This window comes from Grampus griseus, assembly GCF_964374135.1.
Source record: "Grampus griseus genome assembly, chromosome: 1".
In the NCBI taxonomy this organism is placed as follows: Eukaryota; Metazoa; Chordata; class Mammalia; order Artiodactyla; family Delphinidae; genus Grampus; species Grampus griseus.
In genome coordinates this window covers 46,420,135-46,564,313 of record NC_139017.1, presented here as the reverse complement: position 1 = coordinate 46,564,313, position 144,179 = coordinate 46,420,135, and the positions used below count along the sequence as shown (strand labels likewise).

The 144,179-nt window shown below is 40.0% G+C and overlaps 5 protein-coding genes across 18 annotated transcripts; 4 read left to right on the top strand and 1 right to left on the bottom strand.

The window, feature by feature from the left end:
• Nucleotides 1-22,871: 22,871 nt before the first annotated feature.
• On the bottom strand, nucleotides 22,872-24,905 carry YOD1 (YOD1 deubiquitinase; the record flags this gene model as incomplete). Its single annotated transcript, XM_082660818.1, has 2 exons — nucleotides 22,872-23,575; nucleotides 24,563-24,905. The coding sequence occupies 2 exons, from the start codon at nucleotides 24,903-24,905 to the stop codon at nucleotides 22,872-22,874; spliced, it is 1,047 nt and encodes a 348-aa protein (XP_082516944.1).
• A 92-nt stretch (nucleotides 24,906-24,997) lies between these two features.
• On the top strand, nucleotides 24,998-51,967 carry PFKFB2 (6-phosphofructo-2-kinase/fructose-2,6-biphosphatase 2). Of its 9 annotated transcripts, XM_082674714.1 has the most exons (17): nucleotides 24,998-26,206; nucleotides 26,631-26,725; nucleotides 27,945-28,052; nucleotides 34,033-34,158; nucleotides 34,675-34,771; nucleotides 35,199-35,265; nucleotides 35,398-35,472; nucleotides 35,840-35,896; nucleotides 36,794-36,918; nucleotides 38,731-38,938; nucleotides 39,537-39,683; nucleotides 40,442-40,546; nucleotides 41,301-41,430; nucleotides 42,201-42,263; nucleotides 42,523-42,587; nucleotides 43,184-43,375; nucleotides 49,724-51,967. In XM_082674714.1, the coding sequence occupies exons 3-17, from the start codon at nucleotides 27,965-27,967 to the stop codon at nucleotides 49,784-49,786; spliced, it is 1,608 nt and encodes a 535-aa protein (XP_082530840.1). In that variant the 5' UTR covers nucleotides 24,998-26,206; nucleotides 26,631-26,725; nucleotides 27,945-27,964; the 3' UTR covers nucleotides 49,787-51,967. The 9 variants fall into 9 exon arrangements, with proteins under 9 accessions (XP_082530840.1, XP_082530841.1, XP_082530839.1 ...); XM_082674715.1 differs by lacking the exons at nucleotides 24,998-26,206; nucleotides 26,631-26,725 and adding an exon at nucleotides 26,732-26,834 and having other exon boundaries at nucleotides 43,184-43,363; XM_082674713.1 differs by lacking the exons at nucleotides 24,998-26,206; nucleotides 26,631-26,725 and adding an exon at nucleotides 26,732-26,834.
• A 5,025-nt stretch (nucleotides 51,968-56,992) lies between these two features.
• Nucleotides 56,993-68,509, top strand: C4BPB (complement component 4 binding protein beta). 3 transcript variants are annotated; one of them, XM_082657389.1, is made up of 7 exons: nucleotides 56,993-57,204; nucleotides 57,957-58,798; nucleotides 59,355-59,525; nucleotides 61,277-61,453; nucleotides 65,222-65,315; nucleotides 67,219-67,342; nucleotides 68,090-68,298. In XM_082657389.1, exons 2-7 carry the CDS (start codon nucleotides 58,741-58,743, stop codon nucleotides 68,159-68,161), a joined length of 696 nt encoding a protein of 231 aa, XP_082513515.1. In that variant the 5' UTR covers nucleotides 56,993-57,204; nucleotides 57,957-58,740; the 3' UTR covers nucleotides 68,162-68,298. The 3 variants fall into 3 exon arrangements, with proteins under 3 accessions (XP_082513515.1, XP_082513516.1, XP_082513514.1); XM_082657388.1 differs by lacking the exons at nucleotides 56,993-57,204; nucleotides 68,090-68,298 and adding an exon at nucleotides 68,314-68,509 and having other exon boundaries at nucleotides 58,281-58,798; XM_082657390.1 differs by lacking the exons at nucleotides 56,993-57,204; nucleotides 59,355-59,525; nucleotides 68,090-68,298 and adding an exon at nucleotides 68,314-68,509 and having other exon boundaries at nucleotides 58,253-58,798.
• Nucleotides 68,510-73,270: 4,761 nt separating this feature from the next.
• Nucleotides 73,271-115,121, top strand: LOC309830183 (C4b-binding protein alpha chain-like). 4 transcript variants are annotated; one of them, XM_082666579.1, is made up of 12 exons: nucleotides 73,271-73,425; nucleotides 81,654-81,808; nucleotides 82,788-82,973; nucleotides 83,670-83,769; nucleotides 96,804-96,889; nucleotides 97,061-97,255; nucleotides 104,473-104,655; nucleotides 106,287-106,487; nucleotides 107,589-107,777; nucleotides 112,815-112,988; nucleotides 113,982-114,157; nucleotides 114,706-115,121. In XM_082666579.1, exons 1-12 carry the CDS (start codon nucleotides 73,394-73,396, stop codon nucleotides 114,877-114,879), a joined length of 1,851 nt encoding a protein of 616 aa, XP_082522705.1. In that variant the 5' UTR covers nucleotides 73,271-73,393; the 3' UTR covers nucleotides 114,880-115,121. The 4 variants fall into 4 exon arrangements, with proteins under 4 accessions (XP_082522705.1, XP_082522707.1, XP_082522706.1 ...); XM_082666580.1 differs by having other exon boundaries at nucleotides 73,295-73,425; nucleotides 81,657-81,808; XM_082666578.1 differs by having other exon boundaries at nucleotides 73,301-73,425; nucleotides 81,645-81,808.
• A 20,558-nt stretch (nucleotides 115,122-135,679) lies between these two features.
• Nucleotides 135,680-137,955, top strand: LOC309822028 (C4b-binding protein alpha chain-like; the record flags this gene model as incomplete). The annotated part of the gene is made up of 3 exons (XM_082653629.1): nucleotides 135,680-135,824; nucleotides 136,950-137,125; nucleotides 137,717-137,955. Coding segments are annotated over 3 exons (459 nt in total), but the record flags the coding sequence as incomplete, so codon positions are not given.
• Between the last annotated feature and the right edge of the window lie 6,224 nt (nucleotides 137,956-144,179).

Here is a 144,179-nt window from a genome sequence, read left to right as displayed (position 1 = left end):
GACATCAAGCTTGCCATTTTTCAGTATGATGCCAATCAGCCTCTATTTTGGAGAAAAATCCCAAGTAGGAAACATGAAATACACAGATAATGTGCAGGTCTAATTCTAATAACTAGATTTATCCTGTCTTGTCTCATTTCTGTCTTGTAGCTATTCATCTCTTTTTTTTTTTTTTTTTTTTTTTTTTTGCAGTACGCGGGCCTCTCACTGTTGTGGCCTCTCCCGTTGCGGAGCGCAGGCTCAGCGGCCATGGCTCACGGGCCCAGCTGCTCCGCGGCATGTGGGATCTTCCCGGACCGGGGCACGAACCCATGTCCCCTGCATCGGCAGGCGGACTCTTAACCACTGTGCCACCAGGGAAGCCCTATTCATGTCTTTTATAACAAGGTGACACATGGCTTTCATCTTTTCTCTGTGTGGTCTCTGCAATGTGATCATTGCAGAAGTGCAGTGACTCTGGGGCTTAGGTACAGAAGAGGTAGGGCAGGACTAGTGAGGAGAAAGGAGGTTTGAGGAAGCCTGGAATAATTCAGCACCCTATCAGCGGCATGTGGATAACAGAACTGATTGAACATTTAAGGAGGATGACCTCTCTTCCTGATGTGTCATTCAAACATGTATGATGTCATAATACTAACAAAACAGGAAGCTACGAATCAGAAGTTCAATGCAACTAGTGTTACACCCATGGATGGAGTCACTGAAGTTGATCAAGCTTCATAGGTGTGTGATTTGAACATTTGCTAAAAAAATGAATTGACTTGTGAGCATTAACCTCAGAGATGAGAGGAGGCACAGTCTTGTTTGTGAACAGTTTTTCAGTTTATAATAAAAGTAGAATAATTAGGAAGGGCCCCTATCTTTTCCCAGGTAGTCGTAGGGACATAGACAAAATGATCTTTCTGTTACTCTTCCCTTTTTTTTTTTTTGTGGTACGCGGGCCTCTCACTGTTGTGGCCTCTCCCGTTGCGGAGCACAGGCTCCGGACGCGCAGGCTCAGCAGCCATGGCTCACGGGCCCAGCCGCTCCGCGGCATGTGGGATCTTCCCAGACCGGGGCACGAACCCGCGTCCCCTGCATCGGCAGGCGGACTCTCAACCACTGCACCACCAGGGAAGCTCCTCTTTCCTTTTCTTAACATCTCTTTTTGAAAATTATGAACTATTTCAGATATTCTGGCATAAAACACCACTGTACCTAATACCCAGTTCAAGAAATAGAACATTAACATTACAGTTCAAGCTGCTAACAAACTTTGCCCCCCACTCCTTCCTGCCTCCTCAAAACAGACATACACCCCCAGCTGAAATAAATCACTATTCTGAATTTGGTGTTTTTCATCCTCCATATCTTTAAATGGTTTGCTTGGAATCTTTCTTCGTTTTGATTTGCTTTCTTTATTTTTGGCTTGGAGAAATACCAAGTCTCGGGACTTCCCTGGTGGCGCAGTGGTTAAGAATCCGCCTGCCAATGCAGGGGACACGGGTTCGAGCCCTGGTCCGGGAAGATCCCACATGCCCCGGAGCATCTAAGCCTGCACGCCACAACTGCTGAGCCTGCGCTCTAGAGCCCGCGAGCCACAACTACTGAAGCCCGTGTGCCTAGAGCCCGTGATCTGCTTCAAGAGAAGCCACCGCAATGAGAAGCTGCGCACCACAGCAAAGAGTAGCCCCCGCTCGCTGCAACTAGAGAAAGCCCGCATACAGCAGTGAAGACCCAATGCAGCCAAAAATAAATAAATAAATTTACTAAAAAAAAAAAAAAAAAAAGAAAGAAATATCAAGTCTCTAAGGTCCCAAGAGAACTGAGAAGGAGGTCTGGACCAGGGGAAAGAGAGGATTTCCCAAGTCAGAAACCTGAGAGACTAAGGCTCCCTGGTTGATGTACATCATCATTTGAGGAGCAGTGTGTGTTGTTGCTCTTTGTATATGAATTCCTATTTGATGACCTGACCGTGGAATCTAATTACAGTCCAGCCCACCTGACTCATCTGTGTCCTCATTCCTTCTCCATCCTTGCATGCTGTTGTGGTGCAGTCATCTTCTCGACTGTCCGAAACTAGTTTATTTCCTTTCTCAGTACCACCTCCCCATTGAGGCAACTCCCTTCCCCTACACACAAACACACACACACCACCTTAAAACCAAAATATACCAGAAACAGTCATTGGTCAATCTTTCCTCTTTGGACCCCTTATAAAGTTGGACTCTCTGCAAAATACAGTGGACCTCCACTCTAACCATTCATGATACTTATTCATTCATATTACAGTCACATCCTAGCCGTGCTTTTCTTCTCCTTTTCCTCTCCAAAGGAAAAATGAAGTTACTTTGAACATGTATTATCACCAGCCCTAGGAAACGCTGGGTACCCACTATGTTCATGGTGTAGGGCACGGTACTCCATGCTGGGTCTCTGAATGTACTTCTGTTGGGGAGAGGGAAGGTTTTATTCTTCGAGTAGTAGAGAGAACTTGCTTTAAAGAGAGAACAGTTGGGAAAGGATTCAGACGAGGATGGTTATAACTTGGCTATAAACTGTGGAATTGATAGGCCAGATTAAGAGATCAAATAGATCAGCAAGTTCTCACCAAACTAATATTAGTGTTAAGCCTAAACTAATTAGATGGGAACTAAAGGGTGTAATTAAGTGGATTTGGATGAAGTTCTGAAATGACTTAATCATTAAGTAGTTGCTGGGAGTAGCTTTTTTCCTCCCTTTTTTTCTTTTTTGAGAGCAGTGTTGGCCCACCTACCATAAAAATTTAGAGGATTCAGTAGTTCTTTTCTTCCCAGTGTTAATGAAAGTCTGAGGGGAGGGCTGAGATCATCTAGTAGCATCAGTGGGTTTTGTAAGGAATGCCAAATCTTAACATGTTCAAAATGGAACCCGTCTTACCTCTGGCCTCTCTCCTCTATCCTCATGCCACCTAATTGCAGCACCCAGACTCAATACTTCACAGCAGTCCTCCCATAGCTCCTGTGAGATCACTCTCATAACTGTCTCCGGCTCTTCATCCTCTCTACTCTGATCAGGACTTCACTATTTGTAGGATCACAGACCACTGAGGATGGAAGAAACTACAGAAGTTCCTTGTTTCACATTTTTCGTTTTATAGAGGCACATCTGAATTGTCATTCCTCTCCTTAAAATACTTTGAGGTATTTTCATAGCATTCAGGATGAAATTCAAAGTCCCTATAAGACATTAAAAAACCTTCATAAACTGGGCCTACGTGCATTTCCCCACCACGTATTCATCCATACTCTTTACTACAGTCACATCTAATTTTTCTGAAACTGTCATGCTTTCATGCTACTGGGCTGCACCCTTTGCTTGGACCCATTCCCACCCTGTTCTCCTGGCTTAGTCTTAGCCTTCCTTCAAGGTTCAGCCCAAGCACCACCTTTTGGAATAGGATGTTAGGTGCTGCTTCACTGTAATCTCTTAACACAATGAACATATCTCTAGATTTAACCCACTAGGATGTAATCGTCCTCTTTCTCTCCCTGAAAAATTTGAATTCATGAAGGGCACCAAATTTTTCTATGTATAATTCTTCTATTATATTATAGTAGTTATATATTAATGTCAAAACTGATGATAAACTTTTGGGAAACTGAAGTCTTTTATTTAACAAACTTGTCCTAAAAAATTCATTTTTTGGAGATAGCGTCGGTAGATAACCCATCTACTGCTACAGTTTTGCTTATTGTTTTTTCCCCAAATCTTGTCCCTTGACATACTATTAAACTGTGAGTAACTCTTAAAAGTAGTAGGCATTGGCTCATCAGGACTGTTTCAGAGGTTTTTGACTTTTTGATGTTATGAATATACCTATGAGTCTGAGATATTATGAAAGCCCCCAATTGACGATAATTTACATTGCAATAACTTAAAACGCATCTGGCAATGGGCTGACTGATTTCAATTATCTTTCTTAACATGCTTCTAACATTCTTTATGTTCTTTATTTATTATTATCGATGTCTGTATTGAAACATTGTTTAATAAATGAGAAATATCAAGTTTAATAGTATTTACAAAGAACTGTAGCTTATAGCAAATATTCAATACTGGAAAATATTAGGGAACATAAATGGACAATATTTGGATCTCCCAGCAAGCTCCTCATAGCTCTACACAAAGTCATTTGTTGAAATTGCCAATTCAAGAATATATTTTGCTTCTCAAACTTGTTATTTCTTGGAACACTTGTCATAGAATTTGCATTAAGTATACTATGAGTATAATATATTAATATTTATTTTATTCATTGTTAGCAGTATACAGGACCATGGAATACATACTTATATTATAGTAACAGTTATAAGCCAGACAGATGGATTAGACTGTAACCATTTCCCTCCTATCTGCTAGTATCTAGGTACCCAGAAATGTAAACTTTAACCTTCTACTCCACATGTCAGAATTTCCTGCTCTTGCTTTTTTTTTTTATCATTGGATTCCTTCAAATCACTAACATCTCTTGTTGATCACACAACAAGAAGACTGACACCACGAATCAATCAAGATGGCAGAGTATGAGGATGTGGGACTCCCCTCCCCTCATGAACACATCAAAAATACATGTACATGTGGAGCAATTCTCTCTGAAAACTAACTGTAAACTGGCAGAAAAACTTCTGTACAAACAAGGCTGTAAGAAAGATCCACACAAAATCAGATAGGAAGGAAAGAAAAGTGATCAGGTTGGGACCTGTGCCCCTGGAAGGGGACTCAGAGGAAAAGGGAGATTACACGGGCAGAGACCCACACTGGGGAGTAAGTGGTTTGAGCCACAGATTGGGCACCCCACTCCTGGGGTCCTACACAAGGGAGATGAGCCCCTTCGTTGGTCAGAGGACCACTGGGACTAACAGGAGGGCTGAGGGAAGCCTGAACTTTGCCCTTGAGGAGTGCATGCATGCTGGCTTGTCCCCAAGGCAGAGTAGAGAGGTTGGATTGAAGACTCCTCTAGTGGCTGCTGGGTTTCCCCTGACCACCTCTGCATGTGCCCCAGTCTGAGTCAAGTAAATGGTCCAGTCTCACTTACTCCATGTTGTAGCTCGGCACTGGATCTAGGGCTGCTGTGACCAGAGAAGAATTTCGGCCGTGGGACACAGAGGCAACGGAGTCCCAGAGTGTCATCTGGGTGTGGTGGTGGTGGCCATTGTTGGCATGTGCTCAAGCAGTGCCTCAGAAGAGACCCAGAACTCTGATGGTGGCCAGTCCACCACAGCTTACACCCTGATACACACGAAGAATCCATATGGGTCCCACCTGCCCTGCAGTGTGGCTCCACAACAGGGTGGGGGCAGTGATCAGCTGTGGGGAAAAAGTGTACTTCACAGTAATACAGTAATAGTAGGGGACTTTAACACTCCACTTAAGTCAATGGACAGATCATCCAGACAGAAAATCAATAAGGCAACAGTGGTCTTAAATGACACAGTAGACCAGTTGGTCTTAGTATATATCTACAGGACATTCCCTCCACAAACAGCAGAATACACATTCTTTCCAAGTGCACATGGAAAGTTCTCCAGGATGCATCACATTCTAGGCCACAAAACAAGTCTCAATAAATTTAAGAGAATAGAAATTATATCAAGCATTTTTTTTCTGATCACAATATATAAAACTAGAAATCAATTACAGAAAGAAAAATAGGAAAAGCACGAACATGTGGAGACTAAACAACATGCTACTTAAAAAACCAGTGGGTCAATGAATATATCAAAGAGGAATCAGAACATCCTCCAAGACAAATGAAAATGGAAACACAACTTTCCAAAATCTATGGGATGCAGCAAAATCAGTTCTAAAAGGGAGGTTTAGAGTGATACAAGTCTTCCTCAAGAAACAAGAAAAATCTCAAATAAACAAATAACCTACCATCTAAAGGAATTAGAAAAAGAAGAAAAAATAAAGCCCAAAGTAAACATAAGGAAGGAAATCATAAAGATCAGAGAAGAAATAACTAAAATAGAGACCCCCCAAAACAATAGAAAAAATCAGTGAAACTAAGACCTGTTTTTTTTGAAAAGATAAAATTGATAAACCTCTATCCAGGCTCACCAAGAAGAAAAGAGAGAAGACCCAAATAAAATAAGAAGTGAAAGAGGAGAAATAACTGATACCACAGAGATACAAAAAAATCATAAGAGAATACTATGAATTGTTATATACCAACAAATTGAACAACCTAAAAGAAATGGACAAATTTCTAGAAACATATAACGTGACAAGACTGAATCAAGAAGAAACAGACAATTTGAACAGAATGACTACTAGTAGTAAAATTGAATTTATAACCAATAAAACTCCCAGCAAACAAAAGTCCAGGACTGGATGACTTCAGAGGGGGGATTCTACCAAACATATAAAGAAGAGCTCATACCTATCCTTCTCAAACTATTCCAAAATATTGAAGACAATGGAACACTCCCAAATTCATTCTACGAGGCCACCATTACCCTGATACCAAAACCAGGCAAAGACACTACAAAAAAGAAAGTTACAGGCCAATATCTCTGATGAATATAGATATTGAAATCCTCAACAAAATATTTGCAAACCAAATCCAACAATATATAAGAGGATCATACACTACGATCAAGTGGGATTTATTCCAGGGTCACAAGCATGGACAAGATTCACAAATCAATCAATGTGATTCACCATATTAACAAAAGTAAGAATGAAAATCACATGATCATCTCAATAGTTGCAGAAAAAGCATTTGACAAAATTCAACATCCATTAATGATAAAAACTTTCATCAATGTTGGTATAGAGGGAACATATCTCAAGGCCATTTATGACAAACCCACAGCTAACATCATACTCCACAGTGAAAAGCTGACAGCATTTCTTCTAAATTCAGGAACAAGACAAAGATGCCCACTCTCACCAATTTTATTGGAAGTCCTAGCCACAGCAATCAGACAAGAAAAAGAAATAAAAGGAATCCAAATTGGAGGGAAGAAGTAAAACTGTCACCATTTGCCAGTGGCATGACACTATACATAGAAAACCTTAAAGACTCCACAAAAAAAAACTGTTAGAATTAACAAATGAATTCAGTAAAATCGTAGGATACAAAATTATTATACAGAAATCTGTTGCATTTTTATACTCTAATAGCAGACTCTCAGAAAGAGAAATTAAGAAAACAGTCCTATTTATAACTGCATCAAAAAGAATAAAATACCTAGGAATAAATTTAACCAAGGAGGTGAAAACCTATACTCTGAAAAGTACAAGACATTGATGAAAGAAGTTGAAGATGAAAGAAATTGAAGATGCCACAAAGAAATGGAAACATATAATATGGTCATGGATTGGAAGAATTAATATTGTTAAAATGTCCATACTATGAAAAGTAATCTACAGATTCAAGGCAACCTCTATCAAAATACCCATAGCATTTTTCACAGAACTAGAACAAATAATCCTAAAATTGTGTGGAACCAAAAAGACCTCAAATAGCCAAAGCAATCTAGAGAAAAAACAAAGCAAGAGTTATCACACTCCTGGATTTCAAACTATAATACAAAGCTATAGTAATCAAAACAGTACAGCACTGGCACAAAAATAGACACATAGATCAATGGAATGGAATAGACAGCCCAAAACCAAACCCTTATATGCTCAATGATTCTAGAATAAAGGAGGCAAGAGTATACAATGGGGAAAAGAGAGACTCTGCAATAAATGGTGCTGGGAAAACTGGACAGCTACATGTAAAAGAATGAGATTAGAACATTTCATTACATTATAAACAAAAATAAAAATGGATTAAAGACCTAAATGTAAGACCTGAAACCATAGGATTCCTAGAAGAGAAAATAGAAAGAACACTCTTTGGCGTAAATCTCAGTAATTAAAAAAAAATTTGTCTCCTAAGGCAAAAGAAATAAAAGCAAAAATAAACAAATGGGACCTAATTAAACTTAAAAGCTTTTTAAAAAATTGAAGTATAGTGATGTACAGTATTATATGTTACAGGTTGCAACATAGTGATTCACAATTTTTAAAGGGTATACTTCACTTATAGTTATTATAAAATATTGACTATATTCCCTGTATAATATATCCTTGTAGCTTATTTATTTTATACATAAAAGTTTGTACCTCTTAATCTCCTCCCCCTCTTGCCCCTCCCCCCTTCTCCCTCCCTGCTGGTAACCACTAGTTTATTTTCCATATCTGTGAATCTTTCTTTTAAACTTAAAAGCTTTTGCACAGCAAAGAAAACCATCACCAAAATGAAAAGATAACCTATGAAATGAGAGAAAGCATTTGCAAATGATATGAGTGACAAGGAGTTAATATCCAAAATATATAAACAGTTCATACAACTCAATATCAAAAATAAAAACAACTCAATCAAAAAATATGCAGAAGACCTGAATTGACATTTTTCCAAGGAAGACACAGTGACTAGTGGGCACATGAAAAGATGCTCAACATCACAATTTATTAGAGGAATGCAAATCAAAACAACAATGAGATACCACCTCACATCTGTCAGAATGGCTATCATCGAAATGATCACAAATAACAAATGTTGGCAAGGATGTGGAGAAAAGGGAAACCTTGTACATTGTTGGTGGGAATGTAAATTGGTGTAGCCACTATGGGAAACAGTATAGAGGTTCCTCAAAAAACTAAAAATAGCACTCCTATATGATCCAGCAATTCCTTTCCTGGGTATATATCTGGAAAAAATAAAAACACTAATTTGAAAAGATACATGTACCCCAATGTTCATATGTTCATAGTCATTTACAATAGCCAAGATATGGAAGCAACCCTAGTGTCCATCAACAGACAAATGGATAAAGAAAAAGTGGTATGTGTGTATATATATACACACACACACACACACACACATATATATATATATATATATATATATATATGGGGAAAGGGGAGGGGAGGGGCAAGACAGAGGTATGGGATTAAGAGATACAAACTACTATGTATAAAACATATAAGCAACAAGGATATATTGTACAACACAGGGAATTATAGCCATTATTTTATAATAACTTATAATGGAGTATAATCTATAAAAATACTGAATTCTATGCTGTACACCTGAAACTAATATAATATTGTAAATTACACTTCAATAAAAAAAATTCAAAGTAAAGAAGATTGGCACTATTATAAACTCAAGAATAACAACCTCAAACGGGTACTATATACTCCCAGGCAATTACCACATTTCTCTAGGAAGTTGGATTTCCCATTTTCCAAGACCTCCCTTTCCTCAAATTTTCCACTCCTCTTTTGCTTCCTTTATTTTCAGAAAATGAGTTTGCCACAAAATTAGAAAAAATTGGTAAGAAAACAGCAGCCAATAGGCAGGAACTCCATATTTCCATCATCAAATTTACAAACCTACCTTCCTTTGCACCCATGTTATTCTTCTTTTGGTACAACAAAGGAAATATTCTTCCTATAAAACCAGATGATGTACATGTACTCTGGATCTCATCTTATGAACTCCATCCCTGTGATCCTCTCTTATACATCATCATTTCGACCTTTCTTCTATAATAATTCCTGTCAGCATTCAAATGTGCAATACTACAGTATAGTCTATCTGGAGCCAAACTGCCTGATTTGCTTCCCTGCTTTTGCATTAAATAAATGCTATTGAGAGTTAATGCTTTGAGATATACTATGTTTACTCTTCCTTTTCTATATATCTTTTTTGTCTGTCCACCCCCACCCATTATGTAAATCTTCTCTCAATACATTCAGATTTAATAGTATTCTATTAATTTCATCCTGAAGAAATATTTTCCAGGGCATTCTGATCTACTTCCATTTGGATAGGTTTTTCTCCAGCCTGTTGCATGTCTGTCATTTTGATATCTGCCTTTATCATCCTACTGGGAAAAATCTTTTCACCTCTTTCTTTTGTTGTATTACCTAGATCTCATATCTTCTTCCTCTTTCTTGAGTTAGCTCTCTTATTTTAGCAAAACACATTCTCCAGTAGCTTCCTGAGAAAGAGCACATAGGATCTTATATGTCTGAAAATATCTTTTATTTCATCCACATGTTTGATTGCTAATTTGGCTGGGTATAGAATTTTAGGTTAATGTCTGCTAGCTTTCGGTGTTGCTGTTGAAAAGCCAAAAGGATTTATGATTCTAAATTTAGGGCTTTCTCTTTGTTTCCAGTATTCTCAAATTTTCATGATGCTGTGTTTTGGAGTGGATCCATGTACTATGTTGGGTACTTGGTAAATCCTTTCAATCTAGAATCTCATGACATGCAGTTCTGGGACATTTTCTTGAACTATTAGTTGTTGGATTCCTTCCCTCCATTTTCTCTGTTCTTTCTTTTTGGAACTTCCACTATTTGGATGTTGGATCTCCTGGACTGGACCTCTATCTCTCTATTACTGGGAGCTTTCTTAAAATTTACCTACAGCTTTCTGTTGCATTTTCTTTCTGCTATTGTATTTTTAATTTCAAAGAATTACTGTTTGTTTTTGAATTTTTATCATATTTTTCTGTAGTTTCATTGATGCAAAATCTTCTCTTACTACTTTAAGAATATATGTGTAAATACAATGTTAGTATTTTTCTGTCACCATAGTCTCTGTTTATTCCATGTTATTTTTTTTCCTAAGTTTGTTTTCACTTTTGTGTTTCTTATTAAAGAGTATCTTCAGATGTCTGATGATTCTTGACTATCCACTCAAATTTAAGAATTTGGCAAAAACTAAGTTTTGTGGTGTGGATGGGGCTGGTTTACTGTGGAATTTACTGTAGAGTGATCATGTAGGGCCAGCTGATTGGAAAATATTTCATGTCAATATCATTAGTTTTTTTTGTTGATGTTGTTCCTCAGAGAAGAGTTTTCCAAAATCCTGCCTGAAGGGCATAATTCTGGCAACTAGCATTCTTGGAGCCTAGTGGCAGAAGAAGGTTTTTTGTCTCAACATTCAGCATATAAAAACACTGCGTCATCCTCTTTATTTTAGTACAGAGACCCTCTGTTTTGCCCTCAACTAGAGGCGATGTAGCAAGCACTTAGTTGCTCGGAGTGAGAGAGGAGATCTGAAAGGTATATTTCTTAACCAGATTCTCCATTTTCATGATTTTTTTCCACCCCTGTTTCCAGAGGTATTAACACCACCAATTCCTGAATTTGAGGGGAGCTCCATGGAAAAATAGGGTTGCTGCTTTAGGATTCAGCTTTTTCAAACCTGCTAGGTCAGTTATCACTCATCCAACTCCTGGCTATCTTCCAAAATTTTGTTGGTATTATTTATCATCTCTTTGTCCTTGAGAGTTTCTGCCTTTTAAAATCCCATAATTATTATTTAATGCAGTTTGGGGAGAGTAGACGACCAATGAATATGTTCAACCTGCTATCTTTAACCAGACATCCTATTTACTCCAACCCACATCCATTTAGCTTCTTTCTCTACTATTTCCCTGAAATAGCTCTTGGTAAGTTCATCAGTGAGCTCTAGGTTGCCTAATTCTACAGACTCCCCTAAGCTTCCTCTTTGACCTTTGTATAACATCCAACAAACAGTTCTGTTTCTTAAATAACCATATTCTCTTGGACATCATGACAAGAAATTCTTACACACCTCTGATCTCTTCTGAACTCTCAGTTATCCTTGGTGGCTCTCCTTCTTTAACAGACTTCTAAATGTTGGTAGTTTCTCTGTGGTTTGGTGATGAGCCTTCCTCTCTTTACATACTCTCTCTAGTTGATCTCTTCCATTCTTATATCTTGTAACTATTTATAGGTCAAGAAATTGAAAATTTAGATCTTAATCTTTGGACATATTTTTTTAACTTCAGGCCTGTAGTTGCCTTTATGACATCTCCTTTCAGATGACTCACAAACATCGTAAACCTAACATGTCCAAAGTCTTATTTTCTCTCTTCCCTCCAAATATTCCTCCCCTCTATCTTCCATGGGTCAATAAATGTCACTTTCATCCACCAGATGCTTGAGTAAAAATCCTGAGAGACATTCTAGATGATGCATCCCTATTACTCCTCATGTCACCAAGTCCTGGAGATCCTATTTCCAAAATAAATCTTAAAATGATCCTCTTCTATTGACATTACCTAGTCCAAGCTATTATCCATTTATTGGCTTTTGATCCTTGAAGAAGTTATCAAACTTCTCTAATCCTCAGTAACCATACCTACAAAATACAGAATAATAATACCTATCTCATAGAGTTATTGTGAAGATTACATGAGATAATACATGACAATGCTCTGTACATTGTAAGCACTCAACAAATGCTATTATAATTATTATCACCATCATCATCACATATACATATTACTGCAGTAGCTTCCTCCTAACTGGTCCTCCACTTCCACTCTTGCCCCCTTAATCCATTCCCTACAGAGCAGCTAAAATAACTTGGAGAAATATAAATTTGATGCCTTCTTTAAAGCGTTGTCCTCCCAGTGCTCTTAGGATATTCCTAAATTACATGTTAACATCATTTGTTTGTATTTTCATTTATTTAAATAAATACTGAATGTCTACTATATATCTAGTACCTTATTAGGTGTTCAGAATAGAATGGTAATAAGAAATAACTGGTCCCTGCCCTCATGGACAAACTATTTGGGGACACACATAACATAAGCAAATAACATGTGGTAAATATGAATAAGGATAAGTGCTTAATATAGCTTATAGATGCTGCGAATCTGAATACTTGCTTCTAAAACTTCATCTCATGTTCCTCTTTCCCTGCTTACCACCCTATGGCCAGACTGGCCTGGAAAATATTTCATTTCCTCCTGCAACATAGTGTTTGCAAGTGTTATAGCCCCTACTTAGAATGCTCTTCTTACTCATCAGCTAACTCCTATTCATGCTTCAGGTTTTAGCTCAAATGTCACTTTCTCAAAAAGGCTTTCCCAGATTAATCACTTTAGGTTCTCCCACCCCATTATTCTCGTCATAGCACCTGTATTTCTATTTCTTTATAGCATTGTGTTTCCCCTCCCCTACCCTATGTATACCCAGCACCTAGTGCAGTTCCTAGAACAACATGAACATTCAAAAATGCTTATTGAGTGAATGACTATCCCTGTAATCCTGAGGTAGTTGATACCATATGGTACAAGAAGTAAAATTAAAGAAAACTGCTTAACAATTTATCTGAGATCTATTGACTTTAGCTGTTTCTAGCCAAATTCAAGATCATTTTCTCAGTCTTCACTGTTATAGAATAAGAGTAAAAAAAAATACGGCTGGATGTTAAAGGAAGGGTCTAATGGGAAGAGTCACTTTGGCAGAAGGTGAACATAATTCAAAGTCTGTTCCTTAGTTTTGTAGGTTTAAAAAACTTGATTTGATTAGTTTATTCCATAATATTCAAGCTCTGGGAGAAGTAATTCAGTCTAATAAAATTCATAAGAGAAAGATTTATCAATCCTAATACAAAGTATTTAAGTCATAGTAGAAGGAAGTTTGGAATTCTATAGTTGTAAAGTTATGTCCACAATTAGGATGGATAATTTTGTGAAATACCCCATGTAATAAACTCTAAAAAGGATTCTTACTCTATGATAAAGGACACATTTTCTTTTTCTATTTAATTCAACATAAATATCCAACAGGATTGAAGTGAACTGTGTTAGACATATTCATTGTTACTTGATAAAGTACTTCTTCCTTTAAAATAAATACTGACAAATTCTCACTATCCCCCCCCTCCATTGTTGATGGTAAAATTATTATTTAAAATAAATTTATTTTATTTTTATTTATTTTTGGTTGCGTTAGGTCTTTGTTGCTGCACGCGGGCTTTCTCTAGTTGCGGCGAGTGGGGGGCACTCCTCGTTGTAGTGTGCGGGCTTCTCTTATTGCAGAACACGGGCTCTAGGCGTGTGGGCTTCAGTAGTTGTGGTGCGCAGGCTCAGTAATTGTGGCTCGCGGGATCTAGAGCGCAGGTTCAGTAGCTGTGGTGCATGGGCTCAGCTGCTCTGCGGCATGTGGGATCTTCCCAGACCAGGACTTGAACCCGTGTCCCCTGCATTGGCAGGCGGATTCCTAACCACCGCACCACCGGGGAAGCCCTAAAATTATTAAATCATTTGCTTCATACGTGATATTTCCATTTCCAACATTATATCTTTTTTTAAAACACATTTTATGGCAGTTTTTTTTGAATATCATAAAAAAGGTGTTGCTGTGGACCTCCATTTCCAGTAATGTTGGGCTAGGCATTCAGACAAACCCTTCTTGCTGAAGCAGTGGAAAGCCAAAAATACAGTGAAGAATTTGAAGGATTGCCAAGGCCTGTATCAGGATAAGGATAGAAGTCAGGTGTGATGCAACCAACATTTGGGACCACTTTTATTCTGGAGACATTCCTCTATTCCAGAATGGGTGGCTGAGATGCTGAGGGATGCTTCTGATAGCTCCTCAGAAGCAAGGGATCAGAGATTGGAGTCCAGATCCACTAATGGTTGGGACCTAGTGAACCACACTCACTGCAGGTTGGGACCTCAAAGAGCTGTACCCGAGAGTGAGCATAAACTCTCCCAGCACTGGGATGGGGACTAGCTCTGTTGGACTTACTAAGTTACGGTTATGTCTATATACTCTACTTTGTGAGCCAGTTAAGAGGCTATCAGGAATAATTTTGTCTATATTTTGTATTTAACCTCAGCATTGATTTTGAACTTGACCTGAGTAAGCTTCAATTCCAAATTAACAGCTTTCAGCCTACTGCAATTATTCAAGAGAGCCATCATTAGGGTTTTAGACCTGGTCAAGTCACTGTGACACCTACTCTAATTATTAACAATTAATGAAGCCCTTCAATTGATTACAGAGAAACGCCATCATAGTAAGATCAGAAAACACTTCTTGTTATACAGAAGGAATTTTAGAAAGACAGAATGGCAGAGAAGCAGTTATGAGGAAGGCAGTTACCAAAGTAAAGACAAAAGACTATTCTCAAAGCTGGTTTCTCATGAATTCTTGATTTTTTACTAAACTCACACATATGGAAGTCATAAAAGTTTTAGTGAGTGTAGGAAAATATGTTCATGATACCCTGGCACTTGATGTCATCTGATAAATACCCTCAAAATCTATAAACACAATAGAGATAAAGACAATCCAAGTCAGAACAAAAATTTAAAACATAAATGTATTTGAGATGCTTTTCTATTCTTGAACCTCTCATTTTAGATTTAGAGATATAATAAACATAGTATATACTACTCCCAATTATTACTAAATAAGAGTGTAAGCCATTCCTTTCCAAACACTAACTGGATGGTAAGAGCAGAAAAAGAGAGGAAAAAAAAAAAAAAAGAAAGAAAACCACATGCTTTTTTTTTTCCTAGCGAAGAAGTTCTTTTTTTAATTATTCATTTCATAACTAGCATTTGAAACAAAATTTTCAAGATGTCAGGGGCCTAATGACTTGTAGCTCTATTTTTCACTATGCAGGAGGTTACATCACAATATTTGACCTTAATATCAAAGCATCCCTTTCTATTTGTGTTAGGTTTTTGAGGTAAATTTTACTTTGTAATATTCACCCCTTACTGGTCTGAGTTCTTTCCTTCAGAGCCTCGGAGAATAAATGTACTTCAGAGCCTCGGAGAATAAATGTACTTCATCCTTCACACAACACTTTCCCAGATTTGAAGTTAGCCGTCACATCAATCTGAGACCCCTTTTCTCTTTTACAGGTAATTGTCTACAGTTCCTTCAGATATCCCATTACAGCTGTCAAACCTTAGATTTTCATCATGTTTTACAAGTAAAACCCTCATCCAAACCAATGCAATGTGATTAAAGTAGGATACATTAATACTATTGCTTCCTTTTTTCTAGATCTTTTAACTATTAAAATGCAACTATTTCTGCAACCAAAGTCATATCACCCTGTTGGGATCAGAATAATAGTTAAGTTCTATTGCTATTTCTTCCTCAATTCAACTATAAAGCCAGGTTTTACTCATCCTGGACTCACATAATGTGTTGTGTTAGCACTTAAGGGCAGGACTTCACATTTATGAGTATTCAATCTTAGGATTTTTCAGCCTGTTGAGATTTTTGAATTGTCATCTATCGTTATCTATAACTTTAATAACTGTCTTTAAATAGTGGATGAAGACGGACTGCATGAGGCCAAGGATATAGGACTGACATAAGCCATCAGAGGTTTCTGGAAGTTGACACCGATTCGTTTATATAACCGTGGTCATAGTTGTGGTTCTCAAATTTTTATTATCATCAAAATTATTTGGAGGGCTTGATCAACAGACTGTTGGTCTCATTTATTTCTGACTTCTGAGAATTTACATTTCTAAAAAGTTCCCAGGCAATGCGATGCACACATTTTGAGAAGCATTGCCTTATGGGTAGTTAATTGTTCAACAAACTACCACCACATATCCCAGGAGACTCCTTACAAACCTTTTAATATGATGTTTGGCTTGACTTATTCTAAGGTTGGATTTATGTTGACCCCCAAAGATACATTTTGACCTGATGCACAAATTGATCAGATTGCATGGTTCCACTCCCATAATTTTTATGCTTTCATTGAGAAGGAAAGGGTAAGTAGTTCAGTTTAGTTAGAGAGCCGGAACTCTGGCCAATTCTAACTCCAGTGCTGTTTCAAATGTTTAAATGTTGATATTATCAAAGATGAAATAAATTCTCCCAGAGAGATGTTGCAGTGTCCAAACAGATAGATCTAAGTTCACACAGACCTCAGTCTATTATAAATGAAAGGGAACATTCAGCCTTTCCACTTTGACACTTTGTCAGCAACAGACATTGAATTACAACTTTCAGGAGCTGATGGCATACCAGAAAGTTTGGAGTCAAAGACGGAAAATTTCAAATGCCCTCTGGTGTTAAAAAGAAAAAACATTTTACTTTCTCTTATCCAAGTGGTTAAGACTCCACCTATAGAGTGAGATTTGGCAGGTACTCGTACATAAGTCAAAGCAGTGATGATAAATATGTAACTTGACTGTAGCAGCTGTTCACTGGCCCTCTGCCCTCCCCAAAATATGCTCAGACAACAATATTTTCACTTCATTTATTCCTTCAAAACAAGTCAATTCATACAATATTTATGTATTTAAAATTATACACCTCATAAAATCAATGCATCTTAATGACAATGGCAAAATCACATAAGAGTTGTACAAAATGAAAGTAGACGTCTCCCAAGTAGCAGCAGTGCGTTAACTTTGAAAAGATGCTGGCAAATAGACAAAATATTTTTAAAACAAGAAAGCACTGTCCATCTTCATTAAGAAAAAATATTTTCTTATGCCAAGTGAAACAGAACTTTGTTGTTTGTCCTTCCCTATACTTTTCAAGTCATATTTTAAAGCTCTAAATTTGACAGTTTTATGGGTTTCTTCTTGCTTCAGGAATTTCAACCTCTACTGCATTAATACAGGAAATACAGGACTATTGTCATTCTCTATTCCTTTTGACAGACTATATGTACTTATTCTGTATTTTAAACTTAATACTTTTTTAAAGGAAAAAAAGTTACTCTTTGCTAAGGAAATTATATTTCCTGTAAACAGCTTATGTGATGAATGGCACCAAGGTGAACTGGAAAACTGACAAGAATTAGGTGCCCTGGTCCTTTTAAGTAACTTACAGGCTACAACTAACTACATATCCTATACCAGTATAGAGTCACGCTCATGTAATCTTAGTAGGAATTGTAAACCTTTCTTAGGTTAACCTGTTTGCCTACAACATAACTAAATCATATCTTCACTATCCCTAAACTCTTAGACATAGATTTGTATTTTTAAAAGCAAGTATAAAAAAGCATTATAGGGCTTCCCTGCTGACGCAGTGGATGAGAGTCCGCCTGCTGATGCAGGGGACACGGGTTCGTGCCCTGGTCTGGGAAGATCCCACATGCCATGGAGCAGCTGGGCCCATGAGCCATGGCCGCTGAGCCTGCACGTCTGGAGCCTGTGCTCCGCAATGGGAGAGGCCACAACAGTGAGAGGCCCGCGTACCGCAAAGAAAAAAAAAAAAAAAAAGCATTATAGCAAAATCCTTGTAGTCATGGTTTTATACTGTACTGACAAGCCTTTCCATTACGGCCTTGCTACATTCTATGCCAAGAAATGGGGGAGAAGGGTTAAGGTGATGCAAAGGCATTGCTTGAAAAATTTTCTGAAAAGCATAATTCAAGACTAGGAATGCATTCATTTGAGGATCTCTTCTGTTTATGTGGCACTTTATCTTCTTGCCCCTTTCTCCCTTTACTCTGAAACAGCACGGCAGGGTTACCAATCTCCTCTAAATTCTATCAACCAAGACCTAAAGCAATAATAATAATTTCTTCTAAGTCAAATACTCAAAGCACTGTAAACAAAATGCCAACTAATTTCTGGAGAAGGAAAAACAAACAAACAAACCCTTTTCCACAATTAGGGAAGTTTTATAATCTTTTAAGTTGGATGAAATGTGCTGAAATACCATAACTCTTAGTAAGAAAACATCTTTAGTTAATAAACTAGCTTATTCAAATCAAGTGTTTCACTTTAGACTTAATGATGTTGCTTACACATGATGCTTTTAAGGCCTTTGACTCAAAAATCAGCTCAAAATCGTTTTGCTTAGAAACAAATGAAGGGTTTTAAGAATCTAATCTTTTCAAAGTTGTAGTAGTCATCTTTGTGCTACAAGGACAAATATGAATACTGCATTGTACAATGAATAAAGAACAATCACATTATAGAAAAAAGTAACACTTTGAATGCTAGGGCACAGAGCATGCTGCTAATAGTTACTGAAATGGAGTTCTGCTGTTACCAAAACACCAGAATGTTGTACCATTGGATACACTATTCACTGATGGTAACTGCTGATTAAGAAGAACTGATAGTTGGCAGTTCCAGAATTATATTTTAATGTCTTTGACAAGGTCCCCGGAGAGGGCTAACATGTAAACTTTTATTTCATATTTTTAAAGTGCTGCAAATAACAAATGTGTGTTCTCAATACATGAAAGAACATAAAAATCTTAATATATGGAAGTTTAGGAAGGCCACCTGACACATAAAGAAAAAAAAAATCCCTCTGCTGCTAATCTTCTAAACTCCCTATTCAATTTTTTCAAAAAAGACATAGAAAACTATGTTCAGTTAGGGCAACTTGCAACATTCATGTTTTAATGCCTACACAAGATAGAAAGAATAAGCTAGACAAGCAAGTTAGTTAGGCGCATTTATGGGCATGTACAGCTAAATAATATGTTAATTCATTCCTGATTATGATTTTGCTGGGACTTGAACTTCATGGAATAATCAAGTGGTATGACTATATTAGTTTTTGCCAACAGCCTCAAGCTGACCAGCCCCCAAACCTTTCAAGGGTATCACTTGACTGTGCCCATTATCCATTCATGGGAAACAATTAAGAAATCAACCATGAACCACTAACAGAAGATGTACCATACTGATGTCTTCACATGGCTATCACATCACAAAATTACCAGAGATATTAACTTCTGAAATCACTCTCTATCTAGAAGTACATTCATTGCCCTACATCTAATCTTTAAATCCAAAGAAGAGTAAGAAAAAGAAGAATAAGGGAAAGGAGGAGTGGGGGATGGGAAAGCACAATCTTCATTCATTCTGCTACCAATGTAAACTATACTCGTTTTAATTTAAAAAAAAAAAAAATCTTGTATGGCAGTCAAAAACTGAATGAATAGGAAGAGGGGTTTCACTCTACTCAACAGCAAATTTAAGAAAAAGTTTCTTTTAATCCTGTTGCAAGATTTCAAAATTCTCAAGATTAGAATTTACAGACATTAATAAACTAATTTCAAGAGTATAAGAAGTACAATTAAAAACATCTAAGTTCTGTGAGGCTTACAAGCTTGAGTTCAGAATTAGCACAAGTTTAGGTTTTTAAATCCTCAATAATTAAATGATCTGCAAATAGTGCTTCATCTTGAATTCCCCATGATCAGAACATTACTTAAAAGTCCTAGTGCTGAATTTCAGCAGCTGATTAATTTAAAAAGTCATTATTGAGAGCGATCTATCAGTGTCCAACTGAAGAATGCACAACCTAATTAACAGGTAAAACAGAATAAACTAAGAGCCCCTGAATAAATATTTGACTTGTTATAAAAGCATAAGCTTAAATATGCAAACAAAGCCACTTAAAATAACAGGTTTAATTTTATAAAATATCAGGTTCTATTTCTTTCCATTTGTTAAATTGGAAATTTGTTAAATTAAAATCAAATGTATTGACTGAAAAATTATATATATATATATATATATCTCACTTTGCTGTACCCCTGAAACTAACACAACATTGTAAATTAACTATACTTCAATACAAAATTAAAAAAAATCAAATGTATTGATAGATAAAGGATACTCAATTTTAAAGCAACAGAAATTTATGCTGGGAAGCATCAATATATACCTGACATTATAAATTACTCAATAAATATCTGTTGCATGAATAGACTTCTCTAAAATTCCAGTAAGCAAGTATCAAGTTTGGCCCCTGAAACACTTAAGAAAGGAAGGCAAGGTTTATGAATAATGATGCATAAAGCTCAATTTGATGGGTGCTACCCAGTGGTATACTCTTAACCTACAGCTTTAAATTTAATATTTTCTGGGGGAAATAAGATACAAAATCCTTTTAGACCTGATGACAGGTACAAAGAGATATTCAATCATATTCACTTGTACACATTATGATCGCCAAACATTAAGTTTCACAAACTCACAAGTGCTATTTTTAAGGCTTAGTTAAATAGAAAATTAAACACTTTTGAGCTATAGTGACCACAATAACTTATAATGCCTAAAAGACCTATTCACACAAAAGGTACTCAAGAAATGTCATCTAATGATTTCAAGCATATTTTGTGAATTGTTCCTTAAAGGTACATTTCTCCTAAATTGTTTACATATTCCTTAATTTTATATGGCTATCTCTACCAAGTGAAAGTGCTAAAAGTAAATCTCAATTTTGAAATATTTGCCAAGAAGATATGCTAAAATATACATGTGCTTTAAAGTATACCATTGGGTTTTTTTTTTTGGCCATGCCACGCGGCTTGTGGGACCTTAGTTCCCCAACCAAGGATTGAACTCGCGCCCTTGGCAATGAAAGCACGGAGTCCTAACCACTGGACCGCCAAGGAATTCCCATACCATTGGTTTTCTAAGTGAGATACTTAATCAAAAATGAGACCAAGATAATAAAACTTTACAACATCAGGCCTCTTCACATTATGTAAGATAATGCATAACAAATTATAATTTAGCATCCCTGATCGTCAGAAGAATTAAGAAAAGAGGTAGAAAACTTTTATCTGGAAGATCTCATAGTGAAGCTAAGTTTTAGAGGGTGTGCCTTGTGGATTAGCCCACCAAGCAAATGGCTACACATCTAATATCAGTAAGAAGCAGAATTCTGAGAAGGCTGAATAAGGCAAAGATTTAAAAACTGTCATATTTTGTAAGTGAAACAAATTCATTCAATATTATTATCCCGATTACTTTAAAACTATGCAAAAGTCAAGGTAAAAGATGGTGGATAAAAGTGCTAATTTTCAGACACATGAAATCATTTAAAAGAGCATTAGTGGTGGGATAAGGCTAGCATGAAAACAAATTCTGTTTAGGTAGCCAAAGATCTCACAAAAACCAAACCAAAGCACGTTATAATTTTAGATGAAAAGTTTTTTTAGGAGTTGGAGGAAGTGCTCTTAACAAAAGGCTGAGGAAATCAAATCCCTCCAGGCAAATCTTAGGTAGAAAGGCAAAAATAGAGCATTCAAATTTCAAGGAACTACAATTAAAAAAAATATCCTGCTTAATTTTAAAGTTTTATCCAATGCGACAAAGATGAATAAATGAGTTGCATTAAAACACGAGGCCGGGCTTCCCTGGTGGCGCAGTGGTTGAGAGTCCGCCTGCCGATGCAAGGGACACGGGTTCGTGCCACGGTCCGGGAAGATGCCACATGCCGCGGAGCGGCTGGGCCCGTGAGCCATGGCTGCTGAGCCTGCGCGTCCGGAGCCTGTGCTCCGCAACGGGAGAGGCCACAGCAGTGAGAGGCCCTCGTATCACAAAAAAAAACACAAAACAAAACATGAGGCCAACGGTGTTTTAAAGCTTCAGTAATCTGCTCAGGCACCTCCTCTCTAATACATTCTACTTTTATAACACTAGAAATCCTTAACTGGGCACTATCAGTTCTCGTTGTTAGGTAACATTCTCAAGGAGTAGACTCAACCCTGTAAAAATTGCTTCTTATGTACTTTTAACTGGTGAAGTACACATTTATAAAGTCTACCAAGTTGCAATATGAATCAGTTTTGACAATTCTGAGTATCTTCACTTGAGGAATCAATTCATAATTTAGAAACTATTAACTCAGTTCTTAAAAGGACTCAATTACCGGAGACATTGTGGTTTATGTCCGGTGGCCTCACCTGAGGCCTTTCGCATTACCCAAAATATGAAGTTGTTTTCTTCTACAAGTTAATGCTGCTGGGTGCTAGTTTATAATACTAAAAGTCAATCTTCAGGTTAGTGTCAGTAGGTAGCAAGGACCACCTATATTCTGTCACCCCAGCAGAGAGAGGGCATGTATCACCACTGTAGACACACATCTGTAAACTTGCACACTAATTTTAACAAGGAATTCAGTGTCTTAGTGGCTTTAGGTTAAAAGGATGGTTCAAGCATTGTGTCCTTTTGTTCTTTAGGGTTACGAATAGCTTATTGGAAAACCCAGAACCTTCTGGATCTGTGAGGTAGTAGGCGTCAATCCTCATTATGCATGGATCACACTTCTCCGAAGTTGGTATGGCCTGTCTCCTTGGCATGGTCCCTTGCTTCTGCGTGTCCAGTTAATCCCTTCTGACATACCATGCATCTCAGGGTGAAGCGGTTTACATCAGTAAATTGTCTCTTGCTTCTAGCTTCATCTGCTAATTCCAGTGCTTGCACAAGAACAATATCATCATTAGAGGAGAAAATGGTCAGAGGAGGGGTGTCTGGGTTGGGGAAGACACGCTGAAGCGGATCATAGTGGATGCCATCATAAATAAGCAGGACCCTTTTGGTATATCCTGCATCTTCCCCAAAACGATCAATTCGTACTGTCTGTGTATCCACCACACATATTTCGCATTGATAAAACTTAGACAAAATGGATATCTCAATAGCTCCACCCCAAGTATCATCTCTTTTGATCCAGTCACAGTACTCTTGATTTGTTTTTCCCAGTATTGCCTTGCTATAGAAGTCTGGATTGCTTGCTACAATTTGTGCTATGAGATGTCTCATCTCAGGGGCACAAGCTGGATTCAAGACTCCTCCTTCAACAACATAGTACACACTGGTAAAGAGGCAAGAGTTGTCTGCTGGGACCACCGCTCTGGTAAGCACAGGCAAAGTTTCCCTGATGTAACTAGGAGCACCATGTTTTGTAAATGCAGGTGACATTTTGGGCCTGGTTTGGTCTTCTTCAACAATCAGCATGTCGCCTGTCAAAAATAAAACAAATCCAGAACTGAAGAGAAAGTATAGGTGAAATTGGGTGTTTACTAACCAAGTCTGTAAATTACAAACAGAAGGAGTTAAAGTATAAGCTGGGGTTACTAGGGAGAATACAGCTTTGCAGACATGTGACCAGTAACACTTTCTGTTCACTGTATCTTCATAAAGACGCAAATGGAACAAAGAGCAAAACATTTTAGGCTGCACCTCATTTAGTAAAGGGGCCTGAATTATACACCTTCATACTTGCTTAAAAAGATACATTTCAAGAACAAAATTTTCTTAAGCTTGCTCTCTGCAGTTTAAAAACACTTCCAAAAGGTGTTTGTCACAGACTCGGCCACTAGGGGGTCCTCTCCTTACGAAACTTGCATACCTACCCTGTTCAGTGTTTACAGGATCCTTGATACAACAACGGAAAGCTTTTAATTACCATTATTGCTGTTCAAGTTTTAATACTGCACAGAAATAACTGCTGTTGTCTAGAACTTGAAAGGGCCTTTACTGGGTGTGTCAGAGCAAACTCTAAAATGAATACAACTGTCAAAGTAAGTATGTATGAAGGTGATTGCAAAAATGAACCAGGAAAGCAAAAAAGTATCCTACATCCTTCAGACCGGCTGTCTTATTTCAGTGATATAGGGGAAAAGAGCCATCAGGACAGAGAAAATAGGTCCCATTTTTAAAATACTGTTGCGGACGCAGAGGGAAACAAAATGAATGAGACGTTTTCAAGAGAGACCAGAAAGCAGATTGAGGAAAGGTTAGTCCAAGGCTTTGGGCTTCTCACAGAGGCTGGGCCCTCCCTGCTAGACACTTGCCCTGGCCTCCGTCAGAGTTCTCTGTTCTTTTATCTTTCCTATCCTGTTCCTCCAAGCCCCCAGCTGACCCACACCACCTCGCCCTGTTTGTTCTCCCTTATGCCTCTCTCCGACCTCTCAGGACTAGCCTTGGCCTAGCCTCGATTCCCTTACCTGACTGAATGGGCAAATCCTCCAGAATGGTATCCCCGTTGCTGAGGTCCAGGCACTCGGGCGGGTATCCTACGAGGATTCGCTGACAGCCGGGGGCGATCCCGGTGATGGCGGCAATTTGGCCCTGGAGTTCCCGCATCCGGGTCCGGCTGGACAACCCCTGCAAAACATGGGTGCCATCCTTGGCCTTGCAGCGGAGCCGCCACATCGTGTCGGTCCGGCCGCCCACAGACCAGACACCCGTGGGGCCAGCTTTGGTCCCGGCAGCAGGTTGGCAGACGCCGCCGGGGTAAGAAGCCGGCGGGTGGACTCCAAAATAGCCACCCTTTGCCGGTCCAAACATCGCGAGATGTCGCTGGTTGTTACAGTTCTCGCGATACTCTGCGGCTTCTGTTTTAGCACACTCTTAAAGTGATAACTGACTCTCACCATCACCCCCTTCAGGAGGCAAAGGATGAAGATTTACCCGTATTCCTAACGTACGACTGGTCTTGCTACCTGTAGAGCGAGTGAGGTACCCTCCGCGTCGGAAGCATATAAGCTTAAGGGAAGAAAGCGGCGGAAGGAGTTCCTGAATCGAATACAGTGGAATGTATCCTTGCAATTAGGTCGGAAATGATTAAATTGGGGCTTCCAAACTACACCGGGAGAAACAGAATCATAGTTCGGAATGCAAACGAATGCCAAGAATGGTCTGTGACTCAAATGACCAGTCAAAGACAAACAAATACTCGTGGCTAGACTCATGGCTGCAGCAAACATTGACTCATCGAGGTTAAGGGGGCCGGAAGACTGGCCTTTCCACCTCCATAAGACTGTAACTTGAAAACGTCCATTTGCCACATCAGAAAGCGCAATATGAGGTCAGCATCTGGGCTGAGGGCAATTGCTACATTCAGGAGGTGGTGGCAGTATAAGGAGGAGGAATGAAGAAGACCAACATGTGTCATCCAGATTCCAGTTAAGGACCTAGGTATACAAATACCAAGGCGACTCCATTCCTGCCTTCAAAATGGCAAATTACTCACGTAATCGAGAGAGAGGGTGGTGTGTAAAGGACACATAACTACTATCATAGCAACGTGATAATGCTAGATTATGTGACCCTTTTCAACCCTGTATCCCTAGAACAAAGAACTGTGCCTCGCAAATATGTGCTCAGTAAATACTTGCTGAATGGATAAAACGGAGTTGTATAGGCACAGAGAGGGCAACTGTGACGTAATGGAGTTGTAAAAAGCGTCAAAGAGGAGGTACTATTTGAGCTGTTTTGAAGGATGAATTTAATCCCCAGGTGAAAGAGGAATAAAAACATCTCTGAATTTACCTCTCTTCCGAGAAATATGTACTCGTTCTTTTTTTATCCTGGATCCAGAGGAGCAAAGCCTACCCTGCTTAGAGGGGGTTTATCACCACAATCAAGCATCAAATGGGCCTGAGGGCAACTGTGAAAAGTTCACTTGAAATGTGCAAACTCACCTCCACTGTAAAAATCTGCCTCTGAATAAGTTATATGGAAACTATGCATCTTTTCAAAACTTTCATGAGCCAGTTTTCTCCTGGAACAATTTTCCTCTTTTGTTCTTCAAGATGGCCATAACAGACGTTACAGCGTGGGCTGTAAGCGGGAGAATAAATAAGGTGGTAAGTCCACTGGAGTATGTGCATGGGTCCAGGGAAGCCCCTGGTTCAGCGATGAGAGTAGTTGATTTTCTTAGTTTACAGTGTCTGACCTAAGGGAATATGCAAACACCCTAAAATGTAATCAGCTTAAGTACTTTGGTAGTTTACTCTAGCAAAGCCTCTTCTATAGCTTACTTTTCAATTCATGGATCTAACGAGGTCCCGCTGGGATTCAGGGAGGAAAGCGTTAATCTCCGCAAAAATTTTTCCCGTCACCATAAAGTCACACCCTTTCAAGACGTCTACTAGTTCACTCTCGCGAGAGTATGAAAAACGTCGTGCTTTTAATTAACCCCGCCCCATCCCTATTAGTTGCCAGGCAACGATGTAACTAACCTCCACAGTGCTGGTAAACTTGCGAGCTTGTGATCTTTCTCCTTCACAGTTCCAACCTTCTTCCGGAGCTAGCGACAGCGATTCCGATTTGAGCCCCGCCCCCTGGAGCCTGCGGGCGCTCGATTGGTGGACGATTCTCTCCAGGTGAGGGCCAACGCGAGAGTGGGCGGAGCCAGGCAAGGCACGTGATTCTCCGGAGACTGGTGTGCCGGACCCCGGCCACCGTGTCGGCTCCTGGCTGTCGCGTTACCGGGTAGGTGCTGGGGCCACAGCCCGGAGGGATCTTAGGAGGGGTCCTAGGGTGAGCGACGGCTGTACAGCACCTTGAAGGGGTTAGGCGGGCGAGAGAAGGGGGGCTGCGTGCACCCTGATGAGGAGCGGGAAGATGAAGCCTAGCTGTTTCGGGGAAGTGCGGGCCCCCAGGCATTGCCGGAGTGCGGACGTTTAGGGACCCAGAGACGCAGCTGACGTGTGAGTTAGAGGATTTGTGTGGTCAGTGGAATAACAGTGCAAGATCCTTGAAGCAGTAGGACTTTCCTTCCTCACGAGTCCCTTGTCTGGGTTTGCGCAGTGAACTCGGGGCTCTCCCACCCCCGTTCGAGTCAGGACTTACCCCTTATTCTGAAAGTGATCTTTCAGAATAAGAGAAGTTATTTACCACCAGAATAAGAGAAGTTATTTGCCACCTCTTTGCTCCCCAGTGTTTCTTCCATAGACTGCTTCCTAGGAGATAGATGGGGAGAGGGTGCGGTCAAGGGCTTGAGAGGAGAAATAGTGACGTGCTAGGGCTGTCCCCGGGTCTAGCTACAGTTTTTCCTTAAGGGAACATGTTTGAGATTTCCCCACTTATTTTTTTTTCAGAACTGAATTCTACCATTGGACTGCAATTACTTTATGATAATGAACTTGATCTATTTGCAACCCATCCCACCCCCAGCTGCTGCCACTACTCTCCCCAGATTCTTAAATTGGAATCTGAGGTCAGGAAGGAACTTGGATAAGCCACTTAGTTTGATAAGCGTCAGTTTTTCAATCTGTAAAATGGGGAGAAGTAATAATGGTAGCAAAATCTGTTTTATTATGGGATTATTGGAAGGATTGAAGGAGATAATTCATGTGAATGTACACTCCTAAGTCAGCATTATAGATCGGGGTTCTGGTGCAACTCTTCACAGATAAGGAAACAGAGGGCTAGGGACATTCATGACTTATCCTAGGGCATGTAGCTATTAAGTGGGAGAATGAGGGCTGGACTTGACCCTTGGCCCAGGGTTCTTTCACTTATACCGCACTGATCCTCTTTTGAGTATTTTGAGGGATATTTCCTTCCTTCCCTTCCTTACATCCCCTTTGTCCCTTCCAGACATCCCCTGAAGAGCTGCCATGTCTGGGAATTCTGCCCCTTCCTCAGAACAGAACAACAACAACTATGAAACCAAAACAAATCTACGAATGTCAGAGAAGAAATGTTGTGAGTGTTGGTAAAGAGGAGGGGCTGCTGTCTCCCAGGATTTTACCTTGAGAATATTGCTGTAATTCTAGACTTTGCTGCTTGGTGGGAGTGAGAAATAGTTCTTCGACATGGTAATTGAAAACAAAGTCTACCAGGGGAATTTCCTTTCTGAAACAAGTAGACTCAGTGAATTGTCTGTCCTTGGGGCTAGACTGCTGGTGTAGCCCACCATTTTCTTTTTTTTTTTTTTTTTTGCGGTATGCGGGCCTCTCACTGTTGTGGCCTCTCCCGTTGCGGAGCACAGGCTCTGGACACGCAGGCTCAGCGGCCATGGCTCACGGGCCCAGCCGCTCCGCGGCATGTGGGATCTTCCCGGACTGGGGCACGAACCCGTGTCCCCTGCATCGGCAGGCAGACTCTCAACCACTGCGCCACCAGGGAAGCCCTAGCCCAGCATATTCTTCCTGCTTTCTTTAACTGAATCTCTATCTCCCCCACCCTGGGGGTATCTGCACAGTTGATTGATGCTGCAAGTTAGAGCCAGTGTTATTGTACACGCAGTGAGTAAGGCTGAGTAGCAGGGTGCAGGAATTCCTTGGGGTTGATACTGTTAACAGTTTCCCTTTATCTCTTGGGCTAAGTTTTGTGAGGGTGCTGCTCACAGCAGAAATTGCAGGTAAGAACCATTAGCTTATTTCTACAGGCCTAAGGGGAATCGGCCCTGATATTTCACTTCTCGCCATGTCTTGGGCACCTTACTTTCTCACAGGTTTAGTCTTTACACTCTGCAGACTATTTTCCCTGCAGGTTCATTGCTCTGGGGATGGGTTTCACAGGAGCATTTCCATGCCCATCTTTTAGACAGAGACAGCAGGTGGGTTTGCAGAGAGATGAAGTGTTGTTTCCTGTCCCCATGCGTCTGCATGCCTAAGCATCCTTATAGACTGCAAGACTGCAGAGCCTAGGCCAAAAGGTCCTGAGCAGTTTGTCCCCAGATGTTTTGGGGAACCTCTAGGAAAGCTAACTCTTGTCCCTGCTACCAGGTTCCTCTGGAACGCTATCAGTCAGTTCTTCTCACTTCAGTGGTTATATATATCAGCAGGTGGAAACAGCCAACTAGCATGAGACCTGGAATCATCTCATGTTGCAAGCTTTCCCCAGAGTCTCAACCTTGATGTCATGACCTTGTCAGTCTCGTGATTCATGATGGTCATCTCTTTTCACGTAGCACTGATGAGGCTTTTGGGGGTTTGGGCTGCAGCAGAGGCAGGTTGTTTGGGTGTGATACTGGGGTTGGTGCACCTCTATGATTAGGGTCTTCTTTCTCCGCCAGGGCAGGAAGCCAGGTACTGAGGGCAAACACCCTGTGGAAGATAACTAGTATAGCATGACGTTTGAGTGCAGCCTCTGGAGTCAGACTGCCTGGGTTCAAATTTTGGTTTTACTACTGCCTAACTGTGGGCTTTTAACCAACTTGCTTTTCTGCCCCATGCCCCAGTTTACTTTTTGATAAAACGGGGATACTAATAGTATCTCTCCCCAGAGTGATGTGAGAATTGAATGAGTAAATACAGGACAGCTTCTAGAAGAGTACTGGGCATGTGGCTAAACTGTGTTATTTTTCACTGGTGACTCTATTTGCATGTTGTGTTTGTTCCTGAAACATTATGTATAGATTGAATTATAGTCTAAATGCTGTGCTGGGAGCTCACTTTTTAAAAGAGCTCTGTGAAGAATTATATTTTCAGTAAAAAATGTTTTCTCCTCTTGTTTGACAATATGGTAACCCAGATTTGGGGATATGGAATGCACACTTTAAATAGAGGTGCCCTCGTGCTACTAGGACACTTGAGCCCAACAAGAGCAGAGAACAGGTGGTGGTGTTTGGGGGTCAGGGGGAGTTGATAACTGTGGGAGTCTCTGACCCTGTGCAATGCTCAGTGTCAGTCCTTCTAATTCTGCTTTTCTCCTTCTAGTTCTGCTTTTTCTCTGACCCTGTGCAATGCTCAGTGTCAGTCCTTCTAGTTCTGCTTTTTCTCCATGGGACTCTCCTACCTGCCTTCCTAACTTTTTTTGCATTTTTTTTTTGCCTTGAGGGCTTTTGACTAGTCAAAGAAGCAGTAATCTCAGGTCTCTTTCCTTCCTCTAGACTCTAATTCCTGATCTCTCCTTTCCAAGTTCTACCCTCTTCTCCCCCACTGGAGGTATCTGGGTTATCCTGAAGCCACTGTCATTCATTTACCCCCCCCCCCCCCGCCTTTCTCCTTTCGTGGTTGGACTGTGGGACTGTGACAGTCTATGAGAGTATGTGTTAGTTTATTTCCCTTCTCTCTGTTATTTTCCTGTATCTTGGAACAGGCTTCTTGGGCTGCTTAGTGTTCACACCCAGCAGTTGCTTTATTAATAGCTTTCCCATTAGCCCGTTGCTGTTAATTATACCTGTTGTTGGCTGACTTTGACTTGGGAAGTGCCTGAACTAGAGAGCTGAAGAATGTCTTTAGGGAGCCAGAACCTCCAAAGGAGCAGTACTGGAATTTCAGCTGCTCCAGGGGTGGGGGAGAAGGGGGGTTGGTGCTGGCTGAGGTGCCCTTAAGGTGCTCAGATAACTGGTTTCAGGGCTCAGTGAAAGCAGGAATTAGGGGTAGCAGGGAAGGTCTACATGCTTTTCCTTCTTTGTTTCTTTTATTCTTTGATATTTTGAATAGGTCTGGAACAGACAAGTCCCTGTATGAACCTTCTCCTAATTATAAAAGCAATACATGTTCATGAAAAATTCACACAATACAGAAAGAAAGTAAAAAGCAAGAAAATCTCACCATTTCTCCTGTCCCTGTTATGTTTGATTCTTTCCAAAATCTTATTCTGGTGTATCCTATTAATGGAAATAGGTCCACACTGTACATATTTTGTTCTACTATCCCCCCCCCACACACACTTTTTTTAAGCTATATTCTGGACATTTTTTTCATGTCGATAAGTTCACATTTACTTCATCCTGCATGGTATTGCCTTGTGTGGATATGCCAGCCTCTCCCTGATGGACATTTACATTGTTTCTAATTTCCCACCGTCACAAACAATGCTGTAGTGAGCATCCTTGCATATACACCTGTTTGTGCTAGCAGCTTTCCCTACAGAAATAACAGGAGGAAAGGCAGACACCTTTGAAACATTGATCAGCATCCCTCAAAAGTTCTACATTGTTAGCTGTTTTTAATATTTCAAAGCGCGTGATAGAAATTGGGCATTAAACTATAGCTTCGATGGTTAACTAAAACATAAACTTTCTTAGCGTTTGGCTGCAGAACTTCGATATGTTATGCTTATCAGTCAAACGGCAGGACATAATTGGCAGTTTTATGACTTCTGATGAATAAAAAGAAGATATTACTAATGAAGCACACTTTAAAGGGCAGCATATTTCAAAATATTGGGGCTGTTTCGAGCAAAAAGTGGAAGATGGCTTGGTCATGAGAAAGCCGGGAACCATTGGCCTTCTAGACCACCCTTCAGGTTTAGATTAGAGAGCAGAGTTATGCTGGCCACGTGGCTCCCTTTGTCAGGTGCTGACAAGAGCTGGTACTAGGACTGATTGGGCAGTCATGAAACCAGGAGTCTGGCCAGAGCCCTGACCTTGACTTTCTATTGAGGGACTGTGGGCCAATCTCTTCCCTTTTCTGGGCTTGAGGTTTTTTGTCCGTAGGAGGAAAGTTCTCACACCTTCATTCCCTCGAAGTGTGTTCATGAAGGGAAAATAAGTTTAAGATTGAGAAAGTGAGTTCAACCTTGTGTAAAGAAGGTAGAAGAGAATTTCAGGATTGAAACCGCTTTCCGTTCTTTGTCAAGGGGTAAGTTACATTGTCTCCAAAATTAATCAGCATACAGTGTCTACTGTTCAAATTAAGGTGGTGATGGCTTTGTTTTTTAACAGGCAGGACAGAATGTACCTAGTTTTGCCCATGTGGCAATTCGAGATAGGAAGTGTGGTTTAGTTTTGTCCTCCGGAAATTGAGCAGCTCTGGTTGCAGCAAGTGTACGTGGGTGTGTTATGGTCAGAGGTGGGAGGTGTGGTGCTGGGGGCCACCGTGGGGAGTCCTTGGTGGCCCGTGTTTTCTTTTGTTCTTAGAACTCTCTGTCCAGTTTGGTAAACATGGAGCAGCTGGTTCCCTGGTCGGCCTCAGAGCGTCTCCCAAGTATCAGTTCATTTTCAGCTGCAGGGAGGATAACAGGACCTTTGGGAGAAGTGCCTAATGGGCTGGAAGGTGTGGACCAAGCAGTACTAGAAGTGCAGGTAATGAGCCAAGCCATGGTGATTGAGAAGAGTGCAGTGCAGGGCTGGAGAAAGTGAAGACTCAGGAGGATTTCACTCCTGAAACCTGAGGCAGCTGATCTGTCTGTTAGGGGTCAGAGATCAGGCATGAACATCAGCGGAGGCTGCAGCATGGCGTTTGCTTGTCTTTGTGCTCCCTGTTTGGACAGAGATGAAAATCACTTCTGTTGCTCGTTGCCTACCTTGGAGGGGCTCCTGCTCAGGCCCGGGAATTTTCCGTGTGCGTAGTAGGTAAAGGACTAAAAGGCAACCCCTCTGACCCCAAGTCTGGGCATCCACCCCTCCCTCACCGCCAGGGCCCTGTTTGGCTTCTGGGTACTTCTTGCCAAACACCCCTAGGAAACTCTCTTCCTTCCGAGCTCTGTTCTCTACCCACACCTCTCTGCCCACTTCTCCACTGAGATCTTTTTACATTCCCCTCTCAAAAAAAGAAAGGATGACGTTCCCATCCAAGTACCCCAGTTTTGCTGAATTGTTTCTTAGCCTGACAGGGTCACCTTGTCCCAGGGAAGAAGAGTGGCAACTACTGTGGGGCACCTTCTGAAAAGCAGTGCTGGGAAGACGAAGACAAAAGTGGTTCTTCCCCATCTGCACACAGGGCCTCCCTCCTTTCCCATCTGAGCCCTCCCAGATGACCTCAGTTTGGGTCTTGGCCCCAGGAACATGGCTGGCAGCTTGCAGGGCACTCTGCCACCACTCCTCTGTGGCAGGATGGACAGGAAGGAGCCAGCGCCTGTGAGCAAGCTGATGGCGGAATCAGAGGCTCTTTTTATGGAGAAAAGCTGCCCAGGAAGCACAAGATCAGGATTCTAGGGCCAGCCCTTCCCATGACTCATTGCGTGTCCTTAGGCAAGTCACCTGGCCTCTGGGCATCTACTTTGCCCCCAGCTGCCCAGTGAGACCTGTCTCTGTAAATGAGCATTCCTGAAACCAATTGTATTCTGAAGAAGGGCGGACCAATGGCTATTCCTGCTTTTAAACTGTCTTGCTTTCACTTGGGCCTTTGAGGCAGGCTGGCTGTGATGCCCTTGTGGGCCAGCTTTACCACGAAGCTTCCTGAGGTCTAGTCAGAACCTATGTCAGGTAGGCGTTGACACAGTCTAAATGGTTTAGAAGTTCTGGCTTAAACTCGTGGCCTGAGCACAAAGGCCAAAACGGGTTAAGGCCAGGCTCTTTTTTCGTGGGCAAACTCTTGCCTGTGGTTCTGAAGGGATAGATGAGATCCTCAGGATAGAAACTCTGTTGGATCTGTTATAGGAGCTGGCTCAGTGCTACACTGGTAGAATCTCCAGGCCCAAGACTTTCCTTTATGGCTTTATCACTGCCGTGTTACTAGATATTCTCATGCTAAGGAAGATGCTATGGTTACTGTCTTTCTAATCCTGGCCACTTTTTTTTCTCTTTCCATCTTGTGCACCTCTGTGAAGACCTTGGCCAAGTGGGAAAGACGTGTCTTAGTTTAGGTACTTTCTGGAAGTCTACATGACCCTTTGACTGTCTTTTAGGAGGGTTTCCCCGATATCTGCTTGGTTTGCCTTTCCAGTCCTCCTGGACACTGGCCTCATTGAGGTGTATGAGGATCAAACCTGACCGTGAAGTCCCAGCCCCATGCACAAACCTTACTTGACCCCTCTTTATTTAGTTTCGTTCTGTTCCATTTCCCTCTAGCGTGGGCATCCTACATGACCAACTCCCCGACCCTCATTGTTATGATTGGCTTACCAGCCCGGGGCAAAACCTACGTGTCCAAGAAACTCACACGCTACCTCAACTGGATTGGGGTGCCCACCAAAGGTAGGTGCAACCATGCATTCCTTGGGAAAGGAAGTGATCAGTTCCTGGGCCTCACAGGCCTCTGGGAGACTTATTCTCCCTGGCATCAAGGATACAGGGTTCTCTTGACAGCAGTAGTGGCTGCTTCCTGGTTTACTGGATTTATTCCCTGTCCATATACTTGTTCCTCCTGGCCTGGCTGAATTGGCCTAGTCTGGGGGCAATGCCTTTGATAGGAGTATTACGAATTAAATGAGCATAAAGCTTTACATTTCCAAATCCCTTACATCTACGTTATCTAGCAGTATCCATGTGGAATAGCCAAAATGGCTGAGGAAATTGAAAGTCAGACAATTTAAGACTTGTCCAAATTCTAGTAAGTCAGAACTTGAACTTAACCTGATTCTTAATCTGGTGTTGTTTCCAACATACCATGGTGCTTTTTTCATCCCCTTGGCCACTCTGACATTAGACCAAGAAGTCCCCTTTGGGACATCGTATTGTTTCACTGCTGGAGGGTATGGGTGTCTTCTGCAGTGTTTAATCTTGGGGTGTATCGGCGTCAAGCGGTCAAGTCCTATAAATCCTATGACTTCTTCCGGCATGACAACGAGGAGGCCATGAAGATACGCAAGTGAGTCTTCTAGGCCTGACTGCCAGGCCAGCTCTTTCTTGGCCGTCATGAGACTGGATGTGATGGGGCTTGGTTTCCCTTTCAGTAAATACCTCGTGGGGATTTTAAGTGGAAGTTATCTGCTGGGCAGCTCGCCATGGGCTTGGGTGGGTAGAACAGGGCTCAGAAAGTTGCGTGTGTGCTTGTAGGCTAAGCCTCCAGAGGGGTAAGACATGTGCATGGGACAGGGGAAGAGGAAAGACATAGGATGGTAGAAAAATCTCAACGGGCAAGCTGAAAGGTCTAATTAGGGAAAATTTTTGATCAGTGGGGAAACTGAACAGGAAGGGGTGTGATCCCTGTGGCACCCCGGCTGTTCATGTCTCTGGCTGTGCCTAAGCTTGGCCCCGGCCCAGTCCTCTGGCTGATTCCTCTGCTCTCTCGGCAGACAGTGTGCTCTGGTGGCGCTGGAGGATGTGAAGGCGTATCTCACGGAGGACAGTGGGCAGATTGCGGTAAGCCTCACCTGCCTCCTCCCCCGTCTCCCCCCTTTCAGCAGCCTGGCTGCACCGCCCCACCTTGGGTCCGCCTTGGTGGGATTTCATTTCTCGGTCCCCGTTCATCTGTCTTGTGGGCTCTCTTCCCAGGTGTTTGATGCTACCAATACCACTCGAGAGAGGAGGGCCTTGATTCTGAACTTTGCCGAGGAGAATTCCTTCAAGGTAGAATCTGCCTCCAAGCTGGAGGAGGAGGGGTGAGTGGAGGTGGGGAGTTAGGAGGGACACGCAGATCTGTTTGATTCTGGTGGGTGAGGACAGGATTGGACATCTGATTCTCTCCTCTTGGTGAGTCACCGCCAGTCCTTGAGTGTTTTCTTTCAGGTCCTTTCTCAGCTCCTTAGCCTGTATGTATGAGGCCGTGGGGACGTGGTAAGAGCTATTTTTAAATGAAGAGGCCTTGAAGGCCACTTTCATGAAAGAAAATCCCAGGGGATGTGTTGGCTGCGGTGGAGCAGATATGAGCGTGTGCTCTTAATTAACAGCCTGGCCATTACTGACTCATTGATCACTGCCTTCTCTCCCTGGCCAGGTGTTCTTTGTGGAATCTGTCTGCGATGATCCCGATGTCATTGCTGCCAATATCCTGGTAGGTGACATCCCCTCACACCACCACCTCTTTATGCCTTGTGTGTGTGTTGGTGGGGGTGGTGTGGGGAGTCAACCCGGTAATGAAAGAGAGAAATAGACATGTTTAACAGCACAGGGTGATCTTTTTGATCTGCCAGAACACCGTTTTGTACTTCCACACTCTTCCCTTGGGAAAAGAAAGAGGCTTTGAGGAAGAAAGTAAGAATTAGCTGTTGAACAGAGGCCAAACTTAAACTGTAGTAGCCCTGGCCCTGTGTTCTGGGTATTAGCTAGACGTTGAGACCCAGGTATATTCTTAGAATAGATCAGACTCTTTATTATCTGTCAGGGCCACCTTACAGGAAGGTCATCTGCCCACCGATTGTCTAATATTGAGGTCAGCATTCTATGCACTGGGCACCTCGTGCTGTGTGTGGTCACAGCTTATGCCAGTGCCCATTTGATGGTTGTGCTGTGCTGTGCTGAGTGGATATCCATGCACTGTGTCATGGTGGTGCTCTCCCAGCAGTGTGGAAACTTGCTGAAGAGGTGTCTGGTCTGAGTCAGCAGTGTATCAGATCAAGCACCCTATTCTAATTGCCCTTGGGGAGAAATTGGATCCCATTCTGTTTTCCCAGGAAGGTACATAAAAGGATTGGGGCCCAAGAACTGCTTCAGCTGCGTGACTGCCTCTGTCCTTCAGCCAAGGGCAGGCACATGACTCCCCAGTTGTCTTTCCCTTCTTGGTTGCCAGGGTCACAGGACAGGGAGGGGGTGCTCAGTGAATGGGGATTGCCAATGCTCCAGTGAAAGGCCACTTCTATGGCCTTCCTTTTCTTTATTTAGCAGTGGCTGTTGGCAGGAGGGCTGTTAAGGGCAGACCTCTGACTAGGCCCTGCTCTCCCTGTGATTCCAGGAGGTAAAGGTGTCGAGCCCTGACTACCCTGAAAGGAACAGGGAGAATGTGATGGAGGACTTCCTAAAGAGAATTGAGTGCTACAAAGTCACCTATCAACCCCTTGACCCAGACAACTATGACAAGTAAGGTTTAAGGCCAAGGTTTGAAGGGCCTGAGGCAGGGGTCTCATTTGAGAAAAGAGCCTTTCTCCCCTTGTCCCTAGACTTCCCTCTGACCATCCAGACCTCTGTTTACATCATTCCAGGGAAACAAGGTATGGATTTGTGGCCTCTAGGCAGATTGAATCTTATACCTGAACACTGGAGTGTTCTTTATCCTGAGTTCTTCTGGTCTGTCCTCTAGGGCGTGATTTCTCAACCTTAGCATGATTGACATTTTGAACTGGATAATTCTGTGCTGTGGGGCTGTCTTGTGCTGTAGCTGTCTTTAGCAGGATCCCTGACCTGTGCCCACTAGATACCAGAGCACTCCCAAGCTGTGACAACCAAAAAGGTTTCCAGACTTTGCCAAATGTCCCCTGGGAAGCAAAATCACCCCCTGTTGAGAACCACTGCTCTAGATCAGTAGTTTTGAATTAGGGTATTGTAGGACACCTCTTAGAGGTGTGTCATCAGTTTTTGATCAATTTTTAAAGTTTATTGTGTGTGTATAGGTATATATATATATATGTACATGTATAAAAATATATAGTAATACATATGAATATATGTGCATATATTCCATATGTAAAATAACATAATATGTAAATTTGTTTTGCATACAACAATATATTGTACGTGTGTATGCATATATAAATATATATATTTAAGTGGTTTTTATATATTACTTACTATGGCAGTGCCTATCAGCAGTGTGGCATAGAACACAGGGTTAACTTGACGTGTGTGGGCGAAAAGAGCTGTAGCAAGATGCCAAGTCCATGTTGAAGAATGACATGTGCACAGGGAGACCCGTGAGAAGGTGGCCTTTGAAAAAGCATGCAGTCAGTACAGCTCTAGTCAGATAAGAATACAGCCCTGAAGCCAAGCAGATGGCAAGCCAGTGTGCATAGCCACTGTTAAATTGCTTCAGTGGTCTGCTTCATCTTTCGAGTCCTTCAGTTCCTTCAAGTATGTTGCCCACAATGTTAGTGTTTGCAGGTGTTTCTCAATACAGAAGTTGAAAACCACTGCCCTAGATATGGCATAATAGTATATTCGCCAGTTAGCCCTCAGTTAGTCCTACATAGAAAAATATTCTAGAAGAATGTGTGTGTGTGTGTGTGTGTGTGTGTGTGTGTGTGTGTGTGTAGATGTTACCTCTGGTGGTAGGGCTATGGGTAATTTTTATTTGCATCATTCTTTCTTAAAAAAATTTGTTTTGGAATAAACACTTATTATTTTTATAGTGAGAACAATTCCATGATGGCCACAAAGCAAACAGTCTATGTGAGTGCCTTTGAGAGAAACTTGATTTATGTAGATGGGGGGGAACGCACAGAGATCTCTGTCTATGGTTCTGCACCCCCCTCCTCGCCCCTCCCCGCTGGTAGATGCCACACTCTGACTCCGTCTTGACCGCCTCAGGTGGGCGCTGTGCTTCTCAACAAACTTCAGGGTTAGCAAAATCTTCAGGTCATCCATCTGGTCTAGCCCCTGAGGGGAAGCCTGAATTCTGTTTATCTAACTTAGCTACAGTGCCTGGCACAGTGTAGGCACTGAGGAAATGGTACTGCCTGATGAGAAGTTCAGGAAAGTTTACTGCATCTTTGTTCTGCGGAGCCATCCATCTCTTTCCATTTGATTCCTTACATTTGGGTCGGGGTGTGGCAGGAGAGGCAGAAGAGCTGCTGGGAGCCTGCAAGTAACTATACAGATCCTTTCCCCTCCTCCTGTTATCCTCAGATTTTCATACCCAGGGGACTTTTTTTTTTTTTTTTCCCTGCTCTGTCCCAGGGATCTTTCTTTCATCAAGGTGATAAACGTGGGCCAGCGATTTCTAGTGAACAAAGTCCAGGACTACATCCAGAGCAAGATCGTCTACTACCTCATGAATATCCATGTCCATCCTCGCACCATTTACCTTTGCCGGCACGGAGAGAGCGAGTTCAATCTCTTGGGAAAGATTGGGGGTGACTCAGGCCTCTCCGTGCGGGGAAAACAGGTGAGTAGTTAGCCAGCAGGCTGGATTTCCCAGGCTTAGAGTTAGAAGGGCATGGTGGATGTCATCTCTTTGATCCCCTTACTTCTTACTGAATCCTATTGGAGTTTAGGCTGTGGTTTCAGATAGTCAAGCAAGTAAAGAGACGTTTTCTTATTCACTGGTTCTAGCTGTGTATTGAAGGGTGCGTAACTCGGAACCATTTCTGCTGTGATCATTCAGCTGTCCCATATTTATTGAGCTCAACTTGTATGCTCAGCACAGTACAGGATGCTCTGGTTAAAGTTCATTTCCTCTTGGGTTTATTATAACTATGTAGCACCTTTCAGAGTTTGACTGGGGTCATACACATTGTCCTTTTCAGGCTGAGTTAACAGTCCTCTGTGTGTGTGTGTGTGTGTGTGTGTGTGTCTGTGTCTGTATTTCCTTCCTTCCTTTCTTTTTTTTTGGCCGTGCCATGCGCGGCTTGCAGGATCTTAGTTCCCCTGACCAGGGATGGAACCCGCGTCCTCTGCAGTGGAGGCGTGGAGGCCTAACCACTGACCGCCAGGGAATTCCCTGTGTGTGTGTGTTCTTTTAAAATTTTTATTTCACACCCCAGTTTGCCCAGGCTCTAAGGAAGTTTCTGGAGGAACAGGAGATAGCAGACCTCAAAGTGTGGACAAGTCAGTTGAAGAGGACTATCCAGACCGCTGAATCTCTGGGGGTGACCTATGAGCAGTGGAAGATTCTGAATGAGATTGATGCTGTGAGTAGGAAGGTCTGATGGCTAAAAAGCCTGTAAGGGTCTCCTATTCAGGCAGGAGCTCTCAGAAGTCACCATGTGGGCCGTTCATCTAGAAAACTAGAAACACCAAGTAGAGACTTTGAGGAAGCTGAATCTATGGCCAGTTTAGGGAATAAGTGGGAACAATGCACCCCCAATCAGGGCTTCCTGCCTGCTTGACACACCTGTGCCAGTGATGGGACCTGAACCAAATTTTGACCTAGCCCCTGGCACCTGGAGAGGGTGAAGCTCCATTTGGACCCTTCATATATTTTCCTCCTAGGAAAAAGAAGTAGCTGACAACTCACTTCTTTAATTTCTCCTTAGGCCACCTGGTCAGCTGTTCTGGAAAAGTCCTTTCCAATTTGTTCTTGGCTTTCTGTGTCCTTGAGTGCAAAAGTAGGCACTTTTTCTTTCCTTCCTCTGTACCCTTTTATGTCTTCTACAAGAATTCTCTAGTGCCTTCAGTTTCCCCTCCTTCCCTGCTTCCTGTTCCTTTTATCCTGCTGACTTTTCTTGACCTCTAAGTTCCCCACAGCAGTAGGAGAAAGCGGCAGCTTAAGCTAGAGAGGCGGCCTCCTCTCCCAGTGGCCCCTCACCCTGCTAGTCGGTCAGTTGCAGTGCGTGAAGGGAGCCAGCCCAGTGCCTGGCACGAATGCCTAATATTCTTCACGGGCGCCTTTTCATTTGGGGGGCTGTGTGGGTCCAGTTCGCCTCTTCCAGCCGTGTGGCTCCTGCAGGGCGTGTGCGAGGAGATGACTTATGCAGAGATTAAGGAGCGGTACCCAGACGAGTTTGCGCTTCGAGATGAAGAGAAATACCTGTATCGATATCCTGGAGGGGAGGTGAGATTTCCCTCACGAGAGGTGACTGCCCCACCTTTTGCTAGGGGCTTAGCTTGAATTTTGGGGAAGGATTGAATGTGAGTTTGGGGACCGAGAAAGAGTACTTAAGGCATCATTTAGTTTCTCTTCCTACCTTTGGGGCCTGCTGTGTTTAATTCAGCTCTGGCAGTCGGCAGTCCAATGCCTCATTTATTTGTTAAGATCTCCAGAGAAAGGGTAACAAGATAGCCTCTGTTGCTGAGTATATGTTAGAATCCACGTGGTCTTTTGTAACTTCTTTTCTTTTCATTCCAGCCCCACCCAAGCAGGTATAGGCCCCAAGTAAATGTATGGGATATGAATGATTTTCCTCTCATCTGTGGTGTTTAAGGCTGCTTGCTGGCCCAAGTGGCTTCGTAGTCTGGGGGGTGAGGCAAAGGTAAATAAAACAACAGGGCTCTAGGAAATCCCTAGGAGCCTTTGTTGCCTTGTACTCTTGCCTATTCTGTCGAGAGAAAAAGAAACCCACAGGCTGCGTTCAGATTTTCTCTTCTTGACCTGCAATTTTCTCGGTCTGAACATTGCTCTTGAAAAGTCTGAGTATTCTCAAGAGGTACCAGGGCTGGGGGTGGTTAGCAGGCGACACGAAGGCGCCAAACCTCCAGGAGGAAAGCCAGCTGGGGAGAAAGGAGAAGCGGCCTCTTAACTCTGGACACAGCCACCGACTTGGCTGCCAGCTTGCGCCTCCTACCAGCCCACCCCACTTCCCCCACAGTCGTACCAGGACCTGGTGCAGCGGCTGGAGCCTGTCATCATGGAGCTGGAGCGTCAGGGCAACGTCCTCGTCATCTCCCACCAGGCTGTCATGCGCTGCCTCCTGGCCTACTTCTTGGACAAGGGTGCAGGTGCCATTGGAGGGAAGGGCCAGGCACACATCCACAGGGAGGGGGCTGGACTTGGGGTGGCACCAGGATCCCTGGCAACGAGACCTCCCACTCTTCCACTCAAATCAGAGTACATTCTTCAGGCAGCAGTGTGGGGCTCCCAGCAGCCACTGGGCCAACTACTTGCTGAATTTACTCTGCTGATACAAAAACCCCCAGTGGAGAGCAACTGCTGCTTTAGCTCTTGGTCCTGCCTGGCTAAAGGGGCAGCACTGCGCTAACACTCCTGGCAGCATTAGAAAAGTGGTTGAACATTCCCGGCTTGTTACTTGGGCTACTAGGAGGGCGTTATCTTAGAAGCATCTTCATCCTTTGGATTCAGGGTAGACGGTTTCTGGGGAGAGCAATAAGGAAGTGCTGCTGTCTTCTCTGATACTCCCCTCCCTTCCCTTCCTGATCTACCTGAGCTGCTGGGAAGCCTGCAGGTTGACCTTTGGGGTACCCACAGTGCCCCAGTCTTCCCTTGTGTGGGGCCCTGGCTGCAGCACTTCCTCTTGCTTTGCCTGCAGGGAAAGATCTAAAGTGGGCTTTTTTTCCTTTCTTAGCCACTCAGTAGCTGGGGTGGCTTCCTTGGAGGCTGTGTTGATAATTGTCTGGGGGTTTAGAGGAGGAGATGTCTAACTCCAGGTCAGGGTAAAGAAAACTCAGGAGCGCCTCAGATGCTCTCTTCCACTAACTTGACCTTGCTTCATAATACTGAGACTTCCTCCACCTGGTCTTTCTGCTTTCAGATGAGCTGCCGTACCTGAGGTGCCCTCTGCATACCATCTTCAAACTTACTCCCGTAGCCTACGGTAACTATGAGCCTAGGAGCTGGGCAGGAGGTGGGGATAGAGGAAGGTCAGGAGTTTTGAATTTTCTCTGAAGTTTGCCTAGAAGTTCAACTTCCTCACCTGTATCTAGCAGGGAAGTTCCATCAGTGCCTTCCATTTTTAAAGGGATGTATGTATGTATTGGGGAAAATATATGTTCTTTTAATACCATACTGAAACTAAGGAATTTTTCTTTGAGCTTTTTTCCTGAAGCCCTCTCCACTTTCCTCTGTTTTCTCAGGCTGCAAAGTGGAAACAATTAAACTTAACGTGGAGGCTGTGAACACTCACCGTGACAAGCCAACTGTAAGTATTTCCCCACGGATGACATGCTGGTTCCCCACCGCTTCGAGTCTTTGAACCTTTGACATCGAGAGACTGGGTTTCTTTTACGTACAAAAGGAAAACCGATCCAGAACTCATGTCCCATGTAGTCTGCTCACTTCCAAAAAGAAGAGATGTTGGAATTACTATTTTTTAAAATCAGTATCTCTTTCCTGAGTCTTAACCTTGCGGATTGGCTCTTGGAAATCCAATGAACTATGGAAAGTGTTTGGCAGAAGTGAAATGCAGATTTTCCCCCCAGAAAGCACTCCCTTTAGAAAGCAGGATCCAGAGGTGCCTGTAAGGCGGGGTCAGGAGGTATAGGTCTGTTCCTAGGTCTGTCCTGGTAATCTGTGTGTGATCTTAAATAACCCCCTTCCTTTCTTTGAGCCTCTTTCCTGCTTTGAAGTATGGTGCTCAAGGAGCTTCTACCCCCACAACCCTTAGTCTCCCGGGGCTGGGGGACCAGGCCGCGGCCCATGTCTTAGGAGAGACCCCGTCCGCAGGAGGCTGCTGTGGTTTAAGAGTGAGCTTTTGGCTTGGCTTTCATTTGTGTGGTGTCCCTCGTTTCCAATCAGAACAACTTCCCCAAGAACCAAACCCCTGTAAGGATGAGAAGGAACAGCTTTACGCCTCTGTCCAGTTCGAATACAGTAAGGCGTCCAAGAAATTACAGTGTTGGGAGCCGGCCCCTCGAGCCCCTCAGCCCTCTCCGTGCCCTGGACATGCAAGAAGGGGCCGACCAGCCGAAGACCCAAGTCAGCATTCCGGTGGTGTAACCGTGTGTCTCCCTCCCATCCTGGCCTCCTGCCCTTGTCACTAATCACCAAGGAGTCATTTAACTTCCAGCTCCCACCCCCCACCCCCACCCCCACCAGCCCCACACTGTGGATCTTAGCAGAGAATGTGAGGTCCCGTGTTTCCAGACCAACCCTAGCTAGTGTACGGTGTGAGACGTCTCCCCGCCCAGGGGCAAGCTGGCGAGTTGGGTGTTTTAGGACAGGTCCTCTGTTGGGGGGGGTCTGGAGGAGGAGAAAAAGGGATCCAGTCTCCTGGGGTGATTGGCAGAGCTGGGGCTGAGGCTGAGCACGCCGTGGTTCTTGTCCATCCACAGTGTCTAAACTCACTAATGTCCTTGTGTTGGTAAAGTGGGGGCAGGGTGGAGGGGGACACAGAAGCCCATTTGCCCTCCACCTTTGTCTCTTCCAGGTGTGCTTTACTCACAGTCCTGACCTGCCTGCTTTCTTCCCCCCTCTCGTGTCCCCTTTGGATTCCCCAGTGTGATGCATGGCATTGTTGTGTGTCTGTCTAGGAGGGAAGGGGCAGTGGGTGGGAGAGAAGTCTGCCCTCCATTGATGTTCTCTGCAGTGGGCCTAGATGGATCTGGACTGGGGGAGCCTTTCTTTTCCCTTCTCCCTTCCTCTCAAGCCAGGTCCTACAAGGGTTGGCCCAGGCTACAGAACATCCACAGATGTTCTAGAGACTGCAGGTAGACATAGGATGAGAGCTCTTGCCTCCTTTCCTGAGGAACAATCCTAAAGTCTTCAGTACCCTGGGGGAAGCTGGCTTTCAGCCTGTGTGAAATACCTTGGTTTGTATTTTTCAGACATACGTCTCTGGGCTGCAGAGGTGTGAGGTCTCTGGGCTGCAGAGGGGTAAGGTTTAGGAGAGTAGGCTGGCCTCTAGCTCTTACAGGGCTCTGGGAGGAGTGTCATACATTTTCTCCATTGGTTCCTGGCTTCTTTGCCAACTACAGGAACTTTCCTGCCAAAGCCGGTGACCTCCAGGACTGTTGAGAAGGACAGAGTGAGATTTAGGAGTCACCACTGAGGTTTGAATTGCTCAAGGGAAAGGCAGAGAAGAGTTCACTAGAGCTGCTAGTGAACTAGTAATTTTCAACACATTCTAGTAATTCTCAACACATTCTCCTTTTTAAGTCAAAACATGTTCTGCGTGAGCAGTTTTTTCCCCCAGATATTGGGAAAGCCTGGTGATAAATTAAATCTCCCTCACTAGGGTGTTAATTTGTATCATCTTGGTGTCTAGAGTAGTCTTAGAATCCTGTGGGGTCTAGCTGTTGACTGTTTACACATTTACTTGTGTCATTTTATTTTTTTCTGCAAGGTTATGTTTAGAGTAGGGATTCTTAGCCCCTTGGTGGCCCACGATGTTATACCTCCCCCAATTTTGTATACAAAATACATGAATATACGTATGTGCATTTTTCTGAGAGGCAAGTCTAGAGTTCTCATGAGATTTTTAAAAGAGAGAGAGGACTCCGTACCTTAAAGTTATCAATCTGTCTCTTAGAGGTGACCAGTGAGAGCAAGTTAGCTATTTACCAGGGATGTTTCTGTTTGGTAATAGGAGGCCTTTTGTTGTGCTTCTCATCTAAGAATCTTCATTAGAATCCCCTATAGAACTTTTGAAACATGCACATGCCTGTGTCCACTCTAGGCTTAATTCTGACTCAGTCTCTGGGATTAGGGTCTGGGCATGCATGTGTTTAAATAGCTTCTCTGATGATTCTGAATCATACTCCAGGTTAGAACTCTATTTTGTGTTGTTGGGTGGAGAAACAGTAGTTCCCTGGACTAAGCGTCAACCTGGGAATTCTGAATTCCTCATGGTTTTGAAAGGACAGTTTCCTGGAGTTAGATGTGTGAGCAGATCACAGTATTGAATGAAGTTACCCCCTCATTGTTACTTCAGGCAGCAGCCTGTTCCGGCTTTAACACTTTACATTGCAGGGTGATGTGGAACAAATCACTATGTCGTATAAATGTCCTATGATAATAGCTGAGAATTTTAAGCACCCTGGAGAGAGGTACTGAGATAAAACTTGTGGGATGATAAAGGTTATCATCACAGGCAGCTGGCTTGTGACCTTGAGTCCTTTATTCCTACATCCTGAGTAGGACATCACAGCCAATCTCAAAGGCCACTTGCCTAGATGCTGCTCTAAATTGCCTTCCAGACATAAGGTAACTTCCTATTCCTGTTTAGCCATTATATAATGTGTACCTAGTGTCCATGTTTGTGGGGCTTTGGGCTGGGTGGAGTGGTGGTGGGAGAAGGAGACACCAAAGCAGCAGAAAAGGTCCTTGCCCTGAAAAAGTTATTTTAGAGAAAGAGCATATAATTTATAATAAATGAACATTTGTGAAAGAGCAACACGTTGAGTCTGTAAATGTGGACGTCGAAGTGGAGTAGAGATTCCTTCTGACTTCTTTCTTGTCCTACATGTATGAGACTAAAAGGGTTGGGAGGTGGGAATGTCCCCCAGAATGACGTGGTCTAGGAGGTGTGTGTGTGGCACTTTTACAAGGTTGTCTTGTCTAGCTTTGCTTGGCTGGTGGCATCTTTAGCCCAAATGGGCATTCAGTCTTTTCTCTTGCTGTGAGGTGAGAGTGATTCAGAACTAATGCATGAGAAGGAGCATTTTGATCCAAGATTTGGCTTTGGGCTGTGCGTACTCCTAGCGAGAAGAGAATTCTCTAGCAAACTAGCATTGTTTTACCTTGTTATAAACCCCTGCATTAGACACAGGGCACTGGGATGTTCATTTGGGTTCTCAGCCTGCCGATATTTTGCCATTCTCCCCATGTGTTAGTTTGCTTCCCCAAGAAGAGGAGTGAGGTGGTCTTATAATTCTCAGATTGGACATGAGAAATTAAAACTTGACAACAGCAAGGATTTCAGCGTTGTTTGGTTTTTAGAGCAAGGTCCCTCCAGAGAAGTTTCAGCAGAAAGGAGCCAGGAGAGCATAGAATAGAAGAGAGCTCTTAATCTACCTTTTAGAGAATTCCTGTTCCCTGTCTTTTCTTTCCTGTCCTCCTCTCCCCTTCTTATTTGAGTGTGTGTCGGTAGTATATACACGTTACTCTGATTATGTGTTTATCACGAATGCTAGTAAGGAAGGATGAACTCCCGAGTACCTTTTGCTGAGGCTTTCAGCTGTGTTATGGAAGAAATAGGTGAAGGCTTTAGCATTTAATCTACTGGTAGAAAATTAGGAAAGGAAAACAATCACTGTATTATCTTTGATAATCACTGATTATCTTTTCCCTGCTTTAAAACTAAGTGAGGAATTGCGTGACAGATGTGAAGAGGAATCTAAAGCAGATTTAGACAACTAGCTTCTCTTCCTATATCTTAATCCTTAAATTGGAATTTAGCTCTTATTTATTATCTGTATTGTTTTTGGTTTTGTTTTGGTAAGGAGATTGTTTTGCATTCAGTTGGAAAGTAGAATAAGAAAATCTATTAAAAACACGCATTGTGCCAGGGGTCTGCCCCATATCCTTATCTCTGTTTTTTGTTTTTTTGTCCATCCCCCACCCACCCACTACCTCCCAAGAAGTTAGGTTTAGGAGTGCAAGATATTTGTATCCTAGACTGAACGGTTGAGTGTTTCCTGTGAGGATCTGGGTGTTCCTCTTTGCAACCCACATTTGATCTTCAGAGACACTGGCATTTTGAAGAAACATGATACGGCTGTTTGGAAATAAATCCATCTTATGGTGTATCTGTGAGTAGAAGGTCTGAGTACCAGAGAAACTCACTGATGCTTGGGGTAGCCAAAGGACAAGGGGAATAAGTGCCTAATAATTGAGGGAACTCTATCTGGGTTGTATAGTCTTATGCACATTCCATTGTCTTTGTTAAGCCCAGAGGCCATGTTGTGTTTGTTTTCCAGAAATTTGATAACTTTACATAGGTTTTCCGGTATACATTTTGACTTGTGTTTTAAAATATTTTACTTTGAATTAAATAATTTTATTGGAATTAAATATTTTAATTTGAATCAGGTTGCAACATTGGCAGGATTGATCTCTGACTTCCGATCGAGGTGACACAGACATCAGAAGTATGTCCAGGAATTTAATTTAGACTCATCATGTCCAGAACACTGTATCTAGAATTATCTATGTGCTGACTGCCTGACAGAGTGTGGTAGGGTCCGCATGCTGCCTGACAGATTCTGGTAGGGTCCCTATGCTGACTAACCAACAGGCTCTACTAAGATCTGTAAGCTGACAAGTCTGACTGTTTTCTAATTGTACCAGTTGACACTGTATGCATGTTACTACAATTCTCTGTCTATTGTACATGTCCTACAAAGAAAGGAAGTAACCACTCCACATGTTTTCTTTAGGGGGAAGTTCTATACACTATGATTTTTAACAGATATTTCTTTTAGAGTAGCAGCCACATTCTAATCATTTTGTAGAAAATGAAGGTGGAACATCACTTGTAAGTTATTTTGTAAACTCAGCTAAGGAAATGCCTGCTCAGAGCCTGACACTGTTACCTTTACTTGAAGTCATCCTATCCATTCCCCCATTTCTGGGCAGGACTTCACTTTCTGAACTTTCTGTGTCCTCAGCTTCCCTGCTATGGGCTGTAGCATTCCATTGGATAATGCTGCTGTTTTTAGTCCGCTACCCATTTGCCTCTTAATTATAATATAATCAATAAAAATGCAAAGGAAATTTTGGCAAAAGTATTCTTTTCAGTAAGGCTTTCACTGGGGATCCATGACCAATTTTTAGCTACTCAGTGTTTTTTGTATCTGAATTGCTTGTGTCCATTTTTTTTTTCTTGTGATGAAGTAACAAAATGAATTCATTCTGATAATGGTGATAGTTTCGCTGTGGCAAAAGCAAAGGACTTGTTGCCAGCTGTGCCCTTTGGAGGGATTGGGAGTGGGCTGAGCACCACTGGGTTAAATGGAATGGACTGAGTTGGGAACCGAAGCAATAGCGCTATCCTGCATGTTTCCTAGGCAAAGCTGTGTTGAAAGAAGGAATGTTAATCCTTAGCAGCATTCTAATTTAATCTGGTGACATTGATGTCAAAATATGGCACTCAGATCCACATAAGGTGTATAACTGTATTTGAAATGTGTTTTTGTGTGTGTGTGTGTAGAATGGGTAAATAAAATTGTTGAGTAACTTGAATCTATCAGAAGGCTTCTGGGTTTTTTGTTTTGTATTTTGGGTTGTGTTCTCCACCACTTCCCCACCCCCAAAACTTTGCCTCAGGCTGCTTGGCACTTGAGCGTCAGACCAGCAAAAGCCAGTCCACAGAGTGACTGGAGTCCTTGGTGGAGGCGTGGCTCTCTTGCACCACCTTCTGGGGAAGGTGGGAAGGACATTATAGAAGGCACCTGAACTTGGTCGTGTGTACTTTTTGGCGCCTCTACAAGAATTAAGAAAAAATTACCTTTGACCACACTGTGCTCTGACTCGCACTAGCAACATGGAACTCATTATTTATTGTGGGAAAAAAAAAAAAAACCTTTGGCGATCTCTTAGAATTTAGTGGACTCTTCCTTCTAAAATATTACCTTCCTGTTTCTGAAGAGATTACAGCTGGTGGGGTAGAATGGCATCTAACTTCTTCGGGGATAGGAAAAAAGGGTGGGATTGTGTCACTATTCTCATGCCTTATTTATTCCTTGTTACCTTAACAAGGATCAGGAGCTCATTAGACATGCAGGCTCTTGGGCCCCATCCCAGGCCTGCTGAATCAGAATATTCATTTTAACTGGATGACGACACACATTTAACATTTGAGAAACACTGTTCTCGGGGGAAGAATTTCTCACAAGTTCAAACGTTGGATCCCAGTTTATGGGAGGAAGTTGACTTCTGCTCTGATGACTGATTTCAGGATGGACCGGGATAACTACAGCGGTAGGGACCCTCCTCAGAAGCCAAGTAGCCCCTGCCCGCAGTATCATTTTTTTGGCCTGGTCTTTTGGCTGATGTAGCCTAAATACTCTCCTTTTACCACGGGGCTGCCTACTGCTTCCGCCTCCTATCTTGGATATGTGGCTTAGCTCCAGGTCTGAAAGGAGTGCTTGGTCCAACATGGTCACAAGGTCGGTTCCTCAGGGAAGGAAGCTCAGGACTAAGCCATTAGAGTTTGTCTGACTCCCGAGGGTAGAGGGGCGTGTGCTAGCCCACCAACGTGTTCACGCACGTGTGCGGATGTGGGGATGTGAGCCGCGGGGAGCGCTGGAAGGGTGGGTGAGGGTTCTGCTCAACTTCCTCCGTTAGTCATTTGGCGGCGGTGTAATGGCTTTATTTCTCTTCCTCTCTGGCTCCTAGGCGGAGACCTCGCTGGCTGTGCATAGGCTCTCCTCTCCGGCCGCCCCCCCATTGCTCTCCTGATGATGTGAAGGCTGAGGCCAGACCTCTGCGGGAGACTGGCCTACTGAAAAACTTGGCATGTCAGCTCCAAAGGGGCTTGAACAGGAAGTTCAGTGGGGATTGGACATTCGGGGCCACCCAAATGAGCCCTGAAAAAGCACCACATTTCTTCCCCTCATGCCTAATGGGAATATCAGTTACACTGAAAAACTTGACTTCCCTGTGCCTCAAAACATTTCACAGCCTGAACCAATTTCGTTTTGATCATCTCTTTGCTAGGTTTGGGCCAAGTTGGTCAATCCTGTTCCATTTTGGCATTTAACATCTGACCTGTGACTGTATCCCTAGCTGGCTTTCGTTGCCTAATGTGCAAATGTACCTCTTCAGATTTAATTGTTTCCAAGTGAGAGGGCTGAACTCCAGCAAACCATTTCTGTGCTGTAAGAGCTAGTCTCTACATCCACTACAAGTGAGCAGGCTAGAGTACAATATACATAGGTTTGCGGTCACTTTTTTGTCACATTGGAAACAAGACAAATTCATCAGGTGAATGGAGGGTATCTGAGAAATTCAGTCCCTAAAACGTCTCTTCTGCGGTGACGGAAGAGCAGCATTAGTAGCAATCTTTTTGTTTAGAGAAGTTTTTCTTGTTTCAGGCCCCTTGAGGGCAGGATCTGACTGCAAGACTCCACAAAATATGTACCCTTCTTCTGAGTTCTCTTTTGTAGCTACTGTATTTTCTACCTGATACTGTGTGCCTCTCACAGCTGAAGAGGGCTGACATCATCCTCTCTCGTGGTTCGAAATGAGGGCTGGAGAGAAAAGTAGGGTGCCATTTGGATCACATGAAGAAGTAAAAGAAGTTTCCTTGGGAATCAACTCTCCCAAGGACTTCTTTTGGTTTCAGAACAGGTGCAGGGAGACATGCCCTTCTGTGGAGTCTGCTACCGTGATACGGTCTCTAAGAAAGCTGTGGTTATGACTTCAAGAGCATCTGGTCTTCTAATCCCTTCCTCTTAGCTAGTTGTCACTATTGTGGTCTACTGGTCTCTTATGTAGAACCTTGGGGGAATGGGATGGGGGGACACCAAGCCCTCAATGCATTAATCATGTGGTTTCCCTTAAAGATAAACCAGGTAATTATTCCTTAGATCAGTGATTGTCAAATGTATAAATATGTCCCTGCAGATGCGATTTTAATATGTCACTACTCCTGAAGGAAGGCATGGAAGCTCCCAAGGATACTATATCTTACAAGCAAAATCTTTTTTTTTAAAAAAAAAGAATAGTAAGTTATTAGCTTTTTAAATTTTTTCCCCCTTTTCATTCAGATGCCCACTTGCTGGTCAAGAGGGTGAGTAGCAAGAAGATGCAATGCAATTTTCCCGAATGGTTCTTGTATACTGTGGATGATACAGGACCCTGTTACCTAAGATGTGATGTGCTGGGCTGCTGGCAGTTCAGCAACCAACTAGGAGCTTATTTTAAGTGCACAAAGCTGCCTTCAGAAAGTCTCCTGACCCTGCTCTGTAGCAGGTAATTTTCATCTAGCTGCTCATAGCATGTTGTACTGTAATGATTTTGTTCTTGTGATGCAGGTTTCTTTCTGCATCTAAATACACTGTCTTTTGATGATCTGATAAATGTTTTTATTTAGTTATTTATTCATCCATGTAAGGTTTTTTTTTTTTTTTTTTTTTGCGGTACGCGGGCCTCTTACTGCTGCGGCCTCTCCCGTTGTGGAGCACAGGCTCCGGACGCGCAGGCCCAGTGGCCATGGCCCACGGGCCCAGCCGCTCCGCGGCATGTGGGATCCTCCCGGACCGGGGCATGAACCCGTGTCCCCTGCATTGGCAGGCAGACTCTCAACCACTGCGCCACCAGGGAAGCCCATGTAAGGCATTTTTAAGTCCCCATATTAATATCTGCATGTATTTAATCAGAATGTAAGGTAATTTGTGTTTGGTAGAAATTTAGGTATTTTGAGTATTTAAGTTTAAAGTCCATAGTATTACCTTAAATTAAAATTTCAGAATGTAGGTATCCGTCTTCTGTAAAAGGATAATAACTGTGTGAAGGCACAGTGGATTTCTTTTGAATACTTTTTTTTTTTCATTGATTTTTATTATAAGTATAAACCAAGAGATACATTTCTCTGGAGAAAAGTTTACCTCCTGGATAAATAAGATCATGCTAAAATTTGTGAATAATATGTATTGCTTTTGTAATAAGAAATGTAATAAAAGTTATTTTTAATTAAAAAGTGCAGCTAATTTTTAAAATCACACACAAAAGAAGGTAATATTTGGTACATTATACATATACAATAGTAACATCATGCATAATGTATTTGAAGCTAGCTTCTTTAAAATGATTCTCAAATTATTAGATTGTGTATATATTTCCAACTGGTGGTTTTAACTGGTGACTTCTGCCTTTATCAAGTTCCATTAACATTTCAAAATGATATTAGTGGGATCATTACTGCCATGCATTATCAACATTCTAGAACTTTATTAATTTATTTAATGGATATTTAATGATCACCTATTGGTTGCCATGCAATGACTAAAACACAGTCTGTCCTCTTTCTAGAGTTTATTATTAGAAAGGAAACACTTAACAGCAAGTCTGTAACCCATCCCTCCCTTCTGGGAGGGAATGCCTTCCCCTTATAAATGACCTTGACCAAAACCATTTTTAGATAATAGTTATGCAAATATTTATGAATAAGGAACTTGGAACACTATAGGATGGTTAGCAATGGAGATAAAATGAAACGTTCATAGTAACAGTAAAACAATTATAAATTCTGTAAGCTCAAGGGCTCTGATAGCATGAAAATGACTTAGGAATTCTCCCAGTTTGAAATTGAGAGAAAGTGCTAAATGTATGAGCTTTAGTAATGTATCTGGAGGAGTAACAATAACGAAGGTGTCAAGGGTGTGATTTCCTTGGAAAACTCTCCAAGCCCTTTTATTACGTTTTCTCTTATTCAGCAATCAAGCCACTGTTTGAAGAAGGCTGGGGAGTGTCTTTGATCATTCTCCCTGTTTTATAAATAGGTGAATGAACACCCTTATTGTGTGACTCACCTCAATAATGATGGAGTTTTTGTCAAATTATAAGATTTGTGATGGTGAGGGCCCAATAAACACATAACATACTACTTTTCAATATAGTTGGAAACTTAAAAGATGATCAGGATTAGAAAATGACTTTTGGGAGAGTGCTCCCGTGTTGGGTAATGGTCATTTGCTTTATTTCTGTAGCCATAATTGTTACATCATGTGTTAAATTTCTCCAGGGTCTTCACTGGGGACTCACCATGAGGAGGGTCAGCCTTTGGGTTCACTAGCTTGTCCTTGTTGGTGACAACCCCACTGATACTTCCTCTGGCAGTGTGGCAATAGGCTGTTACCATGCTTTATGGTTTTGAAGTATTCTGCACCATCCAACCTACACTCATTGTCTTGAAATCATTTGAGAATTTGATAAAAGCTAAGGAGTCTCTCCCCAGAAAAAGATACACACACATAAGTTGTACATACAATTTAGTGGGGGGTCATGACCTCCTGAAGCCTATCCCTGGACCTCAAGGTAGGAAACCAGGAGGTAGATGAGAATCTACACACATACAAATACACCTCATCTTCCTTTCTTTCCTTTGACATAAAAAAATGAAGACATCTATTTGATATTAACTCTTAAGCAGAGAAGGGGAATATATGAGATTCTGAAATGCTCACTTTTGTTTAACTGGACATTGTGGATTAGTCAAGAATTTGAATAGATTGTAACAAGATAACATTGCTAATCATGGAGAGTAACGTTTTCGTTTTCTTAACTTAAGGGAACAAAGTCTTTCTTCTTTTATTCTCATTAAGCCAGCTGCATTTGGGGCAGAATAACTCCCTTCTGAATTCCCAAAGACATTTAGGTATGCTTTTTGGTTGTATATGTGATACCGCACGTTTGAAAACTAAGTCAGATTCTATAGGTGAGTTTCTCCTTGCAATTAAGTGAAATAATTTCAGAAGCATAGGAACCCTTGGGAAGAGCATTCCAGATCTAATGGGACCTCGCCTCAAAAAGTGTAATGCCCTTCACCAAGTATCCAGCCTACTTTCCGGGAATAGCTTGTTTATCCGTTTGGGTTTTCTTCATTAGGGATCCATTTACCTTATTGTTTACATTCAGTTTTCACTTCCTAGGTTTTCTCTTTCATCCGTTGCTTTTTTAGAATCTGTGCATGGGATGGAAAACAGCCTCTAGGCACAATTTAGTAAAGTCTATTAAACATTTTTTTCCAAATTTAAATTCCTGGGTCCTTTCACTCAAATACCAGTTGGCCCTTATTTTCTTGTATTCATGAGTGTTTCAGATTAGAGTTGGTTTCAGCTGAAGGTGTCACCAAATCCAAAATAACAGCACCTTACACATGCAGAAGGTTACTCTCACCTACAATGTGCTGGATTCTACCTCAAGTACAATATCAAGCTACCGGAATCATGTCTACATTCCAGTCAGTAAAAAGGGAGCAAAAAGGGTACACCAACTTCCTTTAATGGTGTTTTCTAAATGTTGCACGCAGTACTTATTCTCATAGCTCATGGCTATATATTACTGCAGGCAGGCTGAAATGTATTAAAAAAAAAATTCCAAGTGACCTTGTGCCAGCTATCATTGTGGTTTAATTACTAAAGAAGAAGGATGGAATGGAATTTGGGAATGAATAGCAATCTGCTTCAGTAGGTAATAGGGACTTTGCAGTAAGTCTGAAGGGACATAACAAGGTGAGCAGTAGTCTTTGAAGAGTTACATTGCCACCACTTAAAGACACACTATTTGTCATTCATCAAGTCTGATCTTGCTGTAGTGCATGTCTGTTTTGACTCACAAGCGAAGCTTATTCTACAATGCTTCATGAACAGTTTGACCTTTTTAAAATTTATATATTTTATTCTCATGTAATCTGAATAAAGGCTACTTTTCTGGCCCAGGGTTTTCTTGGTGAGGCATTCAAGAAACATCAACTCGGTAAATAAAAAATAATCAGAGAAGCAATTTAGATCTTTTCTGAATTGCCTTGACAAAGACCCGAAGGAAATCCATTTGTAACATACTGCAGAACTTTTAAAAATCTTTTCCCAATTCTCTTAAAATCACACACACACACATCACAGGGTGTGTTCCCCTTGTTTAACTCCCCACAACTCTTCCCCCAGCCTAGGCATCGCGGACTTTTGTTTTTCTACCCCTCCGCCCTCACCTTCTGATCTCTTCCGCTAATTACTGGCCGCCATCCCTTTGTAAAGTAATCAAACCAGTCTGAGTACAACTTCTGCACCTGATTTATTACCCTAGTTCTCCAGGAAACAATCTGGATTAGATTAAATTGTTCAACAGTCTAGAAGGGTCAGTTAATGCTCATTTATTAGTTTATTCAACCTTGGACACCCATAATAAAACACGTAATCCCTTATATGGAATTACAAAATTCAATACGCTTTGAAAACAAAGTTTTCTTTTAATTTATTTGACCATAAAACCTGACCTGAACTTTGTGAGGATATTTATAGTCTATCTATATCCCACTTAGTGTAAATATTTTTACATTTCACGAAGAAAATGTTAGGAAGACAGTATTATAAGCAATATAGTACCTTTCTAAAGTCCTAATCATTCTGAATCTAAAATAAGCCATTGAGACGAAGACTTATTTGCAATTATTTCCTGTAATAATGCTCTATTTTATACTCATGTTTATGTAGCAATAAACAAAATTTTATTTCATTTTTTATTATTTATTGTACAAACATTATGTACACTAGATACTGAGGAACATGTATTCCTCAAGAAATAGAATATGTGGCATGTTAAAAATTACTCAAAACTTGGAACTAGACAAACAGAGATCACTGGAGACATTTTTTTTTTTTTAAAGAGATTTATTTATTTATTTATTTGTTTTTTGGAGGCGTTGGGTCTTCGCTGCTGCATGCAGACTTTCTCTAGTTGCAGCGAGCGGGGGCTACTCTTCGCTGCAGTGTGCGGGCTTCTCATTGTAGTGGCTTCTCTTGTTGCGGAGCACGGGCTCTAGGTGCGCGGGCTCAGTAGTTGTGGCACGCGGGCTCAGTAGTTGTGGCATGCGGGCTCAGTTGTTGTGGCGCACAGGCTTAGTTGCTCCGTGGCATGTGGGATCTTCCCCGATCAGGGCTCGAACCCGTGTCCCCTGCATTGGCAGGCAGATTCTTAACCACTGCGCCACCAGGGAAGCCCTGGAGACATTTTTTATGAATTACTGAGTATTCTCTAGCAGACACTCTCTAGGGATTATTGATTCCATAAGGGTGTGTAATTTTGGTTGACTTTCTATTAACTAGGCTTTTTTACAACTCTCTTATAAGAGTAGAGGTTAATTTGTAGAACATGGGTAGGAATGCAAATGATTCTTTTCTGAGAACAATGCAAATGATTCCCAATCAGGGCAAAGCAAAAGAATTTTGTCCAGTAGAGATTCAATTAATTTCCATCAGTTAGAAAATCTGATTTCAAGTATTACAATTTGTTGCTCTGTATATTAACCAGTTTTGCTTCTAGTAGAAAAGTCATTTTAGAATGCCTTTGACTGACTATATATTATATATCTGTTCCTCAAATTCTTCTTTAAATTCACTGTAACATCTTAATGGTTCCCTCATTAATTAATGAGTTGAGTGAAATCTTTGACACTTGTTCATTTTATATTTACATGAATGTCATGTTATTAATTTTTTGAAAATTATACTTTAAAAGATGCTTGCACTGTAGGAGCTCACATATTAGTTGACCAAAGACACAGAAAAACCATAAAAGCAGTATATAATAAGTTATCAGTATGGATTTGAGGGGCTGTGGTAGAGTTTCTGGGTGACTCTTCTTTTCATTTACTCTGCATTGCTTTATTCATTTAGCAGACGATTCTATCAATACTTTTCATTATGCAATGCAGAGGAAGGGAATGCAAACACAGATGAGGCACAATCCCTATTCTAGAGTTGTTGACAGTTGTTAAAGGGGGAACCACAGGTCCCAAATGACGTCATCTGTGCTAAAGTCCTGATACCAAACCTAGATTTAATATTAATACTTGACCTAATTGCGATTTTGACCTTCCCCAGGAATATACTCTTTTTTTTTTTTTTTTTTCCGGTACGCGGGCCTCTCACTGTTGTGGCCTCTCCGGTTGCGGAGCACAGGCTCCGGACGCGCAGGTTCAGCGGCCATGGCTCACGGGCCCACCCGCTCCGCGGCATGTGGGATCTTCCCGGACCGGGGCACGAACCCGTGGCCCCTGCATCGGCAGGCGGACTCTCAACCACTGCGCCACCAGGGAAGCCCCCAGGAATATACTCTTAATTGGGCCAGTCTGGAATTTTCTGGTCAGCACTAATGAGGTAAGCTGCATGATTAGACTCTCATTTTTTCCCCCAAAGAAGGTGACCTATCCTGAAACAATTCTTCCTTTTCTTTTGCTAGTAACTTCCTTGCCCCACTCTCCTTCTATAAAAACCCTCCATTTTGTACAACTCCTCAGAGTGCCCTTGTATTTACTAGGTGGGATGCTGCCCGATTAATGAATTGTTGAATAAAGCCAATTCGATCTTGAATTTTGTTTTTTAACATAGTCTAGTGTGGCAGAAAGACATGAACAAATCATTACAAAGTAATGATAATGGGGCTTCCCTGGTGGCGCAGTGGTTGAGAGTCCGCCTGCAGATGCAGGGGCCACGGGTCCGTGCCCCGGTCCGGGAAGATCCCACATGCCGCGGAGCGGCTGGGCCCATGAGCCATGGCCGCTGGGCCTGCGCGTCCGGAGCCTGTGCTCCGCAACGGAAGAGGCCACAATAGTGAGAGGCCCGCGTACCGCAAAAAAAAAAAAAAAACAAAGTAATGATAATGGATGGGGATGAGAATAACATTAGAGACCTTACTGTGTTTTTATGCCTTTATATTTATTATTATGCTTTATATTTGTTATTTTATTTAAACTTAAGATTTTGTAGGAATTTTACCCCAGTTTTGTAATTGGAGCACAGACAACTAGCTAATGGCTGTAATCATCATGAATAAGAAGCTATGGGAACCCCAAAGCAATTTTATATGCTTCATTCCCAAGACCAAAGCATTCCCCTCATCTCTCTCTTAGCTCATTTGGTTGACTCTGGACTCAGGTCAAATCCTGCCCAGAAGACCACGGAATGGGAAGCCTGGTGCAGAGCTGGCAAATGAGGACATTGTGTTGCTGCAGGACTTTGGAGTCCTTCTCAAGTTTGGAATCCACCAGGACCAGCTCTTTTCTGGGAAGCCATATGGTCTGGAAGGTTGGAGACAGATAAGGCTAGTTGACTTCCTTGAGCTTTTAGACTTCAATGCTGCTTACAGTCTTAGGATACCTGGTATTTGAGAAAGGGGGAGGAGGTAGCACCCAGAGTTGGGTTTTACTTGGGAAAGCACAAGGAATGCACACCTCCACCCCCACCTCCCCGCCTCTACCCACAATGCTGGAGAGAGTTGCGGAAGGTGGACTGTAAACACTGGCAAATATCGACAGATGTGAAGGTCATGGCAAGACCATTTGGCCAAAATCTGTTGGGGAAGGATCAGCCTGCAGTTCAAAGGGACTGGTCAACTGGATTTGCATAAGCAACACTTGGGCTATTTCTGAAACTGAGTTTTAAAACCGGCAATTCTTTTTTATCACCCCTTTGGGTTTTTGCAAAATCCCTCCTTGTACCAACTTCCTTACAGCTACTCTTATTTCCTGTTGTAGAATTTTTTTTCCTTCCAGGGAAGAGAAATCAAGACAACTCCTTCTCTAGGAAGGAGGTGGTTGGTCTGATCTCAAGTGGTGTGAGAAGACCTATTTTGATCTAAACCAGGATCTTAGGCTGGGTTATTTCCAACCCGGGTCAAACAATTTTGATCGCAAGATGTTTTTCTGGTTTATGTGCTGTCTTGTGGATATGTGGCTGATTTCTGCCTCAGATGGTATGTATGCTTTTCTAAACCTCAGTTTGTAAGGCATGTGATATCAGTTTGTGGATTATGAGGCATTCTATCTGGGGTTTTAATGAAACTGAAGTTTATAAAATATATTTCCTTCATTGAAAAATCTCAAATTACTTGGCCTAATGCTCTGAACTAAATAGGGGCATAGTAAATATTTAATGATTTTGCTCTATGAAGTGGGTCATTGTCTGCTACTTTCCCGTTCTGTTCTGGGAACAAAAAATGTACCAATTTCAAAATCTTGAGAGGTCTTATTTATGATAAACTCCAGGACCACTATTTGGAAAGGGGATTTTTTTTTTAGGAGTGGATAACTTACGGCTGAACTTGAGTAAAACTCCTGTTATTCTTTTGAAAACAAAACTTTGGGAATCCTTGGGCAGGAAGGGATGTGGATGTACATTGACATGGAAGAGTACAAGGAATCAGAATTAATAATCAAGCCAAAAGACACTTGGATGGGGAATCTAGTAAGTGCTTCCTCAGGGCACGTGATATGTCAAACGAATCGTTTTTTTTTTTTCCCCTCCAACAGAGATCTGTCCAGAACTTCCCCCAGTGGACAATAGCATATTTGTTGCAAAGGAGGGGGAAGGACAAATTCTGGGGACTTACTTATGTAACAATGGCTACCACCTGGTAGGAGAGAAAACCCTTTTTTGTAATGCATCTAAGGGATGGAATGCCTCTGCTCCAGAGTGCCGCTGTAAGTTTGATCTTTCTGCTACTTTGTTCACCTTGTCATCCCTCTGTATTCTTTCATATCGTACCTCCAGTAGCCCATGGTAAGACTTTATAAGAAAGAAAATTCTCAACTTCTAGTAATACATTTTTAAAGCACTCTAGTTGTGGAACTTCTCTTAGTAGGTACATAATCAGCTCTTAGTATTAATTTAGTTGAATTAGTAGATGCAATCATCCCTAAAAGAAGGAAAGGATTTCTTTTACATATTAAAACTACTTTTTTGGGGGGGGCTGTAATTTGTTTAATATCATATTGCTTTAAAATTTTTAAGTTATGAAAAATTTTAAATATATACAAAAGACAGAACTGTAAAATGAATTCATATGTATGATCAACATGACTTTTTTAATCTACAATTCTGCTTTGCATTATTATTATTTTGAAGTAAATATATCTTATCATTTCATTTCATCCATCATATAATTTTTTTATTTTTATTTTTTTTTGCGGTACGCAGGCCTCTCACTGTTGTGGCCTCTCCCGTTGCGGAGCACAGGCTCTGGACGCGAAGGCTCAGTGGCCATGGCTCACGGGCCCAGCCGCTCTGCAGCATGTGGGATCGTGCCAGACCAGGGCACGAACCCGTGTCCCCTGCATTGGCAGGCGGACTCTCAACCACTGCGCCACCAGGGAAGCCCCCTAATTTTTTTTTTTTATAGATTTATTTTATTTACTTTATTTTTGGCTGCATTGGGTCTTCGTTGCTGCACGCGGGCTTTCTCTAGTTGTGATGAGTGGGGGCTGCTCTTCGTCGTAGTGTGCAGGCTTCTGTTGTGGAGCACAGGCTCTAGGCGCACGGACTTCAGTAGTTGTGGCATGTGGGCTCAGTAGTTGTGGCATGTGGGCTCAGTAATTGTGGCTCGCGGCTCTGGAGCGCATGCTCAGTACTTGTGGCGCATGGGCTAAGTTGCTCCGCAGCACGTGGAATCTTCCTGGACCAGGGCTCGAACCCGTGTCCCCTGCATTGACAGGTGGATTCCTAACCACTGCACCACCAGGGAAGCCCCATCATATAATTTTTGAAATGGGAAAATTTATGTTCTCAATTTACAAATGTGATAACAGAAATCTAAGTGATTTGTTCAGGTTCATAAAACTCATTTGTGGTGTCTGTAGAGATGGAGAATAATTAGTCCACATTCTCTTTATTAATACTGTTTTTAGGAATAGCTGGATTAGTTCTCCTTTAAACCTAGAGTGTAAAGTTCTCCTTTATACCTAAAGCACACCTGTATATTTATCCTTTATTCATACAACCAAATTCACATCCCTTTGTATTCTCCTGTTTTTCTACCTGGGCAGAACAAAAGAAAACAAAGCAAAAAATGATGACTAATGTGTGTATTTGACAGGATGAAAGGGAAGGAAACATTTGCCTCGAACATGGGCTCAAGAATTTTGAGCAATGCTTAACATAAGAGAATGATGAACATGCTATTGGTAATTTCCAATTACATGCTTAATTTTAGTAAGTTCAAATGTCAGTTGTCACTCTTGTGCATGATCAAGACATTTTCTACCACAGTTAAGGGCAACCCAGTCTTTTCTCATTCTGCATTGATATGGTTTCGTACCATGTACCAGTCCATATTAAAAGGTGCAGTTTTACTTTCTCATTTTCAATTTTCTTGATGAAGCCTGAGGAGGTCTAGCCTTTGCTGTGGTAGGTTTCCACTTAGCCCTTTCAGATCTCTGCCTGTTTTCTTCTTCAGTGGGCCACTGTCCTGACCCTTTGCTGGTGAATGGTGAGTTTAGTTCCTTGGAGCCTGTGAACGTGAATGACACTCTCACGTTTAAATGCAATGAGCATTACGTCCTCAAGGGCAGCAATTGGAGCCGGTGCCTAGAGAACCACACCTGGGTGCCTCCCTTTCCTGTCTGCAAAAGCAGTAAGTATAAGAGAAAAAAAGGGTAAATCCCAAAGATACTGATCGCCAGTAAAAGTCTAGCCATTCACCACATGCCCACAACGCTGTCCTCTTTTTTGTATCTAGAAAGGGTTTAGGATCTAGCAGGCAGCCAAGAAAGAGCCAAGCTCAACACAAGCAATGCATTCTAATGCAATGATCAGCACCCAAACAATAAACAACACCCGCCCCCCCTCCCCCCCCCCCACCAAGTAGGATTCCTGTACTACTAGGGTAGTTTGGGACATCCGACTATATTTTTTTAAAATTTCAAGATTATGTGATAACTTTTTTTTTGAAAGATAAACAAAAAAAGGGGGAAAAAAGACCATAACTCATCATTGCAAAATTACATAGAATAAGAGTTGAAAATACCTCCTTTTATCACTATAGTTCATAGCTCTCAGAGGTAATTAGTTGGATGTGTTTAATGACTTTTTATTATGTTTACACAGATATTTTAAATAAATGCACACACACATACCAACACACATATATACCTACAAAGATGGGACTTTGCTATACATATTTTTTAAATAGCTTCTTTTTTCATATAACAATATACATGGGAATCTTTTTCAGATCGGTATGTATAGCTCTACCTCCTGCTTTTTAACTACATGTGGATATGCTATGATTTATTCCATATCTCTCATATTGATGAACATTTATTATACTTCCATATTTTTGCTATTACAAACAATGATGAAATGAATGTTATTGTATATATATATATGTCTATACACATACATCTTTATGTCTATGCTACTATTTCTATAGGATAGAGTCTTAGAATGATTGGTGAGTCATAGGATATCATTATTTGCAAAATATACCTGAAAAATCCAAGAAATTCTACTAAAGACTTCATTCTTGGATACAAAATAAATATTGAAAAATCAACAGTTTTCACTTTCTAGTAATAGTTATCAGATGGATATTGAAATGTAAAAATAATTCCATTCATGACACCTATAGGAAAATTTACCAAAGGACATAAAATAAGACATGACTAAAAGAAAAGATCCTGGATGGGCAGACTTGGTATTACAATGCACTCCTAACCAGAATTTTAAATTAAAAAATAGGAAACAAAAAATTAATTTTAAAATCTCATTTGGAATGGTACACATCTAACATTGCAAATTTATTTATTTCAATACTTTAATTTTTAGAGCAGTTTTAGGTTTCTAATAAAATTGAGAGGAAGATACAGAGATTCCCCCTATTGCCCCTGTTCCCACATATGCACAGCCTCCCCCCTGCCCCCCCCCCCCATTATCAACGTCACTCACAAGAGTGGTACATTTGTTACAATTGATAGGCTTACATTGACGCATCATTATCACTCAAAGTCCATAGTTTACCTAAGAGTTCACTCTTGGTTTTGTACATTCAATGGATTTGGACCAATGTATAATGACATATGTACATCGTTATAATCTCATACAGAGTATTCTCACCACCCTAAAAATCCTCTGTGCTCTGTTATTTATCACTTTACTTCCCCCACCCCTCTCAACCACTGATCTTTTTATTGTTTCCATAGTTTTGCCTTTTCCAGAATGTCATACAATTAGAATCATACCTTGTGTGGCCTTTTCAGTTTGTCTACTTTCACTTAGTAACATGCATTTATGGTTTCTCCATGTCTTTTCATGGCTTGATAGCTCATTTCTTTTTAGTGCTGAATAATGTTTCATTTCTGGCTGTACCACAGTTTACTTATCCATTCACTTTCTGAAGGACATCTTGGTTGCTTCCAAGTTTTGATAATTATGAATAAAACTGCTAAAAATATCCATGTGAAGGGTTTTTTTCTATGATGTAAGTTTTCACCTTCTTTGGGAGTTAGATCATGTGGTCAGAGTATATTTAGTTTTGTGAGAAACCACCAAACTGTCTTCCAAAGGGGCTCTACCATTTTGAATTCCCACCAGCAATGTATGAATACTGCTGTTCCAAAACCTTCCCAGCATTTGGTGGTGTCAGTGTTCCAGAGACTGACTATTCTAATAGATGTGTAATAGTATCTCACTGTTGTTTTAATTTGCATTTTGCTGATGACATATGATGTAGAGCATCTTTTCATATGCCATCTGTATATCTTTGGTGAGGTGTCCATTTGGGACACTGGAGTTCCTTAATCAACTCATTGAAATTCTTTTTCCTTTCTTCCACACAACTTTTGAACTCAGGTTTTGATCTTTTAAAAGTTATTTATTAACCGCTCAAGTAATACATCTCTGTTGTGGAAAAATACAGAAAATAAAAGAAGAAAACATTTAATTACCTACAAACCTACCACCCAGAGATAACAGAGTACTTCGGTATATAATTTTCAGACTTTTTTTTTTCTGTTCATATATGTTGGTATGTGCCTGTGTTTTACAAAAATAGTATTATATTATACATGCTCTTTTATGCTTTGCTGTTTTAGTTATCTATTTGTTTTGAAGACTTTGTGTTTCAGTAAATACATAATTATTCTTAATTTAGCTGTTAATCTTTTTTTTGTGTGTGGTACACGGGCCTCTCACTGTTGTGGCCTCTCCCGTTGCGGAGTACAGGCTCCGGACGCGCAGGCTCAGCGGCCATGGCTCACGGGCCCAGCCGCTCCGCGGCATGTGGGATCTTCCCGGACCGGGGCATGAACCCGTGTCCCCTGCATCGGCAGGTGGACTCTCAACCACTGGGCCACCAGGGAAGCCCAGCTGTTAATCTTGATCAACAAGTTTAGACTCATAACCTCAGAGCTGGAAGGGACCTTAGGGATAATATTATTTAGCCTGCTCATCTTATAGATTAAGAAGGAAGCTGAGGACTTCCCTGGTGGCGCAGTGGTTAAGAATCCACCCGCCAGTGCAGGGGACATGGGTTCGAGCCCTGGTCCAGGGAGATCCCACATGCCGCGGAGCAACTAAGCCCATGCACCATAACAACGGAGCCTGCTCTCTAAAGCCCAAGAGCCACAACTACTGAGCCCACGTGCTACAACAACTGAAGCCTGCAGGCCTAGAGCCCATGCTCCACCACAACAGAAGCCACTGCAATGAGAAGCCTGCGCACTGCAGTGAAGAGTAGCCCCCGCTCGCTGCAACTAGAAAAAGCCTGCGTGCAGCAGTGAAGACCCAATGCAGCCAAAAGAAAAATTAATTAATTAATTAATTTTAAAAGAGAAGGAAGCTGAGAAAGGTAAAATGGCTTATTTCATGCCATTGGTCAGTGGAAGAGCCAAAACCAAAACTCACAACATCTAGTACCTTGTCCGACTCTCTTTCCATAATTTTACAGCTTCATTCTCTTTCCTCGCAGCTCTGTTCTCCGTTTTTTGCTGAATCCCTCATATGGTACAACTGTCACACAGGGGTAGTAAACCTCCATTTGAGCTCATGCTATTTACTGTTTCAGGAGTTACTTCTTCCATCTCTACCTATAGCCTAATTTTTCCCTTCTTGTACACTGACAATTAGCATCTCTACAACTTAACCTTCCTTTCCTCAAGTTCCTGCCAATCACAGAGTACTCTCACATCACTAATGACTCAGAGAATGAGCCAGGGGAGGGAGTCTTTCTCATGGATAAATATGATTTGACCAGAAGGAAATGAATGGAGAACATGTCCCAGATCCCACATGGGCTTGTGAAGGTGGCAGGCGCTGGACTACACAGTTGCACTTAGGGCCCTGGCGTTGTTAATTGAGCATTACTGGACTTCACAGCTGTCATTCTTATACTCCTGTCTCTCAGGAGACTGTGGCCCTCCTGAGAATCCAACTCATGGCTATTTTGAAGGAACAGATTTCAACTCGGGATCTACCATTACTTATTACTGTGAAGCGAGGTAAGTGTATTGCAGCATTTTAAATATGAGACCTTGCCCATTGACTAGTAGCCTTGTTTTGGAAAAGACCCAGTCTATCTCCGCCTAGTCCCCTGATTACTTAGCACATTCTGATATATATTTTTTTGAATTGATTTTTAAACATTTTTTTAAATTAATTAATTTATTTTTGGCTGCGTTGTGTCTTTGTTGCTGTGCGTGGGCTTCCTCTAGTTGCAGAGAGCGGGGGTTACTCTTTATTGCAGTACGTGGGCTTCTCGTTGCGGTGGCTTCTCTTGTTGCTGAGCCCAGGCTCTAGGCCCGCGGGCTTCAGTAGTTGTGGCACGTGGGCTCAGTAGTTGTGGCTCGCAGGCTCTAGAGCGCAGGCACAGTAGTTGTGGCTCATGGGCTTCGTTGCTCCGCAGCATGTGGGATCTTCTCGGACCAGGGCTCGAACCCGTGTCCCCTGCATTGGCAGGTGGATTCTTAACTACTGTGACACCAGGGAAGTCCTACACATTCTGATTTTGAGAGCTGCTTTAGCCCACTGCCAGCTCTCCCCAAGCCCTAGAAGACAGACTGATCCTCCTGTTTATCCTAATAGAAGTATCACTCTTTTTTCTCTTAGCTAAGACAAGATAAAATATTTAAAATGTATGTTTTTCTGGGGCTTCCCTGGTGGTGCAGTGATTAAGAATCCACCTGCCAATAAAGGGGACATGGGTTCGAGCCCTGGCCCAGGAAGATCCCACATGCCGCAGAGCAACTAAGCCTGTGCGCTACAACTACTGAGCCTGCGCTCTAGAACTTGTGTGCCACAACTACTGAGCCCATGTGCCACAACTACCAAAGCCCGTGCATCTAGAGCCTGTGCTCTGCAATGAGAGAAGCCACTGTGATGAGAAGCCCACACACCGCAAGGAAGAGTAGCCCCTGCTCGCTGCAACTAGAGAAAGCCTGTGCACAGCAAAAGACCCAATGCAGCCAGCCCCCCCCAAAAAAATGTTTTTCTAAACAGTCTCAGTCCCAGAACAAAAAGTCAAAAAAACCCCACAGAATATATGGAAGTACAGAAATAGAATTATTTAGAATAGAGATTCTTAGGACATAGTAATTAAAGTCTAACCTTAACTTAGACTGCCTGGTCACCTGCTTACAGATCTCCTAACATTTTCTTTTCCTGGCCTCAATCTTATTAACCCAGAGTCATGTGACCTCACTGGCATTTCAATCTCATTATTTACCTCCAATGCATTTTGCCATCAACTCTCATGTTTTTCTGATTAAGAGCTGAGGCTCCTTTTAAGCAGTTCCCCAAGATTTATTTCAAGGCTGTCTCTAGCTTTCTACTCCTTTTTAGAGCATAGATGACAGATGCTTTTTTTTTTTTTGCGGTACGCGGGCCTCTCACTGTTGTGGCCTCTCCCGTTGTGGAGCACAGGCTCCGGAAGCGCAGGCTTAGCGGCCATGGCCCATGGGCCCAGCCGCTCCGCGGCATGTGGGATCTTCCTGGACCGGGGCACGAACCTGTCTCCCCTGCATCGGCAGGTGGACTCTCAACCACTGCACCACCAGGGAAGCCCGACAGATGCCTTTTTAAAGTACTGAACAATGAAGAGGTTCCTCCCTCACCCTTCCCACCCAAAAACTGTGTGTGTAAAAACACATATTTAGAATTTTTCACTCCTCCATGTCTTACAGTCTGACTCATCACTTGGGTCCTCTCCGCCTCCAGGAGAATGATTTTACTTTATGACTGCTTTGTAATATTGAGATAACTTAAGCATGCATTAGGGCTCTGGGGCAGAAAAGTAGATTCTATTACAGTGTGAAATACTGAAACACTGTTACATAAAACCAGCTTTAGTTGCCCAGTTCAAGAAGTGGAAGTGTAAACGTTGTTGCCATTCTTACTTGCGTCCAGGTACTACCTGGTGGGCACACAGCAGCAACAGTGCATTGATGGGGAGTGGAGCAGTACCCTTCCGGTCTGTGAGTTGATCCGAGAAGCTCCCAAACCAGCTGAGTTGGAGTTGGAGAAGGCACTGGTAAGAGTGGGCTCTTTTCTGTCTTATTCACAGCTGTGCCTCCAGGGCCTGGTGTCGCTCTTGGCATATGCTCAGTAAATAGCTGTTCTATCTGGAATGTCTTTGAATGGATTGGTCTCGGCCTGATTGTAGAGTGGGGCCTATAAACTAATAACTCATGTTTTTGTATATGAATTTCCATTCTCCACCATCGTTAATACCTCATGAGGCCCTTTTGGTAGGGGTTGTTGTCTCATGTGCTTTAAAGAGCAATGTAGGGCTTCCCTGGTGGCGCAGTGGTTGAGAGTCCGCCTGCCGATGCAGGGGATGTGGGTTCGTGCCCCGGTCCGGGAAGATCCCACATGCCGCGGAGCGGCTGGGCCTGTGAGCCATGGCCGCTGAGCCTACGCGTCCGGAGCCTGTGCTCTGCAATGGGAGAGGCCACAACAGTGAGAGGCCTGCGTACCGCAAAAAACAAAATAAATAAAGAGCAAGTTACATAAACTTATGTCTTAGACTTGGAAGTATTGCTGCAAAAAGTCTCTAAAATTTTTCTAGACTTCAAAAAAAAAAATCACAAAAATGCTGAACAGATCCATTTTCATTGAGACTCCTCTCTTAGTCTATATTTATTACTGGGATGACAAGTAGATTTAAGCCACTAAATTTTATTTTCAGAAAATAAAAAAGTACCTCAGGGGCAGGCAGTGATAACTTCCCCCAAGACACACCAAGTTGCAAGATTTTATATATATCTCTGTACCCCAGGGAGAAGAGAGGGACACTTGGCAGCATCCTGAAAGGGGCCCTAGGCAGCCCCCAACCAACCTGCAAATTTAAATGATTCATCATGTTGAAGACCCAGATCTGTACTGAAGCTAGCCTTGTTCTGAGCCCCCATTTGGGCACCTAAGCACTACTCATTAGCTTCCGAGTGTAGAGCTGAGTCTCAGTTCTTAAATTGTTAACTTCAAAAAATGTTCTTTCTTCAGCTTGCCTTTCAGGAGAGTAAGGAACTTTGCAAAGCCATAGTGAACTTTACACAAAGATTAAAGAAAAGTGGCTTAACGATGGAGAAAGAAAAATTTTCTCTGGAAATAAGGAAAGCTGAGTTGAAGACAAAAATGTTGCCCTGACATTGTCTGAGCAGACTGAGTAATAGAAATACTCCTATGAATAAAATTTCCTCTTGGCTCTGAAATTGGTTTCAGATTTTTCTTTCTTTGGGCCGAAATGCAACTTCATAGTAACCAGCTGCAGTTGCATGACGCATGGGGTGTGTCTGTGTGTGTGTGTGTGTGTGTGCGTGTGTGTTGGATGTAGAATGATCAAGTGTGGTGATTGTCTAAGACCAGAATTAGAAACGCATTAATGGGAAGGGAAAGGTTTAATTTCCTGTCTGAAAGAGAATGGGAAGCTCAGATCACAGCTAAGGTACATGCCTTATTTTTTTTCTCTTTTCTTTTTTTGGCAGTGCCGCACGGGTTGGGGGAATCTTAGTTCCCCCATCAGGGATTGAACCTGGGCCCTTGGCAGTGAAAGCGTGGAGTACTAACCACTGGACTGCCAGGGAATTACTGTTTCATTTTTTAATATGAGATGCAAATTATTAACAAAAATTAACCCCCAATTAACCAAAACTTATGAGGCAAAAATTAATGTCTCATTTTGGGAAAATAGGCTCAGAACAGCTATAGCCTTAAAATGACTTATGGAGACAAAAGTAGAGTTAGAACCCAAACTCTCGCCTGGATCTCCCAGACATCCTGTTTATAAAACCAGGTTTCCAAACCTTCTGTGGTAATATTGCTCACTGCATTTTGGATGAAACTTAGCCCTCAATTTGAGATGTTGCAACACATATGAATATATTTTCTTTTTTTTCCTTTTTTTTTTTTTTTTTTTGCGGTACGCGGGCCTCTCACTGTTGTGGCCTCTCCCGTTGCGGAGCACAGGCTCCGGACGCGCAGGCTCAGCGGCCATGGCTCACGGGCCCTGCCGCTCCGCGACATGTGGGATCCTCCCGGACTGGGGCACGAACCCGCGTCCCCTGCATCGGCAGGTGGACTCTCAACCACTGTGCCACCAGGGAAGCCCTGAATATATTTTCTTATGCTTTTTTCAGAGGACGAAAGAAATAAGAATCCTTAGGTTTTCTTGTCAAGATTTTATACTGATCTGGTATGACAAGCTTCTCCCATCTCTGACTCTGACCTCTACTCCAAATGCATAGGAACTCTTGGTAAAATACAAACAAAATACAGAAAAGAGCCTGAAATAATGGAAAATCTCTAGGGGAAGTTATGAGGGAGAACAAGAAACAGCCTCTCGGGTAGCCTACAGTCTGTTAATAGACACATATATACATATCATTAATTCAGTGTGTTTAGAATGAAGCAAACCCCTCTCATGAAAACTGCTATGGGCGCTTGCATGGGAGGAGGCTGACTTCTGTCTTAAGAGGAGGACGAGGCAGGAAAATGGTCAAGGTAGATGGCTCAGTATTTTTTTTTTTTTTTTTTTTTTTTGTGGTACACGGGCCTCTCACTGCTGTGGCCTCTCCCCTTGTGGAGCACAGGCTCTGGACGCGCAGGCTCAGCAGCCATGGCTCACGGGCCCAGCCGCTCCGCGGCATGTGGGATCTTCCCGGACCGGGGCACGAACCTGTGTCCCCTGCATCGGCAGGCGGACTCTCAACCACTGCGCCACCAGGGAAGCCCAAACGGCACGGTTTTTTGGGTCCTTGAAAGTGATTACGATTTAGAGACAAAGATTAGGGAGAAGGATATTCCAAGTGGAAAGAAGATTTGAGAAATGTAGTAAAAAGTCATAAGCTTTTTTTTTTTAATTGAAGTAGAGTTGATTCACAATATTATATTAATTTCAGGTGTACAACATGGTGATTCAATTGTTAATAGATTATATTCCATTTAAAGTTACAAAAAAATAATGGCTATATTTCCACGCTCTGTACAATATATCCTTATTGCTTAAATATTTTATACATAGTGTTTTGTACTTCTTAATCTACTACCCCTATCTTGCCTCTTCCTGCTTCCGTCTCCCCACTGGTAGCCACTAGTTTGTTCTCTATATCTGTGAGTCTGTTTCTGTTTTGTTATATTCATTCATTTATTTTATTTTTTTAGGTTCCACATACAAGGGATAACATAGAGTATTTTTCTTTCTCTGCCTGACTTATTTCACTAAGCATAATACCCTATAGGTCCAACCACATTGTTGCAAATGAGAGTCATAAGCTTTTTAACCAAGTAAATGGTTACTCCTACTCCTACGATTAATCTAAATTGACCAAAATTTCATTCATAGTGATAGAGTGGCATGGACATATATACACTACCAAACGTAAAATAGATAACTAGTGGGAAGCAGCCGCATAGCACAGGGAGATCAGCTCGGGGGTTTGTGACCACCTAGAGGGGTGTGTTAGGGAGGGTGGAAGGGAGGGAGACGCAAGAGGGAAGAGATATGGGAACATATATATGTATAACTGATTCACTTTGTTATAAAGCAGAAACTAACACACCACTGTAAAGCAATTATACTCCAATAAAGATGTTAAAAAAAAAGGCCAGTTTATGGAGGCTTTTAAAGGGCAAGTTAGAGAATTTAAGCTTTATTTTGTAGGCAGTGAGTAGAGATGGAAAACTTTCAAGCAAGGAAGTGATAAGGACAGAACATAGATTTCTCTCACAACAGTATGTAGGACAGGTGTAGTAGGAAAAGAACTGAGACAGAGAAACCAATGAAAGATCTATAGCAATAGATCCACCCGAGAGACAATGATGACCTGAACTGGTTTGATGACATTAGAAATAGAAAAGAGACAGCAGATTTGAGAGACATTGCAAGATCAAAACATCTTGTTGACTGATTGAACGTTGGAGGATGAAGGAGATGAAGTGTTTAAAGGTGAGGCTGAAATTCCATTCCAGGAAGCCTGGATTAATCTTGGGGTCAGAAGGTAAAGTTTCTGGGCAGGAAATGAGAAGTTGTCCTTTGTTGAGTATAAAGGTGCAATGAAAAATGTAAGCCTGAGTTTAGGAGAGTAATGAGAGATAAAGATGTAGTTATGGGGTAGCCCTCTTATAGGGAATAGTTAAAGCCACGAGACCAGGTAAGATAGATGTAAAGAGAAACATTTTTAAAAGGAAGGACTTGGGATTTATCTATATTTAGGGTTGAAAAGTAGGAAGACAGGTAATAACAATGAAAAAAGAGCAGTTAGTAAGATAGGAAAATCAGGAATGTTTAGGGTAATGGGAGCCAAAGGAGAAGAGAGTTTCAGAAAAGAGATGATTTGCAGCATTAGAGGCTGCCGAGAAGTCATAAGTGTTGAGTTAAAGAAATTGTTGATTTGGAGACAAGGGCGCACCTCACAGAGGTGTGTCAGTAAAGGTGGGAGGAAGCCAGATTGAAGACCACAATGGGAGGGGTGGGGAGTGATTATAGAGAAAAAGTAGGCAGGAAACAGGAGATTCTTTTGAGCCGTTCAACATCTCACAACAGAAGAAAACTTGAATTTGAAGTTTTGGCAAGACTGAGGGAACATTTCAGGATGGAAGATACATTGAAAATAAGGAAGGAAAGAAAAGAAACCTCTTCTGAAACAGGAGTGAAGAGGCAAGACAATCTGAGGCAGATAGAAGCTAACGTGGAATGATTTCTTAGTAAAGTAGGAGGCAAGATCATCTGCTGAGAGTAAGACAATTTGGTGACCTGGAGAGAAAAATCTGGAATAGTCACTATGGCAAGTAAAGAAAAGGATTCCAGCTGATTGAGAAATGGTATTTGAAGACCCAGCTTTAAAGGTTATATTTCCTCCAACTTCGTTCTCAAGACTGCATAGTTTTGTATCCTCTTTTATACTCATTCTTGTCAAATCAAAAATCAGCAAATCAGCCTCCCCTTTGTGACTTGGTCCATGCTTAAACGCTTCTCTCTCTCCTTTTTCTTTTGGCCCTGCCACATGGCTTGCAGGATCTTAGTTCTCCGACCGGAGCTCAAACCTGGGCCCAGCAGTGAAAGCACCGAGTCCTAACCTCTGGACCATCAGGGAATTCCTGGTCTATGTTCTCTTTACCTCTAGTATCTTTCTTATTTTCATCTAATAATTTCCACTTGTCATTCAAAGCCCTGCTCAAATCTCCTGTCTTTTGTCAAATCTTCTACTGTGGTTCAACTCCTTTTCTGAAGACTTTATAGGACTTTTGGTGTTTATTACAGAAAAGGTGAAGTGGTCAGGAAGAATTGCTCTTTAGTAGCAGTCCCCTGAACATACAAACCTTAATCCTGAGGATTAAGAGCTTAATTGGATAATGTCAGGGTTTGTGGTCCTTCTTAGGACCACATGTGATAACAAACATGGCTGGCCCTTTGTTGCATCCTTCTGAGGAACACTCAGTGATAGACCAACTTCTGGAGGTCGTGTATTTCTGGAGTACTGATCATGTGCCAAGCATCTCAGCCTATTGCCGGAACTCTTCACCCTCTGTACTTTCTTGGAGTGGGATGGAGACCAGTACAGGGGAAGGTCATCTGTCCCTGAACCCAAGGAAAGCCTGCTGGACCTAGAATCACAGAAAGTGGATCATTTTTGTGGACCTAGTCTGAACCCTGCAGTATCTAAGGTTTCCAGGCTAGCTGGTTTGCATCTTGTATAACCCTCTTTTGTTTATAAAAAGAAAAAAAAGAATTCTGGCGTCAAATTTATATTACCTTTCCACTTAGGGGAAATGGTTGGCACAGGAGAAAGTAAACAATTGCGACATGTTATCAAGAAAGAGGGCTAGTGAAGAGGAAGGTGATTAGATAAACACGGTTGCTTTACTTATGCTGTTAATCATTCACTGAGCCAGTAGGGAGTCTCTGCCCATCCATTTATATTTGGCCATCCCTGAACAGCCAACCACATGGCTGGAATTCAGGGACTTTTTGGTGGAGCAATTACTAGCCAGCTTCAGGGTGCTCTGGTAAACTCTTATCTGGGGAGGAACTAAGCCTATTACAGAACAAAGCAGTTTTCCTCACTTACACACTACCCAAGGCACGATGACAGAGTCTTCTTCCTCGGCTACCTGCAGGTCAGTGGAGTATCCAGGGCACCTTGGGGGAAAGGCTGGTAGTTTGGCCCTTTAAGGAATACAAGATTAGAAGGATAATGCAGAGACCAAACTTGGGGGTGTTTTCAACAGAAATCTTTTCAGGGATACTGCATTAGGGGACAGTGTGACTTGGAAAGTACTTTTAACCCCTACTGAGCCTCAATTTTCTATTATAAATAGGGGAATAATAATGCATGCTAATAAAATACACTGAAGCAAAAAAGAAGTAAGAAGTTGCTCTTATTATTGCATCTAAAAGTTGAGTGTGTTTGTTTGTTAATCCTTTACTACCTCTCCACGTAGGGCAGCTGAGGCAGGATGTAAGCCAGATGTCCCAAAGGAAGTCACAGGAGACCTGGTTTTCAGAGTCTACATTCTGAAAATTGGTGCAATTTCCTTTAGAGATTTTATTAACCCCTCTACATCTCCTCCACCACTGATAGCAAAGACCTTTAGATTTAATCACAAGGAGGATATTGGTCAGCCTCCAGTTAGTTTCTGAAGCTAGAAGCCTTTATTGCCCTCATCTCCTTTCTCTCCCTCACTTTTTGAATCTGGCAATGTTGATTAACTTCACTTCTTGAAATTCCCTTCTCCCTTGGTTGAGCAAGACGTAGTACTTCTCTGGTTTTAGTTTTAATTCTTCAACCACCCTTCTCTTTGCTGACTCCTGTTCTGTCCCTAAATGTAGTACTAAAGGAGAATACAAAGTAGAGTGCCCAGAAGAGGAAGAAGCATCAAAGAAGTTTTGTATTAAGTGTAGAGATACATTTGAATATAATATGGGTACAGAAGGAAGGAGCTGATAGAGAGATAAAGAAATTCTAGGAAAGAAGAGAATTTTGTGGAAGCAAGTTCTTTCTGGAGTCTGAAAGTTATGTGATTGAGAGTGCAGGTGTAAGTCAGGAGACACTCCATCTGAGATTGGAGAAAAATTAATTCTTTCCAGAGGTATCTGAATTTTTAAAAAGGGAGTTTAGATAAAATAAATACATTAACTTAAAAAGTAATCTCTAATGGGAGGAGGAATTTGGAGGCTGAGGATTTTCCCAGAGCCTCTCAAATTGTACTGCCTCGGCAAGTGCCAATGGTATTTTTCATAAGAGACCCTCCATGGTGACTATAGTTCTTGAGCTGGTTTCATTTCTATATGAATTTAAAAGGTGATGATGTCATTGAAATAAGAGGGCATTTGCTAGGGAAGTCTTAGATTTTCAGTGGGCAATTACAGAATTCTAGGGTTTGTAGGGAATAGAAAGATAATCCAAGTTTAATGTCATCATTTTAAGGGTGAGAAACTGAGATCTGAGGAGCTGACGTAGCTTCTTCAAGGTCATAGAAATTGACTGGTATTGCTGGGACTCAAATTCAGGTCTCCTCAGCTCACAAGTCCTAGGCTCCATCTCCATACTCTGTGGTTTGCTGAGTCCTATGCTGGCTCTGCTGAAGGACCACAGTGGGTCGTGATGATGAATTGTAAATGCTACACCTGGCCCACTGAGCCACTGCACATCCTGAGAACTAGTAAGGGAAGTCGAATCACTGAATCATCTCTTCAAAATTTATAAAGCACTTCCTACATATTATTTCATTTGGTCCTCAGTAGGTATTTAGTCATTCTCACTCTGAAGGTAAAACAAAATTAAATTTCATTTATTCATTCTCACTCTGAAGATAAAACAAAATTAAATTTCATTTATTTCACGTTTATTGGATAACTATTATTATGCCAGTTAATATTGGGTTAGAAAGTGGAAGGCTGAATAAACACCTTCTTCGTCTCCAAGGGACCTATAATCTACTGCAAGAGGCAAAAGTGAATAGTTACAATACAGTGTGGTGTTACAATGAAGGTATCAGCAAAGTATTAAGGAAGCATAGCAGAGACTGATATTTCCTGAGGAGAGGGTTGGGCAGTTCTTCACCAAGGAGGTGGCATTTGATCTGGATAGTACATCACGGGGAGGCTGGAGGTAAGAGTATTCATGCACAAGAGACATCATACGATAATGCTTGAAGGTGTTTAGAAAGTTCCAGGATATGTTTTGGGAAAGGTAAGCACTTACATGTGGTTGAAGCACAATGTTTTAAGTGAGCAGAAGTAGAGGGAGAGTTGGGAGAGTTGTGGGGACCTAGAGAATTGGGGACCATGGATATTTTTAAGTAAATTGCTTTTTAGGAATATAACTGCATCAACATGGAAGGTGGCTTACAGTTGTTGAAGGCTTTTGCTGTGGTGGAGGCTGGGGTGAAGGGAACTAGGAGAACATAAACCAGGACTATGGAAGTGGGTATAAGAGAGAATGACAGATTCTCGTGTTGCTACAGCCAATGGGACAAGACTTGGTGACTCTGAATATGGAAAGGTGGCAAGCGAGAGGAGGCTAGGATGATTCAGGTTTCTAGTCTGGGAGACTGGATGGTGATTATTACCTTGGCTGAGACAGAAAGCAAAGGTGAAGCAGTGTTGAAAGGAAGATAGTGTGTTTAGTTTGGGATATGTTGGATTCAAGGTGCCTGGGAGATACAAATGAAGCAGTTGGAAATACTGAGCTGAACCTTGAGTCGTATTATAACAAATTTTGAAAAAGGGTTTTTGTTTTGGTTTGGTTTTTGCTTAAATAAGAAATCTAAGAAGTGGTTGTCAGGAACTGGGGGGTGGGAGAAACATGGAGAGGTTGGTAAAGGGATATAAGTTTTCAGCTATAAGATGAAGAAGATTTGAGGATTTAATGTTAAACATGGTGATAACACTGTATTGTACAATTGAAATTTGCTAGGAGAGTAGAACTTAAATGTTATTTCCAGAAAAAAAAAGAAGATACGCTTCTATGTGGAATCTAAAACAAACAAACAACAACAACAAAAAACCCAGAACAAATTTATAGAAAGAGACTTGTTGTTACCAGAGGTGGAGGGTGGGGGTGGGGTGGGGGGAGGAATTGGAAGAATGTGGTCAAAAGGTACAAGCTTCCACTTATGAGATAAATAAGTGCTAGGCATGCAATGTACAACATGATGACTACAGCTAACACTGCTGCATGATATATAGGAAAGTTGTTGAGAATTAATCATGAGTTCTCATCACAAGGAAAAATTTCTCCTTTTTATTTTCTTTGTTTTCTTTTTTTAAATTTTAAGTGTTACTACATTTAAATAAAATATATATATATATATTTATTTGACTGCATTGGGTCTTAGTTGCTGCACGGGGGATCTTTGTCTTAGTTGCTGCATGGGGCATCTTTGTTGTGGAGTGTGGGCTCAGTAGTTGCAGCACGTGGGCTCTCTAGCTGTGGTGCTCGGGCTCCGGGTGGTTGCCCCAGGGCATGTGGGATCTTAGTTCCCCAACCAGGGCGCGAACCCACATCCCCTGCATTGGAAGGAGAAGTCTTAAATGCTGGACCACCAGGGAAGTCCTCTTTGTTTTCTTTTTATTGTATCTATATGAGAAGATAGAGGTTTGCTGGACCTATTATGGTAATCATTTCACAATATGTGTAAATCAAATCTTCATGCTGTACAACTTAAACTTATGCAATGATGTATGCCAATTATTTTTCAATGAAACTGGGGGAAAAAGATAAATATGTGATGTGATGGATGTGTTAATTAATTAGATGGGGGAGCAGGGGGAAATCCTTTCATAATGTATACGCTTGTCAAATCACCATGATGTACACTTTAAGTATCTTACAATTTAAGTATGTCTCAATAAAGCTGAAATTAAAAAAAAAAAAAGAAATCCAACAGTCAAAAGTTTTAATTTACATTCAGGATTTTAAGTGAAGAAGAAAGTGTAACAAGTTATTTTTGGATTTGCAAAGAAAACTCACAAGTATTTATAACTTTCAAAAACAGAATAGTTAATTTAAATATTATCCAAGACAAAAAATAATTTGCTAAGATAACCAGTCAGAATTATAGACTTTTCCAGGGTTGAAGACTATGCTCAAGTGGTAGAGAAACAATCTCCTTTGTTAGATATAACATTTGCAGGTCAATTTTATGATGTAGATATCTGCTTTTCTGTAGCTTCAGGGGAAGAGAAAAAAATTCCTTCTTATTTTGCTGAAATTTCTTTCACCGACTTTTAGAAAGATCCACAGTCATGAGGCTCAGCACAGGAATTTTCTAATGATTAACAAAAGTAAAGGAGGCAGGCCTGAATGGCTCAAAATTGACATGTGGTAAGTAATAGGGCAGAGTAAGGTTTTTTTTTTTTTTTTTTTTTTTTGCGGTACGCGGGCCTCTCACTGTTGTGGCCTCTCCCGTTGTGGAGCACAGGCTCCGGACGCGCAGGTTCAGCGGCCATGGCTCACGGGCCCAGCTGCTCCGCGGCATGTGGGATCTTCCCAGACCGGGGCACGAACCCGCGTCCCCTGCATCGGCAGGCGGACTCTCAACCACTGCGCCACCAGGGAAGCCCCAGAGTAAGATTTTTTATTAACAATAGAGTTTATGGAACATGTATGTTTCTGCACTTACAGGAGACAACGGGGCCCAGAGGTCTGTGAGTGATTCATGGATGATGGTCAAAGTCATGGGGTGGATGAGTTCCTTACAGGAAGACATCCTGATGAGGGAAGAATAAGCCCAGGACGGACCCTGCCGTGGGTGCCAGCTTTGCTGCTCTGGGTGCGGCACTGGGTTTCACTGTTATCACGGGCCACAGTGAAGACCTGACCAAGACTTCTGCCCCAAGTCCAGCGTGTTTTCCTCTTCACCAGGGCTTAGCTAAAGTTCCCTGGAATTGCAGCCATTATAATTTTATATCATTATCATGATGATGTTTTGACTCTAGGAGTTCTCATTCTGTCAGAATCACCTTCCGACACCAGTTCTGTCACCCTTTTCCTTAACGTTTCTCATGAATATTTACTATGTGCTGTCCATGCTCCAAACCAAGCCCTCTCATCAATTCTGGGAGACATGTGTAGTTATTTTTATTTTATGAAAAAGGAAATTGAAGCTTAGAGGAGCTTAGAGGGCTGAGTATCTTGCCCATGGGTACACAGTTCCCATGTGGTGGAACCAGCTTTGAACCTGCATGGCCTGGGTCTGATTCCATGCCCAGGGTCTGGCCACACACTATCTTGCTGTGTCCCCAGCACTGTGTCTGTGGCCCTGTTACAAGACTGCGTGATGTAAATCTCTCACCGCAGGGTAGGGTCTGTACGTGTGGCTGCCTTTTCGCTCCTGTCATAACCTGTGGTGTTTGTTTATTCCTTCCCTCCATACTATCCTATGTTTTATGGTTGATGATATGATAACTTCGGGTTAAGGATGGGGAATAGCCGAGAGTAAAATCGCTAGGGTCTGTTCTTATTAAGATGTGCCTTTTTTTTTTTTTTTTGCGGTACTCGGGCCTCTCACTGTTGTGGCCTCTCCCGTTGCGGAGCACAGGCTCCGGACGCGCAGGCTCAGCGGCCATGGCTCACGGGCCCAGCTGCTCCGCGGCATGTGGGATCTTCCTGGACCAGGGCACGAACCCATGTCCCCTGCATCGGCAGGCGGACTCTCAACCACTGCGCCACCAGGGAAGCCCAAGATGTGCCTTTTTAAAAAATCAGCTAAAATCTGACCTTGACACAGCAAACACTGTAAGAATAGATACGGAACGGTGTTATTTTTCTTTAAAACATATTTTAGCACTAGGTGCTTTTGAGTGTAAATTCAACAAACATTTATTGAGCACTTTGAATGAGGCACGGCGCTAGATACCATGTAGGGCATGATTAAGAGCTCACCTTCTGACTTCAAGGAACTTATGGTCCAGTGGGGAAGACAGACTTCAGATGTCAGTTAAGCCAAGTCAGAATCAGAGTTATAAACACTCAATTGTAATTGGAAGTTAGAGTCTGGTCTGGAGGATAGGAGGGGACATTGGAGAAGGGACGGCTACAATAAGTAGGAATTAAAGAGGAAAGTGTGAGAGGGAAGATGATACGGGCAGGGGTAGGAGATAAGAAAGTGTTTGGAAATGTCAGGGATCCAGGGTGTCCAGACCAGCTGGATTATAACTAAAAAGTTAATCATTGGAAACCAGTTTGGTGAATGCCCATTCCTGAAGGATCAGTTCACTGAAATCGATCTGTTGAATTTATCACATTATCAATTTACTTAATGTTGTTCTAAGATATATTCATTTTGAATACATTCAATGATTATAAATATTCTTTTTGAACATAGCGAATGAATATGTTCTTTGAAGCAGCATTTTCAGTATTTTTGTTACCTGCAACTGTCTCCAGTCTCATGAGACTGCTAGCACAGAAGGAGTAGAGACTAGAGATCAGGATAGAGGTATTAGGAAAAGAGAGAGGGGGAAACAAGAAAGGGGCTCAGAACCCTGGTCCTGGCTCTTCTCAATTCATTCAGTACAAATTCTGCAAACATATTTTTAGTAACCAACGTATTTGATAAATTGTTCAACAGGTTAAACTTATTTTTTGGTGGAATTGTTCTAGTGACCGTGTCCAGAGCTCATGGGATAGGATGTACGTGGGGTGGAGTTGCCCACAACTGACAGCAGGTGGAGGACTGAATGTGAGAACTGAGTTTTAGAAAGATAAGTTTAGATGAGTCCTTGCTCAATGAAGAAGTTGGGGCCCTACACATAGTGTGAAGGGCCACTATGAACTTTTTTCCCCTCAGTTTGGGACAGAAACATCTTTGAGGGAAATATTGAGGGGACTCCCTTTATCTAAATGGATATGCAATTAGTATGAATTATGGACACATGTGGAGCGTAAGAATCGTGTGGATCTAACAGAAATATCAGAATAAAAGATGAAATTTAGTATTTCATTGGGACTTAACTTCATATATTCCTTTGAGGACAGAGACTATTTCTAATGTAAATTTAAGGTATACTGTTTATTTCCAACGGGAACAGGAGTGTGGTGAAGAGAAAAACATCCTTCATGATTTTGCTTTAAATATGTCTTTAAATAGTCTGATTAAGTAATGAAAGTACATTTGTCCCATTTATTTTTGTTTATATATCTATATATATCTACATATATCTATATCTATAGATAAAACGATTTTTTTCCAAAACTGCAAATTGCTTGGTTTATTGCCTTGGTTGACAGTTGTCATGAGGAACTCCCAATGTTATACATACTGATCCAACTCTTTTTCTCTATCTTATCATTTTCTGCTTTAAAAATTTTTTTTGAACTATTATTATTTTAATTAAAAAAATATTTTTGGCTGCATTTGGTCTTTGTTGCTGCGTGTGGGCTTTCTCTAGTTGCGGCAAGTGGGGGCTACTCTTCTTTGTGGTGTGCAGGCTTCTCATTGTGGTGGCTTCTCTTGTTGTGGAGCATGGGCTCTAGGCACACGGGCTTCCGTAGTTGTGGCACACGGGCTCAGTAGTTATGGCTCGCAGGCTCTAGAGCATGGGCTCAGTAGTTGTGATGCACGGGCTTAGTTGCTCTGTGGCATGTGGGATCTTCCTGGACCAGGGATCTAGTCCGTGTCCCCTGTGTTGGCAGGAGGATTCTTAACCACTGCACCACCAGGCAAGTCCTGTTTTGTTTTGTTTTACATTTGTTTCCTTTTCTCTAACTCCTCTGCTGTTTCCTTGGTCAGATCATCTTTGTGGCTCACCTGGCCAATCACAATTGTCTTCTTAATCAACCCCTCCATTTCTCCTCTCTGTTCACTTCAATCTATCATGTATGCATCCACTCTAGTGATCTTAAAGTACAATAATGTGTCACTCTAAGGACATATTAAAAACAAATAAAGCAAAACCAAAATCTAAACAACAAACAATGGCTCTTACTCCCGAAAGAATAGTGTCCATAAGTTCCTAACCTTGGCCCTTACAACCCATTCAGACACACCTATGAGCTGCCTCCTACTTAACAACCATCTCCAACACCTTACTTTGCAGCCAAATTGTAGTGTTATCTACTGCTCCCCCAATTTGCCCTGCAACCATTTTCTAACATTTACAGCATACCTGACTCAGATTCAGCCACCTACCATCTCTCCACTTGGAATTAATCTCTCTTAAGAGCAGAGTGCTTCTGCAGAGGTTAACACCCACTGTTTTGTGTTGTAACATTTATGCGCCTATCTTTTCTTTCACTCTAGGCTGTAATTTCTTCAAGACATGGATCCCATAGTATTGATCCTAGTGCTTTATGACAAACAGGAATTCAATAATTGTTTATTAAATTGAGTTCTTTCAGCAGAAAAGTGTCAGCGAAGCAACAGAGAGCTCCAGTTATGATCCTTCATAGAAAGGGGACAATGGCATCTTGGCCTTTCTCTGGGCCCTGGAGAGTCTCTGATCCAATTCTGTTCCAAGTGACCTTGGTTGCTGCTCTGTTGGCTACTGTTCTTGGTGAGTAATAGGGAGACAAGTTCAGATTGTCAACAAACATTCAAGATCATCTACTCATTCACTTTCAAGACTAGCGGAGAGCTGATTAAGCTTTTAGCAGAAATCCAGCTTCAGCAACAAAGGGTTTATTTGATCAGAAGTTTGGAATTTACTTGGAATTCTGAACTTAAGGGGATTTGGAATTATTTAGAATATAAGGGGAATTTGCTTTACCCATAAAAGAGTCCATTTTATAGACATTTTCCGTTAGAATTTCTTCTCCAGGAATTTCCAAAACTATTTGTCCCCAACCAAGACTTGAAACAAATCTGTATTATCTGTCAGCCTGACTAAACAACCTTCACTGTCTGTGGGTTTATCCAGAATGGACAGGGGAAGTATATTATTCTACTGTGGCTCCTGAAAGGTAAATCAGCCCTATATTTCATTCTTGCAGGCAAAGCAGGATGAAGATTTTTATGCTTCAAGGGCCCTATACGTCTCCCTTCAGATCACTCAAAATCCAAAGGGTACAAAAGAGTACAAATGAGAAATGTTATTCTCATCCTTCTCCCAGCCACCCAGTTTCTGTTCCCTGAGTCAACCTATGTTACATAATGTTATTATTAATGAAATAATGTTTCTGTTGAAGGAAATTGTAGGACTTCTGGATTTGCATGGATATATCTGAGTCAGCAGATATGGGGAAACTGATAGGCTGATGAAATCATGTCTGCCATCCTTTTAAGTTAAATCATCTCATTTACAGGAGAGAAGGGGTGAAAAATTTATGGCTTTTATCAGGATCATTGTCATTAATCAACAAACATGTATTACTAATTATTCACTGGATTCACTGAACAGTGGGGATAATAGGAGTTACTATTTTTCTTGATTAGAGGAGAAAAGAATGGTTCCTGCTCTAAAGTAATGCTACTGAAATTTTAAGATGCTGTGTCCCAAGCTATAACTTTTGGTGTTTTGTCATTTTGGTGTCCAGGCAATTGTGGTCCTCCACCTTATTTACAATTTGCTTCTCCAATAAATGAGTTGAATGAGACAGAGTTCGAAACTGGAACTACTCTGAAATACAGCTGCCGCCCTGGCTATAGTAGGACAAGTTCAAGAAGTCATGGTGTTACCTGTGACTCAACAGGCAGTTGGAAATACAGGGAATTCTGTGTCAGTAAGTATGAACATTTATTTTTCTTATTTGTGCTTTTTACTTCTTTGCAAATTTATCTCAGGAACTAAGCTTTATGAATGCAAATGAGTGTCTTGGGTCACTAAGAAACAATTCGGTTTGTCAGTTACTGATTTCAATGTACACATGTGTGCCACTTTTTGAAAAACATAAACAAACAAATGAATAAAACAAAAAAATTGGGAGCCACCTAGTTGCATTGGAAAATGTCTATCCTTTACAATATATTCAGTAAGAAATTTTTTTTGGAAGTGAACTACAAATTCAATTTTAGTACGTTGAAAACTAGATTCACTCTATAAAATTATAAAAAGTTATGTTGCTAGAAAATGGCAATGCAGTTTTCAAAGAAACCTCACCCCAAATATATGCTGTGTTTGGAAGAAGATGCTGTGATTCACTTAGTTGAGAATAAATTCTGTGATGTTTTTCCAGTAGTAGGGGTATACACACACAATCTATACTTTTTTTGTTTCTTTTGTGACCAAGGACATGCATTTTGAGTGGCTTAAGTTCAAAGTACACACTGGAGATGTAGAATGGAGCTTAGCTCCCTGGTCAGTGTGTTAAATCCTGGGCCATAGACTTTATTACCACAGTGATCCATCAGCTCTCTTTTCTAATGCCATATCCATGAGTACATGTAATCACTAATCATCATTTTAATTTTTCTCTCAGAGAAACGATGCGGAAACCTAGGAGAATTACTTAACGGGCAAGTGACAGCTAAGACAGATTACTCTTTTGGATCACAAATAGAATTCAGCTGTTCAGAAGGGTGAGTGAGAGGCAAGCTAGAGACGATACTTTTCTTTTAAATTAATTTTTAAAAAATAGCTAATGTATTCATATATTAAAAAAAGATGTAAAAAGGAATACATTGAGAATTCTCACTTCCAGTCCATTGCCATTGCACCATTCCTTTCCATCCTTAAACAGGGATCCACCTTTACTGGCTTCTTATGTACCTTTTCAGTGTTTATTTTTATATATACAAGCTAAGAAATTAGTATATATTTTTATTTTGCACCTTTCCAATAAGAAAAGTAGTTTTTGAATCTTGCTTTATTTTTTACTTACCAATATAAACAGGAAATATCTCTATGTTTGTGCATAGAGAGGTCTCTCATTAATTCCCTTTTACAACTGCATAGAATTTTATTGTGTGATGTATCATGGATTAATAATCTCTTTGATGGATCCATGACTATTTCCAATCTTTTGCTGTTCTAAACTATGCTCTAATACATAACCTTGTACATATAAGTCATATCTGTAGGGTAAATTCCCAAGATGGGATTCCTGGGTCAAAGAATACATATATTTGAAAATTTGAAAGTTATTTCCAAATTGCTCTCTGTAGGAGTAACATGGTTTTACAGAGTATACAAATGTCTGTCTCTCCATAAACTTTCCAACTAAGTGTGCTGTCAAACTTTCAAACCTTGTAAAAATTTTGAAAAATTTCCTATTTTGGAGGTAACAATGAAATCTTACTATAGTTTAAATGTATACTTCACTTATTCTGAGTAAAATTGAGCATATTTTAATATGTTCAAGAGATGTTTACACTTATTGTGAATAAATATTTGTGAATTACTTGGCATGTACTTTGCCTCTTTTTTCTATTAACCTGTTGACCATTTTATTCTTAATTTCTAAGCTATATACATACACATATTCACATGAATCTATGTGTATTAGGGTTTAGACCTTGTTTCTGATATGAGCTGCAACTTTTCCCTCAAGTATATTATTTTTCTTTTGACTTGGCTTTGGTACGTTTTTTCTTGAAGAGAAATTTCTTTATGTTGTCAAATTTATCAGTCTTCCTTTTAAAAAGGCTTCTGAATTTCAGGTCTTAATTTAAAAGGTCTTCCCAAATACAAGATTTTGAACTATTTGCCTAGATTTCTTCTACTACTTTTTATGCTTTCATATTTATTAATATTTAAAGCTTTGATCCATTTGGAGTCATTATAGAGTATACGGTATGAGGTACATGTTCCAGTCTGTATTTTTCCATATGGCTTTCCTATTATCCATACATTATTTATTAAAAAGTCTATCTTCAATTTACTGATAGGAGAGTGTTTTTTGATACTATATGAAATTCTTATATATATCTGGGTTTATTTCTGGACTTTCTATTCAATGCTGTTTTTTGCCTATACATTAATATATACATTTCACAGTCATCTACTTACTGATGTTTTATAATATAGTTTAATAATAATATGGGTAGTCCTATCTTATTACCTTTCTTTTCTAGGATTTTCCTGACAATATGTATTTGTATATTTTTCTATGTGAACTTTAAAGTTAGGCATATTTAAAAATCAGTGTTGGGGGCTTCCCTGGTGGCGCAGTGGTTGAGAGTCCGCCTGCCGATGCAGGGGACACGGGTTCGTGCCCTGGTCCGGGAAGATCCCACATGCCGCGGAGCGGCTGGGCCTGTGAGCCATGGCCGCTGAGCCTGCGCGTCCGGAGCCTGTGCTCCGCAGCGGAAGAGGCCACAACAGTGAGAGGCCCGCGTACCGCAAAAAAAAAAAAAAAAAAAAAAAAAATCAGTGTTGGACATGGAAGCTAAACAATACATTGCTAAATAAACAAGAGATCACTGAAGAAATCAAAGAGGAAATCAAAAAATACTTAGAGACAAATTACAATGAAAAAACAATGATCCAAAACCTGTGGTATGCAGCAAAAGCAGTTCTAAGAGGGAAGCTTATAGCAATACAAGCCTACATCAAGAAACAAGAAAAATTTCAAATAAACAGTCTAACATTACACCTAAAGGAGCTAGAGAAAGAAGAACAAACAAAACCCAAAGTTAGCAGAAGAAAAGAAATAAAGATCAGAGCAGAAAAAATGATATAGAACAAAGAAAACAATAGCAAGGATCAATAAAACTAAAAGCTGGTTCTTTGAGAAGATAAACTAAATTGATAAACCATTAGCCAGGCTCATCAAGAAAAAGAGGGAGAGGACTCAAATCAATAAAATTAGAAATGAAAAAGGAGAAGTTACAACAGACACCACAGAAATACAAAGCATCCTAAGAGACTACTACAAGCAACTCTATGCCAATAAAATGGACAACCTGGAAGAAATGGACAAATTCTTAGAAAGGTATAAACTTCCAAGACTGAACCAGGAAGAAATAGAAAATATGAACAGACCAATCACAAGCACTGAAATTGAAACTATGATTAAAAATCTTCCAACAAACAAAAGTCCAGGACCAGATGGTTTCACAGATGAATTCTATCAAACATTTAGAGAAGAGCTAACACCCATCCTTCTCAAACTCTTCCAAAAACCTGCAGAGGAAGGAACACTCCCAAACTCATTCTATGAGGCCACCATCACCCTGATAACCAAACCAGACAAAAATACTACAAAAAAAGAAAATTACAAACTAATGTCACTGATGAATATAGATGCAAAAATTCTCAACAAGATACTAGCAAAGAGAATCCAACAACACATTAAAAGGATCATACACCATGACCAAGTGGGATTTATCTCAGGGATACAAGGATTCTTCAATATATGAAAATCAATCAATGTGATACACCATATTAACAAACTGAAGAAGAAAAACCATATGATCATCTCAATAGATGCAGAAAAAGCTTTTGACAAAATTTAACACCCATTTATGATAAAAACTCTCCAGAAAGTGGGCATAGAGGGAACCTACCTCAACATAATAAAGGCCATATATGACAAACTCACAGCAAACATCATTCTCAATGGTGAAAAACTGAAAGCATTTCCTAGAAGGTCAGAAATAGACAAGGATGTCCACTCTCGCCACTATTATTCAACATAGTTTTGGAAGTCCTAGCCACGGCAATCAGAGAAGGAAAAGAAATAAAAGGAATACAAATTGGAAAAGAAGAAGTAAAACTGCCACTGTTTGCAGACGACATGATACTCTACATAGAGAACCCTAAAGATGCCACCAGAAAACTTCTAGAGCTAATCAATGAATTTGGTAAGTTTGCAAGATACAAAATTAATGCACAGTAATCCCTTGCATTCCTATACACTTATGATGAAAAATCAGAAAGAGAAATTAAGGAAAAAATCCCATTTACCATTACAACAAAAAGAATAAAATACCTAGGAATAAACCTACCTCGGGAGACAAAAGATCTGTATGCAGAAATCTATAAGACACTGATGAAAGAAATTAAAGATGATACCAACAGATGGAGAGATATACCATGTTCTTGGATTGGAAGAATCAATATTGTGAAGATGACTGTACTACCCAAAGCAATCTACAGATTTAGTGCAATTCCTATCAAATTACCAATGGCATTTTTTACAGAACTAGAACAAAAAGTCTTAAAATTTGTATGGAGACAAAAAAGACCCCGAACAGTCAAAGCAATCTTGAGGGAAAAAAATGGAGCTGGAGGAATCAGACTCCCTGACTTTAGACTATATTACAAAGCTGCAGTGATCAAGACAATATGGTACTGGCACAAAAACCGAAATATTGATCAATGGAAGAGGATAGAAAGCCCAGAGATAAACCCACGCACCCATGGTCAACTAATCTATGACAAAGGAGGCAGTAATGTACAGTGGAGAAAGGACAGCCTCTTCAATACGTGGTGCTGAGAAAACTGGACAGCTACATGTAAAAGAATGAAATTAGAACACTCCCTAACACCACACACAAAAATAAACTCAAAATGGATTTGAGACCTAAATGTGGGACCAGACACTATAAAACTCTTATAGGAAAACATAGGAAGAACACTCTTTGACATAAATCACAGCAAGATCTTTTTTGATCCACCTCCTAGAGAAATGGAAATAAAAACAAAAATAAACAAATGGGACCTATGAAACTTCAAAGCTTTTGCACAGCAAAGGAAACCATAATCAAGACAAAAAGACAACCCTCAGAATGGGAGAAAATATTTACAAACGAATCAACAGACAAAGGATTAATCTCCAAAATATGTAAACAGCTCATGCAGTTCAATATTAAAAAAACAAACAACCCAATAAAAAAAGTGGCAGAAGACATAAATAGACACTTCTCCAAAGAGGACATACAGATGGCCGAGAAGCACATGAAAAGCTGCTCAGCATCACTAATTATTAGAGAAATCCAAATCAAAACTACAATGAAGTATCACCTCACACCAGTTAGAATGGGCATCATCAGAAAATCTGCCAACAAGAAATGCTGGAGATGGTGTGGAGAAAAGGGAACCCTCTTGCACTGTTTGTGGGAATGTAAATTGATACATCCACTATGGAGAACATTATGGAGCTTCCATAAAAAACTAAAAATAGAATTACCATATGACCCAGCAATCCCACTACTGGGCATATACCCAGAGAATACCATAATTCATAAAGACATATGCACCCCAGTGTTCATTGCAGCACTATTTACAATAGCCAGGTCATGGAAGCAACCTAAATGCCCATCAACAGATGAATGGATAAAGAAGATGTGGTACATATATACAATGGAATATTACTCAGCCATAAAAAGGAACAAAAGTGGGTCATTTGTAGAGGCATGGATGGACCTAGAGACTGTCATACAGAGTGAAATAAGTCAGAAAGAGAAAAACTAATATCACTTATTAATGCATATATGTGGAACCTAGAAAAATGGTATAGATGAACTGGTTTGCAGGGCAGAAATAGAGACACAGATGTAGAGAACAAACGTATGGATACCAAGGGGGGAAACTGGTCGGGGGTGGTGGTAGTGTGATGAATTGGGAGATTAGGATTGACATATATACACTAATATGTATAAAATGGATAACTAATAAGAACCTGCTGTATAAAAAATAGATTAAATTAAATTAGAATAAAAGAAAAAAATCAGTGTTGGATTAGCTTTTAACTTAATTTTAGGAGAATAAATTTTTTTTTTTTTTTGCAGTACACGGGCCTTACACTCTTGTGGCCTCTCCCATTGCGGAGCACAGGCTCTGGACGCGCAGGCTCAGCAGCCATGGCTCACACGCCCAGCCGCTCCGCGGCATGTGGGATCTTCCCAGACCGGGGCACGAACTCGTGTCCGCTGCATCGGCAGGCGGACTCCCAGCCACTGCGCCACCAGGGAAGCCCGATTTTTTTTTTTTTTTTTTTTTTTAATGTTGAGTCTCCCTAGACAAGAATATGTTACTGTAGGGAAGGGAAAACTTTCCCTTTGCCCTCTTAGGGTCTCTGGCTAGGCTTGAGAATTAAATTAACATAGATTAATAGGAGAAAAGTATATCAATCTTACTTTTACGTACATGGGAGCCTTCACAGGAAAATGAAGAACCTCAAAGTGGTTAGGCCTAAGTGCTTCTATATTAAATTGGTGAAAGAATAGTAGTTGTGGAAAAGTATCAAAATATATAGGGAGGCTAAAGGGAGATAAGCATTATTTTTAACAAGGCCTTCAGTACAGATTTCTCTGTGAAATCAATACTCCATCTCTGGTGACAAAAATGTTCTTTCCTCCTGGTATAGAAAAGGCATCTTTCACTTGGGAGTTTGATCTGCTTTCAGGAAGAAAAGGGGAGGTCAGGAACCTCTTCTTGCATCTGCTGATTTTCAGGTGTCTTTAGCTGAAAATAATCCTGATGCCAAAGTGGCCTATTTTGGGGTGGCATGTTCTGCCCCATTCATTTTCGTGTTTTTCTCTTGTTTCTTCAGGAATGTTTCAACATTATCTTAACATAGATTTTGCATTTCTTGAAGTGTTTAAACCTAGGCATTTTATTTTTGCTATTTTAAATTGGGTCTTTTCGTCCATTAAATATTCTAACATTTTATATATATATATATATATATATATATATATATATATATATATACACTATTGATTTCTGCATGTTAACTTTCTGAATTCTTTTATTATTTATAATAGTCTTACAGTTGAATTCTCTTGGGATTACCCAGTTTGCAATCATATCCTCTGCAAATAGTGATTATTTTACCTCTTACTTTCCATTTTTTATGGTTCTTTTATTTTAATTTATTTTTCTTGTCTATTTATATCAGTTAGTTATATTAGTCAGGACTCATTCAGAGAAATATAAATAATATTATATCTGTTTCATATATAAATGTATATAAAAAAACCAACCAGTGAGGGTTAGGGTTAGGGTTATATATACATAAATATAAAATAAGGGATTTACTACAGGAATCTGACTTGATACAGTACTGGCAGCTGGTGAAACAGTGTAGAGGAGGCTGTTTCTTCTATGTTTGCTAACGTGGCCTGAGGTCCGCAGGGCAGGCAGTCAAAAAGGGAAGGTGAATGTGAAGTGGGAGATGCAAAACCAAAATGGGACCCACATGGTTGAGTGGAGTATAGACTGGAAGTCACAGTATGGATTAGAGTACACCCATGAGTATTGACTGGGGTTCACATTGTTCTTTCACTGCCTCTTAGCCTTCCGCTTCAAAGATGGGTATGTCTTGTAGAAGCTGTTGCCCTTCCCCACAGTGCTAATGTACTTGGATCAGGAGTTGGAGTACATGAAGGAGGACATCCTCCAGGAGCTGGGTTTGCTGTAGTCCTGGCTGTGCCCAATGCCAACAAGGTGATAGCACAGAGAAGCAACAATATGTGTGAACTGCAGTCATGTCTTGTGCTCTGCTCTGATCTTTCAAGCATATACAGAACTTGGGTATTAATTCACTTCCATCGTCTCTTATGGACAACACTAACTTGGCGCTATGCATGGAAGAAAATTCTGGAAAAAGTAATTTCTGCTTAGTTAAGTTGACATAATTTGAATCTACCAGGGTCCATCCCTTGTCAAATTTGGTATTTATACACACTTGTTTTAACCATACTTAGCTTAACTTCCAGATAAAAGCAATGGCAAAATTATGCTTCCAACTTACATAATGCAACTATACCTCATAAAACTGAAAACATGCTAACTCTCTCCCCCAAAGACGATCCTCTTTAAGCAAAGTCATACCTCCCCTTTGATATCCTGTAATTTAAATACTGAGATATAAGCTAAACTACTATTAACGCATCTTGTTTAGATGTTAGAGGAATGAAAAAATAAAGAGAAAAAATTTAATTTAGACCAAATCTATTCATATGAAAATAAGAAAGAAATGTTTATAACTATTATGGTTCTTATTTCTGCAACTGGTCATGTGGTTGTAGTTAGTATTTATAACTACCTGCTTCTATTACTCATTCCATATCCACTTTACCCTCAGTAACCACTTCATCTGATCGTGGTTCCTTGCGTAATGGGATCACCTGAACTTTTTTTTTTTTCGGTACGCGGGCCTCTCACTGCTGTGGCCTCTCCCGTTGCGGAGCACAGGCTCCGGACGTGCAGGCTCAGCGGCCATGGCTCACGGGCCCAGCCGCTCCGCGGCATGTGGGATCTTCCCGGACCGGGGCACGAACCCGTGTCCCCTGCATCGGCAGGCGGACCCTCAACCACTGCGCCACCAGGGAAGCCCTGAACTTTTATTCTTGAAGGGTCTGGGCCATTAGCAGTCCTGCCTGTATTGGGTTGTTATAGTTTTCATTGACTTTAATTAGAGGGCATGAAAATAGTACAAAAAGGTGCCCAGGAAATCTCCCTGCATTCCAGACGTATACATCATCACCATTGTTGCTTTTAAGCAACCCAATTTCCCATGGCTAATCAGGATTAATCACCTCAGTCAGGAAAGTAACACCCTTCTTTGTCTGTTTATTCATTTGCTTGAGGAACCAGACTTGAGACCCAAATTCAAGTTTAATTTGCCAGATAAAATACAGGATTCCTGGTTTAATTCTAGTGCAAGTATGTCCCATGCAATACTTGGGGCATGCTTATATTAAAAAATGTTTATTGTTTACCTGAAATTCATGTTTAACTAGGCATCCTGGTTATTTATTTGCTAAATTGAGCAACCTTAGTTTAATGGAACTTTTGCTGTTTTAAATGGTAGAAGCATTCCTCCATTGGTTACTAAGACTTCTGGACTAACAGAGAATATTACTTGTATTATTTCTACTTTTTAGAATTTGTTAAGGTTTCTACGTTTTAGAATATTATGTACTTCATAATATATAATCAATTTTAATTGATATTCCATAGGCACTTGAAATGAAGTTACATTGTTTACTCTTAGTATACAGACTTTGATATATACATAACAGGTATAATTTATTTATTAGCTCTTTTGAATCTTTAATTATGCTTTCCTTTATGTATCTCAAGCTTAAAGATAAGAATTAAAGTAAATTAATTTCATAATTATTTAATATCACAAAAAGTCTTGATAAATAATAGCATACTTTTCTTATGTCCCATGTATTTTCCCGTTGCGGAGCACAGGCTCCGGACGCGCAGGCTCAGCGGCCATGGCCCACAGGCCCAGCCGCTCCGTGGCACGTGGGATCTTCCCGGACCGGGGCACGAACCTGTGTCCCCTGCATCGACAGGCGGACTCTCAACCACTGCGCCACCAGGGAAGCCCCGACCCATGTATTTTTTTTGTTAAAATTGCTACTACATTTTTTGGTACATAAATATTTATAGCTCTTCACTGCAAATCAAAATCTTTAACACCATAATATGCCCGTTTTGTGTAATTTAAGGATCTTGATTCTGATGTCCAGTTCATAGGATATTAAAACCAGTATCCCTTATTTTCTTTTTGTTTGCATTTGCTTTATATAACTTTGCCCCTCCTTTTGTTTTTAACCTATCTGAGGTACTTTTAGATTTGTCTCCGGTATACAACATAGAGTCGAATTTTGTTGCAACTAAAAGGTCTTTTTCTTTCAAAAGGAGACAAGTCCAATTACATTTATTGATATTAGTGATACTTATAGGTTTAATTTTCTCATATTATTTCATATTTTGTACTATATGTATATATGTGCAGTTATATATATATTTAGGAGAGTTCAAATTTTGATTCTAGTGGTTACCTGTATATAATTATTATATACCTTTATATAATTATATATACCTTTAAATACCTTCTTTATTTCTGTTTTTATTTTTAAACTTGTTCCTTGTTATAAGTTACAGTAAACTTATCTTGTACTCTCTCCTTCCCTCCCCACCCCTCTGTCTTTTCTACCAGTAAATTTATGTCATTTGTATTATCTTAGTGTTTGCTTTGTATTCAACATTAATGTTAAGTACTTATATATGTCTATAGCTTGATTTTACTTCCAGCTCTTACAGATGAGGCAATCAATGAGTTTGGTTTTTTTCCACTCTGTCCCTCATCTCCTTTTCTTTTTTTTTTTTTTTACAATTATCCATTTTATTTATAGGCATTTACTTATTAAGGAAAGATACTAAAGAGCACTAGACCAACTGTGAAATCACTTAGAAAGTTCTATGAGAGCAGAAACCATATGGACTATTTCCATTTCATCCTACCACCACTATACGCCCCCCAACTCAGGACCTGTGGCTTAAAGATTTTTTTTTTGCATACAGAGGTTATTCTAAACATAGTGATTGCAGACTGCAACAACAAGGCTGTAACTCTAGACTCTTACTCCATGAATACATCATGGCTTTTTGTTCTCAAGATATATTACCAAGATGAAATGGCCTAAATTGTTTATATATTACAATTAAACCCAACAATCACTTTGCATTGAGAAAGCCAAGTAATTTTATATTAAATAGTAAATAGGCTTAAAATGACCTTTGGGATTGGAAGGGCTCAAACTGACAAAATTGAAAGTTACAGCCTATCTTAGTGTCCCATAATCTCTTAGGATTATTCAAAAGCAATGCTTAAGTATACATAGTAAGGGAAATAAACAATTATAGAGAAAGAAGAGAAAAAATGAGTGTGGTTAAAAGTTATCCTACATTAAAAGAATTTTAATATCCTGCATTTCATGCATCTGTAATGAAACCACAATTTTGTAGGTGTTTCATTCTTTTAAGATGAAAAGGTTTTTAATATATATTTGGACAAGGAATGATATCTATATCCATGTATCTATATATCTATATCTCATATAGATATATGTGCTGGTTTTTAAATGAGTAAAGATAAGCTATATTGACATAGTGAAGAATGTGCCAGTTTTGGCAATACAGAAGGACTGAATAGAAAAAGCATTTAAATTTAAATCAGTAAACTACACTTCTGGTTCTAACACAAACTGTGTAATCCTAAACAGATCAAACTAACTCTTTGTAGGTCCTTTTCTTCTCTGTGTTTCCCACTCAGAGAAGTTCCTTTAGCATTTGTTGTAGAGATGGCTTGGTGGTGCTGAATTCTCTTAGCTTTTGCTTGTCTGTAAAGCTTTTGATTTCTCCATTGAATCTGAATGAGATCCTTGCTGGTAGAGTAATCTTGGTTGTAGGTTCTTCCCTTTCATCACTTTAAGTATATCATGTCACTTCCTTCTGGCTTGTAGAGTTTCTTTTGAGAAATCAGCTGTTAAACTTATGGGAGTTCCCTTGTATTTTATTTGTCATTTTTCCCTTGCTGCTTTCAATAATTTTTCTTTGTCTTTAATTTTTGCCAATTTGATTACTATGTGTCTCAGCGTGTTTCTCCTTGGGTTTATCCTGAATGGGACTTGCTGTGCTTCCCAGATTGGGTGGCTATTTCCTTTTCCATGTTAGGGAAGTTTTCGACTATAATCTCTTCAAATATTTTCTTGGGTCCTTTCTCTCTCTCTTCTCCTTCTGGGACCCCTATAATGTGCATGTTGTTGTGTTTAATGTTGTCCCAGAGGTCTCTTAGGCTGTCTTCATTTCTTTTCATTCTGTTTTCTTTATTCCGTTCCGCAGCAGTGAATTCCAACATTCTGTCTTCCAGGTCACATATCCATTCTTCTGCCTCAGTTATTCTGCTATTGATTCCTTCTAGTGTAGTTTTCATTTCAGGAATTGTATTGTTCATCTCTGTTTGTTTGTTCTTTAATTCTTCTAGGTCTTTGTTAAACATTTCTTGCATCTTCTTGATCTTTGCCTCCATTGTTTTTCTGAGGTCCTGGATCATCTTCACTATCATTATTCTGAACTCTCTTTCTGGAAGGTTGCCTATCTCCACTTCATTTAGTTGTTTTTCTGGGGTTTTATCTTGTTTCTTCATCTGGTACATAGTCCTCTGCCTTTTCATCTTGTCTATCTTTCTGTGAATGTGGTTTTTGTTCCGCAGGCTGCAGGATTGTAGTTCTTCTTGCTTCTGCTGTCTGTCCTCTGGTGGATCTCCTATTTTTGTTAATTATATCATCTCAGCTTGTCAGAGCACATAACATTTATATTTCATTCAGTCACTCTTAACCACACCTTTTTGTCTTAGATCTGCGTGCTCAGTACTCACTATCAGTTGTTTTTTGTTTTTGTTTTTGCTAGTTTCTCCTGTAATCTCTGGGTTGGCTATAGTTTGTCCTCTGGTGATTTCCAAGGAAAAGTCTCTGAGTGAAAATTACTGTTGAATTATTGCAGTTTTAAATACTGTCTGAGGCTTTGCTATTTAAAAGATAATGTGGCTGGATATAAAGTCCTTGGCTCATACTTTCTTTTCTTGAATATCTTATAGATATTGCTGTGTCTGTTTTTCTGGAGGATGTTGCTTTAGAGAACTCTGGGTTTTTTACTCTTATATGTGACTTAGCCTTTGCTTGGCTGTCCAAAGATATTCTGTACCTTTTAAATCTAGTAATCCTACTCTTAGTTGTTTTGATATGGACAATTTGGTTCAATTTTTCATTGCTATATGATGTACACTTTTAAAATGTAGATTAAAATATTACTTTATTTCTGTAACATTTACCAGAAATATATCTAAAGATAGCTATTTTGTTCTGTTTTGTGTTCCTTCTTCAGGTTGTCCAATTAAGTATATGTTGATTCTTCTATGCTTGTCATCTATATCTAACATTTTTTCTCCACTTTTTGGATATTTTTGTTTCATTTTGTTTGATTTTCTCATGTTTCCCTTACTGTGTATGGTTTCCAAGAGGGAAAGTGAGAAGATTCAGAACTAACATCCTGTTGGAACACCAAAGTGTTCCTATTGGAATAACCAAAAACAACACTTTTCACTTGATTTCCTGGCTAGGTTAGAAAAATTACATTTTTAAGAAATTTCAAGATAAAGAAATGCTTAATTCTTATTGTAGTTTACCTTATTAAAATTACTATTAAATTATCATTAAAAAGTTATTAGTAAATAAATTTCAGGACCTCTTAGATTGCTGAAGGTAACATTTGTATTAGTGTTCAGTCACATTATAGGTTTATTCCTTGATAATAGTACAATTTGAAATTGTACTAATGATGCTTTTTTTTTTTTTCTGTTACCGTAACTCATATGGGGTAATAAAACAAACTGAAGAAAGCTTAGGACTTGTCAAGTGCCATAGAAATGGGGGGTCATGAAGTGGGAGTTAATGGTGTATGAGAGAGGGCAAGCATCTGGACGTCAGGAGGTGACAAAGCAGAGGACAAGAGAGTTTGGCGCCAGTTATCTGGCTGGTACACTCATCCAAAGAAAATTGCAGAACACACTCAAATGAGTCTTTTACTCTACATTGTCCTGCTTGAGCTCTGAATGAACTCCATGCCTGATATCTAGTCAGCGTCCAATAATAGATTACAGAATAAAAGAACAAGTGAACACACACATCTCATTGCAGTGATAACATTTTACAAAATGGAGTTCTCAATAGGAAATGTTACCTGAAAAAACATTATTTCTTCATTTTTAATATTGAGTAATAAATCCATTTGTTCAGACTCGTTTATTCAACTTAATTTATAGTAGGAATAATTCCATTAAAATCTTTGATCCTATCTTACTCAGGTATATCTTAATTGGCTCAGCCACTAGTTTTTGTGAGATCCAAGATAAAGGAGTTGGCTGGAGTGATCCTCTCCCCAGTTGCGAAAGTAAGTAAAGACTTTTTTTGACTTGCCTCTAAACCTAAACCATGTTACGTAATAAAACTCCTGTGCATCTTTGCTGCTTCTTATACCCTTCATTAGAATTTGCATCATGAATGTTAGATTTGTAAGGATGCTTTCCCTAATTATTTCTTCCTCTTCACTCACTCATCTCAGTTGTCAAGTGTGAGCCTCCTCCAGCCATCAGCAATGGGAAGCACAATGGTGGAGATGAAGACATCTACACTTATGGCTCTTCTGTCACCTACAGCTGTGACCCTGACTTCTCAATGTTAGGCACAGCCTCCATTTCTTGCAGACTGGAAAATAAGACAATAGGTGTCTGGAATCCAAGCCCTCCTATTTGTAAAAGTAAGTCATAATGATGAATTTTGGTTTGAATTTTTTGTTTAAAAGAAAAAGGAAGGTAAATGTATTGGGGGAAGTGAAATGATTCAAAGACAAACTAATTATTGCAATGATGCAGTATTTTTTTGGTAAACTGATGCTTATGCATGAAGTACCAGTATGTGGTAATAAATAACACTGATATCTCATTGGCTTTGTGAAGTAAAAGGTTTTTTTTTAATTAAAGTATCAATATAATTGACTCACAATATTATATTAGTTTCAGGTATACTACACGGTGATTTGATATTCTTATACAGTACAAAATGATCACCACAAATCTGGTTACCATCTATCACCTTACACTATTACAATATTATTGACTATATTCTTTATGCTGTATGTTACATCTTGAGATGTATTTATTTTATAGCTGAAAGTTTGTACCCCTTAATTCCCTTCATCTATTTTGCTCTGCACCCCCTTCCCCCCTGCCACTTCCCTTCCTTGTGGTGACCAACAATTTGTTCTCTGTATCTATGAGTTTGTTTCTGTTTTATGTTTGTTTGTTTTGTTTTAGATTCCACACATAATTGAAGTCATGTATTTGTCTTTCTCTGCCTGACATTTCACTTAGCGTAATACCCTCTAATTCCATCCATGTTATTGCAAATGGCAAGATTTTATTCTTTTTTTATGGCATATATATATATATATATATATATATATATATATATATATATATATATGGCACATCTTCTTCATCCATACATCTATTGATGGACATTGTGGTTGCTTCCATATCTTGGCTATTGTAAATAATGCTTCAATGAACATTGGGGTCACATATATCTTTTCAAATTAGTGTTTTTGTTTTCTCCAGTTAAATAGTAAGGAATGGAATTCCTGGATTGTATGGTAGTCCTATTTTTAATTTTTTGAGGACACTCCATACTGTTTTCCATAGTGACTATACCAATTTACATTCCCATCAATGGTGCACAAGTGTTCTTTCTTTATCCGCATCCTTGTCAACGGTTTTTATTTCTTGTCTTTTTGATAATAGCCATTCTGACACATGTGAGGTGGTATCTCATTGTGGTTTTGATTTGCATTTCCCTGGTGATTAGTGATGTTGAACATCTTTTAATGTGCCTGTTGGCTATCTGTATGTCTTTTTTGAAAAAAATGTCTATTCAGGTCCTCTGTCCATTTTTTAATCAGATTTTTTATATTGATTTGTATGAGTTCTTTATGGATTTTAGACATTAGTCCTTATTAGATATATCATTTTCAAATATCTTCTCCCATTCAGTAGGTTGCTTTTTTGTTTTGCTGTTGGTTTCATTTGCTGTGTGAAAGCTTTTTGGTTTGATGCAGTCCCATTTTTTTTTTTTTTTTTTTTTTGCTTTTGTTGCCCATGCCTGAGGAGACAGATCCAACTAAAAAAATACTGATAAGACTAATGTTAAAGAGGTCACTGACTATGTTTTCTTCTAGGAGTTTATAGTTTCAGGTCTTACATTTAAATATTTAATCGATTTTGAAGTTATTTTTGTATATGGTGTAAGAAAGTGGTCTAGTTTCATTCTTTTGCATGTAGCTGTCCAGTTTTCCCAACACTATTTACTGAAGAGTCTGTCTTTTCCCCACTGTATGCTCTTGCCTCCTTTATCCTAGAAAAATTGACCACATAAGCGTTTATTTCTGGGCTCTCTGTTTTGTTCCATTGATCTGTCTGTTTTTGTTCCAGGACCATACTGTTTTGATTACTAAAGTTTTACAGTATAGTTTCAAATCAGTGAGCATGATAACTCTTGCTTTGTTCTTCTTTATCAAGATTGCTTTGGCTATTTGAGGTCTTTTGTAGTTCCATACAGATTTTAGGATTACTTGTTCTAGTTCTGTGATAAATGCCATGGGTATTTTGATAGGGATTGATAAATCTGTAGATTGCTTTGGGTAGTATGGACATTTTAACAATATTAATTCTTCCAATCTATGAACACATTATATGTTTCCATTTTCTGGTGTCATCTTCAATATATTTTATCAACGTTTTGTAGTTTTCAGTGTACAGGACTTTCACTTCCTTGTTTAAATTTATTCCTAGATATTTTATTCATTTTGATGCAGTTGTAAATGGGATTGTTTTCTTATTTCTCTTTCTGATAGTCTGCTATTAGTGTATAGAAATTAAACAAATTTCTGTATATTAAATTTGTATCCTGCAACTTTAATGAATGCATCTCTTAATTCTAATAGTTTTTTTTTTGTGGAGTCTTTAGGTTTTCTATATATAGTATCATGGCACTGGCAAATAGTGACAGTTACTCCTTCCCTTCCAATTTGGATTCCTTTTATTTCTTTTCTTGTCTGATTGCTGTGGCTAGGACTTCCAATACTATGGTTAATAAAAGTAGTGAGGGGGGCATCCTTGTCTTATTCTTGATCTTTGAGAAAAAGCTTTCATCTTTTAATGACTGATTTTGATATTAGCTATGGGTTTGTCATAAATGGCCTGTGATATCAGTTGTAACTTCTCTTTTACTTTTGAGTTTGTTTGAGCCATCTCTCTTCTTTTTCATTGCTTTTTCCTATATTTTTTAGTCATTATTTTATTTACTTTCACTGTGATTTTTATTATTTCATTTCTCCTACTAATTTTAGGGTTTTTTTTTTTCTATTTCTTTTGGGTCTTTTAGGTGTAAAATTTGATCGTTTATTTCAGATTATTCTTGTTTCTTGATGTAGACCTATATTGCTGTGAACTTCCCTCTTATAACTGCTTTTGCTGCAACCCATAGATTTTGGAAAATTGTGTTTCCATTTTTATTTCTCTCAATGTATTTTTTGATTTTCTTTTTGATTTCTTCATTGACCGATTGGTTGTTTAGTATCAGGTTGTTTAGCCTCCACATGTTTATATTTTTCCATTTTTCTTCTTATAATTGATTTCCAATTTCATATCATTGTGTTTGGAAAAGAGAACTCAATCTTCTTAAATTTATAGAAACTTGTATTGTGGCCTAATATGTGATCTCTTCTGGAGAATGTTCTATATGCACTTGAGAATGTGTATTCTGCAGTTTTTAGATAGAATGTTTTGTATATATCTATTAAAACTATCTGATCTAATATGTCATTTAAGGTCAATATTTCCTTATTAATGTTCTGTCTTGATGATCTATCCATTGATGCAAGGCCATACTACCCTTTGCCAGATGTTACTTGCCCATTTATATAGGCATTTGAGAGAGACAATTGGACTTGTTCCTTTAGAAAGCCCTAACATTATTTGATTCCATGCATATATGCAGTGTATAGTCTATGCATATACGCACACTATTATTGCATTACTATCAGTTTCTCCCTTTGTGTTTGTGAACATTTGTTTAATATATTGTATTTAGGTGTTTCTATGTTGGGTGCATTGATATCTATAAATGTTATATCCTCTTCTTAGATTGACCCTTTATTATTAAGTAATGTCCTTCTTTGTCTTTTGTTATAGTATTTGTTTTAAAGTCTCTTTGGTCTGATATGAGTATTGCTATCCCAGCTTTCCTGTTGTTTTCATTTGCATAGAGTATCTTTTTCCATCCCTTCACCTTCAGTCTGTGTATGTTTAGCTCTAGAATGAGTCTCTTTTAGGCAGTATATAAAAGGGTCTTTAAAATTTTTTTTATCCTTTCAGCCACCTATGTCTTTTAATTGGTCCATTTAGTCCATTTACATTTAAAGTGATTATTGATATGAATGTACTTGCTGCTATTTTGTTAATTGTTTTCTGTTTTGTTTTGGTTTTTTATAGTAGTTCTTTTTTGTTCCTTTCTTCTTCTCTTCGTCTTTTCCCTTGTGGTTTGATGATTTTCTCTAGTGTTATGTGTTATGATTTTCTCTAGTGTTATATGTTATGATTTTCTCTAGTGTTATGTGTTAAACTGATATATATCTTTTTATTTTAAATTGATAGTCACTTAAGTTCAAATGAATTCTAAGAGCACTATATTGTTTCTGCCCCCCCATTCTACATTTTTCACATTAGAGTTTACAACTTTTTATTTTGTTTATCCCTTAAACTACTTATTATAGTTATAGTTGATTTTGCTACTTTTGTCTTTTACCTTTTATACTACTATTTTAAGTGGCAGATCCACTGCCTTTACTATATATTTGCCTTTACCAGTGAGATTTTTTTCTTTCATATATTTTCTTTTCTTTTTTTTTTTTTTTTTTTTGGTGGTACACGGGCCTCTCACTGTTGTGGCCTCTTCCATTGCGGAGCACAGGCTCCAGATGCACAGGCTCAGCAGCCATGGCTCAGGGGCCCAGCCGCTCCACAGCATGTGGGATCTTCCTGGACCGGGGCACGGACCCATGTCCCCTGCATCAGCAGGCGGACTCTCAACCACTGCGCCACCAGGGAAACCCCATATATTTTCTTATTTCTAGTTGTGGCCTTTTCTTTTCTGCTTACAAAAGACCCTTTAACATTTCTTGTAAGGCTGGTTTAGTGGTGATGAACTCCTCTCGTTTTTGCTTGTCTGTAAAACTCTTTATCTCTCCTTCAATTGTGAACGATTCCCTTGCTGGGTAAAGTATTCTTGGTTGTAAGTTTTTTTCCTTTCAGCACTTTAAATACATCTTGCCACTCCCTTCTGGCCTGCAGAATTTCTGCTGAAAAATTATCTGGTAGACTTATAAGGGGTTCTCTTGTACATGACAAGTTGTTTTTCTTTTGCTGTCTTTAAAATTCTCTATCTTTAACTTTTTTCTTTTTTTTTTTTTTTTTTGTGGTATGCGGGCCTCCCACTGCTGTGGCCTCTCCTGTTGCGGAGCACAGGCTCCGGACGCTCAGGCCCAGCGACCATGGCTCACAGACCTAGCCACTCCGCAGCACATGGGATCTTCCTGGACCAGGGCATGAACCCGTGTCCCCCACATCGGCAGGCGGACTCTCAACCACTGCACCACCAGGGAAGCCCACTTTTGTCATTTAAATTATGATAATGTCTTGGTGTGGATCTCTTTTCATTTATCTTGCTTGGGGTTCTCTGTACTTCCTGGACCTGGATATCTGTTTCCTTCCCCGGGTTAGAGAAATTTTTAGCCACTATTTCTTCAAACAAATTTTCTTCCCCTTTATCTTCTCTATTCTCCATTAATGAAAACGTTAGTTTCCTTGATGTTGCACTAGATGCATCTTAAACTAGCCTCATTAATTTTTTTTTTCTTTTTGCTGTTCTGATTGGGTGATTTCTACTATTCTGTCTTTCAGATCACTTATCCATTCTTCTGTACCACCTAACCTGCTATTGATTCCTTCTAGTGTATTTTATTTTATTTATTGTATTCTTCAGCTCTAACTGGTTCTTTTTTATATTTTCTAACTCTGTGTTATTAAAGTTCTCTCTGTGTTCCTTCACTCTTCTCCTGAGTTCAGTGAGCATCTTTATAATCATTATTTTTTACTCTTTATCAGGTAAATTACTTATCTCTATTTCATTAGGGTTTTTAAAAATAGGGTTTTATTTTATTCTTTCACTGGAAACATATTCCTCTGTCTCTTCATTTTATTTGACTTTCCATGTTTGTGTCTATGAATTAGGCAAAACAGAATGAGCATGGGCTGGGGGATCCTGGCACTCACTGCATTGGGTCTGCCTTTATGGTACAGTTGGAGCTGGAATGGGTGCATGTGGGAGGGGGTCCCAGGGTGCTCTGCCCAAGAACCACCCTGGGGGGATGGCTGGAGCTGGAATGGGTATGGGCTTGGGGTAAGTGTGTCCCAGCAGCAAAGTAAAAGTTGATTCTCATTCATATTGAGTTTACTGCCTGTCCAGGAAACTCTCTAGGGCAGCTATAATTTAGGTGTTAGTTTAGCAACCATCTCAGCAATCCAGATTGCTTCAATCTTATGATATCAAAATGTGCTTTCACAATCTCTTTAGTAGAGGAAGAGAGAAAATCAAATTGTCCCCTGGCTTTAAGAGCTTTTTTCCTGGAAATGACCACATATCACTTTGCATTTCAGCCTTTTGTCCAAAACTAGTAATGTGTAGATGCTACTCATCCTAAGGGAACTGAGGAATATCACCTTTTGTCTGTGCAGGAAGAAGAACTGGAAATACTGTTTAGCACTTTTCATGTCAACCACATATACCTACAGAGCAAGCAAAACCTATTAAACACCGGAAGTTCAACAGGACAAAGCAAACAGTAATTGAGCAAGAAGAAATATTGTGGCATTGCTAGTTTGCTAATCTAAGGCATCTTCCTTTGCTACTAAGCACCCACACAATATCACTTACTATTCTGACTCAGCACAGGACACAATCAAATTGGGGATAAACAAGCATGATACTGCAAACCGTTTAAAATGCCTGAAGAACTCTCATGAGTTCAGAATGAAGGTGAAGGGCAGGCACTGAAAGGCTTTAACCAAAATGTGCTGAATGTTAGAAAGATAACTCTGGCTGCAGAATGGAATTTGCAGTGGGACAAAACTTAACCCATAGGTACCTGTTGCAACTATCTTGCTAAGTAGTGAAGCTCCTTCAACTGTTGCCATGGCAGTGGGCCTGGAGAGAAATTGAGGAATCCTAGAGGAATTAAAGTGGCAGGACTGAAAGGACTTGATGACTGACTGCTGTGGGGTAGGAGGCAGGGGCAATTTGTTCTTTGCTTATGATGGTACAGCTCTCTGATGCCCTGGCTACCTCTGCATCATGACTATCACATCATTACCACTGACCACTGGCCCACCATCAAACTCATCCAGGAGAGCAGGTCATTATAGGAAGAGGTTTTGAGGACCTCAAGATATGTCTTTTTTCCTGGATTATATATGGCTAGTTTTTCTTGGGAAAGTGAAGAAGTTAGTGTTATCCACAATCATCTCACAATAGAACCTACATGATGGGATCTCATTTTACTGAGGCTTTTAAAAGTTGAAAAAAGGGCTTCCCTGGTGGTGCAGTGGTTGAGAGTCCACCTGCCGATGCAGGGGACACGGGTTCGTGCCCCGGTCCGGGAAGATCCCACATGCCGCGGAGCGGCTGGGCCCGTGAGCCATGGCCGCTGAGCCTGCGCATCTGGAGCCTGTGCTCCGCAACGGGAGAGGCCACAACAGTGAGAAGCCCGTGTACCGCAAAAAAAAAAAACACAAAAAAGTTGAAAAAAAAAGCATATATATAAATATATATATAACCCATTTGTCTTTTCTTTTGAGTTTTTAGAAATCACTTGTTCTCAGCCAGTGGTTAAAGGTGGAAAAATAATCTCTGGATTTGGACCCATCTATACTTATAAACAGACTATTGTATTTGACTGCAATAAAGGTTATCGTCTCAAGGGCAACAAATTAATCCATTGTGGAGCTGATAACAGCTGGCATCCTCCTCCTCCCATTTGTGAACTCAGTAAGTATGGGCCATGAAAGAGTTTCAATGTCTGGCATCTAAAGATATCCAGAAATATTGATGGGGACATATTTATATGCCTAAGCCCATTTGAATCACAGTAAAAATTTAAATTTAGATCAATCCCTCAGTTTTTTTCTTGTTGGAAAAAAGAATGATTACACTACACTGTGCAAGGTCATATAACATCACAAAAGGCTGCCACACGCAGTTGTGCACACTACAACCCTAAAGAGAGATGTAGCATTGTAGACATTGTGGATTAGTATGTGTATTTCAATAATTTTCTTGCAGTTGATAGAAAATTGCTTTGTTGTAGCAAAAATCATTATATTATGGTGATTGTTTTAAAAGATATATAGTAAAGTGTCCTGAGGGAAAAATGCCTTTTTCTAACTTGCACAAAATTATTGTATGGACTAACTATGATTCTGATACTCTGAAATTATAAACTCATGTGGATCACTAAAAATTATCTTTTTTTAAAATTAATTTTTATTGGAGTACAGTTGCTTTACAGTATTGTGTTAGTTTCTACTGTACAGAAAAATGAATCAGCCATACATGTATATATATCCTCTCCCTTTTGGACTTCCCTTCCATTCAGGTCACCACAGTGCATTAAGTAGAGTTCCCTGTTAAAAATTATCTTAATGGTAACAATGGTAACTTGGTGCTAGTCTAAGTACATAACAAGAATTAATTCAATGAATTCTGTCCAGAATTGTGGGCACTGTTATTATCCTCATTTTAAGGATGAGAAATCCATTCACAGAGGTTATTTGACATGTCCAGAACAGGCAAATCCATTGAGAGAGAAAGAATTTTAGTGGTTTCCAGGGCCTGGGAGGAGGCAAGACTAGGAGGTGACTCCTAACGAGTACAGAGTTTCTTTTTGGGTTGACAAAAATATCCTAAAATTGGATAGGGGTGATGGTTGCACAACTCTGTGGATATAGTAAAAACCATTGGATAATGTATTTAAAATGTTATGTTATGTGACTTGTGTCTTAATAAAACTTAAAAAAGACCCTTACCCTTGAAGATAAAAATAAAATAAACATCCAACTTGACAGATGTTTCTATTACATTTCCATACTGTGAACCAGTAGCAGCAGCAAAGAGTGAAGAGGAAAAGATAAAAGGTTTAGGCTCAGAAGTCACTTTGTGCATGGTTTGTTCTTGCCAAACCTTTAAATGATAAAGTTTCTGGTGTCATCTGGATAAGGGGAATGACTCTTGTTTATTTTCTCCTATCAGCCAGGAAACAAAAGAGTTAGATTTATTTGTCTGCAACATTTCTCCAGTCATATCCACCTAGCAAGCCCAATGCTTCAATTCAGATACCAAACTTTCTGAAGTAAAATGAAGAGGAAGAAGAATTCATATTTTGAATAGTTGGCACGACACACAGAAACCACTTGTTAGTGCCCTTAGTAAGAACCTCTCTGGTGCCTTGCACATTTGGGTACATGTCCATGTGTGTTTTCTGGTGTGACTGATTCATCAGCTATGGCAGGCTGGTTCCTGGCTGAATGAGCACATGACACCCTTTGATAGGACAGGCTCATTGATCACTGTTGCATCCCTAGTAAGAGTGTCCTTTTCCCTTGTTCTTCTTTTATGGGCAGATGGCTGTGCTGGCTTACCAAACATCCCCCATGCCACCTGGGGAAGATATGGCTACCAGAACCCAACAGAAGAGGAAGTGTATGATATTGGGACTGAACTGAGGTACTCCTGCTTTCCTGGCTATAAACCCAAGGCAGATGGGCCCACGACTGTGACTTGTCAGAGAAATTTGGAGTGGACCCCATACATACAATGTGAGGGTGAGTTTCTTTTTTTAAAATTTTTTTGTATATTAAATATTCAGTATGTGATAGGATTTTCCATCTTAAATGAATATAATTTGTTTCCTCAAGATAAATTTAGAATTATACTAATTGAACACAATAGTGAACAATTATTGCCAGAAGGGACCATAAATGTTTTGGAGCTTGAGGAGCTGAGAAATTATAATCTTATCCTGGTTCAGAATCAAATGAGACAAAACACAGAAGTCAAATGTTATGAAGATTAAGTATGAGCTTCATTACTGGTAAAGGTACAATGGAGAATACAGCTCCACCACCGCCCAAGTCGGACCTCCATCACAGCCCTTTCCTCCCCAGTGTAGACTTTGGGGTGCTCGACAGAAGGAAAGTCTGTGAAACAGTCATGAACTCAAGCAGCTGCAAGGTGACTTGTGTCTCATGTCTCTTGAGCCATGAGACTGTGGGCTGAAAGACCTGCCTCTAGAAGACAGACTCTGACCCCTGACCCAGTGCTTTTGCCTCAGTAGGATAGAAAGGAGACTCTCTCTAGTCTCACTTGGGAGTAAGTGAGGGGCTGAAAGATATATGGATGCAATTTTATGGGCCTCAATGGAATTGACAACATGCATTCTTCCACACATCTATCAGACTCTTGCCATTTTAGAGGTAAAGACACTGAGGCCCAGAATACAGAGAACTTTATTCTGTAGATTGGAATTTGAAAAATATGTGAAATGCACAAATAATGAAAAATGGTAACCCACTTATTGAAAGATTGGTCATTTCACATTAGGACTTAAAGTTCCATTGCAGTCGTTCAGACTCATTTTGGGGAAATAGAATGAAAGATTTTAACAATATCACTGAATTAAAATATATTTAGTAAAAGTTATTGCCACCACTTAAATAACAAAGTATTGGAAACAACTGAATTGGAAACAAATGAGTTGGAGTGCTTTAGCAAATCAGGGCCAGGGAGAGCAGACTCAAATTGCCTCTGCTTTCCCAATCTCTCTTCAGTGGTGAGATCTTCTAAAGGTAGAAATTAGACTTTTAGCCATAGGGTCCTCCTCATGGTGATTTTACTAACCATTAGCATTCTTTTATATTTTTTAGAGGCTTGTTGCCCAGTAGTAGAACTGAACAATGGCAGAATCACTCCACTGAGAAAAAGCGACATTGACAATAGCTGTACCTATTTCTATAGAGATCAGGTTTCATATACATGTCATGAGAAATATACATATCGTGCTACATGCACAGCAGATGGCACATGGAGTCCCAAAACACCAGAATGTTACCCAGGTAAGAGCTTATGGAAGCATGTTATTTTAGAAGTTTTTCACATCAAAATGATGGAGATTGTTATTTTTTAATTAAAGTGTAGTTGATGTACAATATTATGTAAGTTTCAGGCATACAGCATAGTGATTCACAATGTTGGAAGGTTATGTTCCACTTATAAAAATTGGCTATATTCCCTGTGTTGTACTATATATCCTTGTAGCTTATTTATTTTATACATAGTAGTTTGTACCTTTTAATCCCCTACCCCTATCTTGCCCCTCCTAGCTTCCTTCACCCCACTAGTTTGTTCTCTATATCTGTGAATCTGTTTGTTTTGTTATATTCATTCATTTTATTTTTTAGATTCCACATATAAGTGATAACATAGAGTATTTGTCTTTCTCTGTTTGATTTATTTCACTAAGCATACTACTCTCCAGGTCCATCCAGGTTGTTGCAAATGGCAAAACCTCATTCTTTTTTATGCCTGAGTAATATTCATATATATATATATATATATATATATATATATATATATATATATAACATAGATATAGATACACATCTTTTTCCATTCATCTGTTGGTTGACACTTAGGTTGCTTTCATATGTTGGCTACTGTAAATAATGCTGGTATGAACATTCAAAATGATGGAGATTATTAAGGGAAGTTTTCAAATTAGGTAAAAGAGACATGGGTTGGTTGGCCCTGAGGACACGGTAAGCCCTCACCTGGAGCCCCTGAGAAACTGGTCTCTAGGGGAATCAGCCCAGGATGCTTTTTTGTGTCAAGCATAGGGGTTCCAAGATGGTTGAGTCTGTGAGGGTCAAATACAACAGTCCCCAAGGCAAGGTCATATTCAAGTGTGGAGCAGAAAGTTTTCATTCTTTCAGTCTCTCTGTAAAATGAAAAAACCTCAGTAAATTTGCCTCTAGCCTTGGGAACAGAGTTACAGTTTGGATGTGAAACCACTGCTACAGCCCAACTTAGAGAAGACTGTTGACAAACAAGTTGGAATGGTTCCAATAGCCTACCTTGCAAAACACCTCAAATTTGCAGAATTTCCTTTGTAAAAACAAGGGAGGTGTCAGAGCTTTCCTTTTAGATCAACAGCTTCAAATTCTTAGCATGGAAAATTCAGAGAAGACAGAAGTGGTTCTCCTTGCTTGTGGTTTTTTAATCCTATAATCAACACGCACCTCGGGTTGTTTGAGCTGGCCAAGGACTGCATGAACGGAAGAGGAAAATTAGAATTGTCAAAGGCATAATTTCTCCTATTGGTGATACATGTAAGAAGAAAAGACTCGTCTCTACCCATCACTGAGTTATGCCAGAACTTGCCACTAAGAACTCAAAATGGGTGAAAGGTGATACATGGAAAAGTCTTCAGAAGTATTGGATAGACTGCTAAAGTGCTAAGACACCATCAAGAGACCCTGGCGGCTAGTAGCTGTGATCAACAGGACTCACCTATGCTGGAAAGGCCTGGATGGAAGAGGAAGTGGACTGAACAAAGACAAGATTTTAGTAAAAAAAAAAAAAATCTGCTAAGTGAATGAAAGGATAGAAAATCAGATCTTAGAGACGAATGTCATTCTTCCCATCGCTTTTTGGAGGTTAAGAGTTGGAGTAGTACTAAAGAACAATCTAGAAGCAGGTGAAATTATCAAATTTAAGTTTGATTTCTTCTCTTGGAAATCTACTCTTAGTTTATCTGAAGTGTGTGTGAACTGCAGAAAGGCTCCAATGCTAGAATCTCTTATTCTGCATTTTTACCTAGAAGTTCCTATACCCTGATCAGCTGTGAGTATGTTGATCTCGGAACCCACTGGTTGAAGCATGTGGGCACCCTCCCAGGAAACCTGGTATTATTGTGCTGTTTATGGATCAACAACTTGAACATAGAACAAACTGCTTGGCTTTTGTCCCAGTGTCAAGGATGCTGCTAATACCACAGCATAATAGGGTTTTGGATATCCTTAAGGACAGACTCCCTCTTTGGATAATGGAAATTAGAACAATGAACTTCACAGGGTGATAAATATTCGTAACTGTTGTGACTTCCATTGAGAAAGAGGAAGTATGACATTGTTTATTCCCTACCATGCCTTTTTCATAATTTGCTTTTATAATGTAAATTTAGAATTTAGGAAATGTGTAAAGCTGGTGTTTTGTTTGATGCTGATGTTTTTTATGTGTGGTACTTTTTAACCGTTAACATTGTTTGTATAATTTGAATGCAACAAATGAACTTGCAGTGAAAGTCCTTTACTACAGCCTCATTCAGTTGGAAAAATGAAATCAAAACAAAGAAAAAAAAAACCCCACATTAGGTAAAAAAGTTCGTATACCCTGAATGATTTTAAGAGTGAATAAGTTTGTTAAAAAATACTGCCCCCTCAGTCCAACTTTCTCTTTTCCCCCACTGTTTGTTCCCATTCTTTTGAACTTCCTGGATTCCTTCTTTTTTCTGAATCAATGAAAAGAGCCCACATCTAAAAGATAAGCTAGACAGTTCAATTATTACCTTTTATTTCTTGGTATTTATTCTTTTTTCTTCTCTTCCTTCTAGTCCATATGGCTTCACCTGCAGTATAAAACCTGCCCACATCTAGTGAACCTGCCTTTCTGAGCTTACTTCTTTTCTTCCTTCTCTATCTTCCATATTCTGGAACATCATCATGCCATCTACTTCTTGCTTATTCAGTAGAACTAACATGATGCCATTGATGTTCTGTATCAATATGATATTCTGTGGATGTCCACATGGTCATGATATCTCCAGACTCTATTATGACAGGGACTGGTGAGTTATCATAGCCAAGGTCTTAAAATGCAGATATTTGATCTTGAACCTTCCATGTGTATGCAAACTGTTTGTGACCTTCTTTTCTGATAGGGATGGAAAAGAAGGCCTCTGCTGAATCAGTGGCCTCACTTACTCGAAGACATATTAATCTGCTCTAGCAAAGATACCACATCTGGTACAGTGGCTGCAATAGGGGCTAAAATGCTGTTGGGTTTTCAGTAGCCTACTGGAATTCTCCAGAATCCTAATTTTTGTAGTAGACACACTGGTGAAGTACATGGGGATATGATGACCCCTCCTGCATCTTTAGTTCTTTAAGAGTGGCACAAATTTCTCCTTCTCCCCTACCCTTCAGTACATGATATTTTAAAAAAACTTACCTTCTTTGCCTCCAGGGGGAGGGTATAGGTAGTATCAATGTCTTGTACTTGGCCTTCTTGGATAAGACAGCTCTAACCCCATAGGCCAAGGACCAATGTGGAGGTTGTACCAATGACCCATTTTGTCTATCCCGTTTATACTTTCAAAGATAATGGGGCTTCCCTGGTGGTGCAGTGGTTGAGAGTCCGCCTGCTGATGCAGGGGACACAGGTTCATGCCTCGGTCTGGGAGGATCCCACATGCCACGGAGCGGCTAGGCCCGTGAGCCATGGCTGCTGAGCCTGCACGTCCGGAGCCTGTGCTCTGCAACGGGAGAGGCCACAACAGTGAGAGGCCTGTGTACCACAAAAAAAAAAAAAAAAAAAAAAAGATAATGGAAAAGGCCACCAAATGGCTTAATAGGGGGGCCATGATGGTTCCAGGTATCCATGTCAACTCAAGCTCTATGTTCAATAATCCTTGGATTACTGTGCACCTCTCACCTGTGCACAGTTACCTATGTAAATAGACATAGGTTCTCTTAGAAGACTGGGGCACTCATTACTGTGTATACTTCCCAAGGTGTTGTAGTATCTTTACTTCTGGAAACTGTCTTTTTTCTTTAGTCGATGATCTCCAGACCTGACAACTGGCACAGGTCCAGAAACTGAACAAAGGATTATAACTTTTTATTGGACCAAATGCCAACAGCCTCCTGATCATCCATCCTTAATTTCTTTCGATGGTACAAGTTGAGTCGTATCTGGTTGGCTGCTCATCTGTTTTCACCCTTATGAATGCCATGTTCTATTAACCGTATTCCTAACTCTCAGGCACCTCTGGTTGTCTCTCTAACTGGCCACTCATTATGATGATTACATTTACTTAGCTTCTGAAGCATATAAGCACCTCTCAGACTGCGATTGCTAAGAGTGAAATTTGTTCTTTAATGTTCTTCGCATCATCAGCTCTGGCCTTTGATATGGGTGCTCTTCTTGTTAGGATATTCCTTCTGACCTTGGTACCTGTATCCTCCAGGCTTTCCCAGGGACCATAATCATTTGGTGGGGTTTCCAGCATGTGTGTGGTACATCCACTCCAGCATGCTCTCTTCTCTGAGTCACTTAATCTCTCTTTCTACCACGTGCCATGGCAACTCCAGCATTTGAATCTCATTGTCAGCATCATGTTTTCTATGCCTCAAGGAGGCATCTGAGGATAGTACTTGTAGATACTATAGCCTGTCAGTTTAATATTGTACCTGACTTTCCTGGTGCCCTGTTCTATTTAAATTTCTCATGCACTGTTTGTGGAACCTGACAGTGTTCCCTTTCAGAGAGGTACCCAGCACCATGCCACATCTATTATTCCAACCTGCAATCCACCTTTTTTATTCTTTCTATGAGCTCTTTTCTAAAATATTTTAGAAGACAGTAAGTATATTCTTGGGGGGTTGGATGGACAGGCTTGATTGGGAGCAATGAGTCAGAGATTGTGGATTTATTTCGCATCTTTACAGTCTCTCCCAGATGTACATCTCTGCATTTAGCCTGAAATCAGTGGAGTGTACCACTAGTACAATGAGACTTTGGACTGAATTCAGCCTTCATGCCAAAATGGTTCCTAAATAGTGTCAAGTTTAGTGAATTGTCAATAAAATGAAACAAATCTTAAGTGCTTGTCATTCCATTGGAGCCTTTCTAAGGTTCCCCAGCCTCACGCCTACAGAAGGGCAGCATAGGTCCTGGGTTTGGCTAAGTGAGCAGATGGGCAGAGAAGATAGAAGGACAGAAGGAAGCCTCCTACAAACCACACAGATTCTGGGAAGTGTTCATATAAGCATTCGACACTCTGACCCTCTTTGATTTTTATGTCTCGCTTCAAGATTGCAATTCTCCTCCTGTCATTGCCCATGGACATCATAAACTAGGCAGTTCATTATTTCCATTTGGAAATGTTGAGGCTACATACAGATGTGATGAAGGGTACAACTTGGTTGGAAAGAACATACTCTCCTGCTCTTCTTCAGGCTGGTCATCTGAAGCCCCTCAATGTAAAGGTAACTCCAGCTCTCTCTTCAGCTTTGTGTGTGAGGGAACTATCCTGAAAGGCTTGAGAGCACAGTTTCTTCTCTGCCAGAGGCAGCAAAAAAATATTTGATTTATTTAAAATACTTACTATATTCTGACAGTACCCGAAGCAAAAAGTACAGAGGGCACAACAGAAACATTAATCTCTCCTACTTCTTTCTCCCAGGTGCAAAATTCAGCCTCTGTGAGGCAGCCCCTATTCTTTGTTTCTTGTATACTTCCAGAAATATTCTACAGTTGGTACATCTTATCTGAGTGTAGTTGTGGCCCATAGCAAAATTGTCATGGAATGTTGGTCTAGCATGAATGTCGACTCCCATGGGATAATTGCAAGCGTCGTGGTGAGGTCACAGGTATTTCCATCAGAGCCAGTGCAGGGCACCACCAGCCCAGGACGTAGGCATGTTGTGAGTGGGGGACTCCTAGTGTGCCAGCTGTGTGGGGACAAGAGGGGACAAGATCGGGTCTGATTGTTACATGCACACAAGTTTAATATCACTTTGTCATCAACAACCGCAGGGATTATTTGCCACCATTGTTTCCATTGCACACGGGAGGATAATAGGCGAGAGGGAAAATCTTGTATTCAGCATCTTATAGGGATCAAGATACGAGAGGTAGTTGATTTGATAGATGAGGATTTAGGGTCACATGCCCTTTTTATATTCTGTCATGCTATTTAAAATTGTTATGTCCTTGGGCAAGTTACTTAACTTTTCTGTATCTCACTTTCTCCTAGATAAAATAGTGAGACTTAAATAAGATAATCACATAAAGTACTAGCCCAAAGTCTAATACATAGCCAATGCTCAATAAATATGTTAATGAAAATTATTTCTGTTCTCAAGATGAAAGAAAAGGTAAAACAATTAGCAGCACTTCAATATAGTTCATTCGTAGTACCGTAGACTCATATCTTTTTCTTAGATCTACAGATTGCTTAAAATTATGTTCCATTTCAGCTTTGTGTCTGAAACCAGAGATAGAACATGGAAGGTTATCTGTGGATAAGGATGGATATGTTGAACCTGAAACTGTCACTGTCCAGTGTGACTCTCGTTATGGTTTGGTTGGTTCCCAAAATATCACTTGTTCAGAAAACAGAACGTGGTACCCGGAGGTGCCCAAGTGTGAGTGGGTAAGTGGCACAATTCAAGGAAGTTTACAATCTATCAAACCCTAAAATGGGTGTGTCTCACTCAAAGGACTGTCCTGCCAGTAAAGGTGACATCTGACTTGTCAAGATTCATTCATGCAAAGGAACTCTCAATTTTGCCTTGAAGCCCTCTGGTCAGAAAGGAGTGGCAAGTTTTCCTGTTCTCACTTGAGAACAGGGAAAACTGAGCCCCTTTGGAGTGGAGGTTCTCAGATACCTGGGAGTACTGACTCCTTAACTTTACTTTTCTAGGGGATATGGTATACTGTTGTCCCATTTCTGAATGGTCAGCAGAAATAGTCTCTGTTCCCACAGAGGCTTTCTGGGAGGCTGTCTCAGAGCAGAGTTATATTCCTCTGAGGAAGAAGATGGTGGGGTCCAAGGTGTTTTCTTGTTTTCCTGCTCATCCACCAGTTCTGGGTGGGTCTTGGTCCTGAATCTGTAGTCCTGCCTTTGTCAGCATGAACTATGCCCCCTAACAATTGGAAGAGAAGCCTTTTAAGCACACTCATCACATATTTCTCCTTTAGGAGTACCCTGAAGGCTGTGAGCAAGTGGTCAAAGGCAAGAAACTCATGCAGTGTCTCCCAGATCCACAGGAGGTGAGATTGGCCCTGGAGGTGTATAAGCTGTACCTGGAGATTCAAACCCTGGAGCTTCAGAAAGATGAGGCAAAGCAAGCCACTCAGGAGGGTTCACTGTAATGTTTCTCATGAAGGGGAGGAAAATGTGCCTTGCTGCCTTAAATCCAATATGGATCACTTCAGTTAATCACCTTTACCATCTCTTTTACACCATCAATTGTGGTAATAATTATCTAGAAAGGGTAATTGGTTAATATTTAGTGCTTTGATACTGTAGAATTATTGATCATTTTCTGATTCATATTTTTGCTTTTCTGGACACAGAGTACACATTTTATCAATTAAACAATTTACATATCCAACAGTATTTTGTCTTCGTGGTCATTAGGACTCTGTGAAATGAGGTCTGTGAAAAAACCCATACATAAAGTTGATATATTTGTTTTACTGTAGGGACTTTGGACATATGAACATGGGTTCACACCAATACATTTCCATGGATTGCCTTTACTCCACAGTTCACATGTACAAGTCACTCAGGTGTTCAGTATTTAGATTAAACATCAACACACCCCAAAAGCCTTGTCCGTTGTCCCCCATTTGAAGCAGTCACGCCCTTTTCTAAACCCCCATGCACTTGACCTCTGCCTCACTAATGCTCCCTTTTGGCTTTTGGCTTGTGAGAAGGAGATTCATGTCGGTGTCTGATCTCCTGATTCCATCCTCAGGAAGAGACTCTGAAAGCCTGATGAGTGGAAGCCCGCCCGGCAGCCACCTTTGTGCTCCCAAGTCCTTGTTCTGATATGGTCCTCATTTTCCTTAATAGAAAGTAAAATGGCTCAAGCAACTACCCCCCACATGAGGAGAAACCCCATATTAATCACATTTATGTCTCGGGGTGTTTGGCGACTTCCTCCAACACTTGCATCCTCTAAAATCTCTCTCTCATTCATATCTCAGTTCCTTTGGTTGTTCTATCTCCTTTATACACAGAACTCTATGGGGGAACAGTGACCTCTTTAGTTTAATTCCCCCAAACATACTCCAATGAGACAAGGGTGTGTAGCAGGCTTTCACTAAACCTTAGATAGGTTTGAATTGCTATAGTAACCTACTTAATATAGAAGGTATCTGTCCATGGTCTTTTTTTTTATTCACTATTTTTTAATTCCAATACTGTATTTCACTCTATGTATAATATGCTCATTCACCTTCATATAGAAATACTGCTAAGTGAGTTACCATAACCATGGTCTTAAAAGCCATTTGTCTGGTCCTTTTACTCAGAATTTCTTTTGGTTGATGTTTATTTTGGGTTTCTCCTGAGACAAGTGGGGATCTACTTTCCTTGGGAGGTTCCCCAGAAAGCACTGTGATTGAGTGGGGTAGTAAGATGGGGGAGTGAGGACAGCCTCAAGAGGTCATTGCTGTTGCAAGCAGAAGCTCAATCATGCTGACTGCCTTCTGGGAGCATGGGGAACACAATTCCGAGTTGTCTTTCTAAGGAGGATGAGCCTGGGTATTTATTCAACAGTACCCTCCTCTCATTGGTAAAGACTTGCTCTGGCAGCACTGACACCCAATCACATCTGACCCCATTGTGGGCCGGTGGGGCCAGCAATAAGACATCAAGGCCGAGACACACGGGTAGCCAATTGCTCTGTGGGGACGCTTGTGGTAATCTCCAGAGCAGGGATGTGGGGAGAACACAGATGATGTCTTCTCCAGTTGCTTTTTCTCTGTGGACATGTTGTTCCAGTCTATGCTTTTTTCCCTACTCAAATCTCTCATTTGCCTTTATTAGACTCCTGCAACAGTTGGATTTTGTAGCCCTTAACACAATTCCCTTCATTTTTTCACAGTGAGCAGTTTAGTTCTTCGTCCTCCATTGGGCTCTTTTCCAATTGTGGTATTTCTTGTTATATGAATTCTAACAAATCAAATATTTGCTCACACTGCCTAAAAAACAGTTAAAATTCACCAATCCCCTGTAACAAATATTATTCCTCCTTTTTTTGGTTTGGGACGTGAGGATGCAGTATGAGCCTCAGGGGTTCTTCAGACACTTTGTGAATAGGATTGCATCATCATCTGCTCTCATTGTCCAAATACCTTGTGTATTATAATTATCTTCACATTCATCACCAAAAATATGATCTAAGAAAGTGGAATATCCTGTTAGGAATGGGAGTGAGTTGAGAAGGCTTAGGAAAGCTTTATTAGAAGAATCTGCAAGAGAGAAACTTGTTCAATTTGGTGCTCATTGAGGGTTTGTGTGAGAGGAAGAAAAGGGACCTGGATATTTTATACCAAAAATTTAAAGTTTAGAACATATGGAAAAATAATTTCCATTGCCTTATGAGGAGGGTGTAGGGCAGATGTATTTATTTAAAAAAAATTTAAATTGCCAGCATAGTCTCATGTTAGCAGGAGCTGGATAATTGTAAGCAAAGGAAACCCAAAGAGATGTCCCTTCTGTTTAAGTCTGTGTCTTCCTGCAATGGTTCTTTCTACTTCCAGCATCAGCAAGGACTGGAGGAGAAGACGCTGGCCAGTCCCTTGCGATTAGATGTGGATAAATATCTGGCAATTGTTTCACTCACTGGCTTTTACTACTTCTCACTCATCTTCTCCCACCAGCAGGAGTGATTATATGCTCCCATCTCCCTCCTTTGCCAACAAACCTCACTCAGAAAAGCCTTCATTCATTAAGTACTGTAATAATTTGAAAACCATGTCTTTGCTTATTTATTTTATTTTGTTATGTGCTGATTGAATTAATTTCCTATTTCATTATAATTTATATCATTTATTATTTATATCACATTATTTCATTTTTTAACTATAGTACATATCTTCTCTACAATTGAATAAAAACGTAATTTCTATTTCATACTATATAGTATCACTGAACACTGCTTGCAATTATACTCACTAATGAGTTCACTGATTATTAGATAAAGATAGTTGATGTTTTTAAATGTATTATATACATAGAAATCCTTGGTAGATTTTTGTAGCTGTGCTTAAGAAGGTTTTACTGATACAGAGAAACTGGTTTGGATATTGGGATAGGTTGGGAGAGAATAATTTTTCTCATTTTCATAAATGAAATTAAGATTTCTACTATCTGATTCTTACTTCCACATCATTTGATTAGTGGATTAGAATTGAATAGCTAAGTATGCTTATGTTTGGGTATTATTTATGTGCTCAGATAAAGAATTCTAGCTCAAGCTTCATTCTTTAGCTGTAAAGCAGAAATAGTTGGGGCTTTTAAATGTCAATCCTTCACGTTTCCTTCCTTGCCATTCTCTGTGAGTATAAAGGAGCAGTACAGAGACTATAATTCACACTGATATGAATTATTTCTCCATTCTTTACTTTATTCTTTTATTTAAATGCCTCTCAAAATATCTAAAATAAATGCGTGTACACATAAACAAATATTGAAACAAAGGTGGGTGTAAACAGTGCAACTCCCTTACATTTTTCTTTTTTCATTTTAAATTTCACACTTAAAGTTTTAATTTTTATATAAAATTATAATTATAACTTTAAATTAAAGTTATAAATTATATAAAATTATACATTATATAAAAATTATAAATTGCAAACCACATTACAAGTGAAACTATTTCTTTCTTGGGGGGGGCCCATCTTTTTTTTTTTTTTTTGCGGTACGCGGGCCTCACACTGTCGTGGCCTCTCCCGTTGCAGAGCACAGGGTCCGGACGCGCAGGCTCAGCGGCCATGGCTCACGGGCCCAGCCGCTCCGCGGCATGTGGGATCTTCCGGGACCGGGGCACAAACCTGTGTCTCCTGCATCGGCAGGAGGACTCTCAGCCACTGCGCCACCAGGGAAGGTCTGACACTATTTCTTGACTTATCAATCTTATTTATCTTTAAAATTAATTTAAAACCTAAGTACATTTAACAAGTTAGTGCACTAACTGGACCCACACAATCCCTTTTCCCTAGTCTCAGAGAAACACTGTCACTTCTTATAACATTTTTTTTTTCCTGGTATTTATCACTATATTTTTACCTAACTTGTTTTTTCTGCTTTTTAATGAATTGTCCATTTGTCTATTGAATACAAACAAAGATTCAATCATCTTCTAATTTAATCATCTGCATTTCTTCCTTCTTCCTGTGTAGTTATTGCACAATTTCAGTTACACGTTGTGACTGAACTAAATCAAGTAGTGTTTTGTGAGCATGTTCCTCTCTTTACAACTTTCTTTTGTTCTGTCCTGTGTTGATAGTGCCCTTTTTAGTGAAGTTGTCTGCTTGCTTGCTTAGTTTTCTATATTTCTATTTCCAATTCCTCCTAAATGCTCCAAGAGATTTTTCAGTCTACCAAGATTGTTCCAATGTTCAGAGACATCAGGTGCTTATCAACTCCCTTCTAGTCCCCATAGACCCTCCTCTCAGAGCCCTCCACTCTCCCACTTGGCCTTAGTTTAGGTTCCACCAGGAGCAGACCCTGAAACAAGAATTAAAGTGTAAGTAGTTTGTTTGGAAGATGCAGGAAACACCAGGAGATGAGTAGGGCAGTGAGACAGGGAAGGAAAGACAGACAATAAAGGTATGTTATCAAGCCAGTTAAGATGACAGGAGCCTAACACCAGGGGAAACTGGTAAAGATGTTGAACTCACACCTCAGGGTAATCACCCAAAGGTGAGGGAGCTGGGGTAGTGATACTAACTTCCATCAGTTGTTAATTGAGAGCTGCTTCTGGGAGGTGTTCCTTACCACCATTTTTCCTGCTAAGCCAAAATCAGAATGGCTTTAAATAGTTCTGGAAAAGCCTAGGCAAAAGGAAGCAGAACTGGCATCTGGAAGTTATCCAGACTGTGCTGAAGTGGTAGGGCCCTAGTGACATGGACAGGACTTGATGGTCTGCTACACACTTCAGCACATGGTGGATGCTCTCACACCTGCAGACTCACTTCTGTTACTTTCTCTGGTTCTTGGATCCATGTTTTCCTCTTCCTTGAATTTTCATTTTACTAAAGCCCATCCTTTGGGAACTGCCCGAGAAATGATGCATAGGAAGTAAAAATTTGGGTCTCGGCATGTTTGAAACTGTCTTCATTTTCACACTTGATTGATAGTTTGGCTGTGTGTAGAGGGCTGGGTTAAAAATAATTTCCCCTCTCATTTTAAAGGGATTTCTCCACTGTCTTATTACTTCCAGTACAGCTATTGAGAAGTCAGAGGACATCCTGACTTCTGACCTGATTTTCTCCCCCCTACTCTGGAAGTTTTAAAGATATACTCGTCACCTGTGACATTCTAAAATATCATGTTGATGCACTTTGCTATATTTTATTTCTTCATTCACTTTGCCGGTTTTTGATGAGTGCTTTCAGACCGTAAACTCATGTTCTTCTGGTCTGAGAGATTTTCTTATGTAATTTCTTCAATAATATTTCTTCACTCTTTTCTCTTACTGAAGTCCAATTAGTCTGATATTGGATCTCCCTGTTGATTGGTTGATTGTCTACTTTTGCTATGTTTTCTGTCTTCATTCTTACCCCAGTCCTTCACACACTTCCTGGGAGATTCCTTTGGCTTTATATTCCAACACTTTTGTTGAATTTTTCAATTTCTTTTAAGAATATTCAATGTTTTCCAAATGATTTCTATCCTTTTCTTTTTCTTAAAAAAAATAATATCCTGTTCTCTCTACCTAGATTCATTCTGGACTCCATGGAGCTATTTGTAATAGCTAGTGTTATTTTGCTCCCTGCAAACCTTTATTAATGATCACTGGTCAGTTCTTTTTGAAGAGTGAGGCCTGAATAATCTCATTTAAAATTCCGTGTATATGAACAAATTTTGCTGACTGTAGGCTTACTTGCAGTCTGATGGGACAGGTGAGGCATTTTTAATTAAATTGTCATAACAGAGACTGCTAATTGTTTTTCTATATTAACCCCCTTTTGATTTTAAGAAGCAGAACCCCTTCCACCATTTAAAATATCAGCAGGACACATTGCCTCTCTTCACTAGAGCCTACCTTGGAGCAACTTTCCAATGGGTGTGACTTCCTGGTTACTTACTTAAAAAAGAAGCTGCTTGACAGAGTTATAGATATAGAAAACAAATAGGTGGTTACTAGAGGGGAGAGGGTGGGGGAAGGAAATAAATAGGTGAGGGAGATTAAGAGGTACAAATTTCCAGTTGCAGAATAAATGAGCCACCTGTACGAAACGTACAGTGTGAGGAATATAGTCAGTAACTATGTAGTGTTTTTGTATAATGACATATTGTACCTATATTTATCATGGTGATCATTTTGAAATGTATAAAAATATTGAATCACTATGTTGTGCAACAGGAAATACCGTAGTGCTGTAGGTCAATTATACTTCAAAAACAAACAAACTGATAGAAAAAGAGATCAGATTGAGGTGGAAGGGGGAATTGGATGAAGGCAGTCAAGAGGTACACACTTCCAGTAATAAGATAAATAAGTGCTAGGGATGTAATGTACCACATGATAAATATAATTAACACTGCTGTATGTTACATATGAAAGTTGTTAAGAGAGTAAATCTTAAGCGTTTTTATCACAAGAAAAAATTTTCTATTTGTTTAATTTTGAATCTATATGAGATGATGGATGTTCACTAAACTTATTGTGATAATCATTTCATGATACATGTAAATCAAATCATTATGCTGTACACCTTAAACTCTCATAGTGCTGTATGTCAATTATACCTCAATAAAACTGGGAAGGGGGTGGGGGTAAGAAGCTGCTTGCTCTCTGATTCCTTTTTCCCCATGGTGAAGGCTGAGGTGCTGACAGAGTGCTGGTGAACCAACTTCCGCCATGCCGAGGAGGGTAGCATCCCGTGGGATGCTGAAGCAACAAGGAGGAAGGGACCTGGTCCTTGGTTAATCATGTGGGCAGAACTGCTGACCGTCCTAAATGTCCTTATGCCTCCTGTTTCATGAAAGACAAATACATTTCTGTCTGATTTGAGCCACTGAGCTTTTGGATGTCCTGTTTCCTGACAAATACAGAGTGGGGAAACCCCCAATATTATTGTTTATTAGTGTCTTCTCTGCTGCTGTCTAGTTTCTCCAGAGAAAGAGCTTCTGGTCTTCTGCTTGCTTATTTACAACTTGAACTTCTACCATGCAAGATGAGAAGATTATTGCTTCTATATTCTCTTTGGATTCTGTTTTCTCCCTCTACCACTCAGCCTATTTCCATCACATTACTTTTGCACTATCAACATTGAGAGAACTTTCATTTTTCCTGAAATAGTTGCTCCCTTTCCTAAAATGCAGAGGATTTACATTTGTCTCTTTGTTTTAATGAAATGTTTTCCCTTCCACTATGATTAGTTCATCTTTGCATTTCCCTCAGAGGTTTGCTCACAGTGATGCTGAATAATTATGTTGTGAGTAAAAAGTGTATACAGTTGTATGAAATGTTAATTTGGTGCTAAAGTTTAGTTCAGTCTAAGAAAGTCAGCTACAAAGCCTCAGCTGCCAAATATTCTCTGACCACAGGAAAATGAATTACACATAAGCGGATTATTTCTATTCTAGGTTTAATAACCTTGGGGAGAAGGAAATTGGTAAACCAGAGGCTCTGCTATGAAAAATTTTAACTAAGGGGAGACTCTATTGATTGTACTGACATTTTGTATTTATGGGAGCCCAAAAAAGGGGCATGTTATTTTCTAAAACTCCTCTGAATCCAGGACTTATTCTTCTTAGTCCTTTTGTCACCAATTTCAGGCAAATAACCGATTTTCTGATACAAATAATGAGCCTATTTGCAGATTTAAAGATATGATGAGTTCTCTTATATTCAAAATATATTTAAATACTCTACATGAATTTATGTAATTAAAAAAATTTATTTCCAAAAACTATTTTTTCTTAGAACCTTTAGATGTCATCTAGCTCAATACCTGATGGAAGCTTGAGTACTGCAAGTTTTAAATTATATCTATTTTTAAGGTATACCAGAATGTACATGTTATCAATCTGGGTCTAATCAGGAGAGAGAAACCACACAATGATTTAAACAGGGGAAGTTAAATATAAAGAATTATTAAATTGTGATAAAATAGAAGCTATAGGCTCTAAGAAAACTCTATATGTTTCCCTAGGGCTGTGGGAAAGTACTCAAGAAAGGACAAACTTCAAAGGAGGGCCTTTTCCAATGCTTGGGTTTAGATCTCATTGGAAAAGGTATAATTGCAACCTACTAGATGCTGGGGAAGTTCAATAAGTTGCCTGGACCAGAGATGGTGTACAGAAACCACGCTTGGGAATGCAGGCAGGGCATAAATGAGCTACAGCTGATGAGTATGCACGTGGGCCTGAAGCTGGCCAGGGGCACTAGAGCATTCTGTGTTAGTGAAGTGACTGCCGATGGTAGCCAGGAGCATAGGTGTGCAGAGTGATAGAGAATCCAGTGACAAGCCTACAAGACAGAGATGGGGTGCAGGCACATGGCAGCTGGTGGCCAGGTGTGCAGGCATGCAGACAGAGTGCCAGTGTGGCGAGAGGCCTGGAATAGCACCGCTGTCAGGAGAACCACAGGAAGGTGGTGGCCAGACCAGTTCAGGGCTGCAAAATTACCATGGGATTCTGCATTCTGGGCACAGGGCTGGGGCAGAGTGCTAGTAGGTATCCTTACACTCACAATGCTAACCCACTGTGAAGCAGCAGGAAACAGCAGGAGCATATCTTCTTCCCACAATGTTCCTCTGGCACCCTCTACTGAGAAAGTTTAGCATCATGCTCACTGCAAAGCGGAAATGTTTAAAGGAATTCTGCTCATGATCACAGTTGTGTGTAATAAATGGTGAATTTGGAGCTAAAGGCAATACATTGATAAATAGCAGAGCATGAATAACTTAAAGTTGCTAAAATAAAAAGGTGAAGTCAAAATCACTCAACGATTGCTTAGAGTTAAATCTATAAAGAAGGAAGTGCTGGAAGAGTAGCAGCAAATTCATTAAAATCTAGGTTTATAATCTAAATTTTGTTTATTTTCCACCAAGGAAAAAATGGGAAATACAATGGTTATGTATTTCCTATTGGTTGATAAAACTAAAAATATTTCTGACAGACGACCTTATTTGCTCTTACTAAAATAGGTGATATTAAAATAGAAAATTAAAATTTATCTCATGAGTTATTTTATAAGAAACTGTGAATAACGTCATGGACAGCACCATCACCAATTTCAAAGCTATTCTTCTAATAGCCAAATATATAGCCTTTTATAAGAACTGAGTTGATCTATTAAAACATAAGTTGAGATTGATGTTTTTGCAAGGAGTTAAGCTACTGTGAGTCTATCCAGACACATAGCTACTAAAGCTCTATTTTGAAGCAAAGATGGACCATGGAATATATAGAGAAATGAATAAATAAGCATCTCTGTTAGACTAGTGATTCTCCAATTTGTTGCATATGAGAATCACTGGGGGCATTTCAGTAATAATTCAGATACTTGAAGACTTACCAGATGTATTTGTAGGGGGTGGGGCCTGAGAGTCTGGATTTTTAACCACCACAGGGCATTTTTGGGAAACTGCCTGAACCAAATATGCAATCTCTCCTTGAGGGCAGCCCATAATCACTCACAGGTTGATAAAGTGGTTCAAAGGCCCACTTCCCTTGACCCAATCTTGGACATCTTCAAAGGGCCATCCAGATTTCCAGTGCCCTGGAGATCTGCTGAAACTGTTTTTTTTACATCTTTATTGGAGTATAATTGCTTTACAATGGTGTGTTAGTTTCTACTTTATAACAAATTGAATCAGTTATACATATACATATGTTCCCATATCTCTTCCTTCTTGCGTCTCCCTCTCTCCTACCCTCCCTATCCCACCCCTCCAGGGGGTCACAAAGCACTGAGCTGATCTCCCTGTGCTATGCGGCTGCTTCCCACTAGCTATCTACCTTACGTTTGGTAGTATATATATGTCCATGCCTCTCTCCCGCTTTGTCACAGCTTACCCTTCCCCCTCCCTGGGTCCTCAAGTCCATTCTCTAGTAGGTCTCTGTCTTTATTCCTGTCTTACCCCTAGGTTCTTCATGACATTTCTTTTTTCTTAAATTCCATATATACGTGTTAGCATACGGTATTTGTCTTTCTCTTTCTGACTTACTTCACTCTGTATGACAGACTCTAGGTCTATCCACCTCATTACAAATAGCTCAATTTCGTTTCTTTTTATGGCTGAGTAATATTCCGTTGCATATATGTGTCACATCTTCATCCATTCATCCGATGATGGACACTTAGGTTGTTTCCATCTCCGGGCTATTGTAAATAGAGCTGCAATGAACATTTTGGTACATGACTCTTTTTGAATTTTGGTTTTCTCAGGGTATATGCCCAGTAGTGGGATTGCTGGGTCATATGGTAGCTCTGTTTGTAGTTTTTTAAGGAACCTCCATACTTTCCTCCATAGTGGCTCTACCAATTCACATGCCCACCAGTAGTGCAAGAGTGTTCCCTTTTCTCCACACCCTCTCCAGCATTTATTGTTTGTAGATTTTTTGATGATGGCCATTCTGACTGGTGTGAGATGATATCTCATTGTAGTTTTGATTTGCATTTCTCTAATGATTAAGGATGTTGAGTATTCTTTCATGTGTTTGTTGGCAGTCTGTATATTTTCTTTGGAGAAATGTCTATTTAGGTCTTCTGCCTATTTTTGGATTGGGTTGTTTGCTTTTTGTTATTGAGCTGCATGAGCTGCTTATAAATTTTGGAGATTAATCCTTTGTCAGTTGCTTCGTTTGCAAATATTTTCTCCCATTATTAGGGTTGTCTTTTGGTCTTGTTCATGGTTTCCTTTGCTGTGCAAAAGCTTTGAAGTTTCATTAGGTCCCATTTGTTTATTTTCATTTTTATTTCCATTTCTCTAGGAGGTGGGTCAAAAAGGATCTTGCTGTGATTTATGTCAGAGAGTGTTCTGCCTATGTTTTCCTCTAAGAGTTTTATAGTGTCTGGCCTTACATTTAGGTTTAATCCATTTTGAGTTTATTTTCGTGTATGATGTTAGGGAGTGTTCTAATTTCATTCTTTTACATGTAGCTGTCCAGTTTTCCCAGCACCACTTATTGAAGTGGCTGTCTTTTCTCCATTGTATATTCTTGCCTCCTTTATCAAAGATAAGGTGACCGTATGTGCGTGGGTTTATCTCTGGGCTTTCTATCCTTTTCCATTGATCTATATTTCTGTTTTAGTACCAGTACCATACTGTCTTGATTACTGTAGCTTTGTAGTTTAGTCTGAAGTCCGGGAACCTGATTACTCCAGCTCCGTTTTTCTTTCTCAAGATTGCTTTGGCTATTCAGGGTCTTTTGTGTTTCCATACAAATTGTGAAATTTTTTTTTCTAGTTCTGTGAAAAATGCCATTGGTAGTTTGATAGGGATTGCATTGAACCTGTAGATTGCTTTGGGTAGTATAGTCATTTTCACAAAGTTGATTCTTCCAATCCAAGAACATGATATATCTCTCCATCTGTTTGTATCATCTTTAATTCCTTTCATCAGTGTCTTATAGTTTTCTGCATATAGGTCTTTTGTCTCCTTAGGTAGGTTTATTCCTAGGTATTTTATTCTTTTTGTTGCAATGGTAAATAGGAGTGTTTCCTTAATTTCTCTTTCAGATTTTTCATCATTAGTGTATAGGAATGCCAGAGATTTCTGTGCATTAATTCTGTATCCTGCTATGTTACCAAATTCATTGATTAGCTCCAGCAGTTTTCTGGTAGTATCTTTTGGATTCTCTATGTATAGTATCATTTCATCTGCAAACAGTAACTGTTTTACTTCTTTTCTGATTTGGATTCCTTTTATTTCTTTTTCATCTCTGATTGCTGTGGCTAAAACTTCCAAAATTATGTTGACTAATGGTGGTGAGAGTGGGCTACCTTGTCTTGTTCCTGATCTTAGTGGAAATGGTTTCAGTTTTTCACTATTGAGAACGATGTTGGCTGTGGGTTTGTCATATATGGCCTTTATTATGTTGACATAACTTCCGTCTATGCCTACTTTCTGGAGAGTTTTTATCATAAATCGGTGTTGAAATTTGTTGAAAGCTTTTTCTGCATCTACTGAGATGATCAAATGGTTTTTCTTCTTCAGTTTGTTAATATGGTGTATCACATTGATTGATTTGTGTATATTGACGAATCCTTGCATTCCTGGGATAAACTCCACTTGATCATGGTGTATGATCCTTTTAATGTGCTGTTGGATTCTCTTTGCTAGTATTTGGTTGAGGAGTTTTGCATCTACGTTCATTAGTGATATTGGCCTGTAGTTTTTTCTTGTGACATCTTTGTCTGGTTTTTTTATCAGGGTGATGGTGGCCTCATAGAATGAGTTTGGGAGTGTTCCTCCCTCTGTTATATTATGGAAGAATTGGAGAAGGATAGACGTTAGCTCTTCTCTAAATGTTTGATAGAAGTTGCCTGTGAAGACATCTGGTCCTGGGCTTTTGTTTGTTGGAAGATTTTAAATCACAGTTTCAATTTCAGTGCTTGTGATTGTCTGTTTATATTTTCTCTTTCTTCCTCATTCAGTCTCAGAAGGTTGTACTTTTCTAAGAATTTGTCCATTTCCTCCAGGTTGTCCATTTTATTGCCATATAGTTACTTGTAGTAATCTCTCATGATACTTTGTATTTCTGTGGTGCCAGTTACTTCTCCTTTTTCATTTCTAATTCTGTTGATTTGAATCTTCTCTCTTTTTTTTTCTTGATGAGTCTGGTAATGGTTTATCAATTTTATTTATCCTCTCAAAGAAGCAGCTTTTAGTTTTATTTATCTTTGCTATCATTTCCTTCATTTCTTTTTCATTTATTTCTGATCTGATGTTTATGATTTCTTTTTTTTTTTTTTTTTTTTTTTGCGGTACGCGGGCCTCTCACTGTTGTGGCCTCTCCCGTTGCGGAGCACAGGCTCCGGATGCACAGACTCAGCGGCCATGGCTCACAGGCCCAGCTGCTCCGTGGCATGTGGAATCTTCCCAGACCAGGGCACGAACCCGTGTCCCCTGCATCGGCAGGCAGACTCTCAACCACTGCGCCACCAGGGAAGCTCCAAACTGTATGTTTTTATTCTTTTTTCTTTCCTTATTGCACTAGCTAGGTCCTCCAATATTTTGCTGAAGAGGACTGATGAGAGTCAATATCCTTGCCTCCACTTCTAATCTTAAGGGAAAAGCATTCAGTGTTTTAGCAGTAAATGATAATATTTATAGTTTTTTTTTAAAACATAGGTTTCCTTACCTTGATAGCTTTCATTCCAAAGATCAGAGTACTAATGTGAGGGTCCTATGAACTGCTATACACTTGAGGACCACAGAAATGACCACCAGGTGGGTCCAAAAACTCAATAGATAACTGTGAGATTGACATGAACTAGGAATCCTTTATTGCCTGGCCCCTGTAGCATCTATTTTAATGGGGTCATGGTGACACTTTATGTTCCCAGGTACCAGAGATAGTTCAGATACAACAAGTCTCTAAAGATTCTAGTGCACAATGACTTAAGTAAATTATTGAAGATTCCTTTGGGGTAAGGACTGGAGAAGTATACAATATATATACTTGTCATGGTGTTGCACAGTCCTTCCTCATAGGAATCTGTCCTCAATTTCAGTCTGAGAACTGGTGAGAAAATTACCAAGCGGGGAGAGTGGAAAGTAACTGAGTAAAAGATCATGACATTCAATGGAAGTAGCTGACCTTGGTCTTTGTATCATTCATTTTTGACCTCTTTTAATTATATTTCAAGAAATTCCCATGTTGGCTGATCCTTACCCTAAGGAACATCATATCTATTAACCCTCTTCACAGATTCTACAGGTCAGGATATCCTCTTCCCTTGGCTGCATTCCAACCTTACTGCCCTACATGCCTCACTCTTAAGGAGACTCTCATTTTCAGGGTCAGCGTTTCCACAACCTGAGAATAAGTTCTTATTTAATTTTGCATCCTAGGCACATCTCTTGCATCTCCCTGGTTCTAGCCCTCCAGTATTTTTCACCTAACCTGCTTTTGAAGGTTAAGTTCTTCCACTTAGCCCTGCTATCCTGGGATTCTATATTCCCCAGTGCTGCTAAACAACCACAGCATCTCCTACCATAAGATGCAGCCTTCAGAGAGCCAGCCACAACTAAGTTACTGTATAATTTTGGTCCTTGTCACTAGTACATTGCTTATTGTCCTCAGGGCTCCCATGAAGAAGATAGCAGGTTGGTCTTCTGGTTTTATAAATTAGATCATTCTAACACGTCTACTTCTCTGAGCCTTTGATCACTTCCTACTTAGCCTGCCATGGCTGTTCTGACATCTCTACACATTTAATATTGACTATCACTTTTACTAACCTTCCCAAATCATCCAGAAACATGTAAGAACTGACACTCAGGGCACTTGCCAGGGTGTTAAATCTTGTGTTAAGGGAGAATATCCCCTATCCTGACAAACTCTCCCTTATCCTGCTTTGGGATCCCCTCCTAGACATGCTCTCCTATCTCCAAACTCATGCTAACTAGGTCCCATAGATCCTGCATATGATTTCTCTCTTCCCTCAGCAGGCGTGGCATGCCTTTAGTCAGTTCATGCTGAGATTTGATTCCAGCTATTGGTCTGATGCCTGGAGGGGAGGTGGGGGGTAAATCTTGAGAAGGGCAATTATGGCCTTATAAGATATCTGTCACATTTGATTCCTCTGCATAGTCTTCAAGCAACAGGGGCACTATCTTATAACAAGGGATACTGGACCAATTATATAGGCTTTTTTGGTTTAGGGGAATCTGGCGTTCATGGTTCTGTAGTGCAACTACCCAGATATCCTCATTGAAAATCTAAAGGCACCATTCCTTCCAAAAGGGTCCTGAGTCTGAGTAGGAAGCTTGCCAGGGCTAAGAATTCACCTTTTATTGAAGTTCTAGTATTCCTTTATGATTATACCCTGAACCTGGTCCTTAGCATGATTAGCCTCCCAGCTACCTGAGATAACGGTTTCTTTAAATAGTAACTAGTAGCTTTCACACTTGGATTTGAATTGTGATTGATTGTGTTGAGCTCTCACTTTCAGGCCTGTATCAATGGTACTCAACTGTCCCTTGCAAAATCCTAATAATTGCTATTTTTATTACACTTCTCAAATGTCAGAGATATTGCACAGCCAATGCATCTCCTTCCATCTACATGCCATGAGAGTTTACCAGGTAAAAATGTTTTTTGTTGCAAGGATACAGCAAGCCAGGACTATCAATATTTCATGAATCACCAGAGATGGAGTCTTGATGGTCAGTTGGCTGAAGAATGATCCAATTCTAGAATCCCATTCTTAGAGTTTGCTTCCTAGATGCATTAGTGGTACAAACTGTCTTCAGTCAGCTTCTTCAGAAGGCATTCAGATGCATGTGAATTTTTGATGCTGTGATCTTCAGCAAAAACAAAAAGAAAAAACAACTCTAGGGGAATAAAGCAGCAGGATACGGAGAGAAAGGAGCTGATCAAGGACTGTTCTCAGGTTAAGTGGAGAATCACCTGATCCATGGTGGCTCTAGAGAGTAGATTGCACCACAGCTTTGTCCAGCCTTGAGGCAAGGAGTCATAGCTTTTGTATTCCAATATCAGTCGGCATTCCTTGCTCCTGGGGGACAGGGTATAACTTCCTAGATACATCAGGATGGGGTGTTTCTTGCCATTCCAGCACATTCTCTGGAGGAGGTCACAGGTCCAAGCCATTAACTGCAGCACCAGCAGCAACTGGAGGGTAAGACTACTATTGAGTAAAGGCCAACAATGCTGATTTACTCCCAAATGGTTGGTTCAGTGTTCTGAAGGAAAACCATTATTGGCCAGTAAGTGGAAATTATTTTGGTATAAAGAAAAAATCTTGAATTTATAAGCAGTCTTGGGTTCAGAATTTGGCTTAGCTGCTCATTATCTGAAATGTTTGGGGGGCAGTTTACTTAATCTATTTGAACCTGTTTCCTCATCTATGCAAAGAGGAAGGTAAGAACCAGGTCACAGGTTTTTCTGAGGATCAGTTATGATAACTTAGGTAAAGTTCTGGTATATGACGTGCTTAAAGATTAAAAGCAGCTCAGCAAAACTTTCTGGTTAATCATTAAATTGCTTTATTGTGGCTCCTCTTTCTAAAGGCAGCAGCCATTTAGTAGGTTTCCTATTTTTTTCTTTCTATCTAGGAAGTTGAAATTTAATTTTGTTTTCTTTAGTATGCCAAAGGTGTTCACTCAGCTATATTTGGTAATGCTTCTCATTTATTTTTGAGAAGTAGGCATTTTGGCTATTATTGATATGTAGAGTCACTCCAGGTCAGCTGAGTAGTGAAGCTCATTAGGACAGTTCCCAGAACTTAGTCTTCTCTTTTGTTTAGCCAACTATCTTCATCTCCTCTAGGAACAGTAATCCACAGTTGGTGGGCAAAGTATAGAATCCACGTTAGTAGTTTCTTCTGGCCCACTAAAGGAGACAAAATTTAGGAAATGATCTGGATGAATAGACAGGCAGTCCCAGATGGTTAGGAGAAATCTTAGTCTTGGGGGTTAATAATCCATGAAAAATAACACATGTGCCTTCCATCCACTTGTCTTTTTGTGCTTAGAGACAAAATTTGGGGCTTCACTCAGATCCAGCATCATTCAGATATTCTGAGAGTCATAATAAATCTTCCTTTCTTCTTAACTCATCATCCTCAACAATTTAACTTTCTGTGCATGCTTTTTCTGTGCTACAAACACAGGCTAAAATAGTTTCTACACTAGAATATCTTCCTAGAGTGAATTATTTGCTTTTTTATGTGCATTAGAAGACCCAGGAAATAGGGAAAAGAAGTTCCTACTGAAGTATTGTGAGAATAATTATTGTCTGGGCAAGATCTTTAGTATTTTCACACTGAGAGACATTTTACTCTGTTCTGGCTAGACTGTTGGGCTATCTAGGGAGAAACACAATTTTCTAGACTTTTAAAAAACCTATTTATCTGTGAGCAATTCATACCCCTGATTAACGAAACCACTCCCTGGACAGGGACTGCTTCTCAGACATCTTATCTTCCCTCATGCTATGGCTTCTACCTCCTGAGGAGACAACTGTGCATCAGACACTGTGCATCATGAGCTGAAGTCCTTGCACCATGTGTTCTTGTTTACTCAGAGAACATCATGTATATAAATCCAGAAAGGATTCATCATGTTCTGTATCTGAACTGCAAGAAAGTCTTGGGGTTACAATAGTAAATACATACAGAATTCCTGAGGCCTCCAGATGCTTCTGCCCAAGAAGGAGGCTTCTGAGCTTGTCCCTGTCAGAGCTATGCCAAGCACCTGGCCTTCTAGTCACTCCCCCAATCCCTCCCCTTTACTGACACATAGCTGGGCTTTGTCAAGGCTGCTTTTCTTTGCTTAGGCACCATCTCAACTGTTGCTTACTTTTCCTCATCTTGATCCAAGGTGTCTGAGAACAGCTGAGTGCCACTGTGGCCCCTCTGAGACTGTGCCATGGCCACCAATTTGTCTTGCATTTTCCCAGCACTGCATTTTTTTGGGGTCTTGGTGCTATTGCTGTGCCCTTCCTGCTTGTGTGGTGAGTACAGAGGTTATGGGAAAAGGGGGTATTTTCTCTAACATATGTAGAAAAATACCCAATTAAGAATTAATCAAATACAGTGAAATGCAGGGAGATCAGCTCGGTGCTTTGTGACCACCTAGAGGGATGGGATAGGGAGGGTGGGAGGGAGACGCAAGAGGGAGGAGATATGGGGATTATGTATATGTATAGCTGATTCACTTTGTTATAAAGCAGAAACTAACTCACCATTGTAAAGCAATTATACTCCAATAAAGATGTAAAAAAACAAAAAGAAAAACAAAACAAATTCAGTGAAATGATGGTATATCATAATCTTTTTGAGAGAGTGCAATGAACTATATTAATAAGAAATAAAATTTAAGTATAAAAGAAGTTGTTCCAATTCAGATAGAGGATTTTATAGTGTCTAGAATAACAAAGTGTTGAAATGCAAAAATTCTTGTGAGGCTGCTTTAGCAAGGAATAATCTTTAATTTTTAAATCAATTTCTTGAATTTAAATGCTCTAAAATGCTTAATACAGATTACTTTCCAAATAGGTTAATTATACCATCTACAATCTTACTTATTGCTTAATTTTTAAAAATTCCATCCATAAACAAAAATATTTTCTGTTATTACAAATACAGAGTAAATTTTCTAGAGTAAAAATATAGAGTACTTCATGAATTCTAAACCATTATATAAAAGTAAGGCATGGTTATTGAAATGTAAGAAAATCTTTAGCAATGAATGAGAAGCCAAAGCATTTGAGAGAACTTACCAGAACTGAAGACCTGTCACTATGAAAATTAATTTATTTTTACAGAATTTAGATGGAAATGTCCTCTAAGCAAAGTGATGTTTTACTCTTTTGTTAGCTAACATTTTATCTAGGAGAATTAATTTTCATAATAAATTTAAAATATTTATGAATTTGTTCCCTGAAACAGCTGTCGTGGCATAAAAATGGGAGATTTGGGATAGCTTAGAGGGAATATTCTGAGCTGAAAATAATGGCTGAATGCTCTTATGCGAGCTAGCTTACTGATTTAGAAATGTGGAAGCCATGTTTTCTTCCTCACTGAGACTGGTAAGGGGGAAAGCATGGGTTAATTAAGGAATATCTATATTTGAAAGATGATTTTTCATATCAGATGCATGAACATTATTGAGGGACAGTATTAATTTAGGTTATAGTATCAGTACAGGATAAAGAACTTTATGCTTGGGGGTTTTCCGTCCTCCAACTTCATCTCTAAGTTCCCCTCTTCTAGAGACTGAGGTAGTAGAGGAAAGCCTTATCAAATTTGTCAACAAGTCTTTCAATTATTTTTTCATGTTTCTGTTTCCCTTTTCCTTTCTCTTCTGTTCCCTCAAATCTTCCCATTACCCATGACCCTGACTCTCTGAAATGGCATTAATGTCTGCCAACTCTGATGTAAATCTCCCTTTCTGATTTGCCTCCCCTCTCTCACAGTAATGACCTTCTGAGGCCAGAGACTTCGCCATTGCCTCAATATCCATCTGCCTCTCACATCTTGTCAACTACTTACCTTCTATCCGTCCTTCAAGGTATCTCCAACTTATTCCTGGATGCCTTCCCTGGATACTCTGGTGCCCAGTTCTGTCACCACCTTCTCCTACAGAACTAATTTCCTGTTCTAATCCTCTGGCACAAGTGTGACTAGTGTTGTGGTAGAACTATTTGTATGGTTAAATCTTATGTTTTAAAGTACACTGCAAGAAAAGCCCAGTACAGAACTGCATATATGTGCTTACTTAGAAAAACTAAGAGCCATTTTTATATTTTTATGGAGGTGCTTAATCTGAGGTTTAAGAAAGGCTGTATGGAAGCTGTTGATTTATACACAGATGAATTTATTTTCCTCACAACTAAAACAGAACTTACTTGGAGTTACCGTTACTATGCTTTCTGAACCCTCCAGAGTTGAAGTTTTGGGAGGAGCACAGGTAAGGGAAACAAGAACCTGAGCTGGCTCTTGGCCTCATGGGTATTTAAAGCTTATTCTCTCTTGTGAGTTTTTTTCTTTTTTTTTAATTGGTCCTTCATCATCACTGAGGATCTTCTAAGTGCAATTTGCAGTTCAGAGTCTGGCTGATCCAGGGATCCACCTCTGATTCTGGTTGTTCATTTCCTATTTCCTATCTCCTAGGTATCATCTGGTGACTTCTAGAGTTATTTTGTTTTTACAGAGGGCTTCCTCCCACCTCAGGAGACCCTTTTGGACTGGCCTGAGGACAATTCCACCATGACTGTCTTTCTCATGCAGCCCATTTCTAATCTACTTGAAGTGCTAACTCAGCCTTGCTTCTGATAATGTCAGGAGTCCAGGCCAACCTCAAAGCAGCAGAGATCTGTTCTTCAGTCTCACCTTAGAGCCTTAGAGTGCCTGTCACTAGACGGCCCATCCTTTGCCTTTTAGATTTCTCAGACAGGAGCTGGACACTAGTTCGCTGTGACTAATGTCCCCCCAGCCTGAAAGGAGCCACATTAGGTTTTCTCAGTGATCTCCTGAGGGTCCTTCTCTCAATGTGAAGCATAAATTCTCTCACACATTAGCCTCACCTGGGACTACAGGTGGTGTTCACAGGATATCGAAAGCTTTATAGAAATACTTCCCCAACTATTATTCTTAAAATAATTTAAATTTCTGACCTGTCTTAAATTCCTGACATTGTCTTTAAGTGAGGGAGGTAAGAGTTTTCTAACTGGTTTCTGAGCTACTTGCTTAATCAAATATGGAGCATTGCTAGACTTTGCAAGTCACAGGAGAGTATTGTTCTTCAGCCCAGACTTTCATTTTATGGCCTTTAAGCATCCACTGATGCCGTAGAAAGTGAAAGTCCAATGATCAGTACCGAGAGCAGAATTCCAGAATGTGACAGTGGACTTTGTACTAACACAAACCTGAGTTGAATCCTCAATTTGATTCATGTTACTGGTATTTACTAGCTGTGACCTTGTACGGTTGTGTTTCCTTTTCTCTAATGCGGGTCTGATGCTCATACGGCATCAGAGAGTTAGCATGAGGATTAAATGGTATAACATATATAGATGATTAACACAGTGTCTAGCAAGTGGTTAAGAACTCAATAAATCATTCCTAGTGATTTTAAGTAAATGAAACATACCTCAGCAGTATAATTTAATGACTTTGTTCTATAAAATGGGAAGAGTCCATCACTCTGAATAGTTAATTAAACTCTAGCTCATTCTCTTCGACCCTTCTCTTTTGCCATTCAAGACTGCGACATGTTTCCTAGCATTGCCCATGGATCCTATGAAGATGTGAGTCCAATTTTTTCCTTTACTACTGTGGTGCAGTATAAATGTGATGAAGGATATATTCTGGTTGGAGAAGAAAAAATCACCTGCAGAAATTCACATTGGTCATCTCTAGCTCCTCAGTGTAAAGGTAACTCCACTTTACTGATGGCCCTTGCTAAGATGGTAGGACTACCATGCAAGTTCTGACAGTATGGTTTCTCCCCAGCGAGAGGCAGCACTTAGAAATTTGTATGTATGTATGTATGTATGTATGTATTTATTTATTCATTTCCTGTATTTAATACTTGGATGTGGTACTGTGCTGTTTAAAAAATATGTGCGGTATTAAAAAATATTTGTCTCAAAAATATTCTTCTATGTTATCTTCCAGAGCTTTGTGCTTTACCTTTCACATTGATATCCCCAGCCCACTTGGAATTCCTACGGGTTTATAGTGTAAAGTAGCGGTCAAAATTTGTTTTTCTCCAATGAGTAGTCAATGAACCCAGCACCACATTAAATGGATCGTAGTTTTCACACTGCTCTACAGTACTACCTTTATCAATATTCAAGAGTTAGAGATAATAATTTTTAATTTAAGAGAATAGTGAGGATTCAGCAAAATTTTAGTGAATTCCTGTGAAAGTTAGAATGAGGACTCATGGAAAAATCCCAAACGTCCTTGAAGTATCTGGTATCTCCATTAGTACCTGGTGCATGTCATCACCTCCTCATAGAAAAGCTGACTTGATATGAGACCAAGATTAGGTGTGCATTTTTTTTTTTCTTACCACACGGCTAACAGCAACTCAAGTGTCTAATTTCCCACCATTGTCTCCATTTAATACAGGAAGATACTAAGAGCATAAGAATAGAAATTACATACTTAAGATGCTGAAAAGAGTCAGGTTTTGACATACAGTAGTTTTTAAAACTCAGATTTTAGACCACAATACCTAGGTTTATATCATAATCATGTCACCTAAAAGCTACGCAACCATAGACAAGTCACATAAATTGTCTTTACCTAATTTTTCTCTCCAGCAAAGTGTAGATAATAATAGTGTTTTATGTTGGTGATAGCTATACATTAACATTAATATTGTTGTTATTAATTTTATTGTTATAATAATACAATAAACGTAGTTAAAGAACAACTCTCAGACTGCAGGCAAAATTTACTATCAGTGTTTCTCACCCCCCAGTATTCTTTCCTATTGTAAAATCTTATTCTGAGAATCACAAAATGATCAAAATCGTGTTTGCATTACAGCTCTATGTCTGAAACCAGAGATAAAAGATGGAACTTTGTCTCTGGACAAGTATAAGTATGTTGAGTCTGAAACTGTCACTGTCCAGTGTGACTCTGGCTATAGTGTGGTCGGCTCTCCGAGTATCATCTGCTCAGAGAACAGAACCTGGTACCCAGAAGTGCCCAAGTGTGAGTGGGTAAGTGGCAGACACTTCGGGGTATTCTATCACATTGTAAAAATTGTAACCTGCTCCAGAGCACTGTTCCAGCCAACACTGATGAGATCTGACTTTTATTGGGACTCATTTCTGAGTTGTTTAAATCAATTTCAGAATCAGCACTTTTACTCTCAAAGCACATGTTGAGCTCTTAAAGCAAGTTCTAATTCTCTTATTTTATAGCAAGAAAGACCAAGCCCCTAGATAGGAAGGTTCCATAGATATAGGCAACCTGGCTCCCAGCTCTACATTTTCTATTACAGTAAGTGCTATGCTTTTGCATAGACATCAGATCCATCCCTTCAGCTGACCCTGAAGAAGTTCCCCGGGTATCTTCTGCAGTGCTGTTCCTTCTCTGCTTAGTTTCATTGCTGCCTTAGAGCAATGCTGGTCTCGATCTTAGGGCAAATACTCTGCTGAGATGCACAAAGTATCTTCTGATTTCTTGCATCAGTCCTAAGGAGGGTCTTGATACTCCAATTTTATTGTCATCAATAGGCATCCTGAAGTAATCTTATACCTTCACAGTTTGGAGAGAAGCCTCTCAAACCATCCTTTTATCTCTTTTAGGAAGTTCTCTCGGGCTGTGAACAAGTACTCGCAGGCAGGAAACTCATGCAGTGTCTCCCAAATCCAGAGGATGTAAAAATGGCCCTGGAGGTGTATAAACTGTCTCTGGAGATTGAAAGATTGGAGCTACAGACTTGAAGTGGAGCACCAGTTAAAAATCAGTACATCTATTTCCCCTCTCTTCCCCTTAAAAACAGAGAATTAGGTACATTTCCCCTATTAGCAACTCTACTGGTCCTTAAGTGCTATTATTTACTGAAAAAATACCTGTGTTAGAAGAATCTTTGAAATTTTTGACGCCACTGCTAATGTGGAACTATTGGTGGTTTATATCCTATCTCATTTTAAGCTTCTGCTTCCTTAGGTTTGGTGGAATGGCAAAAATAAATAATCACCTTTCAAAAATGCAGTGTCTTTGTTTTCACTTTGCTTCCCTTGGAATGAGAAATTAGGGCCCTATATCAATCACTTCCTGATGCTTCTCAAATTAATGCCTCTTTTCTATTTTCATACTGGAGCCTTGTCTGAGATGTATTTACACTACATCTTCACTTCCTACTCACCCTTCAGTGCCCAGGTCAAATATTACGTCTTCCTCCGTCTTTTCCTTTCTCTTTCTATTGATTACCAATATTTTCTCTGGAACAACTTCTCAGTTCCTCTTTATATTTAAGGTATATTTGGTTTTGCTTGACATACACTCCATCCAATAATAACCAGCTTGGATGCCTTTGAAAGCCTGTGTGAAACCCAAGTATTCTTCTTGAGCATGTCCAAGTCTTCCCATCCAGTGTGATCACTCTTTTCTTTAATACTTCAACTAAAATAGCTTTAGTGTCTCTTTTAGGACAGATTCTCCAGAAGCAGACCCTGAGAAGAGAATTTGTGTGAAAGTAATTTATTAAGGAACTTCTCCAAGTTCTCAAAGGAGAAATGGGAAAAGGAGTAGGGTAAGCAGGATGGGACAGGGAAGGCACATAGTAGGGTGACCAGGCAAAGTCGAAGGAGGGTGGCTTAACCTTGACCCAGAAGGGAACCCTGGACTATAAGTTTGTGTACATTTTGTCCCAATTCCAGGTAAAGGAACTGGGCTTTCATTCTGCTGTACCAGTCAGTTATTGGTGAAGGGACACCCTGTGGGCACATGAGCCCCCAGGGCATCCAACTCTTTCTGTGTGACTACAAAGCTGACTTGCAGCCTGAGGGGAGTCCTCCCAAAAGAGTGGAAGTATAACCCTAAGAAACCAGAGTACACAGAAGCCTGCAGAGTAGAGCACAGAAATGGTAAAAAGGTCTGAGAGCCTGGGTAGAGCTTTCAATGCTTATCCCACACGTGTTATTCTTATATCTCTGGATATTCTGGGGAGCCTTATAATTTCTTATGGTCACCTCTTCTTCCATTTTTTTGCCTCCCCAAATGTCATTCTCACTCATGCTTACTTAGCTACTATGGCTGGCCTCTGGTTCTTCACTGCATCTTGATCAATTATAGAGAACATCACCTCTTTTCTTTGATTTCTTCAAAATAGCAGTCACATAAGAAAGTTGCATAGCAGACTTTTACTAACACTCTTGAGTTAACAGAGGGATGTCTGGCTGGCTGCACAAGACTGGACTTTCACATCGAATGTTACATAACTGTGATCTTAAAAGACGATTGCCTTTCCCTGCCACCAGGAACCTCTTCTAGCTGACTTTCTCAGCATGACCCTGCCAGCCTCCAGAATTTTCTGGTCTGATGTTTTCCCTCCTCCAATCACTCCTTATCACACTTCATCTGTTCTTGCTATCACTGCCTCGGAAACCCATTTCTTTTTACTTTATTAGGGAAAGCATTTTAGCAATCTGTCTTTCCCTAGTTTCAGGGATTTCATATCCAAAAATCCATGAATGTACTCAGGTAAACAAAGGACTATCCATTCCAGGTCTGGGCGCCAAGCTGTAGAGAAGATTCAGAGGCATCTCTGAAACCTGAGTCTCATATTTCCTCCCCTGCCAGTCTCCATCCAGGGCAGTGTGGAGACCTTTCCACACTGATGTGAATTATGCCACAATCTTTTCATGTGTTAATTCTAAATTAATTACACATAATTATAATTAAAGAAGTAATATATGTGCAGGAAAACAAGAATTCAAACCTTACAAAGGGATTTACAAATAATAAAAGATTCTTCTCTCTTCTGCCTCATGTGATATGAACTCATATCACATGACTTTTTATCTCTAAACATATATTTTGATTTCCTGCTACAAAATTGATCAATCTAGCGTCGACTTTCCCTCTCTTCTCTCTCTCCATTGGTCAGTCTCATTTAATTTTATATATTTTTAGTGATTACTTATCTTTAAGGCTTTAAATAATGTACTTAAACCTCTATTATTTATGCAAGTTTATTTTTAATAATTTAATATTTTATTAAAGTATTACAAGCAAATAATTAAAAAGTCAAATAATCCAAAAAAAACCTTTTAATGAAAACCCTAAGATTCTGATCCACTCAATTCCACCCTTTGGTCTCTTTCCCCCAAAATAACCATTTTCAACTCCTTTAGCTCTGTGTTACGATGTTTATCTACATATTTCCAAATAATATTCTTATTATACTTATGTTTATTATTTTTAAACATTATGTATTGACTGATTAAGCAAATCTTGATCTTTGCTAAGCCAAGGTAAGTTTAACAGTGATCTGTGAATATATTGCTTTACAGCTCTTTAATTTTTAAGGCATTAATAATTTATCTTGTTTTCTTGTTTAGTTTTCTATGTTTCTATTGCTGATTCTTGCTACATGCTCCAAAAGATCTGTCATAGTCTAGCAATCTATTTCTAATGCTCAGACATGTCAGATGCTGTTTTAATTCCACATGCTTCTCCACCATCACTCCTGGATATTTTCTTCCCAGGCTCTCTTTTCAGTGATTCTGAAATAAATAGTTTACTTTTAAATCTTAGGTCTTCTCTTTGCTGTTCTCTTTATTACTTTGATTCCAAGTCTTTGTTCTGGTGTATTTCCTCATTTTTGTTGGAACAGATCCTTCAGAAGGTGCCTGGGAAGTAAATTTTTGAGTCCTTACATGTTTAACTTTTTTTTTCTACTCTCATAGTTAATTGATAGATTGTTTGCATGTAGAAGTTTGTGTTCTCAGAATGTTGAAGGCATTTTTCCACTGCCATGTGCCTTCCATTTCTGCTATGGAAGAATTCACGGTATTCCAGTTCTTGTTACAGTGTTGTTGATTTTTATCTTCTCTCTCTCTCTCTCTCTGGGAGATATTAGTATCTTCTCTTTATCCCTGTGGCCTTGCTGTAATATGTTTTTCATACATTAACTTGGGTACTTGTTGGGAATTTTTGACCTGTAAACACATAACCTTTAGGTCAGGGAAAAATTTTAGAAGTTTTTTCTGTTATTTTCTGTTTTCATTTTATTTTGTCTTATCCCTCCACCCCACCCACCTCAGAACTTCCTTTAGTAAAATGTTGTTTTAACCTTTTTTTTTTTCTGTCCTACTTCCCATATCTTGTTTTTTGCAGCCTACTTTTGGGAAGATTTTCCTGACTTTGTATTTTAAGATTTTTATTGAAGACTAAAATCTATCACATTTTAATTTCCAGTAACTTGCTCTTGTTCTCTACATGTTCTTTTAATGTATTATTCTGTTCTTTCATCATAAATTCAATATCATTTTTTCTGTCTCTGAAAATACTAATTATAGGTGGAGTTTGGGGGACATTCCTTTCTCTCTATTCATACAAAAGAGTGGGACCCTTAAATATTGATTGATATCTCTGCATGTTGAGTGAGGCTTCTCTACTGGTGAACTTCTTTGTAGCATGGTGGGCAGCAAGAAGGTTTAACTATTTGTATGTTTGTTTTATTTTTAAATGGGACATGTATCTATCGGTCTTTTCTTAGGAGATGTTCAATGCCTTCTGAGAAGATTTCTGTAATCCCTTCCTTACTGATTTATCGACCTTAGTCTTTTCTCTTGAGTTTCTAACACTTATATGTACTACTATGTAAAATGAAGAAACGTGTGCTTCTAAGTTTATGTTCAACTTCACTGTCCTTTCCACCTGTCAACCTCTATCAACATACTATTATTTTTATATTGCATCATTTATAGCCCTTTGATTCTATTGAGTATCTCTGACCACTACCCACTGAAGGTAGAACTAACGTCTGTCATATATTGTACTTACCATTTCATTTGTGGGCTTTGTTCACAGTAAGTGTTCAAAAATCATTTCATAAAAGGATGTTTAAATTCCATGAGCTAAGATTTAGTACAAAAGATCAATTTTTAAAACTCTCTGCTGAATGGAATTTTTTCTATGGGGCCAAGTACAAAAACAAGTGATCTGTTCATTTTCTGGGTTTATCACAAGACCCCAGGGCCATGAAAAGGGCCAAGAATAGCCAAGATAATCTTGAAACAGAACAAAGCTGGAGAACTAATATTATTAGAGTCTTCAAGAAAGATGGATTATAAAGGTGTATTAATTAAGACAGTGGGTGTTGGTGCAAATAGAATCAAGCTGACTATATCCAGAAAAAAATATACATACATATATATTTATAAAATTTATATTTACAGTAGTATATTTACCTTAATTGTGCAAAATTTGACTCTTCAGTGTAGTGGGAAGTGATGTCTTTTCAATGAATATTTCCTACATTAATTGTAGAGTTACATGGAAATATTGTATCTTGACCCTCACCTTACATTTACCAAAAAGAAATCCAAAGTGGATTATAGATCTACATGTGAAAAGTAAAAAAATAAATAAATAACACATGTAAAAGTATATCTTCATGATCTTGAAGTAGGAAGATAACCTTATACACAACAACATAAAAGGCATTATGAAAAAATTTATAAACTGCCTAATATTAAAACAAACATTTCTGTTTATTTAAAGATATCATTAAGGTTCTCCAAAGAAGGTGTACAAGTTGCCAGTAGGCACATGAAAAGATATTCAGCATCATTAGTCTCAGAGAAACGCAAATCAGAACTGCAGTGGCATACTGCTTCCCACCCACTGAGATGACTGTAATTTTTTTAGTAGAAAATAACAAATGTTGGGAAGATGTGGAGAAATTGGAACACTCATACATTGTTGGTAGGAATTGAAAATGCTGTAGTTGTTTGGAAAAAGTTTGACAGTTTCTCAAAAAGTTAGAGCCCCTATATGATCCAGCAGTTAATTTTCAACCATATATGCAAGAGAATTGAAAGCATATCTTCCTACAAACACATGCACATGAATGTGCATAGCAACATTATTCATAATAACCCCAAAGTGAAAACAACTCAAATGATGAATGGATAAGCAAAATGTGGTCTATCCATAAATGGCATACTATTCAGCCATAAAGAGGAATGAAGTACTGACACATGTTACAGTGTGGATGAACCTTGACAACAATATGCTGAGGAAAAGAAGCCAGACACAAAAGACTACATCCTGTATAATTTAATTTATATGAAATGTCAACTCTATAGAGACAAAAAGTAAACTAGTATTTGCCAGGGGATAGGAGAGAGGGGGAATGCAGAGTAACTGCTAAAGGGTAGAGGGTTTCTTTTTGAGGTGTAGAAAATGTTCTAGAATTAGATAGTGATAGTGGTTGCACAACTTTATGAATTGTAGACTTTAAAATGATAAATTTTGTGGTATGTCAATTATATCTCAAAAAAAAGCTACTGAGTTGAGCTGAATTTTGTCCTCCTCAAACTCATATGTTCAAATTTGTGGTACTCTAGTACTTCAGAATGTAACTGTATTTGGAGATACGATCTTTTGAAAGGTTATTAAGTTAAAATTAGGTCTTTAGGATGAAAAATCTAATTCAAAAAGATACATGAAACCCAAAGTTCATAGTAGTACTATTTACAATAGCCAAGACATGGAAACAACCCAAATGCCCATCAACAGATGATTGGTTTAAGAAGATGTGGTATATATATATATATATATATATATATATACACACACACACACACACACACAATGGAATATTACTCAGCCATAAAAATGGATGAAATGTTGCCATTTGCATCAACATGGATGGACCTAAAGAATATCATATTAAGTGAAATAAGTCAGACAGAGAAAGACAAATATTATTTTATACCACTTATATATGTACTCTAAAATATAATAAATAATCTTATATACAAAACAGAAACAGACTCCCAGACATAGAAACAAACATGGTTACCAAAGGGAAAAGGGAGTGGGGAAGGAATAAATTAAGGGTATGTGATTAACAGGTACACATTACTATACATAAAATAGATAAACAAGAAGGATTTACCATGTAACACAAGGAACAATATTCAATATCTTGTAACAACCTATATGGGAAGTGATATTTGCAATACCTCTGTCCAACTAAAGACTCATATCCAAAATATATAAAAAATACTCTTACAGACCAATAAGAAAAAT

Coding starts and splice junctions, on each gene's coding strand:
- PFKFB2 (XM_082674714.1), top strand. CDS start 27,965: ATGTCTGGGAATTCTGCCCCTTCCTCAGAACAGAACAACAACAACTAT. Junction 34,159..34,674: donor GATTGGGGTGCCCACCAAAG/GTAGGTGCAACC, acceptor TGTCTTCTGCAG/TGTTTAATCTTGGGGTGTAT. Junction 43,376..49,723: donor AGACCCAAGTCAGCATTCCG/GTGGTGTAACCG, acceptor TCTGGCTCCTAG/GCGGAGACCTCGCTGGCTGT.
- C4BPB (XM_082657388.1), top strand. CDS start 58,741: ATGTTTTTCTGGTTTATGTGCTGTCTTGTGGATATGTGGCTGATTTCT. Junction 61,454..65,221: donor CTTTCCTGTCTGCAAAAGCA/GTAAGTATAAGA, acceptor CCTGTCTCTCAG/GAGACTGTGGCCCTCCTGAG. Junction 65,316..67,218: donor ACTTATTACTGTGAAGCGAG/GTAAGTGTATTG, acceptor ACTTGCGTCCAG/GTACTACCTGGTGGGCACAC.
- LOC309830183 (XM_082666578.1), top strand. CDS start 73,394: ATGACAGAGTCTTCTTCCTCGGCTACCTGCAG. Junction 97,256..104,472: donor AAGCCCTCCTATTTGTAAAA/GTAAGTCATAAT, acceptor TTGAGTTTTTAG/AAATCACTTGTTCTCAGCCA. Junction 114,158..114,705: donor AGGTGCCCAAGTGTGAGTGG/GTAAGTGGCACA, acceptor TTTCTCCTTTAG/GAGTACCCTGAAGGCTGTGA.